This window comes from Ictalurus furcatus, chromosome 17, assembly GCF_023375685.1.
Source record: "Ictalurus furcatus strain D&B chromosome 17, Billie_1.0, whole genome shotgun sequence".
Lineage (NCBI taxonomy): Eukaryota > Metazoa > Chordata > Actinopteri > Siluriformes > Ictaluridae > Ictalurus > Ictalurus furcatus.
The window spans coordinates 22,709,909-22,821,646 of NC_071271.1; the positions used below are offsets into that span (position 1 = coordinate 22,709,909).

Here is a 111,738-nt window from a genome sequence, read left to right on the forward strand (position 1 = left end):
TGAAAAATCCATAAATAAGTGAAAATCAATCAACCCACCTGTTATAGCTGGATCCGGTGCAGCCTGTTTGCTTCAATAACTATTCGGACATGATGGACAGTTAAACCATGATCAGCAGAAGCATATTATCGTGGACACGTTTCTGATATTATCAGCAGATTTATACAGTGAGCAAAATGTCCAGCCATCAGGTCCTGATGAATGGCCACTCATTAGAATTGCAAAGGCAGAGCAGTGCGGCAGCACCGTATTCCAGACTGAGACCAACAGGGCCGCGAGACTCCATCTGCTAAATGAATTTGCCACATTGTAGAGGACATGAAGTGTACTTCACAAAATGAGGCTGGTAAAATGTGCCAAAGGGTCGTCATCAATGGTTTAACATGACAACTGACGTGTGAGATAAACTGTGGCTTTCTGCTTTTTCTTTTTTGTCATTGTAGAACAATTAGTGTCGAATGCTGGTCTTAGACCGGCATTTAAATTGAAAAGAAGCATTTGGCTCCATGTGCAGTGATTAATTATTCATCATCCGAACTCTTAAAAAGTCCTGTGGTCAATACCAGTAAACATTCACAAATACAAAACCCATCAGGGACAATCGAAGATAGTAACCTGAGGCAGGAATAGCAGGGTCAAAATACAGATGTGACAGAAACAGGACTCAGGACTTACTCACTGGATACATAAGCAAGACTTTGGACTATTGTGTGTGTAAAATGCTTATATAATCCACGAACAAGAAGTACAAACTAAACAGGAACAGGACGTGATTAAAAAGAAAACTCTGGCAAACCTTCTGTTGATGGGGAAGAGTACTGTCTTGGGTATTTTTAACAACCAGTGGCTTAATGCTTCCAGTAGGGCCACTTTTGTTGAACAGATTTGAGGGTAGAGTTCAGTTAAAGAGTCATCCCATAGATTTGTATTAAATGTACCCTAATTAAGGTTACCAGGACCTACCCTTGGGGTCATGTCTGCAGGCCACCTATAGGCCAGGCCTGGCAACGTGGAGCCATCTCCTGGGGATCACTACAAGTTAAAGGATGTATGTCAAGTCCAAACCTTGTCATAAGGCAGGTATTTGATGACTAGTCTTAGACAGACTAGACCTTTGCAGTAGAAACTGGCTTTGGGATCAGAGAATGTCACTTTGCTGGCAAAGCAACAGCCTGAGTTACTTTGATAAAAATGTATGAACTAGATATCATATACCTCCATTCACAGTATGGGCTCTGGTAGCAAACCTCTTGTTGAAGACTGTTTCCTCTCCTACCCTGGAGTTCCCAGAGGAGATATGCCTCAGGCGGGTTTGGGAATACTCACCAATACCAGCCTGAGTGTCTCACAGATGAAGTTTTTCAAAGTGGACAAGAAGGTTGCCTCTTTGACGTTTCAAATCTCAGGGAAGAAAACGTTTACGTGCATATGTACCAAATAGCAGTTCAGATTATTCAGTCTTCTTGGAGAAGACAGTGCAGGTTTTCAAGAGGATATCTCCTACTGATTCCACAGGGTTACTGTAGGACTTTAATGCTCATGTTGGGAATGACAGAGCTACTTAGAAGGGAGTGACTGGGAGGAGCAGCTTCCTGGATCTGAAGAACATGAGTGAAATGATATTACACTTCTGTGCAAGCCATAGATTGTCAGTCACAAACACTTTGCTTGAACACAAGGTTGCTCATGGTACCAAATGCTAGCTTCAGGTGAGGGGAGGGAAGGTGATGCTGGTCGAGGAAGTTAAATACCTTGGGATATTATTCTCCAGTAATGTTAAAAAGAGAGTGTGACATTGACAAATGGATCAGGGCAGCGGCATCACTGGACAAAGCGTTCTCTTTCCCATCAATCTACATTCCTGCCCTCACCTATGGTCATGAACTTTAAGTAGTGACCGAAATAATACGGTTGCAAATACAGGTGGTGGAATTGAGGTTCCTCCACAGGATTGCTTGGCAATCCAGGAGAGCCTTGGCATAGAGCAGCTGCTCTTCTAAATCAAGAAGAGCCAGCTGAGGTGGTTCAGGAACCTTACAAGGATGCCCCTGGATGGCTCCCACTAGAGCTGTCCTTCTAGGCAAGTCCCACTGCAGGGAGACCCCAGGGTAGACCCGGGACCGGCTGGAGAAATTAGATCTAATACAATTGGCATGGGAATGCCCATGGATCCCCAGGAAGAGCTGGAATCTGTGGTCAGGACTGGAGAAGTCTGGGCTGACCTTATTAGCCTGTTTCCACTGAGACCCCCACGAGGAGAACTGAAGCAACAGCCTGAATTAGTGAGTGAGTCAATGAATTAATAAGCGTTTTGGTTCTAAAATAATTGTGCAGAAATTTTGTGAGTGTCTACTGAAAGAAGTTTTTTAAGGATCTTATCTGTAGCACTGACTCTTTTTTTAACTATTGACCGGTGACTACATGGTTATTTGCTCATCTTGTTCATCAACAGATTAAACAATTTCCAGTGATGTAGAAAAAACACAGGAGCACAGTATCTGCTCTATGCCAGAACGATTCAACATTGCCAATACGCAAATAGCCTGACTGACAGTTGGCATCAGTGTTTAAGTGTTGTCTTTCACACTTTGAGCCTGCGATTCATCTCATCTGCTACCAAGTTTGTGTCCTTTATTTGGTGTGAAAATCTCTCAAGCTGAAGGGCCAGAAAGACAACATGGAGAATGCAGGCATCACTTCAAATCAAATCAAAGTAACTGTTGTCTTTATTATAGTATTTGCACTTTTATGTAACCGGATCTTGCTATAGCCTGCTCATTCACCTTTTCCGGAAGCAGGGGCATCATGGTACTCTGAGGACTAGATAGTGTTATACTCTGTATGTGTGTACGTGACCTGTCGCAAAATGCAGTGAAAACAATTAAAAATTGCTGTTTACATGCTAGTTTCTTAATCAGAGTATCGTCTTAATCAGGTTAATATCGGATTATTGCAGTCCATGTAAACGTACTGATTGAGTGCTTTCCTATAACAGCAAGTCTCAAAGTTATACCTGCATGGACACAACATGTTTGTTTGTTTGTTTTTAAATGGAATAACCTACTTTAAAGTGTTTCTTTGTTAAAATGTCTGGGGAAACCCAGTGGAGAAAAACCTACAGACACGATTTCACATAGCAATAGCTTAGCTGTGCCTCCCCTTGGCTAGCGACACCAAACTAGCCCAGTTAGAACAGTTTTATATTTTTTCCTTCTCATATCATACATTGACATGTGTTAAAATGACTGAAAGAACTACGAGTTTCACTTTGTAGTGTATTTTTTGTAGGTTTGGAAAGTTACGTGAAAGTAAAAGTAATTAGTAACCTGATTACTTTTTACATGCGGTAATCAGTAATGTAATCAGATAATCTGTTGTGGATGACGTTTTTGAGTAATTTACCCAACACTGCTGTCAAGTCATGTTACTATCATGTTATATTTATTTAAAAGACATCTCAAAACAGCTACAAATTTAAAAAAAAAAACAAAAAAAAAAGGCTCTTTTCTGTGCATTTTTTTTTTTCCAGTGTTATGAGACTTCATGCTTGAATGTCTTTCAGTCTGCTGTGCTTTCTGTGTTTACTCAATGCTAGAGATGCAGCTCGTTAATCCCACCAGCAGATCAGAAAGCACACACACTCCATAAACATTCAGGGCATGTGCAAATCTAAACCCTAATAACAAACATCACTGACACCCCCCCCCTCCCCCTCCCCCCAATCCACCTGTATGTTTACTGATGAGAAGATGTGTGCAAATGGGGGTTTATATTGTGCAGATTGTATTAATTAGGAAAAGTGCAGCTGTGTACATATATTTCTTAGCGAATCGCTATAATTAGCTCTTGGTCCTTGGTCATTAAAACACAGTTCTGTTCTCAGAGTCGCCTTACTTTTCTTTCTGTTTAAATGGTCAGAATTGGTTGGTGTTAAGTGTTTATAGCTGCTATAACGTAAGTGATAATAGGAACTTCTTTGTTTAATGGACTATATCTATGAATGCAACAATGAAAGGATATAAAAACATGATATGTCAATAAATTTAACAAATGTAATCGATTACTGTGGTATCAGAGGAACAAAACGTTTCAGGATGTTCAGTTATATGAAGATAATCAAATTCAGGAGGGTAACAATAACTCTTTTTCATCTTTGATGAATTCTTAAAATCAATCTCAGTGGTCAAAGCTCAGAAATGTAAAGACGTAATAGTGACAATTCAAAAACTCCTCAATGGCTCGTCTTTCAAACCATGATGAAATGAAATCCTCTTGGTCCGTGTTCGTTGGTCTGTTTCTCATGCGGTTTGACACTAGCGCTGTATGCCACTCAGTCCACCGGAGTCTCGTCCTGTTCTGGTGCGTCACTGCTCTCGGGTGATACTGACCTCTGACGAAGGATCACGGGGACGAGTTTGAAAAAGGTGAGAGTAGCGAAAGCAACCGCCACGGCGCTCAGGAGCTGTAACGATAAAGAGAAATGTAGAAACAGGCCTGTTTTTCAATCATCCAGATAAAAACACATTTTCTCATAGGAAGGTTTGTTTCTATTCACACTTTCATTTCCTTTTTTTTTTTTTTTTTTTTTTTTTTTTGGAATAATAGGATAATGCAAAGACCAAAGTTATACAAGGACCAAAAAGCGCTCCACTACTGTCAGGGCTGTTGTTATAGAAGATGAATCTGACCAATCAGAATTGAGAATTCAGCAGAGCTCTTGTATGAACATGATTCAAGGGCGTTAAGGGTTTCCTTTGTAATAAATAAATAAATAAATAAATAAATGTAAAAAAAAAATTAACTAGTAGAGTGGCATGGAGGGAAATCCATCTGGGAATGTACGGACCTTCACAGTAGGAGGTCCAAGTGTTTGTATGGAGTCTAAGTGTGCAGCAAGCAGAGCAAGAGTACAGGGGACGTATGCCTCATCACTGTTAGAGTCTCGGCATCTGTAAAAGAAAAATAAGGAATGATAAACCATATTAATCAACAGGAAGTTCTTACTGACATAACAAAAACAACAACAACAAAACATTCAACTCTCAAGACAAGTATGCATACAATTTGCACAACTAAAGAGAGCATCATTCAGAGTCTGTCCAAACGTTACATCAACGCTTACACGGGGAAAGTTATTTGTATTCAGACTCGGCTTACGAAGCCGCTGAAGTCCATTTTATGGGTAAACCATTCAAAATGTGCCAATCACCTGAATGTAGTTCAGATATTTTCCCCAAAAATAAATACAGTCTGTTGGCAAAATTATTGTTTACTCACCACTAACGTCTTCACGCAAACTCTTAACTTTTAAAGTTGGGATCTCATGAACCTTTTGAGTCTAGTGACTGTTTTGTTCTCTGAAAACCTCACTGTGTCACTGCTTTCAGAAAGCGCATGCACATGGAAATGCAGAGAGCCAATCAGATTCGAGATTCTGTAGGTTGTGACCAGAAAAGTGCACAAATGATATCAGATGCTCTGTACCCTATGGTCTGAGATAAGACTAGGTCATAAACATACCTGTGGTACAGGCTGGTAAGAAGGGTGTATTTATCCGAACAATATTGTTGCAGCAGCTTTAGTTCTGAGAGTACTGTGGCTGGTAATCTGTGACCTTCCTGAACAAGCAGCCCCAGACTATACCAGCCCTGCAGAGAATGTGAACAAGTAAACACACACAAATACAAACTGATCAGTCTGGCACGGACAAAAAACGCAAAAGACTTGAGAACATTTCTAGGATGTTTAGTGTTCCACTATGCGGTCTTACGTCAAATCTACAACGTACATAAGCTGTTAGTGTCGATAAATGGAATAATCTCATCAGGGCTAATACACATTGATAATTCGGGCCAAGTGTGTGATACCTGTGGGTTGTTTTTGAGTGCTGCTTTTTTGTACATCTCAACTACATCTGAAAGGTCTCTTTTGCCCAGTGTGTGCTCCACATAGAGCAGGTCTCCCATTTTAACCAAAGCTGAAAAGTTTGGAAAATAAGGATAACCAAAGTAGTCATGCTGTCATAGTAAAAGTCAAATATACCTTTGCAAAAGTTAAATAAAATGTCACGAATTACCTACCATAAGGTGAAGGATCTTGGCTCTGAATGGAGAGATTGTAGTATCGTAGCATACACTGTGTTATAAATGCTGGATTCAGGGATCCATGCTAATATGGAAAACAACACAAACACACAGGTAGCACTTTTAATGTATTCTCTGGCTCGAAAGACAATCTAAAATATGATGAAAAAATTGGAATTATTATTAACACATAATGCCTTTGACGATTATGTAAGTGACTCACGGGACTGTGCTCGCACAGGAACGCTACGTTAAACTGAGCTGCTTCAAATCCACACTCGGCACATATCAGGTAATGAACCAATGCCATAAACCTGTCAAAAGCAACAAGGCGCAAAATTAAGTAAGTGTTCCTTGCCACTAATCTGAACATTTCAAAATGTACTCATATGAAGTGCACCAGTCTATAAGTGTTTACCAGTTCCCCTTAAGATAGGCATTCAGGCCTTTCCTCAAGGCTGTACCTAGATATCCATTCTGCTCGGACGCCCACTTCACCCACCTACAGATCAAGCACAAAACAACTAGTTATAGGATCTCACCATTCATGAAAAAATGCACCAGACAATGTACTTATAAAACGGCATGACAGTGTACCAAAGGAAATTGTAAAAGTAAACACCGTTTACTCTTTCCTGCTCATTATAGACGTTTATATCTGTAGAAACATTTCATTGTATTATTTTGAAGGCATCTTGGCTTTCTGGGAATCAGAATGCTTTTGTACAAGTTGCCCTTCAACTTACAGAACAGCATTTGATGGATGTCGCGCCACGTAGCCAGGAATACCTCGACTCCAAATTTCGGCTAGCTCAATGCCTCCGTTGATGTGGCCTCTCTGGGCTGATTTCAGAAAGTACTTATACGCCTTAACCTGAAGACAGAGTAAAGCAATAAAATGCTTACCCACTGTTTTTTTTTTTTTTTGCTGTTTGTGTACTTGTGCGTAGCTTATTCCTCTCTGTTCTGTTCGTGTGTCCCCCAAGTCCAAGTCATTTGTTACAATATTTCTATGTGAAAGAGCTTACTCAAGCAGAGAATAATAAATGGATGGATTTTGGTTTAATCCATCAGCATTTAAATTGCTTGTGAGAAGTAGAATTTCAACGCGAGTTTTTTGCTGCTTGATAGTTTAATATAATTGATTTATATTTTAAATCAGAAGGTTTTTAGATGCGTTGCATTTTTATCGAACGATTACAGTAAAACAATTGGGTCCTTTATATTGTCTTAAAAAGAACATTTTATATGGATAGTCTTGTTTAGACACTCGATATATAGACCAGTGGTTCCCAAACTGGGGTACGCGTATGGTTGGCTCACTGTTTGTAGAGTTTCTAAAGTGGACTATCCAAATAAAGTGTTAACAAAACATCACATAGAAATCACACACTCATTTCTGCAAATTCAAAGCTTGTCTGAAAGCAGGACTGGCCAGGAGATGCTGGGGTTTGAACCACAATCACTTAATAACTCAACCAATTAACCAGCCATTCACTCAATCAATCAACCAAAAATAACCTACCAACCAACCAACAAACCATTTAACCAAACAACTAATTAACCCATCAATCACTCAACCAACCAACAAATTATTCAACCAATCACTCAACCAACCTACTAATTAACCAATCAGTTAATCCAGTAAATAAGTAAATGTTTGCACAAACAGACTTTGTCAGGTTGTTGTCCAGGATAAAGGCCTTGCGAGTGAAGGACTCCTAGATTCATAGCAGCATCTGGATTTTCCAGCTGATCGGCTTGTTCCCAGAGCTCAGCTGCTCGCTCATAGTTCTTCTCAAACTGCTCGTAGTACCAACCCAAAGCCGTGATGGCTGGAGCGAAGCCCTGCCGTGCACAGCAAAGCACATTTATCAAGCATTCAACACACACATTATGCACTTCATAACCAGATAAGAAGGGAACAGGGCTAATAACCCAGAATCAGGATTAGCTCTTTTTATACGGTAATATATGGAATGGAGACATATTGATTATGGCTTGTTTACAGCTTGTACCTGTTCCATTGCTTTTTTCAGGAAAGTGACAGCTTTTGGCACATCTTGTGGAACTCCTTGGCCCTGGAAAGTGTATGGAAATGGGTCGCATTTATATCTCAGCCTTCTTCCACACAATCCATTAATACCTTGTACTCATACTCTTAAGTGTGTCTGAAGGTTCATGGTCATGCAGCAGTGTCACAGATTGTAATTATTTATAACAGACTAATTAGGACTAGTTCTTCTGACCGTGAGCAGAACGATGGCGTAGTCGTACATAGACACAGGATCCCGCAGTCTGGTGGCTCCTCTCTCATAGTGCCTCACTGCCGTCTGGATATCTGGACTTACACCTTGCTGACCCCAGAACAGCATCCGAGCCACTGCTCGCTGAATGACCAAATGTTCACACGAACATGAACTTCAAGGAAAATGTACATTCTGATGGTAAATTTACTGTGTACAGTGTAGACGTCCATTACCTCCGCGTCTGCTACACCGTTGCGTGCCTGGAGTTTGAGCCACTGAAAGATGTCGTCATCCTCATTGGTTTGGGCTTTCAGGATTTCCTCGTCATACAGGTGTATTGACTCGACAAACGTCTACAACATGTGCAAAAAAAATGCTACTTGTGGTATATCTCTAGGCTCCACAAACAATTGTATTGTAAATCCCAGGCCATTATGAATTCGTTCATTTGTCAACTGTTAAAAAATTACTAATTCAACAAACATATGGTACGTTAATCATCCGGGCATATATCCTTTGGCCACAAATAGCATACGCATCTGAATGAATTCATTCTGATCACATAAACTGTTTACATATGAAGATAAGATGAAAATCCATAAAGCTGCTTTGTGTCCATTTTTAAAAGCCCTATATAAAGAACATTAAACTGGATTGAATTGTGCACCATCTCTAGGATCTACAGTGTTAACATTGCCCTTCCCAATGACATAATCTCTGAACCTATAGCAAACCTACAGGTGCATCTCAAAAAATGTGAATATCCAAAACTGGCCAGTCTGTGGGCAGTTTCCATTTATATGCACCTTACACATAATCCAATCTAAAGTTCTGCTTGTTGTAGGGGTTTAGTGTCCGATCTGAGCGTTCAGACTTTCACCCAGCTGCAACTTATTCTAGGACTTCTATGTTGATGGATGATCTACATAATCTAACATCAAGAGGGAACAGATTAAAAATGGTGATATGGGGAAGCTTTATATAAGGTGACACTTATTTAATATTTATTAATTCCTAAGTTTCCCGACATGTTGTGCTTTACTTATTTAAAAAAATTTAGCCAATGGCAAAATGCTGTGATGTAATAGTAATAAAATATTCGGCCACATCACACCACTTTATCATTGATTATTTTCCTTAAGTGTTATATTCCTTACATATTAAATGGACAGCATAAACAAAGAGGTTGCTTTTGATGTTTGCCCGACATTCAAAAGAAAAACAAAACAATAATGAGATCAACAATGCACATGCTATCCATTGGTAAAGCAGATATCTTGCCTTTCGTATTTTCCAGTGTTCCTAGTGAACATTAAAAGCCGGTATCTGGGAATAATAGAAGAAGAAATATCCCTGGCAGTCCTCACCTGACAATATCTTTTTATATGTACATGAGAGTTAAATATAATTTACCTCACGTCAGAAATGTTACAAAAAGCAGAAAGCTCAGTAATGTACATTTGGAGAAGGGGTTAAGGAGCAATAGCTCTAGTGTTAGATGCTAAATTAAATGCTGTACCTGTTGTGAGGAAGGCTTGAGGCGGTCAGCTGAGGTTTGCCTGGCGATGTTGGAATAGTACGCGTAGGAGAGGTCAGGGTCTGCTGCCACGCCCTGATCACCGACGCGGTGCAGGTGCCCCAGCCGGAGGAGAGCCAGCCTCCAGTCCTTCTGAGCTCCCAAAACTGATAGCAGCCAGGCCTGAGAACACCACACACAAACACACACACACACACACAAAATATCTCTCAGATACAAAAACATTTTTTTTTATTTTTTAATATTCTATATTTTCACCACAGATGAACACACCTTATAGGGCTGCTTCTTAACACCAAGCCCACTGCTGTAGAGCACCGTAGCGAGATGGAGAGCTCGGTTGTCTCCTAAACACCCTGCTTGTAATAGAGAAGGCATCAGCCTGCTTATTGACTTCACGCTCTCTTCTCTCTCCATCATACGCAGCACCACAGCATACAAAGCTCTGCCAACGGCTGCTGGACTCACAGAGCCTGAGGAACGTTTGAGACGTATTATTTATAACGTTATCGTTGTATACTGATAAGAAAACGTGAAATAAATCACTCTATATTGTGTGATGAAGCGAAGTTACTGTTACGACCCTGATGTTGATCATTTTCCTATAACAGCTGTGGTTTAATCCTCTTCCACCGCAGTTATTTGTCAAGTAGTACAGTACATTGTTTAATGTATTAAAGTAGGACGTAACGTTGTGGAACGTCCGCAAAACCAGCTCTCCCTTCCCGTTCTCACTTACGATACATCTATAAACAGTCATTCCATCACCAGCCTTCTTTTTCTCTCACCTGAAGTCAATAAGATGAATGACTAAATAAATAAATAAATAAATAAATAAAGCTTGTCATGTGACCAAGAAAAGAAAAATAATAAACTCCTCTGTCCTGAAGATGCCAAGAAACAAAGCTAGATCTTTACATCTGACTGATGTACAGTTCTAACACTGGAGACTCCTTCCACAGATGTTAAAGAAAACTTTGCTATATGTGTTTTTTTTTTTTATCTGCTTATTAATGAATAGATTTATTATTAGGTGAGCATCCACAATCCAAGTCCTTGTGCAAGCTGTTAGTACAGAAACAATCATGCATTACAAGGAGTGCATTAATATAGGGTAAGTCTGTGATTTGCAGCTTCACTACTGTTAGAGCTGCTGTTATAGAAAATGAATCAATAGCTAATAACCAATCAGCACTACGAATTCAACAGCAATGCTATTATGGATGAAAGTGCTCCCTTAAAATGATACTTCAGGTGGGTTACCTCAACAAGGATTAAAGAGCGAATCAAGGAATTGTTGATTTATTTTTATAAAGTTGTTTTGCATCACTTTATTTTAAACACAGATTAACAAATCAGTGATTAAACCCTTAACGTCTAAATAAAATCTTAGACCGGGATTCATTCTGATAGTCCACCATTATGAAACGAACTAAACAGCAACAATGTTGGCCTTGCAATCAATCCTTACACAACTTTTCTTTCTTCCATGAGCATAAAATCTGCCATTTTGGAAATTTAAACCACTCCAAATGCGAGATTAAATGAATCCCTGACTGAAATATAATTCAGGATTAAACCTGATTATAGTTCATCTCAATTTACTGTAAAATCAAAACCAGGAATAAATCATGAGTGAAAGTAAGTAAATAAGTTAATTTTAAATGTTGCAAATATTTTCAAAGGCCAAGAGCAATACTCTTATATATATTATATATATATATATACAAACACGCATATTGTAATAGTGAAATTCCGCAATAGTTTTATATGTCATTGACATATTCTCGTCGTCAATGTAGAATTGTGATATTCACAGATTTGGTTATTATACCATGAATGTTCCACTCCAAATTAATTATGTCCTGTTTTCTTTTAAAAGCGATGTTGTATTTGCCAATTTGTCACCCTCACCATATTTGTTGAATATTATCTCAACCAGCCGAGCCACCGGTCGTCTCTGAGGACTGTGCAGTGCTTCATCGGGGCTGCACTGTGTCCTCGAGGATGTTGGTTTGGTTTTCAGTGTCAGCTCTGTGTATACATCCACACATCTCTCTGGAAAAAAGATATGGCAATCACTCAGAATGAGGAAAGAGCATGCAGTTTTGTAGGAAAATATGCCACCTTGTGGACAGAGTGACACACCTCCCTGGGTCTTCGCAGCAATTTCACGTGAAAACTCGGATAGTTTGTGTTCAAGGTCAGTTTGAAATTGCTGACAGGATTGTAACCATCCAGATATATTCACCATCCGTACTGTCTGAGGAAGCCGGAGCTCAGACTGTGAAGAAAATCAGAAATCATTGTTTTTTATTTTTATTACATTAATACCACACAAAGTGCCTATTAGCAGTAAAGGTAAGTCTTACCATGTTAAAAGATGGAATTCTTGATCTGTAATACGTGACTGGACCATAAAACCCTTCAATGCCTCTTATAAATTTACCTCCACCAACCACAAAATATCCATCTGTATCATCCAACTTTACTGTCGTACGAAACCTGTTCAAAACAGCAGACACAATGGATTAACATGTTCAGTCACAAGGGTTAAATAATCAACAGAATATAAGTATATAAAGAGGTGGTGATAGGAAAGGAAATGTTTTTCATCATATGTCAATAATTTATGCTACACAGACCATTGGTTCTTAGCCATGGAGCCTTTTCAGTGTTAAATAATAAATAAACAAACAAATACTACTACAACTATTACTACTGCAACTACTACTACTACTACTACTACTACTATTACTACTACTACTACTATTACTACTACAACTATTACTACTACTACTACTACTACTACTATTACTACTGCTATTACTACTACTATTACTACTACAACTATTACCACTACTATTACTACTACTACTGCTATTACTACTACTATTACTACTACTATTACTACTACTACTGCTGCTACTACTGCTACTACTACTACTGATAATAATAATAATAATAATAATAATAATAATATGTGACAAATATGCACCATTATATGCCTTCAGTGGAGCTATTAGAGCTTTTCATTGCTTAACTATCCACACACAGATACACAAAGTAAACAAAGTTTTTCATTTCAAATTAAACAATTTCATGTACATTGAAGCTGACATTACTTCTCTTTACTTTAAACTGCTTAGCTTTAGATTAATCCCATACAGTTCAATTAACAGTTAATGGGGCTTCATACAACAGTAGCAACTATGACTATAAAAGTCATAGCGCACATAAAAGTACAGCTGACTATAAAAGTCATAGCGCACATAAAAGTACAGCTGTGAGCACCATTGATCCAGATAATAATAATTATACTATAACATGGAATTCTAAAAAAAATTCAAGAAAGCAAAAAAAAAGGCAATAATGCTAAAAAACGATGATGATGATGACAATGATGATGATTATTATTATTGTTCTTATCATTATTATTATTATTATTATTATAATTATAAAGTGGTTACTAAAGATGAATGCATTGTTGTTGTTGTTGTCTTGACTTGTAAATTCAGAGACACAGTGTTATACCAACTGTAGCAAGTTCTCCAAGCATTTGGGAATAACTTCCCAGCCAACCTACCAACATTCACTATGTTTTGCCCACTAGAGGGCAACAAAACAGTGAAATGGAGCCCATGAACTAGAAGAGAAGGCTTGCTGAAGAAAAACCTGCATTACACATAGTGCATTGCACCAATTGCAAGAACATCTTGGGCACGTCTTTAAAGTAAAAGATGTTTTGCTCTTGTTGTTGTTGTTGCTGCAAATAAAATCTCCTTGTGCTTTATTGGGTTGTCATTAAAATAAAAACTAATACTTAAAACTTACATGAAAACTCCACCCTGAACCACTTGCAAGTGGTACCCAAGACTTAATGAAATTAGTTTTTTGTCTACACTTCTTTCATTGAAAAGTTGGTCTCTTTTCATTAACCATTTCCTCTATTACCCACAATGCCATACAGTGACGCAGTGGGATTTAGCCCTCGCTTCATTATGGTTCAGCAGCGCTTTAGTCCTATGGCCTGTCAAGTTCTCTCACCTCCGTGTCTGTGCATTCTGTTCAAACAGATCAGCTTCCAAAGCTTCAACTTTCTTGCTAATACGACCAACAGCATCTTGCACATCATTTCATGGATCACTAACTAGCCGAGCCGAGTCTCAACTGCGTCGTGTATCTACATTGATTTCTAGCACTTGGAGTCCAGGGTTTGCACCAATCTCTGCTGCGCTGGATTTCTCATTAACATGACGTCGCTGGAAAATGGTGAGCGAGAAAAGTAACTCTTGCTCTTTTGGGGGGTTTTTAGGAGCCACCAGAGAAACCTGACCATTATCCCTTATGTTTACGTTTTTTCCTCTCCTATTAAATACCACTGTAAATGCACAAGCAATAACAATGTACCCCTGAGACATCACAGTTGACACAACCAACAAATATTGCCAGAATCACCAGTCACTTCACAAATATTTTAATATACAGTTGCAATGAAAATTATTCAAACCCCATTGCAAATCAGGTTTATTGTCAAATTTTATAGACTTGCAGCTGTTTGCAATGAACAAATCAAACAAAAGCAGTTGAAATAGTTCAACACAATGAATGCTTCAAGTAGTTTCCCCAAATTCAACCTAAAATGCAACTTATAATGATTTCTCCAGTTTCACAGTTATTCAACCCCTTCATGGCAAGCATCTTTAGTACTTAGTAGAGCACTCTTTTACTGTTATGACCTGCTGCAAACGAGATGCATAGCTTCTGGCAGTGTTCCTGAGGAATCTTCTCCCATTCCTCATGAGCAATGGCCTCCAGTTCACTAATATTCTTGGGTTTGCGTGCTGCAACCACCTTCTTCAAATCCCACCAGAGATTTTCAGTCAGGTGACTGTGATGGCCTTGTAGAATCTTCCAGGACTTCTTCTGCAACCAAGCCTTGGTGGAATTTGAGGTTTGCTTGGGATCATTGTCCTGTTGGAAGGTCCAATGGCGTCCAAGCTTCAGCTTCCTCACAGACAGCATGATGTTTTCTCCTAGGATTTCCTGATACTTCAATGAATCCATCTTGCCTTCCACACGCTGCAGGTTTCCAGTGCCAGAGGATGCAAAGCAGCCCCAGAGCATCACCGAGCCACCACCATGCTCGACTGTGGACAGAGTGCTCTTTCTTCATTCTTCTTCCTCCAGACATACCGCTGATCCATCGTGCCGTAAAGTTCCAGTTTTGTTTCATCGCTCCACAGAACAAAATGTCAGAACTTCTGTGGCTTATTTATATGATTTTGAAGCGAGTTTTCTTGTGCTTTTGGATCAGAAATTATGTATGTATGTCTTGGAGTTCTGGCATGGAAACCTTCTGTGTTTAGTACGCACCTTACCGTGCTCACTGAAACCTCAGTGCCGGTTGCCACCAAGTCTTGCTGTAGGTCTTTTGCAGTCACTCGAGGGTTTTTCACAACCTGCCTTCTCAGAAATCTGCTTGCAGCCGTTGATAGCTTCCTTTTTCTGCCCCGTCCAGGTATTTAATACATTTTCCACCCCTAGCCAGTTCAGGTATTTCATGTGTTCCAGCTCAAGCACACCTGCTGCAACTAGTGAAGCCCTTGATTAGTCGCATCAGGTGAGCTTGAGACAACACCTGTTTTACATATTTGTGCTGTTGTGAGGGATTCTATTCAGGGGGCTGAATAATTTTGAAACTGGAGAAGTCATTATAAGTTGCATTATCAGTTGAATTTAGGGAAGCCACATGAAGCATTCGTCGTGTCAAACTATTTAAATTGCTTTTGTTTGATTTGTTCGTTTCAAGCAGCTGAAAGTCTGTACATTTTGACAATAAACCTGATTTACAATGGGGGTTGAATAATTTTGATTGCAACTGTATACCTATTTAATGCGTTTGAGGGTGGAGGTTTACTTTAACTCTCACAGATCAGTATGCGTTGGTGTCTTGTTACTCATTGAGCAATCCAGCGTGAAGGCCAAACCCTCAATGACCAGGCAAACAAATTCTGCCACTCTTGAAATAAGCCACGTCACTCCAGTTGACACACCAGCTCTTACCTCTCTATGACTTCTATTACTGTTTTTCAATGCTTGCACTCATATCTAGCTCTTGTTGATGTCAACCACAGTAGTATTATACCTCTCACAACTACTTATGTGTATTCTGATGAGGTATTTATGACCAGATCCCTCCAGACGCTCAAGTCGATACCATAATGTTATTACATGGATCTGCATTTTGCACTAAATCAGATATTCTCCAAACGCAATGATGCTCCTAATGCATCATCACTTTATGACTTAAAACCTCTTAAACCAAGTCCATAAACCTTAACAAGAACGTCTTCGGGTTTAATTGAAAAGGAGGCTAGTAATCGTCGTAACAAATAAGTGATGGTCAATGTTGGGGTTAATGCAGTACAAGAACTAGCTCTTCCTTAGACAAAGGTGTGTTTTTTTTGTTCATTTAATTATATGCGATGTCAATCAACCCAAACTGAATAGGAACGTATACATTTCACTGTGATTTTGAGTCGGTAAATGGACTAATAGGCGTGAAAGCATGCTAAGCTTTAGTTCATGCACATAATACTACACAGCAACACTGGCATTGTGCCTCCAGCACTTTAGGCTCAAACCATTATACCCCTCACACCTACTTACATGTATTCTGATGAGTCTTCAACGGGTTGTTCATGTCCCTCAATACACACGATGGTGATTTTCCCCTACAGTCACAATCATTAATATCAGATGAGATATCACGTAACATACACGTCCTCTTTTCTACCAGCATGTGATAGCTAAAAATTCTGACCATTCTTCCAGTCAGCTCCAGACTCAGAAGGCACCACTGGTGCAAAGGAAGTGTGAAGGAAGACAGAAACGCTGAAGTCGACCCGTTCTCTAATTCCAGCTGCAAGTGGATGTGACCTAGAGGGAAAAAACGCAGTCGTATGTACAGTATATGTTGCACGTGACTGAAGAGTGATGAAACATTTACTCACCAGTACGTGTGAGAAACAAAGATGGACTGACGTAATTCTCCTTCGTGTCTATGTGGTGTAAAATCCCACACAGATGTTCTTTACATTGTCTGTCTAATAAAACCCAAAGAGAGAAGGCACACCTAAGGAGAAAGCCATTATGATTTCAATCCGTCCTGTCATTTGTTGCTGACCAGAATACATAGTTTTAAAAAAATAAAATAAATAAATTACCATGGATATGTAATGGCTTTGAGGCGCTGTCCTTCCAGTAATCTATTCGTGTACGGATGGAGCGTTCTAGTGATGCCAAAGTTCTCCCCAGTGGACCCATAGAGCGAGGACAGCAAACTGGCGACTTCTAGATATCAAAATCGACATCGTTGACGAATCGGCATACATTCAGATAAACATCTTAGCATGTTTTCACACCTATTAGTCAGAACTGACATCCTTGCAAAACTCTTTAATTCACTGGACAGAAATCCAGTCACAGAAATGATTAAAAAAAAAAATCACCACAGCATAGAGAACATACAGAGCAGGTGCTGAATAACTGATTCTATAATTATATCAGTAACTAGTTTTGTGTGTTGCATCCAGTGTTTATTGTTCTGAAATCTCTGGAACTCATAGCATTTATACAGCGCTACCTACTGCTCTGTCCTTTGGCTCAGGTCGCAACTTATGGATGAGTTTAGCAATCAGTTTTATGTATTATAATCTGTTATAATATTCAGTCCTTCCAGGATTTTGCGATCGCAGAAATGAAACGCAAAATCAAGCAAACTCTGCAATATACAGAGGAGCTTGCGATTTTTTTTAGATTACCGCAGGTTTGGTCGTCATGTGACGTCGTCACAACGCGCATTCGGACAAAGCTCTATTCGATTCACGTGCATCGAACATACATAGAGTACAGCTAAAAAGTCTCGTTTACCAGCAAAACATGACTGTGGAAGAGTGCGCAAAACTATTTCGTGCGATTGCAATTTCGCCAATTCAAGTAGTTTTCCATAAAAAAAAAAGCACAAAAAACGCAAGTCGCATCAGAAATTTTGAGAAAAAGACGCGATGTAATCAAGAATTTTTGGCTGTAAAAATCACAAGAAAACAAAAAAGACTGAATATCATGATAAATGATCTCTAAATGCAATTTTTTTTACTAACTTTTTAAATAACAATTATAAAAACTGGAGGTAGTTTTCTACTATTTTAAATCTTTCAAATTGTAAAATTTAAGGGTGGGGCACGATGGCTTAGTGGTTAGCACGGTTGCCTCACATCTCCAGGGTTGTGGGTTCAATTCCTGTCTCTGACCTGTGTGCTCAGAGTTTGCATGTTCTCCCCGTGCTTAGGGGGTTTCTCCAGGTACTCCGGTTTCCTCCCCCAGTCAAAAGACATGCATTGTAGGCTGATTGGCATTTCTAAATTGTCCATAATGTGTGATTGCACCCTGTCCAGGGTGTCCCCTGCCTCATGCCCTGAGTGCCCTGGGATAGGCTCCAGGCTCCCCACGACCATGTGCAGGATAAGCAGTAAAGAAAATGGATGGATGGAATTTCCATGTTAATATATTCGTGTATATATTAAATAACTGTATCCCCCAACTAATTTTATACTAAACATTAGTAATTTTCTGGAAGTTTGTTAGTATAGCTATATATCATGATACATAGTGTGTATCATATAAATGTCTTCAAATATGGTTCACGTTTTGCAGTCGAGTCGAATCCCTTTCTCAGTTCACTTGGAAGCAGACCGTGATGACAAGGCGACGCTTCGGTGCGGTTCTTTAGGTAGGCGAGAACACACCAAACACACTCGGGTCTGAAGCTAAACAACCTTGTCCGAGAGCGACTGAGCGAGGTGGTCTCAGTCTGCTTCCAACTGAACCCTAGCTTGGACTAATAATTGTGAAAGCACTCTTGAAGTGAAACCTGACAGCCACACCGTTTTCCACTGGACACTCAGATTTCCGAGCTTTCCAAAGCATCTCCGTCTCCCAGCTAGGACACAGCAGGTGCTCTTTAAACGTCCGACTCAGAGGATTGAGGACGGTGAAAGTTTCCACTGCGCTGGCCAGAGACTCCCGGCTCGGCTCAGACGATACACCGCTGCTCATCCAGACACGAACAAAACAGCTAAGCACCCAGTCAGACATCGGTATCATCCAGTCAGGCTGATAAACCAACCAGTCAGGGAGATGCATCTTCACAACACGGGTTCTGTGGGCACCAGGAGAACACTCCCACCGTCTCTGGACGATCACAGATGTGGTTCCGGTGTCAAAAGAGACCAACACCTGCAGATGGACCATCGATGAATCACTGCAGGAGTACTGGACCCACAGAGGGTGGACTGAGACTGGAGACTCATGAGGGTTTATGAGTGTGATAGCACCTGGGCTGCTTTGGATGAAACTTGAACAGGATATTACCTGAGAAAGATAGAGAGAGACGCCATGCCAGAATTATTGGCACCCTCATGAAAATGAGTTTCAGCTGAAACCATACACATAGAGTAAAATGATCAGCACCCCCACAACGAATCAATTTGGCAAATCATCCAATGGAGAAATTAACATCATGTCCTCCTGTAATGTCTAACAAATTTGGAGAAACCTGTAGAGGACCCTCCTCTATGCAAAACATTTTAATTTCCATTACATTTTTTTTTTATTTATACATGTGGATGCCAATATAGTCCTAACCCAGAGACTGAAATTCCCATTACAACTGAAAAAGTTGTGATATTATTTTTTAAAAAAAAACAACAAAAAAAACAAACACAAGCAAAACCAGTATGTCAGTCAGTAATGCAAGATGGCAAATCTCTACATTAAGATTGGGTTGAACACGTTCCTATCCACCTTATAATGCAGGCACAAGGCATTATACTCTACACATCATTGTAATGACTTATTTTAAAAAAAAAATGCATTACACTTTACAGCTATCTTTTGATGCATTATGAATTGGTAAGACAATACATCATAAGTATTGTTAATAACACACCAATAACAAAGAAAGCAAGCACCTTTCTCGAGAGCATCACAAGACCTGTCTGAACGTTTCGTTTTGTTTTGTTTTTTGATTAACACCAGAGAAATGATCAGAAAATGGTAGAACACTTCAGAAAGAACTGGTGTCTCCAACTCCACATAACCGAAGCCTAATGATGCATTATAAACCCTATGACTGGAATGCCTTTTCATAAATCACTTACATTGGCTTATGAATGCATTATAACAGGTTATAGGTCAAATAGACCTACACAGTAGTCAGTTTCACAGCTGAGGTTCATGTGGCCATAAACAGTTAGTTATCTATTAAACAAATAAATAAATACTTTAAAAAAGGAAAGTAAGATTTTATAAGGATTTTTTGTTTAAATAAGGCTTTAAATATATATATATATATATATATATATATATATATATATATATATATATATATATATATATATATATATAAGGTTTACTTCATTGTAATGTGTAATGTTTACTTTATTCCTCCATCTTTCCTTTTTAAAACGCTGCTCATGGTTTTAGACTTAGTAAAATAAATAAATAAATAAATAAATAAATAAATAAATAAAGAATGCTTAAAGCTGTAAAATTTCATTCATTAACTGGGAAGTTACTCACAAGAATACCGAGCTGAAGTGACAGCCTCCAGCAGATCCGGTGCAATTCTCCCATTTTCACAAGAGGGGTAAAACAAATCAACCCTGTCAGATTAATAAAGAGTTAGATTTAATCATGACTAATTAGATCAGTTCGCATCGCTCACACCAAATTAGCTTCTTAATCATGGCATGCCCTGTTCAAACCGCGGCACTTCCACGTGAACGGCGTGACAGCAGCGTCCATCCGAGTCACTTTACCGAATCGATTCTTGTAAGTGATTCGAACTACAGTTGGTTTGATTCTTTTCAATTCATACCGTTGTGAAGGCTAGAATGTCTTCTCCTTCTGTATTTCCACATGATCACACTGTATTCCACATCGAGTAGCCTCATTTTAATGTATAACAATCCAATTAATCAATCAATCTCACAGCAAGCAGGTAAGCCTACATTTTGAGTGAATAAAAGCTTCCTGAATGCTATACCACTATTTCTGTCTTTTTTCTTTCTCTTTTTTAAAAAGTGGTGTCCTACAAGATAAACATATTAGCAGTTTAACAAATAATAATAAAAAAAATTAAAAGCGTAGCTATAATAAAAGAATCAAAATCATCTACGTTGATTTCTGCTTCCGAATCAATTCGCCCAAATGATTCACTTCGAAGAGTCGTTTGAAAAGAACCGATTCATTTGTATATCGCTGATCAGTATTATTTATATGAGGTGTTTCTGAGGCGGAAGAACATCCTGTTAGGTTCAGATGTAGGCAAACACAAAGCTGCAGCTCCACCCGAACATCCAAAGGCAAAGGCAAAGGGAAACCTACCTTTTACAGCAGGTAGATGAAATGAAAATGACCTGGACCTGGCTGGAGTTTGGACTGATTTTCTAAAAGGAACCAGTGAAAAATGGCTTTAAATTCTTACTGTGCAACAATTCCAAGCTCATTTCAGCCTAAACACTCCACATAGCAATTTGATTAACTCTAGGATATCTGCTATTGAATTTTGATGAACAGAAATTCTAATAATATTCTAATAGATTTATTTTGGCTGTCATATGGCACCAGCGAATCATACAGAACATACAATTTCATATAATTTCATTAGTTAAAAATCCAGCAAAAAACAACAGTTAAATTTTTTACAAGCAGAAATTTTAATTCCAGATATCTACACTGTAATTTTGACCTGTAACGAACGAGCTCCATGTATCTGTCAATTACATTTTTGACTATTAGACTATTAATTACCTCAAGATAAAATTAAAATTCAAAACGGATCTACAATATCTGAAAGTCCTACTTTTTGAATTTAATTATGGGGGGAACAAACTTTTCCATGATATTCAATTTATTTATTTTTTTTTTAAGATGCGCCTGTATATTATAGCACAGCACTGTTGAGCTCTTGATTCTGATTGGTCAGAAGGTGTAGATTCATTTTCTATAGCAGGAGCTCTGACATTAATGCAAGTTTACATCAAAGCACTTGCTCCAAAACATTTCGGGTTCTACAGTATCATCTTATACTGAGGACATGTTACATAACCTAAGGCTAATAACAAAAGGATTAAAAGGGTGCTTTTATTTAAGTAAGGGAGAAAAAAAAAATAGAACCGTTGATATGGTGAAGTTTTCTGTAAGAAAACGTTTCTCCAGTGTCAGGGCTTTTTGGACATGGAAAGATCTTCCTAACAGGACCTCTGGTTTCTCACCAACATGACCAGCGACATTTTTGTTTTGTTTTAGAGAAAAGGAGTCCGATGAGGGAACGATTGTTTATAGCTGCTATAATATGAGTAAGAACAGGAACTAACTTGTCTTAATCTTGTCGGTTAAAAACATGGCGTGAAGTTCAGTAATACATTTAAGGAAAATTTCATAAAGATAGAACAGCGGTGACAGCAATCCAGTCATATCAGACCTCCTCTACTGCCTCAGAGTAAACTCTTACGTCACATCATCCTTACAATTCTTTGCACAGATGAAAAAAAAAACCAACCTTTTCTTTAAAACCGTTTATTGCTTTCATGCATGAGTGCCATAAAATTCCCAACACCTAGACTACAGTCCTCAACACTACAGATGATGCAAAATATTCCTTCTCCCTTTCTGTACAAATGTATATCATCATAAATAGAAGCTCAAAGGGAGACATTAAAGTAGGAAACTGCTGGGGTGGAACCAGGAGTCTGAAACACCCCTCGTGTCTGTGAACTGGTATTGCAGCAGGTACGTATCGTGTATCAATGCAGAAATGAAATGCTGTTTACTGAAATGAGACACACACACACACACACACACACACACACAAACCAACACCAAAAAGTCATTTTATAGCGTCTTCGTGCAAAGAGGAACAAATGATGCATGGTCACATTTGATCAAGAGTGCATTCCTGTTTTTGACCGGTATACATTTGTTATGTTAGACTTTTACATCTGTACCATCTTTCACCATTTATTTAAAAAAAAAAAAAAAACAAACAAACAAAAAAAAAACAAATCCATCAATAGGTCCATGTCTGATGAACTGGTGTCTCATGCAGCGCTCGCTTTGGTTAGTCCAAGACTCTGGGGAACCGAATACGTGAACGATACAGTGGTCTGTAAAACATGTCAGGGTTGTGCGGGGAAAACGCATAGCGCCGATGCTCTGTGTGTCAGAGCTGAGCACTGAATTTAGCATCAAAATAAGTTCTAGTCCTCCTTGAAGCAGCCTCATGAGCCCGGAGACATGTAGACATTAGAGACAGTAAAGGAGAACTAAACACACTGACAATATTGTTTAAAAAAAACAACAACAAAAAAAACCTGCCTCAGCTGGCAATTTTATTTTTAAAACACGCTTCCATGTAAACAAACCTTGGGAACACTTGACTTAAGGATGGTGTTCATAGAGATGCAAGAAAAAAACAACAAAAACAAAACAAAACGAAACCTACGCAAGATCTTCATAACAATTGATGAAAACCTAAATAACTATTTATAAAGGCTTCTTCCAACTGATATCAGCGGTCATAAAGCGTGCAATTCTGCTGTCAGTTTCACTGAACACCGCGCCAGTCATGTGAACTGTATAGTGTTATGACTGACATTCGACTGTTATAACTGACTGATGTCAAAGATCAAAACTCAAATTTTTTTTTAAAAAAAGAAAAAAGTACAACTGAGTGAAAATCAACTTAAGTGACGGAGAAAATATTCATAATCCCGTCATTAGTCCTTACGTCATTAGTCTTATGTCAACTAACCATAAACATCATCTAAGCAGAAATATGAGATTCACTTAACCTCACTTGATATAGCATCATGTACGTGTCATAACAGTACATACAAGTACACGGAGCTACAAAGTCGTAACAGGTTTATGACGACAAAAGCCGACGTAACTCGTTTTAGGGGTTACGTCGGCTCTATAACAGCCAACGTAGCGGAAGCACCTTATGTCAACTTCCCTACAACTCTACGCGTCAATTTTACGGACACCTCGTTATGCCAACGTTGTGAACAGACAGCCGACACCTCGTTAAGTCGACTTTATAGCAGAGGCACCTTGTTATGTCAACTTTTTAAAAAATCTTTATAAACAGCTAAGCCCCTCATTATGTCAACTTAGCAAATTGTATGACAGGTAACACTTCGTTATGTCAACTTGGGGCAGTGGTGGCTTGGCGGTTAAAGCTCTGGGTTACTGATCGCGCAGCACTGCCAGGCTGCCACTGTTGGGCCCTTAAGCAAGGCCCTTAACCCTCTCTGCTCCAGGGGGTGCTGCATCATGGCTGACCCTGTGCTCTGACCCCAACTTCCTAACATGCTGGGGTATGCGAAGAAAAGAATTTCACTGTGCTGTAATGTATACATGACCAATAAAGACTCGTTATCATTAACTTGATAACACCGGACACCTTGTTACGTCAACGCCTTGTTTGATGTCAACGTTACAACAGTCGACTTTATCGTCTTTAATTATGTCACCTTTATAACAGCCGATACCAAACCTTATAACAGTGGACACCTGTTGGAGTTAGCTTTTAGAAATGTTGTATAAATGTGTATTTCAGCTGTCACGGGGTTTACAGAAGGGCTGCACAGCCATATGAACACCATGTTCAAGCAAAGTGTTGCCAAAAAACCTCTGACTTCGAGCTATTAGAGACAGACTTACCGTATAACCACCACACCAGTTTTAATCAAAATGTTAACTTTATAATTTGGTGGAATCCGTCTTTGGTTTGGCACTTCGTCGTTTTTAAATACATGAGCTGGAACTTTAATACAGACGATTGTTGCTTTTTTTTTTTCTTTTTTTCTTTTTTAAACAATGTTAGTTTCTCTGCCATCAAAATACAGTACAAGACACTTTAGGGATACATTTCGGTCTAGTCTACAAGGCATGGATACAGCTTTAACACCCGTTTAGACAGTCAATTATAATAGACAATCCAAACCCTTCTTTCAATCCACGGTAGAGAAAATAAAAAAATGAAATAAAAAATAATCACAAATCAGTGCCAAGCAAGCAATCATGTGGTGCATTTAAGCACCACCCACAGCGCACGTGGTCCTTTAAGATGAGTTGGAATGATCAAGACCATTTTCACTTTTGTTATCCTCAGAAATGCTCGACATATTTATAGAAAAAAAAAAAAGAAAAGAAAAAAAAGGTACTCTTTAAATTACTGCAAAACCAATTCACTAACATTCATCAGTAGTGCAACGAGATTTAAGGAGGGTTTCACAAACATGATTCAGCCCTTTTCTTATTATTTTATTATTATTTTTTTTTTTTTGCTCCCCTGGCCTTTGACTAGCACTGATCACACACACTGCTTTAAAGTGTTCATTAATAAAAATTTCCCAGGACACACACACACACACACAAAAAAACAACAACAAAAAACAACAACAAGACGACAAAACATCAAAACACAAAGTGGGCTTTCAGAAAAGAGAACACCTGATAATGTGTGTTCGAGCTGAGGGACACGAGAACCAAGCAAGCATTTAAGAGCATTCGAAAAATTCAGCCAAGACATGCAAGCGGATCAGGAGTGTACGGGGAAAACAGCAAGAGTCCGAGGAGATACAGATGTGGCACTGCCCGCTGTAGAATAAATAACTTTACATTCCCACATCCCACTGACATCCCGGAGTTAAATGCTCTGAAGAAAAACAAAAACGACTGAGAACGAGAGAAATAAAAACAACAAGGACGCCTTCCTGAAGTCCCCTATGAGAAGTACCTACAAACTCCTCGCCAAGGCATTCGCGTGTGCCACTAGATAAATAATCGGGCCATCCATTATAATAACGGAGTACAGATGCATCTTTTTTCGAGCAGTCTGTAAACTAAACCCTCGTTACTTCTTCTGCTTCTTGAAGATCTTGAACGGGGTGTGTTTCTTGCGGCTCGTGGAGTCAGTGTCTTCTCCTGTGGAGGCGCTGTCTTCCTCCAGCGGGCTTTTCTTCGTCGAGATCTGAGGGATGCGGCCCACGCTCTTCAACACCGCGATCCCGGGAAGCGCCGTAGGAGACGGCGTGTCCGGCTCGGTCGAGTTCTGGCTTAAGGAGCGTGACGATTCCGACATGGAGCCGTGGATCTCGCTCATGCTGGCGGACTTCTCCATGCCGTAGATCTTTTTCATCAGGATGGGGCTGTCCGAGCCTCCGTCGGGAGACACGCCCGAGTCGGTGACTCGGTTTCCTCCGTTGGGGGTGTGGAAGGGAGCCGACTCCTCGGAGCGCGAGTAGGAACCGTGGATGAGAGACGTGGGCTTCATGGGAGGAGTCTTGGAGCTCAACGACAGGCGCAGCTGTTCGCTGGTCTGAGATACGGACAGGGAGGAGTCCGAATCGGAGCGGTTCAAATCCCTGAGGAGAGAGATTCGGCGGGAATCGATTAGTCCCGTCAGTTTTCATTTATTTACTTCCTGCAATTCTGTTTCAACGGGTGCAATAAGTTTGACCCAACTATTATTCAGTAATTTAGAGCAAAAATTAGGAAGTTAGTCAAGCTGAGGTACGTGATCAAAAACCGGTGCAGAGGTGCCAACATTGCTAAGAAAATCCTACAAAACAGAGAGAAAACTAATTCATGCCATACTAATATCATAAACCGTGAACGACACATCCTGCCGTGTGCTTTTAACCAAGCAGGGGCCGTAGCCCCGCCCTCTCAATTTCTATTGGTGCTGAAAAGCGAACGGTCATAGTTCACCTAGATAAAGTCGCAGTGGAGAGAAAGCGAGTCTTTTGTCTCCTGCGTGAGTGAATTAGCTTCTCCGCAAGGCAAATTTCCTTCAAGTTTTGGTGAAAATTTTACTTTTCCAGTGTCTCCTTTCTCACCATTGCAGCAAGAAAGATATTGTGAACGCCAACGCTAAACTGTAAATGTTGGCATCTCTGGCGGAGTCATAAAAGTTAAGAAAGCGGAGAGCAAGACACCGTGTGTGAGTGAGTGAATGAGTGAGAGAGAGAGACGTGCGAATAAAGAGCGAAAACGTTAAGAAAGATCAACACACATGCGTGATGCTCGCTGGAATGGCTGGAAAACAAGAAAATGAGTTTGGAAAAATTTGGTTAAGAGATACACACTACTTTCATGCCAGGCAAGGTGCACACAAACACAAACAAACACACGAGAGTACCCATAGCGTCTACTTTGACGAGGGGAAGAGTCTGGAATGGGGTCCAATGGCTGGAAAGACGAGTGATAGACGCAGGAATGAGGAGTAGAGGACGAGAAGGAGGAAGAGGAGGTGGAGGAATAGGGAGGAGAGGAAGCGCAGAAAATGGAAGGGTGCGAGACAGCGAGGCCCAGCGTATCAACCTGCCCGTGAGACTGGCGCAGGTTGGGCCTAGGCCAGGACGGCGGGTATGAACTGCCCTCCCCCTGATGCCCTCCGGCCGTGTGGCTGCTCTCTACCAACCTCTGAGAGCCCATGGCCAGCTGTGGGTCAATGTGCCTCTGGCGAAGAGACATCATACTGGGAGCTGTGGACACAGAACACCACATGTTACACAGGTATTTCAGTACAGCAGGGGCAAAACAAAAAAGCAAGATTAGTGTCAGGAGGCGTGGTTAAGCAGGAAGTTCAGGTGCAACTCAAGACTCAGGTGTTCGGAGGTAAAAGGTGCAGGTGGGAGGGTGAGATACAGCTGCTTTATCAAGAGAACAAACACTGACCACAGCGATATCCTCATTTTCTCTCTCCACAACGAACGAAGGGTATTAAAATACCCGTTCGTTAGCTCAAGGAATTCTGGCAAGAATTTCTAACTTTTCATTAGACACTCTGCATTAAAATCTGAGATTTATAATACAGACTGTATATTCTGTATTTATTAGGTGGTACCGATAGTGTCAGCAAATCCGAATCCTTAAGTAACGAGTACACAAGGGCTGTCAAAAGAAGAGCCATTTGAATATAAATTATTGATCATTCTTGCATTCTGTAAGACAGAGAAATCATGAGGAAGGAAAATCATAAACATTTTAATATCTATATCTACACTACTGGTCAAAAGTTTACACACTCAGTCTTTCTTTTTATTTTTCCACATTAAAGAATAATAAGAAAGTCATCAAAACTCTGGAGGAACACAGATGGAACTACGGGAATTGTGTCGTGATAGAAAAATAAATCGAAATTATTTAGCATTTTAACAAACAAACAAAACAAACAAACAAACCTCACCTATCTTGAAGACTTTCCTGTTAAGACGTACAATTACAGTCGGAGAATCGTTCCGTAATTGCTAAATAAACGTCTTCTTACAGAAAACTTCACCGTATTAATCCGTTTACGTGAAGCATCTGCCCTACAAATCCCTGTACAAGTTGTTATCATGGAACTTCAACACTGCTGTGGTGTGAAAACATTTCATTTTAAAGTGAAATTTCCTTCGACAGCCCTAAAGTTCACGTACATGACCTTCGTGGTGAATTCATAACAGGACAGTGGCAGAGGCGGAGATCAGCCATTTCACAGCAGCAACAACGCTAACGTGTTTCTGATCGCTGAGGTGTACGGGGTTTTCAGCGGGTGAAAGGAGGAGAAATGCTTAAGTGGGGCAGGTGGAAAGGTGATGACAGACAAAATTAAAATACAGGAGGTCACTCACTCATGGGTCCGTAAACCGGGTGGCATCTGGAAAGTTGGGCGAGTCGAGTACCGAAGGGGAACGGCGGTTAAAAACCGGTCCTACTACAGGCTGAGTTACAAAGTTTGACAGATAACATACAATAAACAGGAAGCAGAGTGCTCTTCGTAATGCTTCTGGTTTCAGCCAAGTGCGTGAACATGCATATAGGAGTTAATATCGCTGCAGTTATATTATATTACTACATATTTAAGATGTAAGGCGGTTAAATCACTGTGCTGTGGTCTGTAAAAGCAGTCTAGTACCCTAAAAAAAAACAAAGAAGAAAAAAAAAAAACAAGAAGACGTTAAGGGTGCGCTTTCACATATGCATCGTTCAGCCTGTACGAAAGGACGCGGTGCGTCTGAGAAAGTGATTAGACTCTGAATCGACTCGGTTACAGGAACCGAATCAAACACGCCGTGTGTTTTGGGTCGTAGAATGTTTTTTCCCCCTAGATGAGAGCTGCTAAACTGAGCCGAAAGGACAGAGCTTTCGAAAAACGAGAACGTAAATGCTGGACGCATAATAACTAATTATCCGTATAAATATCGAATCATTTATTCAGAATCGTCTCTGCGTTCTCTGTGCTCGGGTCATGTTTTTGATCTGTAGGTTTGGCTTTTTTTTTTTTTTTTTTTTTGCAAAAATGACTACCGATTGATCAGTATTCTTCTGATATAAATACAAGCTGCTGCAGCTCATCCATAAATCTATAGAGTAGGCCTACATACCTGCAATTACAACCACGCACACATTACCCGTCAAAAGTTTAGACGCACTCGCTCTTTTATTTTTATTTTTTCTACTTTTCAGAACAATAATAAAGTCATCAAAACTCTGGAGTAACACGAATGGAACTATGGGAATTATGTCGTGATAAAAAAATCCAAAATGAATCAAAATAATGTAGTATTTTAGCATCTTCAAAGTCGACGCCCTTTTCACCTAGAATGTCCAGAAATGTATTCTTGGCGTTTTCTCGACCGATTTCTGCTTTTTAAACTGTATTAAAGGAGTTCCCGTCTACGCCGGACGCTTATCGGCTGCTTTTCGGAATATTTCTCTCCGAGTGGTCCGTTTATATTTTCGTCTACGACACTGGTTTCTAACATTTAAATCATACACCTTCTGTTCAAAAGGTTTTTAAGATCACGAGAAACATTTCAGTCGGGTGTCCACAAACTTGTGACGGGTAGTGTATATACACGCAAACCAATACAAGTAGCTAACAAATAAAATAATTTTAAAATACCAGTTTCACGTCGATTCGGACTAACAGGTGTGAAAGCGTCCTTAGATTAAATGAAATGCCCGGAAAAATTTATAAAATGTATATAAATATAAAATAGATTTGTCTTTTTCAACGAAGGAGAGACTATCAAGCCTCAGATTAATAAAATACTATAGACTTACTGGGAACAAAAAATAAATAAATACAAAGATTCGGTGTCAACATTCATGTATTGAGTGCCATTTCCAAAAAAAAAGTGACAAAAGCATTGTGAAGATCTTGCACAGCACCGGACGTTTGAAACCCCATTCCACCAGACAGAAAGCAAACAGCTTTGTGTTTACACACAGTAAGAGTTATGTTTCCCATTACGAGCCCACATCCCTGCGTCTCTTCATGAACAGAAGTGATATTCTGACACGTGCACGGAACATCTCTCCCGGTCAGGAGGAAGGTTTTTTAGATTTAAGCAGCAGGCTTTTAGTTTGTCTCTGCGAGCCCTTAATGGACCGAGGCTTGGACCCATTCATGTCAGGCAAGTCCTTACATTGCAGAGGTCCGGGTGCCACGATGTCCTCGTCCATGTCGTCCATGTCTTCCGACATGATAAAGGGCTGCGGCGTGCCGCGGCCGCCCATGAAGCTGGGGTCGAGGTTGAGGGCGGAGGCCAGTGAGGGCAGACCCGGATTATTCACTACTGTGAAACCGGTCAGCATCTCGATATGCTGCCACCGATGAAGACGCTCTCGCAGGGCAGCTGTTACCTCAGCCAGAGACTGCCTGAGAGAGAGAGACACACACACACACACACAAAGAAAGAGAGAGAGCGAGAGACACAGAGAGAGGGGGGGCAGAGAGAAAGAGGGGGAAAAGAGAGAGAGAGAGAGAGAGAGAGAGAAGTGGGGGGCAGAGAGAGAGGCAGAGAGAGAGAGAGCATGAGAGAGGTAGAGAGGGAGAGGCAGAGAGAGAGGCAATGAAAGAGAGGGAGAGACAGAGAGATAGAGAGAGAAAGAGAGAGAGGCAGACAGACAGAGAGAGAGAGAAAGAGAGAGAGAGAGGGGCAGATAGAGAGAGAGAGACAGACAGAGAGAGAGAGAGGGGGGGGAGGCAGATAGACAGAGAGAGAGAGACAGAGAGAGAAAGAGGGAGAGAGGGAGAGAGGCAGAGAGAGAAAGAGAGACAGAGAGGGAGAGGCAGAGAGAGAGAGAGAGAAAGAGAGAGGGAGAGAGAGAGGCAGATAGACAGACAGACAGACAGAGAGAGAGGGAGGGAGGGAGAGAGGGAGAGGCAGAGAGAGAGACAGAGAGGGAGAGGCAGAGAGGGAGAGAGAGAAAGAGAGACGCAGAAAGAGAGGGAGAGACAAAGAGTGAGAGAGAGAAAGGCAGAAAGAGAGACAGAGAGATTATTTTACTGTGGTGCAAATAATTTGAAACCATTATAACCAGTTCAAAGATTTTCTCTTAACACGGTTGTTACTAAAATAAATTATAAAATGTTCTACTGAAAAAATCTCTTATAGTTTCATTATAAGCTTATAATCCTTCAAATACTGTATATACATCCACCAAGACCAGTCTCAAGTCATTTGAAGTAAATCTAATAAATAAATAAATAAATAAATAAATAAGCAGGAATGGGACTTTAGAGATGTCCTCGAGTCAGTATCAGTGCAGACGTGTTTCAGATCAAAATGGTCTACATGGTGTAAATATGAGCTCCGACTCACTTAGCCGACAGGATTTTATGATCCACATCATCTAGTGAGGAGCTGTGGGCCACGTGAAACGTCCCGAACAGCGTGTTCCTCTTCTTTTTTATTTTCTCTGCCTGGGAATGAGAGAGTTACATTTACACGGTTACATTTCACTCTGATTAAAAGCAGTCAGACTCGCACTTTGTGGTGGAAATCAGACGGTGTTTTCTTATTGAAAACTCATTAAAACCTACAGTATTAAAGGTAGCGTAGGCCAAGAGTCAACGGAAATCAGACAAACCGCTCTTACATGACCTAAAACAACTAATATAGCCTTAACAGAGCTGGAGACAACCTTAAAAAAACAAACAAATACTGGCAGTAAATCAGTATAATAATAATAATAATAATAATAATAATAATAATAATAATAATAATAATAATAATCCTAGCATTCCCAATAAAAAAGAAATAATGGTAATAATAATAACAAACCTAGCATTCGAAATAAAAATTAAATAATGGTAATAATAATAATAATAATAATTATAATAATAATAAACCTAGCATTCCCAATAAAAAAGAAATAATGGTAATAATAATAATAATAATAATAATAATAATAATAATAATAGATTGTCAATAATATTAAATGCATTTTAAATATTACATACATAAATATTAAAGAAATATTTTTTACACTTTCATAATAAAATAATTATAATTAAAATAATAAAATACTTGCAGAGAATATAAAAAATATTATTTTTCAATAAATATTAAACATTAAATACATGTTAAATAAATATTTGTACATTTTATAATGAATCCTAATTATAATTTTAAAAAAATATATGATTAAAAAATAAACAAACACAAAAAAATAAACAACAAAATATATATATATAAAAATTATAAATAAAAATTTTGAATTAAGAATATGTAAACATTTACACTCTTAGCATGGAAAAGGAAAGACAGTAATACTAACCCCCTCTTTGGCAATCAGCAGCTGTCTCTCAGCGTTCTGCTTCTTGATGTTGTAGTACTGCACCTCCACCTCATGTGTGAGCTGCAGCCATTTCTGCAGAGCTTCAGGAGGAGACCAGCTGCTGCGTGACTCCAGCTCTTTCTCAGCCTTCTTCAGGGCCATGCGTACCTACAGGAGGCGCCAGAGTCAGCTTAATACCGGCAGCATGCGGAGGATAGGTGCAACACTTCTCTGTTTAGTGGCACAGGCTCACAGAGAGAGTGAGTGAGAGTGAGAGAGAGAGAGAGAGAGAGAGAGAGCAAGCAAGAGAGAGCGAGGAGAACGCCTCGGCTGGTTAAGAATAAAGGCCTAAGAATTATAATGTGTTGTTTCCCGGCAACTAATGGAAATTTGGTTGGGCGTAGCAAAAGCGCGAGTGGTTCGGAGTGCATTATGTTTGAATGAAGAGATAAAGCGTACAAAGTGCAGGAACCGATAATGAATCAAAATTGTGCTTATTCGGTGTTGCGTGATAGAAAAATAAAAAAGCCAAAGATGTAAACTGTACAGAACAACAAATCCAAACACCTAAAATCACTAATTTACCCCCTTCGACTCATAAAAGCCATCACACATTGATTCACTTACATTCCATAACCTCTCTTAACTAAACACAGCATCTGTAAGTTTCACTGGATGTACTGAATAATCGATAAAATACTACACTGCTATTCAAGATTAAGAACTAAATAACAAGCCGAGACTTTCTGCCTGTTCCGGGGGCGCCCATGTTCAGCGTTTAATTTATTTAAGATGTCACACTCCACAGCAGTGGTTCATATGAAAGTAGTCACTAAGGGATTTAAATATATTTTATTATTTTCCTCCATTTCTTTCTTTTTTTTTTTTTAAACTAACTTAGGTCCTGTTTACACTAGTGTGTTTGCGTTTTAAAATGAAAACGATCCTCGTCCACGCTGGCGTTTCCGCTGTGTTTCAGAAACGATCTCCGTCCACGCGACACGACCGAAAACGCATGTCACATGACCATTCATGCACACTGGGCATGCGCATACAGGTCTAAACGGGAAGTTCCGGCAGGAAACCGGCGTTCCGGGTAGGTCTTACGCCGCTCGAAATGAGATTTGTTGCCGATCGCTCTAATCATAGCTCACCTCGGTATTCAGTATTATAAAATACAGAATTGAACTGCACAACGGCTGCTAAGAATGACAACAAAGCCAGCAAAGCTTGCTGTTCTGTCTCCGTGTTGTTGTGTATACGATTGAAGTAGTGTAATGGTCGTATCATAGGGGTTTAACGAATCAGGGAAGGATACGCAATGATCCAGAAGACCCAATCGGGGGCGAATGTGGGCGGAGCCAGGCCTCCATTTTCAAAAGTCTTCGTTTTGATCTGTTTACACTGAAACGCGAGCCCGGAGTCTTCAAACTAAAACGGGGTCTTCGGCGTTTCCAAAAGTCTGTTTCCGAGGGTGGAAAACGCCGGAGTAGTGTAGAGGACAGGCGTAACCATAGCAACAGTTTTGCATTTTTAAAACGAAAACGCACTAGGGTAAACAAGGCCTCAATAAGTCTAGATGCCATCATTCCATTGAGGCAGTTGTATACAGTGTTTTACTATCAATTTTTTTTTTAGTTGTGCTGTCCATTATATCTCTGTACCAGTGTTATTATGGAGAGGTGTGAATTGTTTGTCCAGCAGGGGGCTCACACCTCTCCCATTTCAAAATCAAGATACTCTACACACAGAAACCCAACAGTGTCCTGCTTTTGTGTGTAGAGTATCATGACACTGTTTAATTTTATAAACAGACTTAAAATAATTAGTTTAAACCGACTGAAAATAGCCGGTGGAATGGAATGCCAGTGTACTACTAGAAAGGGTTAACAGAGTTGTAATGAAAGTACAGTCCCTGTAACAATCTCTCTTTCTTTCGCACTGCCAGCATAAGAGTAAAAAAAAAAAAATCGGAGCTTTACAGACAGTCCTGATACACACCTCTAACTTCTCTACAATCTGCAACAAAATTATTACCAGACTCGTTGTCTTGCTTTACAAAAAAACCACACACACACACACACACACACACACACACACACACACACTTCCGTCACTGACTTCTAGACGCAGGACATAATGGATACCTGAGAAAGCCCAAACAAAATCAACTTATACATGAAAATAAACATCAGTACGCTGCTTGGAATTTAGCCTCTCTCTCTGCCACAAATGTTTATTTCAGCACATCGCTAGTCTCTATCCCGGCTCTGCGAGAGGCAGATGATTGGTAGACGGGAGGGAGGAATAGACGAGTCACGAAAGAGAGCTCGTTTGTGTCCAGTGTCGTTGCACAGCTCTAATGAGGCGCTGCAGTGCTTTAACACGGCAGAGCAGTAGAGCAGCTCCGCCACGGCACGTTGTATCCCCTTATACGTTTTCTAATCCTGCGCTCAGCACAGTCAGCTTCCCTCTTCACTTCAGGAAGTCAGGGAGGGGGCGTGTCAAAAAAAGTTTGACTCATTTCTACAGCAGACAGCTTCCTGGATAACCGCACGCCTCCTGTCGAGTCTAAATAAGAGGCCTTACGTTTAAAGAGAGGTAGTTTTCACCTCTATTGCGTAGAAATCCTCACTTTGTGACTCTGACCGTGTTCGTATCTTAAAGCACAGAATTCCAGCGGTCACGCTTCGGATTGTTAACAGGCCGGGAATTAGGGCTGAGTGATATGAGGATAGAAATTTCAGCACTGTGACAAACAATATAAACAATGAAATATCATGATTTCTTTTTGTAATTTTATTTTAATTGATGAATTTATTTATATTTTGACAGACTGGAAGCAGCTGATTCTATGCTAAAGATGTTGTACTTAATCTTTAGTAATCTGTAAGTAATTGATTCTATCCATCCATCCATCTATCTATCTATCTTTCTCTCTCTATCTATACAGGATTCTTAGTGTCTACAGCGCCAAGAGATCTAAGACGGCAGCTGTGATTTAATAGAGGCTCAAAGTTCGAGAGAAACTGGCCACTACGTGTTAACACTGAGAACGTCGTTTCTCATGTGGACGTGTTTGCAGGCGTCCGATTCTCTTTATGGTCTGTCTCAAGGGGACTTTTCAGGGCTGTTCACATCCAAGTCAAAGCTGTAACACTAACATTAACACAAACACAGTACTGTCTGTTTACTCTTCTGGAAAAGCCCAAACCACAGTGTTCCTAGAATAATAAGGAAGTAGGATGTGAACTGCAGGAGTCAAAAACATCGTGTGATCGTGTTACAAAATAAAAAGACGAGGGCCGATCTTAGAAACGTGGGTCTTCACTGGCATTTACAATCACAACCTTTTTGTTTTACTTTTTATTCCTTCCAAGGTGGTCACTAACCAAATCTCACCCCCACCTGAGGGTGTGTGTAGGTACTCTTTAGGTACAAATCTTTTGAGACTTTTATTTACACTTCAAAAGGTACAGTAAAGACAAAACCATCACTGATCACAACTAAATAGATGTTTGGATGTGCAGCAAGAAAGATCGATTTTCTTTAGGGGTGTCAGTAATTTGATCATGTATGTTTTACGTTATTTCTAAAATGTTTTATGACGGTGGCTTTGTTCAACTAAAGGTAAATACGTTCTGAAATCGGCCAAGTGAAAAATTCGAGCAAATGTGCGCAATGTCCGTTTTACACACGATTGCCCACCGTCATCAAGGGTGCCAATAATTGTGCAAAATGTATTGCAAGGACCAAGCCAGAGAATTAGGAATTCCCTATAAAGCCATTAAAGTTAGAATTTAAAACAAACTAACAGACCCTCTATAAAAACAAATATTAATAAAATGTTTATTAAAAAGGTAGAAGATTGTGACCCTGGTACCTGCTCCAGCTCTTCCTCAGCGTATTTCTGCCGGCTGAGCTCGTTCACCGTTCCCTCCCGCAGCTCCCGCAGCCGCTGAGCCTCCTGCTTGGCGGAGTTAATCTCGTCCCGGAGTTTCTGCTCCAGGTTTACCTTCTCCACCTCCACCGTGCGGTGCTCCTCCTGAGCGATTCGCAGCCTGTGCATCAAGACAGTTTATTCAGAGATTCACAGTGAACACAAACACCACGGGGAAAATCGCTACTAGAGTAAACACTCAGTCAGAGCAGGCCCTTGTGCTACATCTACATTAAATGGCAAATGGTAAATGACACACTTATATAGCGCTTTTATCCAAAGCGCTTTACACTGTGTCTCATTCACCCATTCACACACACACACACACTCACACACCAATGGTAGCAGAGCTGCCATGCAAGGCGCGAACTTGCCATCGGGAGCAACTTGGGGTTCAGTGTCTTGCCCAAGGACACTTCGGCACGTGGAGTCACGTGGGCCGGGAATCGAACCGCCAACCCTACGATTAGTGGACAACCCGCTCTACCACCTGAGCCAGAGCCACCCCATTAAGCCGGATAGACCTGAAACCTCCGTTTTCATTTTGAAACGATCTCCGTCTACACTGGCGTCGCAAACGCTCCGTTTGTGCTGAACGAACACACGGTCTCAGTGTGGAGGGAAGAACGACATGAAGAGGAAAAGATGCGTTTTAAAATGTATATTTATTAATGTGGATGTAGCCATAGTATGTAAGGAGTAAGTAACTGCCTTAATACCTTAACTTCAATAACAATTATTAAAAATAGCTTAATTATCTGAAGGTACCATAATAATACCTTAATTACCAACATAATAATAATAATAATAATAATTAAATAAATATTTTTTTAAAAAACTATACATATTTAATAAAGCAGTGTTAATTATAATTATTATTCATTAATAATCAATACTATAAAATAATTACTTACTATTTAGTTACTCACTGAGTTTACTCACTTTACCTACTTAGTTACCTGACTTACTTTTATAATTTGTTTACAGCTTTATTTACATATTTACTTTAATTACTTAACCTACTTACTTTGCTTAAACCGACCGATTTACTTATTTAACTTCGTTACCTACGTAGGTCACCCTTTCAATTATTTACCTTACTTACTTAACTTATTTTACCTACTTTACTTACCTACTTTCTTACTTATTTTAAATTACTTAACGTTCTTAATACATTACCAAAACCTGTGTTTCCTACCTACTTACTCTCCTACTTACCTACCCTATGTATTTAACCTACTTACATACTTAACCTCCTTCTTTACTTAATAATTTATTCACTCTGTATTCTGAAAATAAATAAATATATAAACGTACAGATGGATGAATGAAATAAAATAGAATTGGTGAACCTGTGTTACCTGTCATCATAGGTAAAGATTTACATACAGTAGACAAAAATGACGAGAATGACCAAAACACCCCAAAACTTGTCTGGAATGTCGGAAGGTCGCACTGAATTCACCGAAATGTAGACCACATCAAATTAAGTGGTGGCAAATTAGAGTGCTCAGTATATTTTATATGATTAGTATTGCTTCATTAAACATTTATTGTGACTATTTATTGTTGCATCTCTCACAGACGGCTATACAGTAACAGAAAGTCGTACTAAACGGAGTGCAAACGTCTAACTGATAAACTAAGCACTGAACCTGTTCAGGACTGTAACACAAGTCAAAGCTTTGTGTATACAGGTGTGAAAAACACTGCTGAAAAGAACCTGCATGCTCAAGGTCGAGGACTTCTTCCCTCCATATCTAAACGGCATGTTGTACGGTTGCTAGGCTCCCAGCTGTCCTTGTTATTCCAGCCTCCAGAGCAGGGGTGGGAGGTACCCGCAACTTTAACAACACAAGTGAGTGCTGATGGATGCTTCGAACAGAGGCCAACATGGGGTTTACACAGGACTGGGAATCTCAGGATCCAGTTACATTGTGCACACACACACACACACACACACACACACACTGACTGTAACCCTTAGCTGACAGTAGCAGAGTGTTCAGCACAGAGCAATAGCAAATGAATGTAGCTACAAAAGTGGGTTAAAAAAAAAAAAAAAAAAAATCACACTGGAAGGAGATTATAAAATATTATTATGGGACAAAATTTTGAGTCAGGCTACTTTTTGCTCGTGAAAAGACTTGCGAGCTGCAATATGCATCCATATGCTGAAGTATTTACTTTTGAAACAGGAAGTCAGAGTTCCAGAGGTCCGATAGCGTTCAAGATACGCCACAACTAAACAAACGCGAATCTCAACAAACTAAACAATAGTTTGCCGAAGAGGCTAAATATGGAGGACAGCGCAACGTTTAACAAGAACCCTTTTTTCTAGCTGTGGAGAATTTCTCACCCATGCCTGTCCTCTTTAAAAAATATGATGAGATTGCGTACGTTTGAACCAAGGTCGAGCGTCAGTATCGCCAATGGTGACGAAAAAGGTCGCCACTGAGAGTGAGACATCTAATGCCTCTGAGGGATAGATACAATTCTATCACTGTTATTGTTACAGTCTTACTGATGACGGAGTCCCGACAGTGTACTGTATAAAGACATTCACATTATCCATCAGTCCGGTGTAGCGACATCCCGGCACTGAACAGCCCCAGCTCGTAAAACGTTCCTCTGAAAAGTCACTGAACTTCCGACTTGTACAAACTCCACTCTCTTCCTAATTAAAAGACTCCGAACCATTTATTCTCAACCAAGTGATGTATTAAAAACTGTTTCGATACATCATCATATCGGTGTCCGTAACAGTAAGAGACAGGACAGAACACAAATTCTGATTTCAGGGGCTGGATTTGGAGGTATATCCAACTTGAGAAGCCGGCGAACTTAAAATAACATCACAGGAAGCGGAAGAAGCGATGCTTTACGACAGACGTGAGCTCTTGTAGCTATGACGGGATTAACACGTTTTCCCGTACTGCAGCGAGCACGCCCAGGCTGCCCCGAATACCTCTGCAATGCCTATAAAAAGTCAAGCGATAAAGCTGCCTCATGGGAATGACCTGTGTTTGTCTGACACTCTGAGCACGCCTGGAAGGCAGGTCTCATGACCAGGTTTGTGATAGAAAATACTTTACCTGCAAGCATGTGTGCAATAAAATGATGAAATAAAAGCACAACAAAGACTTGTTGAGATTACGTAAACACGTAAACGTTTGTTTGATATAGACCTTCACCTCTGACTTGTGATCTACATCCTAACTGCTCAACTCGGTTAATCATTAGCCAAAATCTTTACAAGGCCCGGCTCTCATAAGGTCCGCAATGATGCCTACATGCAGTTCCCTGGAAAAATGCAATTACTAAAGCCTCGTCGGTCAGATAAGATACTGCTCTATCCCCAAAAACAACACATTTATTGTTCCGTGTTCACCTCGTAGCACGTTCGGAGTCAGGAATGCAAGTTTGCTTTGATACTGTTGGTACTGATTCAAATCTATACTCAGAAGTGGACAAATCATTCATTTATTAGCTAACCCACCAGGTAGGTAAAAGCCCTAATGTGCTGTCCGGCACCATGTTTTAGTTGCATATAAACCTAGCTGATAAGGCTAAAATGTGCTAGCGACCATAAAAGTATGGCGAGCTAAACGCATGAATACAGATAAACGAGCATAAAGTCCCGGATATGTGATGACTCGAACATAATCATTATCCTTTCCTAATAAAATGCCTGATGGAGTACATTAAAAAAAAAAAAAAGTGTTACCATGCTTAACAGAATCTTTTAAAATACAAAAAAAAGGTCAACAGAACTAGTTAACAGGGGTGTAATGATACACTCCTGTCACAATTTGATTTGAGTCACGATTTTGATTAGAGTATTTATCAAAAAAATTATCACTGCAAAGTCCTTTTTTTTAATTTCTGAATCATAAACAATGTGAAACACTGTGCATTTTTGCCTGAACAAAACTAAATGCATCAAAAATGGCTAAAAGGTATGTACTACAGGGTCACTATCTTAAAAATACATAAATAAATGTATTAATTCCCCCCAAAATTGATAGAATAAACAAAAGTGTCTTTTACAACAGAACGAGCTCCACAGCAGGAATAGAGCTCCAAAGCTGGCTAAAATGCCCGGTTTCTGTGGCCTCTGGTTTTGTATAAAAGTTCTGAAGTGCTCATTTAACCGGTATAACGTGATCGTGTATAGTAAAAGTATGTTTCACTTTTTACGCATATACTAGGAACAGTGTACAGTACGCGTGACGCAAGTTTCGTCATCAGCAGAGTCCCGATTTTTCCGTACGGAATAAACGAGAGACGGAAATGAGTGCAGGTTAGAAAGTACCCGCGTTTGTATAATTCTAGCCTTGAAGAGTATTTTGTATACGGGTGCTAATCGTGGCGAGAGACATTGTTCTTCGTGTTGTTGCGAATCTTCTTTGTTGTCGACCTTCTCACCAGAAGACCTGCTTTACTGCTCTGTACTGACTCTTGTAGGCCAGGAGGGGTAGTGCAAGTTGTTGTAATGCACGTGTGTCGATCGCATGTGTACGCGCAACATGTCAAACGGAGTATACTTTGAAAGGCTATGCTTAAATACGACTGTACTTATCTGTACAACATATTAATGTGTGTCGGTTGTTGCAATCCAGAGCCATCAGACTCTCGCAGGCTCGCCATGAAAGAACATGGTCACGTGACCAGCGTGCTCTCTGTATATTTGAAGTCTATAGGTGGTGCGGTTTGTTGAACGATTTGAATCATTCGAACATTTCCTAAACGTACATCATCGCATTTTTGAATTGTGATGCAATGCGCATCAATGTGCCGTTACACCCCAACTACTTGGCTCCTATTGCTAAACATTCCACAGTTACTGCTCCATTCAGGTGCATGTTGTATTTCAGCCTGGATAGGCTTTTCATTCGTTCAAAAAAACCTCTCAGCAATTTTCTTGATGGAAATGAAATCAATGACTTCCTGCGTGTTTATCCGGCTTGATGTATTACCAGGTTTGCCAGTAACCAGTTTAAGACATTTTCAGATCACATTAAAATGAAAACAAGTTCGTACTGAGCCCTACATTTGACAATTTTATTCCCAGGAAACATCTTGCACACTTTACATATTTCTGACTGTAATAAATTCTTAGTTATGATGCAGGCTACATGTTGTCTGAAACACAGCCACCAAACTGGATGCAATCAGATTTGCACCCACATTTTGGTTTACTCAGTTCCCAGAATGTTAGTCCTGTCATTATTTCAGGAGGAGTACAGCCAGCGAGAGGCTTCTGAGGCACGAAAGACGATGTGGAGGTGACACACTGGTGTAAGACGATCCAAAAGGAGAACCCGACATGGAAAAATCAGAGCTGATCTTTCAAACACCTTCTAACGCACGAGGCTGTGAACTTTCACCCACCGAAGCAACGTGTATTTAAGAGGAAACATACTTAGTAGATTTTTCAAACAACTTCAAATATCTACTAACATTTTAAACGTACAGAATATGCTTAATGTTGCTTCAGACAAGCGTTGAGTTTGTTATATGACTGAAATATTATATTTAAAGGTACACTTTCCTGCAGCCTTTATATTCTCAAAAAAGCAGAGAAATTAATCAGTGTTTCTTTTATATAGAAGTTTCAAAGCAGCAGTTCTCAAACCTTCAGCAGCCAAGGACTTTTACCATGAACTTAATTATATAGGTTTATATTTTATTTTTTTATTATTTATGGGGAGCACGAGAGCGCTGATTTTTCCCCCTGAACTTTCCATATACAGAATACATTTTTGGTTAAAACTGTCCTTAGGTTTGAGTTGTTTTTAGTTCCTGAGGATTGGATCAAACCTATTCAACTCAACTGAGCTACCGTATAACTACTTTAACTATTGCCTTTATCATAAAAAAAGAAATATTTAATTTACTGATATAACTTATTGAAATTACAAAAGAGAAAAAACATACGAGTCTAATAAATCAATGGTGAAATAACGTGTTTGCAATCCAGAAATGCCTGACCCACTCCCCTAAAACCGCCCTTAATTAAATGCTTCTTTTTGTAGTTCATATATAGCACACCTTCCATCAATTCCAGAAGTATTGGTACTCGTTAATGTATTCTTTCATTACGCCATGCTTATATGACCTCTTTCAGGAAAACTGTTAAACCATAGGTCCTCTTAGAGCATGAAAGCTCTTTGATTTTTTTTACCACGCTGATGGATGAAAAGATTTTGTTTGTGTGGCAGTTCATATTTGGTGTATTTGAGGTAAAAATACAGTTTAAAAAAAAAAAGTCATTCAACTAACAATGATGTGTTTAAAGGAAAAGAAAGGAGAGAAGAAAATATATATATATTTTTTGCCTTCCTCCAAAGGGTGCCAATAAATCTGGAGCTGTTTATACACTTCAAAGCTTTAAACTAGAACTACTGTACACTTTCAGGGGGGAAAATGGGTCAATACTGCTTCAATATGTACTTGCTTGTTAATTTTTTAACACTGCGAACTTAAAAAAAAAAAAAAAAAAAAAAAAAAAAAAAAAAAAAAAAAAAAAAATTCACTTTGAGAATCAGGGGTTTTAAGCAGTATCCAGTGTTAATGCAAAAAAAAAAAAAAAAAAGCTTTAAAAAATGTATTTCTTTTTGAGAACGGCAAACAGTCTAGTATAGACTATAAATATATACAAATACTTAGTTGCAATTTTACACATCAATTAGCTACCTGCAATCTATTAATAATATGATGGGAAAAAAAAAATTAAAGCTTTTAGAGATGAAGAGTTCACTTGGGGATGGGGGTGGGGTACGGTGGCTCCAGGTCTAGGGGTTCAACTTTCGCCTACACAGGGTGTGTGCGTAGAGTTTGCCGTGCTTCGGGGTTTCCTCCCCCAGTCCAAAGACATGCGCTGTAGGCAGATTGTCCAAATTCTTGTAGTGTGCACGATGGTGTGTGATTGTGTCCAAGGTGTCCCCTACACCTTGTGCCCAAAGTTTCTCGGGATAGGCCACAGGCTCCCCGTGACCTTGGGTATGATAAGCGGTGCAGAAAATGCATGGATGGATGGATGGATGGAGTTCACAGAGCGATCAAGGAAATCCGGAACGCCTGCGTCATCACATCTGTGGAGTTATATAAGTGTGTATAAAAGCCACTCGCGGTCACTCACGGCTCAGTTTCCACAGGAAACATGGAATCGAGGGATTTCCTTTGCATGATGTTGACCGACACGTAACAGAGCCTGCTCAAACACACGAGTCAAAATGTCTTAAAGCAAGCAGCCATCAATGCTACGATGGTCCAAACATCACTATAATATTACTATCGTTGTAGGGCTGGGCAATATGGTGCTAAATTATTAATATCGTAATGAATTGTCCGGATATATTGCTGGCTTCGTCAGTAATTTTATACCAATTACAAACTCTGATTGCAAGAAGCTGACCAGATGTTGTGACCAAAAAAAAACCTGTTGTGTAAAAGTATGAAGTTTATATTTCTTGCACAGAATTTCCTCCGTTTCATTGCCAAATCATTCTGTTCATTATGGAACCCGGTTTTCTATCAAACACGCAAACCTTTATACGGTCATACGTATGACGAAAGGCAGAAATATCGTCAATTATCATGAGATATTTTGGCTCTGTTGGCTGATATATCGAAACAGAACTTCCCTTTACTCCCGCATCATTTCCTCAAAAAACAGCTTCAAGCACTTTACTAGCCGCTACATGACAAGAATAGACCTGTTTAAGAAGATACTCTGTTCCTCAAATCAACATTTATACGTCTCTGAAAACAGTGTCCTAACCGCTGTCCAGTTTGTAAAGTTTTTATGCAACCTCGCATAATGACCTACTTGTTCTTGTCTAACAATAAAGGGATTTATTTATATATTTTTAAATACACAGAGAGCATATAAAATAAAATGATGGATGAATTGCAAAAACTTAATTAAAATGGACTTTGTAGAGCTAGTACAGTGTCAAAAGTGTCAAAATAAGTTTGTCACACTTAAAATTCTAGTAGTTTCAAGTTAGGACCCACGTAAAGCCGTCTAGTTAGCCATCGTTTGCATAAAAATAAATAAATAAATAAATAAATAAATAAATAAAAACCTGTATATTTTACTAAAAGCTAATAACTGTACAGAAACTTTGGAGAGAAATTGAGAAAGAACATTTTATTTACCATTTTATATTTAAAAAAAAATTCGATTTTTATATTAAATATGTAAAACGCCATGTCATTCTGGCATACATGTAGCGTTAACATCTGAGACACTGCAGTTTCCATCACATTATACACATACTGGAACTGAGTGTCAGCTGATATCGATGCACAAACTGTTTTTAACTGAAACGCTTCACGGTTAATTGTTACACTGCAAATATAACAACGTATAAACTTCAATAAAATCAATCATAACAAAAGAAAAAAAAAAAGTCAAGTCTCTTTACTAAGTAAACATTTCCAGTTCCAAAAAAATTGAATTCCAATCAATACGCCATTTGTTACAGGATCCAATATCTTTGCCGATATGCTTCCTCTGATTTTTTTCCCCTCTGATACGCCTTCTGCGATATCCGATGCGCCTTCTGCGAGATCTGATGCGCTTTCTGCGAGATCCGATATGCTTTCTCAGATATCCGATGTTTTCCCCAATATGTTTTCTCTGATTCTTTTTCCTCCGATATCCGACGCGCTTTCTGCGAGATCCGATATGCTTTCTCAGATATCCGATGTTTTCCCCAATATGTTTTCTCTGATTCTTTTTCCTCCGATATCCGATGCGCTTTCTGCGAGATCCGATACGCTTTCTCAGATATCCGATGTTTTCCCGATATGTTTTCTCTGATTTTTTTTCCTCCGATATCCGATGCGCTTCCTCAGATATCCAACTATCTGATGCACCTCCTTTATTTATTAGCATTATCAATAATTAAGCATGCACCATAATCTTTAGTATTATGCAAACATTTAAAAGTTGAATTTATTTTTAAAATCTGCATCCTTTATTTATCCAAAAGAAGCACATCCTAACTTTCTTTAATATAAAACAAAGATGACCTCATTTTTTAAAATCAGATTTGTTTGACTGAAATTCACTTAACACTGAATTAATATTTTTCGAGGTCTTAAATTATTAAATTACTCAATTAATATTTAACACCCAACTCTTTCAATGTTCAGTCCATAGAAAAAGTACAACTATTATGTTACCATGGTTGGTACAAAATAAATAATTTACCATGTAGGCTCCACGCTCCTTCACAATCCTGTGTAGGATAAGAGGGATGGAAAATGGATGGATGGATGGATGACTTGCTATTTTTTAAGCAGCTGATAATAAACTTTCAGTGTTGCATGGGAATAGTAAGAGCAGGACACAGTGCTTAACACGAGAGAGAGAGAGAGAGAGAGAGAGAGAGAGAGAGATCATTTATCTAAAAACTGGTTTAAACAGTATAATGATCTTTTCCTGTCTCAGATCATGGGAACAGTCTTTGGTTTATAAGTAAAAGGTCTACTCTCATCACGTGGCCACTTCCTGACTCATCAAAGCAGCTTCATGACCTTGCAAAGAGGATCAAGCACAAACTGTGGTATTCATTATACTCTGTTTAGTATTTACAGTTTTTTCACAGCTCTAACAGTCATACTGTGTGTTAGAGGAGAAAAAAAAATATTCAGTGATCTCAAACATTAGAGATAACAATCAGGTTACCCCCCCCCCAAAAAAAAGTAAGAGTTTCTTTTCTCACTCACCATTTACCAGCACCGTTCAACATCATGTTAATGACATGTTAATGATGAATGTTTTGAGAAGAGCTGTACGGATGAAGAGGTGAGAGAGCTGGACAAATTTAAGGACTAACGCGCCTCCGCATCGCTCTCTTTAGGTAGAGATGAATCGAGGGCTGAATCCCAGTGCACCGCTATCAGTAAGGTACTCGAACGGCATTGTGGGTAACGTAGGAAATATTTAAGCAAAGTGGTTTATGTCGATGAGAGACGTTTAAACCAAAAAAAAAAAGAAGTCAAGTCACAATTTCATTACAAAGATCACATACAGATCATTCCTTTAACATTAGTTATTTCCAGGTGACTAAAGTCACAAGATGGGTGTAGTGTTTGAATTTAACCTGTTAATCGTTAGATTTTGTACAAATATAGGCGACACTATTCACTTACACAGTGTCCCGAGACCAGATTCATGAAAATCTTCTTAAGAAAGTTAAAGGTAAATTCTAAGAAGTTCATAAGGCTGTTCCACGTAAAACCGCATGGAAAAAAAAACAAAACACCACATTCTTAAAGGCCACAACTGCAAGTGCAATTAGAAGTTCTCAAATAGTTTCTTAAGACTAAAATGACAGCAGTGTAATAGCTACAGCAAATTCAATACTGCCAAACTTTAAACATATCAAGTAAAAAAAAAAAAGTAGCAATCACCTCCCGATCATTTCTTATCGAATATAACGGGGCGCGAGACGTGTTCATTTAACGACGTTAACTGACACTAACCATCATAGGAGAATTTACTTGCTGGAAAGTGGAAACAAGTCGGCTAATCAGCCATGGAAGAGAAAAAAAGAAAGAAAAACTTCAGTAGGCGTGAGCTGAAGAAGAAGAAGAAGACCCCTGGTATAACAGAAAATAAAATATACTCTTACTTTTGCTGGAGGTCATGGAGGCTCTGCTCAGCCCTCTGTAAGCCTTCCAGGTCTTTCATCATCTTCTTCATGTGATCTTTGGAGTAGCGGTTCTGGATGTAAGCAAACCAGCAGCCACCCATACCGATAACAATCGACACCACCAGCATGAAGTCCTTTAAGTGGTTGTGGCTGTTCACTGAACAGAAGAGAAGAAAAAACAGACGGAGAAAATGAAGTATGGAATAAAACATGACCGGGCATGCTGCTGTAGGTTACGTCCATCACACTGAAGCGGATTATTCTCATTTATCAGCACGTTTTATTCCTCTTTTACCACAGCAATCTGCCAATTTTATTTACTTCTATTTATTAAGACACAAATTTTTCCAGTTATAGTTACCTTTAGTGTTGTGGAACTTCCACAAAACATTAGTTCCTGTCCTTACTTACGTTACAGCACCTATAAACAGTCATTCTCTCACCAGAACCTCTTTTTTCTCTCTTGAAGTTAACAGAACAAAAAAAAAAAAGCCTATCATCTTACAGAGAAGCCACAAAGAGTAAACCCCTCGGTCCTGAAGAGATCCCACACTGAAATACTTCAAATGTACAACCTGACTATTAAATGCTGATTTATACTTCCTCAGAAATGAACGCAGAAGGTCTATTTGGTGAAATGCCAACATAAATAGTGGAGGCAGTATAGCACAACGTGACACGGTGTCCCCGACCTGACTAAACAAATGAACATCGTGTCTCAATATACTGCGTAACTGTGTACTAGTCGAGATCATTATTAAGTACTAGCACTAATGGTTTTCCTATTACAGTTAGTTAGTGTTTGAACTTTAAAAAACTTCTTAAACCTACTGAAAGGTCCGTTATGAGTACCAGTTTTCAGGATTTTCTAGATTAGTAAATATTTTTGAATTTACAGTGAGAGGTTTTTGATACGAGAGACGGATCATGACGACAATCATGACAACGGCAGAAACGGAGGTCATCGGTGTATTTAACAATGGCTGGGCTTGAAAGCGCTAAACACTACAGTTAGAAAACTCGGAAAACAGACAGACCGAGACGTTTCGGCTCCGACGTGCCGTCTAGTGGATGCTGATTTTAATCTGCCGGATTTACATAAGATATGCAAGCGAGTACGCGAACAACGGCGCTCGCGTAGCAGCTGTAGGCACGCATGTTCGCGTGGGGGAAATGAAGTGTATTTGCATATCTTCTTATAGAAAACTTCACCACATCCATTAGTTTGTTGGTGCGCTGCATCCGGCATACAAGTCCATCAGAATTAGCTGTTACTATAGAAACTATAACATACAACCCGAACAAGCGCATTAATATGAAATTTGCATTGTTTACTGCAAATTGGTGTCACAAAAGTGCATCACTTGTGGTGTAAACAAAAGACGAGTAGGCATTTCTATAACTGCGTTGTACAGATTTCTACAGTGGTAACAAAAGGCATAGACTCTGCAGGTGTTCCTCAGGTGTACATGCTGCCAAACAGCACAATCTATCTGTGCAGAGAAGGAAGAAAGACAAAGAAACACGCCCACGTGTCAAATTCCTACCATTCATTTGCGTGCGCTAACTATGCTCAAGGCGGAAAAAAAACAAACACATTTTTCCTTGACAGATTTTCCCCAGAAAGAAAACCCTTCACGATCTGATCCGATTTACATACAGTATATATTTATATTGAATGATATAACGATTCTTCGTGCATTACAGTGTTTATTTTTATTTAAGAAACGTGAAATGACTGTAGATTAGTTCGTTTAAAAAAAAAATAAATAATGATCATAATAAAAGTATGCTATGCTATACACACACACACACACACACACACACAATATGTGATGTATAACACTGTAGTACAACATTACTGGCCAATTAATATTCAAATACATTGAAGGGCTAAATCTTACATAATTAAAATTCAAATGCAATTTAAAAAAAACAAAAAAAAACAACAAAAAAAAAACAACCAATTGTTTATATAAGGGAACAAGACACAGCTGATTATGTTCCTATAACGGTACATCCAGAAGTATTTTTTTATTCCTCTTATACTACAGTAATCTTAATGTTTACATTACAAATCCAGCACATATGCTTATTTTATCCATTTATAGTTACGTGTTATTTTATTTTAAGAAGCGATGCTTTTTTTCCCCCCCCGTCACGTCGCATTCAGTGGCGTGGTGGTTTTGACTTTCCTGTCACTACCAGCTGGAATTCCCGCTTTCAACTGCACCCTGCCAAAGGGCCGAGCAAGTGAAATGTGTCACATATTCAGTCTAGTGGCTGCGTGGACGATATCCGCTGACGTGCACAAATAAAATGCAGAGCACAGAGCGAGCGAGCCTGGCTGGCTGTTAATGGTGAATTTAATCATGCAGTGATCAGCAGGGTGCAGGTATGACTGAGAAACGCTGCTGTCACACACAGACTGCACCAGGAAGCTCACCAGGTTCACCACAGCTGGGCCTATTCACCCAACACACGCACACACACACACATACAATAGGACACGCCACATGCACATGCCTGTTGCTTTTTATGTCGCCACTCTCCTTTTTTTTTTTTTTTTTTTTTTACTTCTATTCTCTTTTTTAAACACCAAAGTCTCAGACCTGCTGTGATTCATTCATGCAAAAGCAGGAAACTAATCATTTTCACAAGCATGGAGTACTGGGGTGCGGCTACAGGTTTACTCCAAAGGTTCCATCCAAGTACAAGCCTGATGGTCCAACAATAGCAAAATAAAAAAATCCCAAGATGGACTGATTACACGGTTGAAAAACTGTATTAAAAAAAAACAAAAAAAATAAACAAAAACACGACACATTTGGTTAAATATATACTTGTCCAATTTTAGCTAAAGTCCTATTCAGATTGGATTAGATTATCAGGAGGAAATCTGTAATAATATTTTTTTGTTTACACATATGTAACACTGCATCTGGACAACAATAAAATGACCACAGGAACACTGAGTCTCTAGCAGGTTGTTGCAGATTTTCTACTAACCTGGATGTTTGCATCACATGGTCATATGATCTCACGCCATTCACAACATAACATCCGGGTGTTTGGAGAGTTGATGATATTGAACATACGTGAATATAAAGTAACGCTTTACCCATGTAGCTGCTGTTATAACAGCTCCTTTAATCAGCCGTCAGTTCAGTCGTATCTGTACAGCACTTTTAACACTTGACATTGTCCCAAATCAGCTTTACAGAAATGTATAAATTCAGGATATATATTTTTAAATGTGTGAATTTATCCCTAACGAGCGAGCCAGAGGCGACTGTGGCAAGGAAAAAACTCCTCATCTGGGTGAGGCCGGATATTAAGCGAGTGCGATTATAAACAAGTAAATCCCTTCTAGAACCGTGTAGTACATGGTCAATTATATAATAATCATAGTGTAATTGTGTAAGCAGGAAATTCATTCCAGTTTTCACATGAAATCTGTTCTGTTGAAAGCCCTAAGAGACAATGCATTGTTATTTTGTTCTCGTGACCTCCACTTAACAAAAAGCTGTTTCCTCATGACGTAATTTTATCACGAGAAACTCTCGCGCCTTATAAATGGGACTGGGGCTGCGTGCACGTTGGGATCTTCGCCATGACAAATGGAATAACCGGTCGCTGTGGAGACGGACTTTATTTCCCTCTGCGTTAAGAGAGAGCGATGTCCCTTTCTCAAGTATAGGACAAACTTATATAATGTGGAAGTCGTCGATCGCTGACAGACAGAGCAACAATGTATTCCGTTAATACTGGCACCCTCGGTAAATATGAATAAAGAAGGCTGTGAACAATTGACTTCTTTGTTGAACTTTTTGATATTTTGTTCCAAAAAGACTCACAAAAATACTCATGGATATCAAACAAGTGCAGACACAACACAGGTTTATCAAAAACAATATACATCTTTGTTAAATATAGGTGTGCAACAATTACTGGCAATATGTTAGAGCTACCGCCCTTTGCCAAGACGACAGCTCTTCTCCAGAGTCTTCTCCTTTAAGCCCTGATGAGGTTGGAGAATACATGGAGAGGGATCCGAGACCGTTCCTCCATACAGAATCTCTCCAGATCCTTCAAATCTTGAGGTTCACGCTGGGGGACTCTCCTCTTCAGTTCACCCCACAGGTTCTCTATGGGTTTTAATTCAGGGCGCTGGTATAACCATGGCAACCATGTGTTGAACTGATGCTTGTGTTGGATCATTGTTCTGCTGGAGTTAAATTGTGGAGATCCTTTGCAAAAATGCATAAAATTGAGCAGGTCTGGTAATATAATGTAATCGGAATGAGCATCACTGGATATCGTAGGAGTATAATATCGTGTAAAGATGATAATATCCTTATATCGCACAAGCCTCAGCACTCAGACCTGGTGCTATATTCTGTAGACAGTACAGGACACATGAATTGAGATCATATATCATATCAGGCTTAACAAAGCTATCATGGCCTCTGGTAAAAGAAATGCAAATAAAACTACCACGCAAATAATAACTTGCAGGAGAGAGCAGCACAGAAACGTACTGATCCCGCATCGTAGCACGGCATTCTCAAACCCGAGGCGTGACTGCAGAACAGAAAGCGAGAGTGAATCGCTTATCTGTTTCAGAGCGCCAGAGAGCTGTGCTTAGCATACAGAACAATTCTCTCTACAGCGCAGCGTCGCACACACGGGCAAGCTGGAACAGGAAGCTGGAGAGATACTCCAAGGCGAGACTCTTCGAGGCGAGGTTATATATCGTTTTAGACAAACAGAAAGCGGGAGTGGCTTTCAGACAGAAATCAGACAGACAATCCATTACAGTTCAGCGCCGCAAAATAGTGGCTCGACGTCCAAAATTGAGCAAACAGTGAGCTTTGTTTCCTTAAGATGTAAATGAAAGCGATCCCTGATGAGATGTATGCAAATATGGTAGAAAGATGTGTTCACAGTTAGGCTGTTTTGCATGGCCAGTACGTCAGTGAATTCATGCAAACCTTAACACAGAAGGGAAAACTAACCCTAGTCTAATCTCATTTATGCAGAATGTGCAGCCCCCCCAGCCCAAAATTCCTGTTCTTCTCTGTTTCCACCAGCACGGACAAAGGAAACCAGAACCGCCAAGTGTCAAAACCACGGTAGGCATTTTCAAAGGCGGAAGTTAATTTTTAGCTTCCTGCATGACTCATCATAGCCGCTCTGTGTCAGCATGGAGATATTTAGTATTGGGTTTAAAACGAAAAGAAAAATGAAGTGATGAGTCTTACTCATTGGTGCTCCAAACAGAACAGTGTCCAAGGCCTTCAGCTGAAGTTTCTGAGTGTGACTGCGGTCCAGGATCTTCAGCACGGTCACCATGAGAGTCGAGTTCTTCACAGCCAGACTGAGGAAAACAATCAAACAAATAAATAAATAAATAAAACACATGAGTGCAACAATATATTAAAAAGATGGAGTTACGACCCTATTGAAAATAACGTATAAGGAAAAGACTGCGGGAACGTTTAGCAAAACAAAAACGAGAGACGTTTACAAGCTTTAAAGTTGCCATGAAATCAAAATTGAAGTTTTGTGGCTTTTAGTATGAACGTGTCAGCCACAAGGGTCTCTATAAGCCAGTGCGCTCCAAAACAATAGCAACATTCGCTTTTAGAAGATGCATATGCATTCAAAATGTACAGTTGCTCTCTACAGATCAACAATTTTGATGACATCATTCTGCACTACAGCCTCTCATCTGTCCAATCAAATGCTCTCTAGAATCTGAAGTGTCCCGCCCCCCAACGTTATAAAAATCCATGGTACTGACAGTCAAGTACGGCTGTGAGGTAACCGAAATGCATTTGGCTATTTAAAAAAGGGGGAGGAGCTACTCGATATGTCCCGTCCTGACCTCCAGCTTCAGTGGAAATGACATCAACACGTCGAATAACGCTGCGTGTGTCAAGGCACTTCACGGGGACTTTAACAAAACACGAACACCGCGAACACTCGTTATTTAGAATAAACCAAATGAGCCAATTAACCAACACCTCTTCAACGTTCACACTATGATGAGTAAATGTACACCACCCTTACTGTCATTTATTTCTGGATAATTTATTTGGATTTGTTTAAAGTTGTAGACTGAATAAAGAGTTAATGCAGGTGAATAAAATTAGTTAAATTCATCAACATCAATTAATCCACGTGTTAACATATAGTGCTGTGTGTGTGTGTATCTCTCATATTAAATTGTTTCAGAAATTAAAATCTAAGATAAAACAAAGGCAACCTGAGTAAACACAACGTACAGTTTTTTTTAAAAGATAATGTTATTTATTGAAGCAAAAAAAAAAAAAAGTCATCCAATACCAACTGGGCTTGTGTGAAAATGTATTTGCCCCCCGTAGTTACTAATTCCCCAAATCTATGAAAGTGCATCCATAATGGGGTTCAGCTGGACTAGACACAACCAGGCCTGATTACTGCAAACCCTGTTCAATCACATCAACACTTCAATAGAACTTTTTCAACAGCATGAAGTCGGTTAAAAGGTCTTACCCAGTAACACACTATGCCAAAGTTGAAAGAAATTCCAGAAATGATGAGGAAGAAGGTGAGTGAAATACATCAGTCTGGGAAGGGTTACAAAGCTATTTCAAAGGCTCTGGGACTCCAACGGACCACAGTGAGAGCCGTCATCTATAAAAGGAAAAACTCAGCACAGAAGTGAACCTTCCCGGAAGTGGCCGACCTTCTAAAATTCCTCCAAGAGCACAGCAACGACTAATCCAGGAAGTCACAAAAGAGCCAAGGACAACATCAAAGGACCTATAGGCCTCTCTTGCATCAATAAAGGTCACTGTTCATGACTCCACTATCAGAAAGACACTGGGCAAAAATGGCATCCATGGAAGAGCGGTGAGGTGAAAACCACTGCTAACCCAGAAGAACATTAAGGCTCATCTGAATTTTGCCAAAACACACCTTGATGATCCTCAAAACCTTTTGGGAGAATGTTCTGTGGATTGAGGAGTCGAAAGTGAAACTGTTTGGAAGACAGGGCTCCTGTTACTTCTGGCGTAAACCAAACACCAAATTCCACAAAAAAGAACATCATACCTACAGTCAAGCATGGTGGAGGTAGTGTGATGACGTGGGGATGCTTTGCCTAGGAGTAATCCTAGTCCTAGAAGTAAGTGAAAGACTGATCTCCAGTTATCAGAAGCGTTTGGTTGCAGTTATTGCTGCTAAAGGTGGCACAACCAGATTTTAAGTTTAAGGGGGCAATTAGTATTTCACATTGCTGATAGGTGCTTGATAACTTTTTGCGCTTCAGTAAAAATAAATAAATAAAAAACTGTAGCGTGTGTTTACTCAGGTCGCCTTTGTTTTATGTTGTATTTCGTTTGAAGATCTAATACTCTATATAGCATGATGCACAAAAAAAACAGAAGAAATTAGGACGGGGCAAATACTTTTTCAAAGCATTGTACTTTATTAACATTACGCATAGTTTATCAGTCCCTCTAGAATTTAACGTTTTTGCGATCGCAGAAATGAACGCAAAAGCAAGCAAACTCCGCAATATTCGGGGGAGCTTGCAATTTTTTCAAAATGAACGCAGATTTCCCGCAGATTTGGGCGGCGCCGTGTCACGTGATGTCATCACAACGCGCATTCAGCCAAAGCCCTCTTCGTTTCACGTGTGTCAAACATGAATACAGCTGAAAGGTCTCATTTGCCAACAAACATCATTGCGAAAGAGCGGGCAAAACTATCTCGTGTGATTGCAGTTTCGCCAATTCCAGTAGTTTTCCGCAAAATAATTTAATTAAAAAGAGCACAAAAAAACCCTGCAAATTTTGAAAAAAGCTACAGCAAAATCAAACATTTTTGGCTGCAACAATCCCCAATAAAAATACTCTGCGAAATCCCGTACGGACTGATTTATTAATGCAGAAGTTCATGGGTTGTTAATTGTAACTAGCTTCAGTTCAAGTTAAGTGTTTCCTCATCAATTTTATGCAAATGAGCCATGATGCTCTCCTCCCCCACACCTGCATTTCGGTGACGTTGTAGTTCGGCGTTACGGCTCACGAGTGTTTGAGAGCTTGAGGGTGTAGAAGCAAGAATTTGAGACTTCGTGGCATTTCTGGATGTTGACGGTTGTGTTCAGGGAGGTGCTTTTCAAAAACGTCTCGCCATTCAGCGTTATTAACAATCGTTAGAAATAACTAGTGCTGATGAGCAACGAAAACATTCGATGGCGATTCCGTCATTTCGTGATGCAACCGCTGTTTGGAAATCTGTAGCGTAAAACCTGACGACACTGGGTGTTATTTTTGTTAATCATGCGCTACGTGAACAACTTCACCAGCCTCGTGAACACGTCCGTGTCTTGTAGGTAGATTTGCGACGTTTAATTGTGTTTGATGAACAGTAGCGTGCCGCTACCGTACGTTAGCAACGAGACGCGTGGGTTAAACGTGGGATGTCCTACCGAGGCATGGATGTGCCGTTGAAGTTCATTTTGCGGAAAGCCTCCACGTACTGCTGCAGCTCCACGTAGGTGTCCAGCCATTTCACCACCTCGTCCACTGTCCAGTTATAGACTGGGGAGTAAACAAAAACAAGGTTACTATAGCAACAATAGCAACACAGCGTCACATCAACAGGAGTGCGGTGCAAGGAAATTGCTGTTTGAGTCACTGATGGAGTCGGTTCACCCGAACAAAAACAAAAAAAGAAAGAAAAATAATTAACATTTTAACATTCTAATGGATATAATATGAAGTGTAGTGATCATCGTGACAACTGAAATAATTAATGCAAGAATAAAACCATCAAAAGTCTACTGGGAATGCTTCAGTGCATCAGTGCTTCAAGGGGTGATGTGACATCAGTGGGTCAAAAAACAAAAAAAGTCGTGTGTGTTGGTGAGCTCATTCTGATCCGTTTTGCGCCTTCTAGGCGCTTCTGTTCAGAGGAGCTGCATTGCGGGGTAAATGAGACGAGAGAGGAGGAGAAACAAAGCCTTGGAGCTTCAGCACCAGGATGAAAAGTACCACTGCAGTAGAACTTATCAGTCCTTCAATGAGCTGTTGAAGGCTGGATCGTGTCACCGCTTCCCTCGGAGTACTTCGCTTTGCTCTCTTTATCTCCCAAATAAACACCTGATAAACACATGCTGGGAGCTACTGCGACTCTCCTACGCGGTCAGACGGAGAATTATTAACAACCCTACGGGGACGTGAGCAAAAATAAACAACGTGCAACCAACTATCAATCTCAAGATTAAAACTATACAGCATGTTTCAAATATTTTTGTAAAAAAAAAACAAAAAAACAAAACAAAACAAAACAAAACAATAAATATTAATAAGCAGCCTGGGATACTGTATATCTTTACTGTTTTTATCAAATAAAAATATTTCAGATAGGTAATGCAGGTTTTTAGAGGTAGAGTGCTTATGTAATAGGCTTACGTTTATTCTGATTACGCTTTACGTGTAGGAGTATGCTAGTACGAGTTAGCTCGCAAAAATACATAAAAAGAGAATGAAAACTGAAGATGAATCAATCGATATGTGAATACTGGAGGATTTGTGCAGGTGTTATGAACACTCCGATATTAACGGACACTGTCTGGAAGCCCCGCCCCCTTCCCCGGGTTTTCTCATGCTCTCGACTTGCGACTTCTTTTTCACTTTCGTTCAAGTAAACAGAAAATGTTTTGATATTTGTAAACGTGAAATAAAATCTCAGACTACGTTCGACTTATATACACTTGTCTGACGTTTGCTTTCACGTCGGTAAACTACATTTGTTAGGGATGCTACAGAAAACTATGATCATTCTTTTTGTTTTTTTAAATAGTTAATAAATAAATTAAATAGATTTACGACGACATGCCGAATTTAACACTTAAACAATGTTGATAATGATATTAATTACAAAGTATATAAATACACTGTTCTAAATACGCTGTTCTGTGTCTGAGAACATGTTGGCCATGTGAACATTAAACAACCAAACTGTCTAATTTATATATAAACATTAAAGAATTATATTAAAAATGTATTGTTATGGGGTTTTTTTTCCCCCCAGAAAAGTTCCCACTAAGTTTGGAAAGCAATTCCTGATGCACAGCTGGTAATATTACACATCCTCGACACCCCTAAAAAACTTACCTTGGTGGAAATGCTCACTTTCTGGTCTTTTTTGGATGATTAAATCGTTTATTGATTTTTTTTTAAAAAAAAAAAAAAAAAAAAGTAAATCATGAGCAGGGGGGAAAAAAAGAAGAAGAAGAAAAAAATCAATATCGCACAAGCCTAAGATGCATTGCAGTAGAGACAGCTTAAGTAGGATAGTATAGTTTTTTATAGATAGTGTAGCTGTAGAAAAGCTTTAAAGATGTATTAAAGCTGAGCAACACGACCAATAAAAAAATAATAATAAATAAAATCATATCACGATACTCCAACACATCTGGACTGTAGCATTTGTATAAAAATACAAATATTTGAAAAGATGATGTTTTCACAGAAAAGATGATGTTTAATGATCGTTATTTACTGTCTAGAAAATTAATTAGCACTGAAAAGGAGGGAATTTTCTCTTTTATTCAAAAATCTTTTACATTTCACAATTTTAAAAATTCAGTAGAAAATTTTAACATCAAATCGGCTGCTTCCTAGCCGTTTGTAATTATTACAAAAATAAATCGAACAAAAAATATATATTTTTCACGATACATATTGTGCCGTCGTGTTGCCCAGCCCTAGGCAGTACAGTGTTTATTGGTAGTGTAGCTACTAGAGGTAGTGTAGTGTACGTTTTCTAGAAAGTACAGGCAGTATAGCTCAGGTAGTATAGCACAGCTTTTATGGGGTAGTATAAGAGAGGTAGTAGGGATTCATCGATACCAATACTAGTACCGATTACAAAATACTACACCGATTACTAGCGACAAAAACAAAAACATACTTACAGCTGTATAAATCCCCCTCTTCTCCCCTGCAACCATAGTCCATCCAGGATACCCAGTGTAGCTAGCTAATGCGCTTGATTTAAAATCAACTTAACGTTATAATGAACGAGTCTAGTAGCCTAATTGTATGAACACACACGTGTGCGCTTTTCATGGCCGCCATTTAAAACGGAAACAAACACAGCTAAATAAATTGTTCTGTGAATCTCAGGTTGATGAAAACAAAGAATTTGTTTCTTGCTTCAGGAAAGTTAAGTTACTTCAATAGTTCCAAGTTTTAAATATTTTTTTCCCCCCCACAAAACAGTTATCCAAATTAAACAAAAGATTCACTCTTATTATTAAAAGTACGGAAGCAAACGCCTACATCACCAGGTGAATAATTAGCACTGTGTATATACACACACACTGCAGCTTTTGGCCAACACAAATAGTACAACGTATGAGTTCATGGTGAAATACGCAAAATTATGCAATTACATGGTAACCATATATAGTGAAAGTAAAACAGGACAATGGATACCAAAATAAAAAGGCGAGCACTCGTGACTCAGCAGATCAGCAGTAAAAATTCTCCCAGTAAAATTATGAACATTTCGGCTACGAGGATCTTTACTGTAAACTTTGGACCATGAACAATCACAGAAGAACTGGAATTAGCCTGTAATTACTGTAATATCGTCGTTCAAAGGATCCAGCTACTTTCTTCATTCAGGCTACTGCCGACATATTTCTGACCCTGAACTTAACTCCGCCTCCAGCCAGAAGAGAACTGCTCAGTTACAAACCGCTGCTTTAAATTCTGATTCAAAGAAACAACTGTTCTTATTCGAGACATCACATTCAGCTCCATTCGATCGTCTTGCTAACAAATTTATATCTTGGGTCTTAATTTTAGATTTTACAACCCACTTTACTTCTCTAGATATCTTCTACCCATATTTGTGTAACCTTTTACTCTTGCTAATCGTGCATTTGGGCTGGGAACGCAACACAACTATATAAAAACGTCACAATCACAAGCCATTAAATTGCAACAAAACTGATTAAATGTCGAGGAAAGTAGTAAACTCATTTTGTAAAAATTCAACAGACTTAGACTAGGGAAGGGAGAAAGAAAAAGAGCGAGAGAGAGCGAGAAAGAAAAAGCACGAGAGAGAGAGAGAGAAAGAAAGAAGGGAAGGGAGAGAGAAAGAAAGAAAGAAAGAAAGAAGGAAAGTGAGAAAGAAAGAAGAGAGAAAAAGAGAAAGAAAAAGAAAGGAAGAGATAAAGAAAGAAAGAGAGAAAGGAGAGAAGGGAGGGAGAGAGAAAAAGAAAGAAAGAAGGAAAGGAAAGAAAAAAGAAAGAAATGTTAATAAAATAGAAAATATAAAAAAGAACTTGGATAAATCAATTATTTATTATTATTATTATTATTGTTATTATTAAAATCAAATAAAAACATAACTGATGTGAAAAATGGAAGTTAAATAAAAAATTAATTAAAAGAAAAAAGTATCTGAAAATGAAGTAAATAATGAAATGAAGTAAATACTGAAGTGATGTAAGGAAAATGAATAATAAAACAAAAAATAAAAGAAAAAAATTAAATAAAAGGAAGTCAATAAAGACATGAACTGAAATTTTAAAAATTAAATGAAAGATATTACAGGAAATTAAAAAATAAATGTCAAAAAAAGACAAAAAAAGAAATATTAAAATGAACAGAAAATGAACTAGAATGAAATGAAGAAGTGAAAAGACATGTATACCTCTTGAGCTCTTCCATGCGTTCCACAGGTCCTCCACACTGATGAACTGGTCGTCACCATGAAAACTGTTGTGCTTGGCTTTGGGATCATGGTAGTTCAGGTCCTCTCTCAAGAACTGTGGGATGAGAACCGAAATCTTAGAAGATCCAAACGGACAACTTTCTGAAAATCATCTACAGTTCATAATGAACGTATGCAAGCTAAACCACGGTAGAGATGATTCATGCCATGTGCAAAAAGGTCTCCCAAAGTCATGGACCGTCCTGGTGCTATCATATACACCGAAACCCAAAACTTCAGGGTAAAAAGTGTGTAAAAAACCAAAACATAAGAAGCCCTTCCGCCATTTTGAACACTTGTTTTTCATCTTTTCATGTTGATGATGTGACACGAGGAGACAGATAACCGGTTAGACAAAGACAAAAATGTTAGCAAAGGTAAAATTCTACAAAGGCAAAATGTCATGATGGGTCATGACATAACACAAATGAAAAATTTACTATGACAAATATTTAACATATGAAACCATGTAGCCAGGCGCTTTAAAGGTCTTTTATTAAGCACTAACAGACTGTTTCTTCAGAAATAAACAAACACTCTTATAACACTATTGTACACGTTTTGCTGTACATGAAAGCCATTTTTTAAAATTCTCCAATGCATTCAGCATTCTGTTACTCCGGTAGTGTAAACTGTATTTTCCATGACTGCCACAGTCTTTTTTGTGTCTTTGTTTTGGGATTTTTACCCTCATTTTCTTCCCAATTTGGTCTTTGCCAGCTCCCACTCACTAGCTAACATTAGGGTGAACGCCTATCGAGTCCCACGATGGTTGCATCATCAGCACATTTGAAGATGATGCTGGACCTGTGCTTAGCCGAGCAGTCAAAGGTGGACAGGGAGTACAAGAGGGGGCTGAGCACACATCCCTGTGGGGCACCAGTGTTGAGTGCGAGTGTGGAGGATGTGTGGAGGATGTTTGGCTGCCAACCCTGACCACCTGGGCTCTGCCCGTCAGGAAGACCACATGTGCGAGCTGATCCGTGTTAGTGCCCATTAATCATGATGAATGAGTGTCCAAAAGCCCAGACTCTAATTGGCTGCTCAGCTGAGTGATTTGGTGCGGGAGAAGAAAAGCAAGCCAACATCACACTTACAAGAAGATCCACATCTCAGTTTCTGGTTGTCAACTTGTGCTTTGCTCATTAGTTCTAACCTTCTGCTCTTCCGCCGAAGCTAGCAGTATTTCTGCAACGACACTGCCAAGCACACTATTGAAATTCTGAGACGATGTTTTAAACAGGTTCACGTGTCACATGTTGGCCATCGCACTGTTGTCTTTGTGGTGTGTGAGGCAACAGGAGTAGATCCTCAGTCAGCCTTTGACAAACATTTGTTTTAGACTAAGTAGAGATATGCTGCTAAGTAAGGGTGGGCGAGACGACAGAGATATCCACACGATACATCACATGCCTCAAGATATATAATTTATCTCACAAACTGTCAGCAAAAACAGAACTGTTGCATGAAAACTGCAAAAATGAAGAACTATTAAACAGAGTTTGACCATACTTTTATTTAATGCCAATAAAAACTACACTGTAATGCTGAAAAAGAGAAAAATATACAACACTGGTTTAAAAAAAAAAAAAAAAAAAAAAAAAAAAAGAGCAATATTTTTAATTCAGGCACAAATCAGATCCCCATGGATCAGGATTGGGCCAATATCAGCAAAAAACAAACAAATATTTTTTATATATATAACTTTTTAATTGTATATCAGAAGAAGAAAAAAAAAAAGAGAAAATCTCGATCCAATCCTATAACAAGTATAAAATATTTTTGTTGGAACTGTAAATGTTTAGATAGAAAGAGACAAAGTGTTTGTTAGGAGTCATTTTTATTATATTTATACTTTAGTATATTTATTATATTTGCAATGCAAGAGCTTTACATTAAATATTTCAAATCTTTCAAGTTTTCAAAGAAAAATTATTGCACGGTTATTGACCAAAACACAGATCGACAGATTAAAATGGTAAAAGTTAGGATCTGTGACACAAAGTTTGATGATATGAAAGCATCGTGCCTACAAAAACTCAATTCTATCTCGGAAAAGGAGGCACAACGTAAATATTCTGTTAAAAAACATTACAATTTCAAAGATTATATTGAGAAAAAAAAAAAACCCATAAAATCAGCTCCCTGCGTTCAGTTCTGTTTAGTTTGTAATTATTTAAAGAACATTAAAGTCATAAAACAGTATCATGATACTGACAATATCTCTGAAGTGTATCATCGTGATATAATTTATTACAATATTGATACATAATCATAGCCCTACTCTTGAGCGTAAAGAAAAGAAGAATTGAAAAATATTGCCCCGACACTCCTTTAAGACCTAGTGTTAAAAACACCTTAACAGTAACGCTTCGGAGGACAGAAAATGACGAGTGTGCATTAGTGTGTGAAGAAAATCAGCTGTTTTTACAACAACAAACTGCTAAAAAAGCAAAAAATACAGTTCTTGGTGAGGATTTACGCAGCTTTAGAGCTCAACATCCACACTGAAACTCAGTAAGAACAGTTTACTGTAAAAAGTGCAACAACTTTCAAATATTTATATGTAAAATAAGTCTTAGCGAGCAGGGGGATATAGAAGATCCTTCAAATCCTGCAGATTTAACTGGATAATAAACTAAAAGATCACAGATTTTGACTTCAATTTATTCAGTTAATCTTACCAATACTGCCGGCAGACATAATTCACATATTTTTAAAAGTTATTTTTAATGGAGCATTAAAAAACACAAGCTAGTGTAATAAATAACAAGCCTTTGCCTAGATCTGATTACATCCTTCTATCACCTTTCCAAAAACTCAAAACTCTTTCCAAATTAGCCCAGGTCTACTTATATTATTTAAAACAGCATTATAAATCCAAATTTTTAGTGGAATAGTGCTAAAATGATCGGTCCGAGGAATCGTTCGAGTGGTTCAACGCGCGTAAAGTTGAGAAAATCTCAACGCTTGCTGCTGGCGAACTGAAAACGCGGCTTTGTGTTGCACGCGTAGAAAATTTAGCGCGTCGGAGCTACGTGGCCATCCATATTAAATCTATATCCGTATAAAAACTGTCATGTGTAGCGTCTCATAAATAAACAATGCAAAGCAAAAGCATATCTCAGAACAGTCCTGTGCACAGATGGGAAAAAGTTGGCTGAAGTAAGACGACACTCCCCCACAACATATTGCTCGTATGATAAGAAGCCAGGAGAGGCACTGGTCTTTCACTACCGTTCAGATCAGGTGGATCAACACAGCCAAAGTAAACCTGCTGGGGGATTCTGAGGGCGTTTTGGATTTCCCAAAACAGCACAGGTATTGGGGGGGGTGTTTTCGACTACAAGGTTTCCAGCAGCTATTTTTAGACCAGCCGGTGTCCTTGAGGTACTAATCTAAACTGACCTCAACTGCAATTAATCTAAATTAAAACATACACTTCATAGTAATGTCTTGATACTGAACCTAATTTATCGAGCTGGAAAAGAACGGATTTGTTCATAAAAGCATTTACTGAAGGAATTTGGTATTCATGAAAACCCATGGGAAAGAGGGGAAAAAAATAAACATAAAAAAAACCCATTCGTAACCTACTCGTGCTCCTGAGTGTGTAAATTTACACGCAAGAAGACTAAATAATGTAAACTAATGCTTGATCGACTTTTAAGTATACACTGTACTGTTAAGTATACGTTGCTTATTTTTATTGCATTTACAGCATTTAGCAGAAGTCCAGAGAAGTACTTTAGAGTCTCGATCAAAACCACATCATGCTAGTTCACTAGGTCAGGGACTAAGAGTAATCTTGAGAACGTTTTGTAAAAACCGTTAGCATTAATTAAAGAAAATGCTAGATAAAGAAAGAGAGCCAACGCAAACTCATAAATTAAGACAAAATCAAACTAATCATTCAATTATGACAAAAGAAATGATCTCCAGGTTCCCCGTGACCCTGAAAAGGTGTAAGCGATAGAAGATGGATGGATGAAATGGTGTCATGTAAACGGAGAGCCATAAACAGATTTAGTGTTCGTGTATTATTAGATATTATATTAGTACATTTTTTATTGGTCAAGAAGTGAGTCAAAATAACCTCCACTTCAGCCTTTACCCTGATCGTTCATTTGCTGCTCCCAGCTGTCTGTGCACTTGACCTTTTATGGAGTTTTGTGAGCGTCACTGAATGTAAATGAACTGTATCAGGAAAGCACTTAGCGCTTTACGGGTGATCGACGTATTTACGTGAATACGAAGAAAACCGGCTTCCCGAAACTTTCGTAAATTTGGCAGAAATGTTAAGACAATTATTTCTCGTCAGATCTTTTTAAGACGGGGGGTGGGGGCTGGGAGAAATTTCGTCGTTTACAAAAACACAAGCAGGTAGAAAAATTGGATTGTGAAATATAAACATTAGCGCACGCGCACACACATCCTTAATTTAACGTGTTACCCTGGAATAACAGCTTAAAACAATTTTCATCCTTTGAGATCTTTTTGTGGTTCGTACATCCTTGTATGAAGACTCAGAAGCGATACAAGTTCCCGACATGTCCGTTATGTAAGATCGCCTGCGAGCTTATCGTGTAATTACATTTGATTCACGAGGCAGAAGCGATCTCTGTATACATCTCAGAGATGAGACTGTCTTCATGATGTAAGCCAAAAAATTCCAGGCATACTACATACACCCAATAGTAATGCTAGCTGACTGCTCTGTTCTTATTATAAACTAGTATGGTAGTGGTTGTGGCCACACACAGTTTATTTGTAGGTCACACGACCATAACGTGTATGTAGACGGTATCCATTCTAGGAACTCAGTAACTTTCCAGACATGACGCAGATCAGTAGTTCATCATGTGGTTATTTAACCTATCAATGTTGATGAATAGATCACTTCAGAATGAGCAAATTATGCTACGTTAATGAGAATGTTGTAAATGTGCATGATGATATAAGCATAAAGGTTGATTAAAAAAAAATTATTATCATTTTTTTTTTTTTAAAGTGTCACATTTTGAATATTTATAGAAAAAGTGTCACTGACCTACTGTCATTATTTATTATTATATTGCACTGGAGTTGAAACTCAATCTTGTCCTCGGCAGGAGATGATTGAAAAGAGTGAACGCTTCCTGGAATGTCCTTATACTTATGTAAACGCACAAAAAAAAAAAATAAAATCTTTTCCAACAGGATATAACTGGATCTTTACCAACACCTAGCAACCTGACTTGGTTACAATCGGACCGTCAAAAATTTTTATTTAGTCGTTGGATTGATGTTAGCTAAAACATTATCCACTTATAATTATGGATTAGCGCTCAAAGATGAAGTGCTGTTCGCCTAAACGAACACTTTCCAATCGTGTAACTCTAGAACTTTAGGACTTAGTGTCCTGTCAGTGGCTAAATGATGCTAAAAGCGGTGACCTAACATACGCCGCTCATGTCGCTTACGATTTTGTGCCTTGTGGGTACGTTCAAGACGTAAAGTTTTAAGATGACGTCATCGAGGACATCGTGATGGTACTGAAAGACAGCTAGCTAGCTAAAGGTGTCCATTATAGGCAACACGTCAATAAGAACGTGACCTAGAAATCCAGCAATAGCTAGCTAGTTTCCTGATGTAAATATTAGGCGAGCTAGGTAGATCTGTTAATGCAATATACGTTAGGAATATTAGCTAACTAGCAAGCTAAGCCTGTTAAATAGTTAGTTCACGGATATGACGGTTAGCTATTTAGCTGAGTGCTGCCAAGATCGAGCTCCTCAGAAGAGTTATCCGTCCTGACTCACGGACTAGAAAAGGTGTCCGATTCAACAGTATGCTGTAAAAACGAACATGTTTATGAACACTTATCCGATTCTGACACACAACAGCACAGCGCGACATTTTAGAAAACAAACTCTGGCCTGCGTTACCTCGAGTTATTTCGACAGCTGTTTTTATACTAGGTTAAAGAAGCCAAATTGAAACTGAAATTGAAAACGTTGTGGTTTGGGGTTGCTTCACTGCCTCAAGGACTGGACAGCTTGCATTCATTGATTCAACTATGAATTCTGCATCATATCAAAAGAGTGCGTGAAGATAATGTGAGGCCATGTGTCCAAAAGTTAAAGCTGAATCGGAAGTGGACCTTTCAACAGGATAATGATCCTAAGCATACTAGCAAATCCACCAAGGAATGGCTCAAAAAGAAGGAATGGAGGGTTATGGAATGGCCTAGTCAAAGCCCAGATTTGAATCCCATTGAAATGTAGTGGGGGGATTTAAAACAGGCAGGACATGCAAGAAAACCCTCAAACATCTTACAACTGATAGAAAACTGCATGGAGGAGTGGTCAAAAATTCCAGCAAGCCTGGTGGACAATTATGCAAAACGCCTACAAGAAGTTATTTCTGCTAAAGGGGGAAATACTAGCTTCTGAGGCCAAGGGTATACTTCCATTTTCCACAGAAAAATACTACTTGTGGTTTTGTTCAAGGATAATCACTTTTATTTATAGGCACTGTTTCAAAGGTGATCAAATGTTTGCTTGTCCAAATATGTCAAAAATGCCAACAATTTCCATGGGGTGAACTTATTTTTTCACATGACTGTATACAGAATCCCTCTCATAATGTGAATTATCATGGGGTCAGAATAATCACTGTACTATTTTGAGGTTTATTATAACCACTTTCTACAGAAATGTCATCTTCTGACCCAAACAGGAAGGAAGGAAGGAAGGAAGAAAGGCAGCGCAAAGCTATAAAACAGAAGAGCACCAAGAAAAACAGATCCTCCCTCGTATAAACACTGAACACGGACCAAGAGTCATGAATAATTTAGTAAACACCTCTGCTTTACTTTGCAGCAACTGTGTTAGAATTTCAGCAGAGCAGACATCTCGTAAGCAAAAGCACTGACCCCATCAGTCTCCGCGACGTCCACGTTTCCGTTGGCGTCGTCGTCCATCTGCTTGTGAATGCTCCGGATGGCCTCGAAACTGAGGATGGCATTTTCGTCTTGGCAGAGCGGCTCGTCGATGCGGCACAGCTCTGGAAGGAAGACAGATGCTGGGGGTGAAGACATAAAACAAAAGCAGGCTGTACAATTTTTCTAACCAGCGTTTAATTACGCCGAGCATCACTCATGTGTTTAATCGATGGAGGGATGTAATAAATCCAACACCTTCTACCTAATGCAAAAAGATAAGTCTGGGCAAGCGGGGAACGAAACACTGCCGCTTGATTAGGCGTTATAGCAGAGTGACCCTGGACGCCCTGTTGCTTTATTCGTTCACAACGTAAAAGAGATCGCTGTGGGCTATTGACCGATGACCATGTGAAGAAGAACGGGCGCTAATCATGTCTCAAAATTCAGCAAGCCTTTGAAAATTCAATTCAATTCAATTTCTTCCATGGGGAAGAAACCATGAGAGGAACCAGACACAAAAATAGTGGTTTAAGGAAACCCTCTGGTTACGATTCGATTCATTACACTGGCTTTTTGTTTTTAAAAATCTACTACAGTTTCACCATATGTTAAAAATAAATAAATACATTTATAAATTCTCCCAAAAATCTGACTGAATAAACAACGTCTCTCATTTTAACCAGAAATAGAGCTCCAAAGTGTGCTAAAATGCCCGTCTTCCGCAACCTACATTATGATTAGAACCTAGATTCCTGACCAAGTACGTGTTTGACGATACACTCCGGTCACAATGCGATTCGATTCATGATAGGGGCTTCATGATCGGATTTTGAGAATATTTTGAACAATATTTGAATGAAGTCAAATTCTGCATTGAAAAGACTTGTTTATTTACCCTGAATTAAAAATAATGCAAAACAATTAGCATTTTTAACCGGCATAAAACTAACTAAATAAAACAAATTATACTAACAGACGTTTAATAGTGTAAACAAAAACATACTACAGTTTCGCCACATCTTAAACATAAATAAATAAATGTATAAAATCTCCCCAAAAAATATGATTGGAAGTCTCTGACTCTGGGAAAATGATCGACTGAGACATAATGCAGCCTGCTCTGTAGCCTACCTGAGGCTTCATTTCAACCAGCCATAGAGCTCCAAAGTCGGCTAAAAAGCCCGACATCCGCAACCTGTTTCATGGACACTGGTGTCGTTTAAAAAGCTACTGAAGAGCTCTTTTTGACCGTCATAACATGGTCCTGTAACCGTAAATGGTATTAATGTGTGTCAGCCATTGTGATCCAGAGCTATCAGTCAGAGTGCGCTCAATATATTTTAACTCCATGGGATACGCAAATTGTGTAAAAAAAAAAAAAAAACCTCCATGGGATACACCAAGTGTGTTGGAAAGATCCTCAGTGTAAGCATTAGGGTTATTGTTTATCACTGTTGTACATTTTTTACTTTCAAGTTTATAAAGTCCAGGAGAAGTTATCTACTCATTGAGCGTAGTTCTTAGCAAGTGGAATCATTAGGCTGTCCAAGCGAAAACATTCACGATCATCTTTAAAGTATCCTGAAGAGCCTCGGAGAAATACAGATCTGGTAGTCGAGCTCTGGAGCTCACACAACAAAACAGCAAAAGGCAGCTAAATATAGGACTTAACCGTGGTATTAACTTAAACTCGGCATCTCTTATTTTTAGACGGCAAATCTCTACAGCTGTTTTGTAACCACGAGCGGTTATGCGGACCATCATAAGCGGAGTGTCACTCTGAAGTCACGCTCAGAAAAGAAAAAAAAAGGTTGTTCGCTTGTCTACTCGAAGGTTCGCTTTAAAATCTTGAAGTTTTGCCTAATCAGACAGTAGAACCATTACTGGAAGCTAAAAACTATTAACTATATAAATAACGCGCTGATGAACCATTCTTCAAACAGAAGAGGGAATTAAGGGAATTTTTTCAAACTCTCTCGTAAATGTAAAAATCAGTATTGAATAAACAGTACAGCGGAGTGTTTTTAAATGTACCAACCAACATGATAACTGAACACCTCAAACCCCAGGATTTTTCTTCTTTAATAAACCACCATTAAATCATGAGCTTAAACTAGTCTTGGGTGACATATAAAGAAAAAGAAAAGAAAAAAAAAAAGAAAAACACCCCAAGGGCGTCTTATAACAGAGCATCTCTTTTACGCACAGCAACTGGCAAAAGATTTCATTTTAATTCATTAGAACAACATTTCTCCCTTTCTTGAAGTTAATAAGACAAAGAAACGCAGCTTGTCATGGGAATGAAAAGCCATAAAGAGTAAACTCCTTTGTTCTGAAGACTTTCCTGTAAATGCTTACACTGCTACCATAAATGTTAAACTTACACCTTAATCTCCTTACAGAAAACTTCAACAACTATCTATTTTTCCTTTGGTTAGTAACATTATTAATCTGTTTATTATTATTATTATTATTATTATTATTATTATTATTATTATTATGTACCTGTGTATGGGCGATTACTTTAGAAGCACTACTGTCAGACCTATCAGAATCACAAACTCCACAGCGCTGAGATATAAAGTTTAGCTAATTCTAGATTAAAGGGCAACTCCGGTTACAGGTGGCTCCTTATAAAACAAGCAGCAGTTGGAGGATCAGAAGTCTTTCCCCTGTGTTTCCTGGGGCATGAAGGCCAGAGGACAGGGCAGGAAATAGACTGAGATCTCTGCTGGGGGTGTACAGTAAAGCCCAGCTGACATTACGCTGCTCACAGAAACGTGACACCGAGGGATCGGAACATACTCGGACGTCTTGCCGGACTAAGCAGCTGCACTCAGGAAGATCAGACTCGAGGGGTCACCTAGTAGCAATTAACCAACACATCAGCTTGAAGTCAGGACCTTCAAGGTGCCTCAAGTCAGCAAAAAAGGTGCAGTCGATATTTTTAGAAGCTTCTACACAGAGAGCAAATTGAAAAGATCTTTCTTGCCTTACATGGGCATGTAAAAGACTATGGGTCCAGCGTAGACACCACATTACCCCTAATGAGCAAGCCAGAGGCAATGGTAACGAGGAAAAGCTCCCTGAGATGAAACGAGGAAGAAACCTTGAGAGGAACCTGACTCAAATGAGAACCTCAGAGTCATTTCTGATTTTAACACAGTTTTAAATTTAAGTCGATAACACCAAAGTAACATCACCAAATGTTCAATGATTGAGACTTGAGTGTAAACTGTTTACAGTGAGTACGTCCATCTTTATTCCACATGAAAGATTAAAGAGATGAACTCTCTTCAGGAGTTGTAGGGGTGGCAGCTACGACTAAAATAACAAATCAAAAGACGTGGCGACATTTCTATGGAAGAAGATATGCATCACCATATACGCAGAAATAAATTACAAAAATTTTTATTTCAACACTTTAAATGTCTACAAAAACCAACGTAAAACGTGTAAACATTTTACATCTCGATCCAAAACATGATCAAAATCAGGTGTTTCAAATCAGTTTGCGATCATCCTTAAAATACAAAACGTAAAATAAAAGCAAAAATAAAACCCCAAGACTTTAAAAGGTGCATCAGTTTAAATTAGGTCTAACAGTTAAGTAGATGCCTTTATAATTTTAATGATTTTAAAATGATTTTAATTTTACTCCTTGAGCCCACCTCCCATTCCCACCCATGTTCACAAAGCTCCGCCCCCTTGATCTACACTGGCCTGTAGAGTCGAGTGTCTATAAAATGAATGACAGGAAGTGTACCCAAACACAAACAAGGATTCCAGACTGTTTTCCAAACAGATTTTATCAGCCACTGAATACATTTATATTAAGGCCACGATTTCAACCTTAATATTTTATCATCTTTTATATCGAGGTCCTCCTTATAAGTAAGACACTTTAAAAATACGACTATTGCACCTTTAAGTGCTTTATAGAGCTGATATTGCAGAGCGATATTTCACAAATTATGCCACGATGCATTTCAAAGCAATAATTCCACATATATATGTCTACAAAAAATCATTATCAAGGCTGCAAACGTTAACATTTTTATTTATTTTTTTTTAAATCTGCCCTCAGCTCTGAGACCAAGTTACTGCATCACCGTGAACATTTAGTCCAGGGAATAAACTCAGGCCAGTAATGTTTTTTCATATACTATTCTTCACACAAAGCTACAAACCTATCTGTAATCTTCTCTTACGACAACAAAACAATTGATATTTTAAGTTTACGACTGAATAAAATTCCTACAGAATGTAAATTCAGCACATATTAACCGACTCTCTGCTTCATCGTCATAATTAAACTCCTGTGCTGTGTTCGTTATCTATATTAAACTGTAAACATACACCAGTACACAGTTCTAGCCATAAATCATTTGATACACAAAGGAAAACTTTCACTCGCTGGCACGTGGTGAACGATCAGCTCCAGAATTATTGGCACCTTTTAAGAAAATAAACGGAACACAAATCATTTCACACACAACCCAAAAAAACGACAAGTTCTCATGTAAGGCATTTTTCTTAAATGTTGAACACTGGTTTCAAATGTATTTGTATATTATTAATTAATAGAGGTGTAAGAGACTATTTGGAATGATGCATCGATTTAAAAGGCATCCAGCAAAACGATTCGAGGCAACAATCAAATTATAATTGATCATAAGTACATTATTATTGAAAAGCACATTCAGGAGTGTAAAAAATTATTCAACCCCCATTGCAAATCAGGTTTACTGTCAAAATTTACAGACTTTCAGCTTCATCCTTATGATGTTATGATCTGCTGCAAATGAGATGCATAGCTTCTGGCAGCGTTCCTGAGGAATCTTAGCCCATTAGTCATGAGCAATGGCCTCCAGTTCAGTAATATTCTTGGGTTTGCATGCTGCAACCGCCTTCTTCAAATCCCAGCAGAGATTTTCTATGGGGTTCAAGTCAGGTGACTGTGATGGCCCTGTAGAGCCTTGGTGGAATTTGAGGTATGCTTGGGATCATTGTCCTGTTGGAAGGTCCGATGACGCCCAAGCTTCAGCTTCCTCACAGACGGCATGAGGTTTTCAGTGTTCAGTGGGGTTGAGGTCAGGGCTCTGTGCAGGACACTGGAGTTCTTCTACTCCAACATTAACACACCATGTCTTCATGGAGCTCGTTTTGTACACAGGGGCACCGTCACGCTGGAACAGGTTTGGGCGTCGTAGTTCCAGTGAAGAGAAACTGTGAAGTTACAGAATACAAGGACGTTCTATACAATTGTGAGATTTCAACAGTTTGAGTGAGAACCGCATATGGGTGTGACAGACAGGTTTCAACACACTTGGACATCATCTTCGATTCAGAGAACAGTTTTTTAAACAAAGGTTTAAATCCAAAGATGGCTGTTGCAAAATACTGATCCTGCAGCCATTTGTGTGTTGATTAGGTTCGTTATCATGTTGAAAGATCCATCTATGGCCAAGTCTTAACCTCCTGGCAGAGGCAACCACGCTTCGATATTTATGTTAAAATATCCTGATACTTAACAGAATTCTTGAGGACATCAATCTTGAAGCCCTGAACCACCAATCACAAAACAGACCCCCTGGATCCACCGCCATATTTTACACTGGGTTTGGCTGATTTTCCTTTTTTTTATTTTTTTGGTGAACATCCAACATTCCAATTTGCTTCCTTAATGGAAGCAATCTCCCATATCCGAGTATGATATCCGGACAGGAACTGTGGCCAGGTACAAAGCTAAATCAGTGTACATCTAGCCGTATGAAAATGCCGTGCTGATCGTTTCCGCTACGCATCAAATTTTATCTAGTGAAAAGAGATATATCCAGGAGCCAATTCTTGCTCACACTGAAGCCATTACCTTCCCTAAGTACAGTATATTATAAAAAGCTGTACGTTATATTATCTCAGTAACAAGCAGTCTAAATTAATCTTGCCTTTGTGTTTTAGTCAGTATCAGATGCAAGTTTAATCCACAACACTGACGAAAATGCAATGTTAAGCGAGACGGCAAAATCAAGTCCAAAAATTATAACATTATAAAAAAATAAATAAATAAATAAATAAAAATTATGCATAAAAATCTGCTTCAAAAGGCAAACGAGGACAAGAGGACGAGGCTCTCGGGGAAACTTCAGAGATCTTGGATGCGATCAAACACGCTTTGAGCCAAGTTTCTCTAAAATACAGCAGGACAGCCTCCACTACACAGCCGACAAGTCGAGATGGATTGCAGAGGAAGCGTACGAGTACAAACAGTGCTTTTATAATCATTATGCAGACTACAGCTGGACAGGTGATCAAATGATATGCTGATTATCACAGCAGCTTAGCTCAATCCATGAGTTGGGGAAAAGTGAGTATCTTGGTCACGATATACGTGATATAAAATTTTCATACCGTTACATCTCCAATCGGAAAGAAAAAAAGCTGTGATCTCTGTGACTTTAATCATGGCATGTTTGACGGTGCCAGATTAGCTGGTTTGAGTATTTCAGAAACTGCTGATCTACTGGGATTTTCACACACAACAGTCTCTAGAGTTTACACAGAATGGCGTGAAAAAAACAAAAAAACATGGATCAACAAGGCGTTTCCACCCACGGAACTGTCGCTCACTCAGACAGGTCAGAGGAAAATGGCCAGATTAGTTTCGAGCTCCCAGGAAGGACAGATACAGTAAAGCAACTCATTCACGCTTTACAACCGTGGTGAGCAGAAAAGCATCTCAGCATGCACAAAACATCGAACCTCGAGGTGGATGACCTACAACAGCAGAAGACCACATCGCGATTGTTCCACTCCTGTCAGCCATCCTGGGCGCAGACGTCACTCACCCAAACTGGAAAGCTGAAGAATGGAAAAAGACCGGGGGATTTTCTTTCTAATCTTCCAACTGTCCACCATGGGTGAGCCTGTGCCTATGGTAATGAATATTAGTGAACATCAGAGGCCTACTTATGAATATTAATGAGTACGCCTAATTTTCAGAGTACGAATCACACGTTTTTAATATATGCTTAAATATAATATACTGTAGTATTATAGTAAATATATATATAAAATATGTAAGAATAACACAAGACAGACTGAGTACTTATATGAAAATAATGCACACCAGGGTGGTGTGACGCGGCATGATCTAGAGTGTGTTATTCCGCTTATACCATAGCAACCTGCCAACCATTACAACGATTAGTTTATTAACGAACAGCAGGTTGTGCATTTTAACAGCTTAATGTTCTGGACCATCCAAGAGACTTCAGTTCCTGTTCTCGCTTAAGTTACAGCTGTGATAAACACTTGTTCCCTCACCAGCCTCTCGCTCTCTTTTCTCTCTCTCAAAAAACACAGCCCGTCATTTGACAGAGAAACCAGAAAGTGTAAACTCGTCTGTCCTGAAGACTTCCCCATGCTAGTAAACTTTCCAAAGCACGGTTACAGTTACATCCATCCATCCATCCATCTTCTACCGCTTACTCCTTTTCAGGGTCACGGGGAACCTGGAGCCTATCCCAGGGAGCATCGGGCACAAGGCGGGGTACACCCTGGACAGGATGCCAATCCATCGCGGGGCACAATCACATACACACTCACACACCCATTCATACACTGCGGACACTTTAGACATGCCAATCAGCCTACCATGCATGTCTTTGGACTGGGGGAGGAAACCGGAGTACCCGGAGGAAACCCCCGCAGCACGGGGAGAACATGCAAACTCCGCACACATAGGGCCACGGTGGGACTGGTTACAGTTACAACGTTAAATGTCCCCAAACATAAAACATCACCACGTCAATGATTACACGTTTTACTTCGTTAAACATGGTTTTACAAATGCGTTTATTAGTACTATTGGATTGCATGGAGTGTCTTGCTGCACAAGTCCCTGAGTACTATACAAAAAATAATGTTAAATAGAATTAAGCGCATTGATATTAACTTATCGTTCATGTTACAGCTGGAACTACTGTCCAGCTGAGTCTTCTCCTATAATGCCTGATGAGGATGGAGAATACATGGCAAGGGATCCGAGACCATTCCTCCATACGCTGGTGGACTCTCCTCTTCAGTTCACCTCACAGGTTTTCTACGGGTTTCAAGTCAGGTGACTGGGATGGCCATGGCAGGACCGTGATTTTGTGCTCAGTAAACCATTAGTGTGTTGATTTATATATGTAGGTTTGGGATCTCATATAGACATGTACACACCTTGTTTTCCCACTCAGCATGAGAGGATGTCAGTGTTTCAGTTTCAACCCCTTTAATGATTAATTACGGTTCCATGAACCGTATTCATCCGCACAGACACGCAGAGCCGAAGCACAACCTAACACACTGTTCTTCCGTAAAATGCACACAGTTTTATTTTTTTATCTGCTAGAGGGCCAAAAGTTACACAGTGGACCTTTAATACCAGAGGATGACTTTTTTTTGTCCTCATTTCCATTTTAAATTGGATTTTTTGGACCAATTCAGTTCAAATCAATATAAATAACTATCCTTGGCAATAACGTTAATCATTCAAATTCAGATCTCTTGTATTACCCTAGTCCTACTCTTGTACCCGACCGTAAACTGTACTGAACCATGTCAGAGTTAAAAATTTCAACTTTAACACGCTTAAGCACTTGCTTTACAAGGCTGATAAATCACGAACTCGGCCTATAGAGCCAATGATGTGGTTTTAATGAGTGAGCAAGCGAACAGGGACCCGGTGACGGACACCTCGACCGTGTCCGATGTGGTAATATCACTCAGCTCTGTCTGGGCTCTGTTCCAGCTGCTTCCGATAAAAAAAAATAATAAAAAACCCTACAGCACTCTGGACTTCAGCCATGAAACTTCAGTCACTGACACTTCTCAGATGAATTCTACTCTTACAGGGCTACAGGGAGGAGACGTCGGCGAGGCCGTGAGTCAGTTCTCGAGGGGTTTTGATAGCTTGCGTGTTTAATATTGTCGGGAAATGAAAGCAGGAAACTCTGAGTAATGATAAATGGTGGGTGTCATTGCTTTTGAAGTAGAATTTAGGTTGTGTGTAAGCAGCAATCGTTTAAAAAGAATTATGCAGTGGTTAGGTTAAATTTAGGTTGAATAGTTGACGGTACCAGATTTTCATAAGTATTGGTACTGACACGCTTCCTGACAGAAGGTCAGTTGGGAACTTCTCATGGATGCACCTTGCAACAAGAAGACACTGCAGCTAAAGCAGCTCCCCCGGTCACCATGGCTGCGTCTGAAAACGCATACTTACCTACTATATAGTAGGCGAAATACACTGACTTCTCTCGGACAATCGTTTTTCGCTTTCGGAAAATCCACAAAACAAGCCCCGGTTCTCACGTACGTCATAGTAGCTATAAACAGTCGTTTCCTCACACCAGCCTCTCTTTTTTTACTCTCATGAAGCGAATTTAAATAGATACATACATAAATACACACAAACACACAAATAACAGCAGCTTGACATGTAAGCAAGAAAGAAACCACTAAGCATAAAAACCCCTCTGTCTTGAAGACGTTCCTGCGATGGAAAACCTAATGATTGTTACAAAAAAGGTAACGATTCGGCTCAAACGATCCGAGACCACTGACGTCCAATTTTACATCACAAACAAAGAAGATTAGTCTGTAACAGCATTAGAATTAAATGACATTGAAACAAACAGATGGTTGACCTGAACGAGCAATTCAGCACACTACAAAGACAAAACGTCTAGCTTTCAGGATAAACTTAGCATGGAGTAAGTAAGTGTAACCCAACCACAATGCCTTGCACTCGCTGTATTTGACAAACTGCCACGATGTCAGTGAAGGCAGTGTGCTTAATGGAGAATGTGCATCCCTTCTATTCTCAGCGTGGCTACATTTAGAGCCTGAACAATTTCTAAATCAGACTACAGCTCCACTCACTCCGACGTACAGTCTTTTGTATCGTTTAGTCATTTTATAAATTAAATATTAGAAACATCGGCTTCTGTGTGCTAATATTTTGAAATGTTACTCAAAGTCATCCGTGACGTTTGGGTTGCATAACAGCCTTCTTGGATTTTCGAGATATCTAGTAAATACCTTTGAACGTAAGGTCAGAGTTTTCGATTTGAGACACAGTTCATGACAACAATCACGATGACGGCGGAGCGTTTCAAAGATTTTTAAGTTTTAAAATCGTTAAACGGTTTACACGGTTCTACTTTTGGATGGAAACCTGACAGACAGAGACTTTTGGGCTCTGACGTGCCATCTAGATCGTTTCGTTTTTAAATCTTCTGGTTGTACCCAAGGTATGCCGCGAGTGGATGAACAGTGGCACTCGCAGGGCCGTGTATAAACACTACACAGCAGTCGTACATTACAGATCTGGAATTTGAAAAGAAAATGTAGAAGAAAAAAGAAGGCTTGGTGGGGTCACCTTTCGAAACCCCTGGTGCAGACAATATTCGCATTTCTACCCGACGTTAAAAAGTGCACGGATGACATACCGTTGTCGAGTTGCTGGGACTCTTGTCCGAGCTTGTCGGCTCGACAGTCCCCGAGCAAGCACAAGCAGACGATCCACAAAGCTGCCAGTTTGTTGAAATCCATAATGAGACTTCTGGCTCAATCTGCGGAGGAGAAAAACGGTTAGACTGGATTACGATTAAACGCCCTTTCAGCCAAGCCGCCTTGTCCGACAGCTGTTCTGGCATAAAACTGACCGACACTGCAGTTCAAAAGTTCACTTCACCTCCAGACCAATTCAAGCTGGTTTCCACTGAGCTAACCTAAAACATCGTATCATTACTAAATGAGACAAGCAAAGGAATACAACACTTGGTGTCGTGCTATTATAGAAAAATAATCAATGATGGGATGGCGTCAAGAGGCGGAGTTAATTATTTTCCTTAAAACAGCATGTTTCCTCTTATACCGTGGCATTCAATTCTTCATCAAGTATTTTTTATCCATTTATAGTTACATTTAAATGTTAAAAGTCAGAGCTGCTGTCATGGAAAAGTGATTAGTACTAATGAATTGTGTAGAATCTGAATAAAGACTAGGCTTATGAGAGTGTGTTATCGAATTCTTGTAGAGTGACGTCACCCTGATAAACACCACGCTGTTTCGTTTCCTTAATTTAAACCTTTAGAAGATGTTTAGCTGCTCTGCTCTGAAGACAGACAGACAGAGGGTTATTAGGATTCGTGTAGGATACAAACTAGGTGAAAAGGAAATATGTTTGCATGATACAACATGATATCATTAGTCATCCCAAGCCTACTAGACATGAGCCAACAAGAAGAAAAATAAATAAATAAACGTGTGAGAGAGAAATTATACGGCAGTATCTGTAAATATATATTAAATCAGACTAGTCTGTATTTCCCAGACTAGTAACTCCAATACAGAATTTTATTTAAACACTAAGCAGTATATCTAAGGTGTGGTTTCCTTGGTAATGTAGGCTTGACAGGAAACATCGACATAACGAGTTTCCTTAGAAAATAAGCCAATTATTACACCGAGGTCATGTATTATATCATTGCTTATTGCGTCGATGATACGAACAGTGTGTAATCGCTAAATAAATAGCATTTTAAAATATTTAACATGCTGAGTGTGTCATTCCGTAATAGTGGTATCAATAAAATACTTGGTAAAAGTGTGTCCCGAAGTATTTATTTTTTCTTTATCCATTTATAGTTACAGTTAATGTTGTGGAAGATCTGAAACGACTGCCAGGATGGCTGCTGCAGAAAATTTAATTACTCAGTATCATACAACGGTGTTTAAGGGCCTCTGTGTAAAAAAATAAAATAATAATAATTAATTAAATGGAAGATTATTTGAGAAAAAAAAAAAGACATAATTCGAGAATTTTTTCTTCATTTTCGAAGAAAAAGTCACAATATTTCAAGAATAAAGTTGCAATATTTATTATTTATATGAAGTAATTCAGAAATACATCTGCAACACATTAAGAGTAAAGACGTAACATTTCGAGATCATATCGTGATAATGTCATACCGTGATATGATTTTTTTTGTCAAATCGCCTACCTCTTAGCAAAACTTAATTATCAGTCATTATAAAGCCCCCGCCCCCACCACCCCGAAACAACATGAGCGCAAAATTCTGCATTCAACTTTATATTTAACGAAAATATATTCTTTCCTCAAACAAATCTTCCTTATTATTATTTTAAAAATGCTTATGTAACACTAAACCGCACCTCCACCTGCGAGGTGATTAGTTGGCATACTAGCAAGGTTAGCTTAGCCTTCTGTGCTGCTTATTCATTCAGCTCAAAGCTATTAATTCCTTCATTAGATAAACTTTGCTTCTTTTTTCAAATCTTCTTCTTAATACACTGCAAGACTTTCAGTTTGTTGGGGTTCAATATTAAACGTTGAAAACGTTGAGAAACTGAAGCAAGGTATCAGTCACAGTGACACATCACGACCATTTCACGTTAAGCTAGCCTGCCATGCTAATAGAAAAAAAAAACGCCATGACACAACACTGTGTTGCCAGATCATGCGGGTTTTACTTTCGGCATTCACAATGTAAATTCACGTTGGGTTTATTAGAAATTTTGTAAAAAGGTTGTAATGTAAGATTTGAGTTTTAACAACAATTTATTGTGATATATATATATATATATATATATATATATATATATATATGCGTGTGTGTGTTCAAGTGTACTATGATTCTTTTTGTAAAATCGTTTTAAACCGTGACAAGAAGGAATTCACTGAATTACATCTGGCAACCCTGACCTTCACAAAGCTAGCTCGCGATTTTAGCACACCGTCATTTTTAAAAAAAAAATAAATAAATAACTGACAGTAAGTATATCGTAATAAAGTCGTAGCAAAACGAGCTAATTTTTTTTTTAAAAGGATCAAAATACATAGTTAGGCAGGGACTTCAGATTAAAAACCCCGTCGTTTACGTTAATAATCGGAAAAGAGTGACACTTGAGACCAAATTGATAGTATTTGTGGGTTGTTTTTTTTTTAAATGTATAATAATATTAAGTGTGATACCTCAGATTTGCGTCGACTTTCTGGAGATGAAAAAAAAACCAACCCAAGATCCTTTATATCCTATTCCAGCTCCCGGGAGAGTCCCGACCGCAGCTCTCCATTGAGACACCCTGCAAAAAACAGCCTGGACGCTTGCTCCACTAAATAAAAAACCAGTCCTTGTGTTTGTTTAATTCAGAAATAAGAGATAAGATCAGCTCGTCGCTTGTTACAGCTCAGTGTAATGCGTTCAGCTCAGCTCGACCTGCATTGCAATGGATCAGAATGGAGTGCCTGTACACCAGCGAACAGAAGGCTGGGAGGAGGGGAGAAAAAGATTTTAACCAGCTAAACTCAGGAAATTACAGGACAAACGTATGCTGGTCCTTTCAATAAATCCCTCAGACTTAAGCACAGGCTTCAGCTGGCTGGCTCTCTATCTACCCTCTTTTTCCCCCTTCACACTCGCCCCCGCTTCCTCAGTCCTCACTAGCACGCGTTTCTGAAAGACTGCAGACAGGGTTGCCAGATCTTTCAATACATAAAATCCCTCAAAATAAACCATAAACACTATATCCTTACACCCTAAAAATTAAAAAAATTCGCAGAACATATTTATTTATATATATACATATAAATATAATAATTTAAGTAGTTTGCTTTAAATGCTCAAAAAAGCCTTGTAACAAAGGCAAGAAACCTTTACTCATTAATAGTGGTGTGTGGTTCGTGAATGAGTCGATTCCTTCAGTCGGCTCTGGTTCACCTATGAGCCGACTCGTTAATGAGTAAAGGTTTCTTGCCTTTGTTACTAGTTTCTTACACAGATTGTAAAAAAAAAAAAAAGATGGACGACGCACCTTCACTCTCTTCCATTGTAGAAAAGTGAAGCCACCAATGTCCCAATATGGCGCTGACATCGCGTAACCCGAGTCTGTTCAGTAGTGAACCAGGAGCCCGAGTCTGCGCAGTAGTGAACCAGGAGCCCAAGTCTACACGGTAGTGAACCCGGAGTCTGAGTCCGCGCAGTAGTGAACCCGGAGTCTGAGTCCGCGCGGTAGTGAACCTGGAGCCCGAGCACGCGCGGTAGTGAATTCGGAGCCCGAGTCCGTGCAGTAGTGAACTCGGAGCCTGAGTCTGCGCGGTAGTGAATTCGGAGCCCGAGTCTGCGCGCTAGTGAACCAGGAGTCTGAGTCTGCGCAGTAGTGAACCCGAAGCCTGAGTCTATGCGGTAGTGAATTCGGAGCCCAAGTCTGCACGGTAGTGAACCTGGAGCCTGAGTCTGCGCGATAGTGAATTCGGAGCCTGAGTCCGTGCAGTAGTGAACTTGGTGCCTGAGTAGTATGCGCAATAGTGAACCCGGAGCCTGAGTCTGCGCAGTAGTGAATTCGGAGCCCGAGTCTATGTGGTAGTGAATTTGGAGCTTGAGTCTGTGCGGTAGTGAATTTGGAGCCCGAGTCCGTGCGGTTGTGAACCTGGAGCCAGAGTCTGCGCGGTAGTGAATTCGGAGCCCGAGTCCGTGCGGTCGTGAACCCGGAGCCTGAGTCTGCGCGGTAGTGAATTCGGAGCCCGAGTCTGCGCAGTAGTGAATTTGGAGCCCCGAGTCCGTGTGGTGGTGAATTTGGAGCTTGAGTCTGCGCGGTAGTGAATTTAGAGTCCGAGTCCATGCGGTCGTGAACCTGGAGCCAGAGTCTGTGCGGTAGTGAATTCGGAGCCTGAGTCCATGCGGTCGTGAACCTGGAGCCTGAGTCTGCGCGGTAGTGAATTCGGAGCCCGAGTCTGCGCAGTAGTGAATTCGGAGCCCTGAGTCCGTGTGGTGGTGAACCCAGACCCTGGGTAGTATGCGCAGTAGTGAGCATAAAGTGGTAATTTGATTGTTTAATTTGTCTCACGTCCCATTAGATTACATGGAGAGGGCAGGGTTTATGGGTTATAGGGTTTATGACCCATACTGCATCCAGCCACCTGGGGGTGATCAAAACATTTTGGCTTCACTTTTCAGGACTTGTGTGGCACACTTGGTTTCTTCTATGAACAACCCTACATCCAAAGTAGCAAGCGACAAGCAACTCTTCATTTTCTATGTACATTAAAGAAACTGTCTAAGAATGACAGCCCAACAAGTGATGTTTTCTCAATTTTATGCAATTTAGTCTCAAATGATTTGTTGGACCAAACCTATGGCATGCATGGCCTGCCCTTTCTCCAGTTTTCCATTCGCGACTTTAGTTACTGCCTGCTATTAGTTCTCATTTACGGTTTGACTGTTGCAAAAAAAAAAAAAAGGGAATAAAAACTTCTAACCATGGTTTCATCATATCCTGTCATATACACCCTCTCATTAAACGTGTCTAGAAAAATTATGTAGGAAAATACCACTTCCTTAGATGGAAGTAGCAGAAATAGTTTTGCCGCTAGTGAGTACACATCTATTGTTAATATAGTTGGCTTGCTTTGCTAATCTGCCAAAGTAGCTCGTACAAACAACCAATATTCACATTGATTAGTGTTATTTAATTTGTGTTAGCTTTAGAAGTTATACTAGTGGTGGTTGATGAGATTCCCTCCCCCATACTGTGTAAAGCGCTTTGAGTTTCTAGAAAAAAAGGGCTATATAAATGTAAGGAATTAAAGGTTTGGGGCAAGAGACAAACCACAAACAACACATGCAATTTGTCTCTTGCTAGTATGAATACAGGGTAATAGTGATATGTTGTTCATAAATGAGTTGGCTCTTTGAATCAGCTCTTTGAATCTGTACACATATAAGCCATTTTCTTTCGTCTTCTAGTGTAATTTACTCAAAATGCTTCTCTGTTGGAATCTGTGTGCGTGAGAGAGCAATAGTGTGTGTGTGTGTGTGTGTGTGTGTGTTAAGGGTCTGCTCAATTGCTGCGTGCTAAAGACTATACTAGATGTAGTCGAGTATATTAGGGAATGGAAATTAATTTATTCATCTTCAGTAAGCGCTTTATCCTGGTCAGAATCCTGGATTCTGGATCTTATTACAGTGAATACAATAAATTACATATATTTTTTTTATAAAATGCAATGCAAAGTAGCGTTATTTTGTTGGTTAGAAGGTTGTAATTACAAGTTAATAAAACCATTTCAGCCTCTGTTATGCAAAGAAGAGCAATCATTCAAGGAAAAACATATTGCAAACTTTTAATGCATTGATCTGTTTGGGAGCTGAAAGAGTCGACTCTGTTGGTGAGCTGAGTCAAATGAACTGACTCATTCAAAATATTCACAGTTCCAATCACTACTCATTAAACTTGATGAATATGAAAACTGCAAACACTCATGTGTCCTCATGCGTCCTCCTGACATCATAAATAACACAATATCACCGCCAGTGCCTGCTGTTTCTTCAAGCGTGTTCATTATTTATGTGAAAAACCTTTAGTGGAGGGAATTTTCGTTTATTTTAATCATAACCAGAGCGAACGTGATTAATGTTTACATTAAGAAAAATGCTCACTTATTTGATTTAAAGAAGAAATAACTGGTGTAATTAATGCGCATAAAAATCCTACATCAAACCTGCTGAAAAATAGGAGAAAAACAGTTTAAAAAAAAAAAGTGATCTGGAGTGGACCTGGCAACACTGACTGCAGTGAACGCTCGTATGCTACTCCTTTAGACAAATCCCGCCTCCTGCGTGTGATTGGACAGTAGTACTCCGCTTACTACATCACAATTGGCTAGTCTTTCATATTAACGCTGTCTAATTGGCAGTTACTGATAAGTATGAAGGTGGCAAAAGAAAACTCCTGCACATCGTGTGTTGGACTGCAGGGGGAGTTTCAGTGTAAATGCTGCCTCACTGCCACCTACTGTACAGGTGCTAACATTACAACAGCTTTTAATTAAAATTCCTGCATAAACAATAATAAAGAAACACATTTTACTCAGTAACAGCTCTACTCAGTATGTGCTTGGATAACATGGATCAGTCATGTACCTTTGGTAAATTAAAGTTCAATTTAAGTCAAATTAAAATGAAATGTATTAGTTTATTTTTTTTTATTATTATTTTTTGGACAGATTTAGCCAGTGGTGAAAAAAAAAAAGTACTGATAATTTATACTTAATGGAAAGTATAGAAAATGTGTGGAAAAAATACCCAAGTAAAACTCAAAAAGTTGTCACTTTTAAATTTACTCAGGTATTAAAACATAAAAAGTAACTGTTTTTAACTCACAAAATGAAGTTAAAATCATGTTTGCATTTGAAAAGTAACTTTTATGACTAATTTTAAAGCAGCTACTTCATTTTGCCTAAAAACATAATTTAGTTTTTATAAGTTTGCTGCGTGACTAATGCTACATAGTTTTGCTAATGAATTAACAGAAGTACAATGAATTGTACAGTAAAAAAAAACCCCCAAATTTACCATTAGCTAGAATTTGACTTGCTTGCTAGCCATTTTAGGTTACCTACAGCTACTCTAACCGGCCATTACCAAAGAAAACAGACTTCAGTAGTTAAATTCAATCCAGATAACGTTAACAAATTAGTAAACCTTCCTTCAATATGCTTTTGTCAATTTAAATGGTGTTCATGCCTTCTAAAGGAGACGCCTCATTTTATATTTACATTTTATTGAGGTAGGGCCACGGCACTTATCCTCAAGTTCAACAGTGCAGTCATATGGATTATCCATTTTCAGAGACACTGATAGCTACAGCTCTAACTACATTGTGTAGCATGAGAAGGTTACTACAGATGATTCAGTGATTCAGTTGGATGCTTTATCCTGAAATGTTAATAAAATGTACAGGATCTCACTGATATGGCCCCGAATTATTGGCTGGATGAGAGCAGAAGAGACCTTCAAGATTTGTACTCAGTGTGTGTGTGTGTGTGTGTGTGTGTGTGTGTGTGTATATATATATATATATATATATATATATATATATATATATATATATATATATATATATATATATATATTTTAGATGTAGATGTAATAAACAAATGTAAATAATACTTACGTAATGTATAAATACCACCAAAATAATAATATAGTATACGAACCAAGTATTTTCCTCTCCTGCATTTAGCATGTCATCCATTTAACTCTTCAGTAAACAATAACGTATATATTATTCTTAAAGATATGACCTTATGCTTCCTGGGATAGGCTCCAGGTTTCCTCGCGACCCTGAAAAGGAGTAAGCAGTTGAAGATGGATGGATGGATGGATATGACCTTATGTTATGAAAACATGAAAAAATTTGCTTGTCTCGAATATGTGAACATTTTATGCCGAAATATTTATTCATAAATGATGTTTTTCAGAAACAGATCACAAAATTAATTCATATAAATAAATAAATAAATAAATAAATAAATAAATAGCAAAAAAAGAAAGAAATAGAAATAGATAGAAATAAAAAACATTGAAATAGATATCAAAATGTGTTTACTGTTTTTTCCCCCATGATTTCCATTTTGTAAGCAAGTGATCACTGTATGTTATACTATATGATCATTATGTTCAGTTTCTGACCGAATATATGTAATATGTGTGAAATTCTCTATTATATATTTCTTATTATTGGCTTTACTATTATTAACATCTGGTTCATGTTGCAGACTGTCATGGGCGCGTCTTCTTCTTCTTCTTCTTCTTCTTCTTATTCCCTCACTCACTTTTAATCACTCACCGGACACAGTTCTATATCACAGGGCACCACACACACATACAGTCCCACAGACATTCACACTCAGTGGTAGTTTGTCATAGCCAATCCACCTAGTGGCCTGTTTTGGAAGTGGAAGGAAACCTGGAGAACAGGGAGAATACATGAAACACCATGCAGACAGTAACCTGAGCTCCTGAGCCCAGGTTCCGCAGGACCTATTATTATTATTATTATTATTATTATTATTATAGTAAAATTAGCCTAAAACGCCTATCCAAGGCATACCCAAAGTAAAATTAAAGCTGTTCTTGAACCATTTGGAGTACATTCATGATTTTGCTCTCTTTTGAAAGGGGACACTCTGACATATTTTCCCCAGAAGTCAGAATCACTGTAATTCCTACTGGTATTGAGTAATAGAAGTTTAAACACACTGAAACAGAAGGGGTTGTTTTTTTTTTTTTCGCCTGATTTTTTATTTATTTATTTTTTTGCATGTAGATCCTGCCTTCAAATTTGATAACAATACCAAATAAAATTAATATCTTAATTAATATTCATTAATAATATGTACAAACGCACATACAGTCCCAGACACATTTACACTCAGGGGCAATTTGTCATAGCCAATCCACCTAGTGGCCTGTTTGGGGAAGTGGAAGGAAGCCAGAGAATCAAGAGGAAACCCACACAAACAACAAGGGGAAGACATGAAACAAACACCATGCAGACAATAACCTGAGCTCAGGTTAATATAATAATAATATAAGAATAATAATAATAATTATTATTAGAGCATTGCCACCATGCATCCTGAGCTTGGTTATTTTCTGTGTGGAGTTTCTGTATGTTCTCACCATTCTCATGGCTTTCCTATGGATTCACTGGTTTCCATCCAAGATGAATTATCCTGCCTTGTGCCCAGACCAACCCTGACCAGGGTAAAAGGATTACTGAAAAGGAATGAATTTGACGATGATGATGATGATGATGATGATGATTAAAAAAACAAAACAACTAAGCCTAATAATAAATGGATTTTTTTTTTAAAGTGCTGTCATTTAACAACGAACACAATTATTGGTCTGTAATGTTGAATGTAATTGTTGATACAGTGAAGTTTTCTGTAGGGAGATGTTTATTTAACATTTATGGAAGGAGTCTCCAGTGTCTTTGTAACAGTCAGAGGTCAATCTGAGCCAACGTCTGTTTATAGCTGCTGTAATGTAAGTAATGCAACATAACAGGGACTAACTTTAATACATTATATGTAACTATAAAAGTATAAAAATAGTGTTCTTCTTCTTCTTTTTTTTAAATGGCATAATTGGAATAACATCACTCCTCACATTCAGTATTACTCACTCTCATTAACACACACCTTTCCTATTAGATTCACTATAATTATTCAGTGATGTACTTTATGTAAGGAATTTATCATTCTATGTCATGCTCTTATAGGAAACTAATCAAAATGGGGGTGGTGTGATGACGCGCAGTTACCGTTAGCACTCCAAAGTTGATGAGTTTTCTATAACAGCATGACTCAGAGTGATTTAGTCTTTACTTAAAGAACATTATTCAGTATCTACAGTGAATGTAATAGGAAAGGTGTGTGTTAATGAGAGCGAGGAATGCTGATGTGGACTCATTACAGGGTTAAAAGGAATGTGTATGACATTTTTAAGCACAACCATTTTGGTTTTCTCCCACACAGCTTATCAGTATTTTGCTGAGACAGGTACAGGATGTGTGCTAATATCCGGAATATAACACAACAAATCAACTGATACAGTACCCATCATACATGAACGGGCTTTCCCCCAGTATAGCTGAGGTCTTGCGTCGGTTCTCTGGCATCTCTTTTAAACAGCACTAACACACACAAAGTCTTTGTGTCTTTTACAAAGAACATGCACGTTCTTCTTCCTCACGCTATAGACATGTAGAGTAGCATGGTCTTCATAAATCTCACAGGGCCTACAGTGTTTTACTGGCTAATAATTTTTGCTCTAGTTATCTTTACACTAGTTATTTCGCAATCCTGTTACACACAGCAGGAGACTTAAAAAAAAAAAAACTCCTTCTGAGACAGACTGCTTCCTGAAAATGACTGCGTTACTCAGTCACCACAATGTTTCTGTTTAGAAGACACAAGTGAATGTAGCTGACATGGCGGTATAGTGGTGTGGGTGTGAAGGACAAATTTGTTGTCGGAGGATTAAATAATTCTGTACAGATAAAGCGCAGCACGCTACAGACACAGGATCACATTGCTCTGGGTATGTTAAAGTTCTCAACTATTAAATATAAATATGTATTTTTACATTGTACTTGTACATAGAGCTGAAATAAGACAAATCAGAACCAGATTGTGTGTGTTATACTTTCAAATTACAATTTATTACCAAAACATTCTTATTGATTTTTTTCCACCAACATCTAACATGACAAAAGCCTCGCAAGCAGAAGTCACGTATAAAATGTATGTGTAAGCTTTTGTGTCTAGTAATCGTTTTTCCTGCATTTAATGCTATACTACACGAGTAAACAAAAATTATGTTTCGAATGTGTCAATCTGCTAGAACCTGTCACGTGTCAATGTGTCTGAATTCTATAAAGCAGCCAGAAATGATGACGAAAAATCAGGTTTTCAGCCAAAAATACACCCTGGCATCTTTAAGAAACTATTTCCACCAAAACGATGTGGTAATGATTCATTTACTTTTAATCATACTTTTTACATTTTGCCGAGGCTATCTTCCTCGTGTTTCTACATTTACCTTTCTTGAAGAGTTGTGTAAGAAGCCAGTTTAAAAAACAGTGCTAAAAACAATCAGTCTGCCGAAAGATGATAAAAACCTCACACGTTACCTTTCACGATGAACATCACACTTTCAAGTTGTTCGATAGTTATGTGCTGCAGTGAAACATATACAAGTCTAATCAATTCAGTTTGTAGTCAGATTCCGGCTGTTGAAGCATCCGCAATGCTCTTGCGCCATCAAAACAGAGAAGAAGAGCTTACACATTCTATATAAATGACAGCAGGCAAAGTGTTAAAACGTCAAAATGATCGAATTTAAATACATTATTATTTTTTTCAGTATATATAATGAGGCAGTGGAGGCTCAGTGGTAAAAGGCTCTGGTTTACTGATCAGAAGGTCAGAAGTTCAAGCCCCAGCACTGCCAAGCTACCACTGTTGGACCCTTAGGCCCTTAACCCTCAATTGCTCAGTTGTATAAATGTAAGTCACTCTGGATAAGGGCGTCTGCCAAATGTTTTTATTGTATCTCAGCACAACGTTGTCATTCTTTAATTAAATTTAATTTAATTGCTGGCAAGTTGCTGTCGTGTATGAAGAATAAAACACTCCAGGCCGTTCTGTTATGGGAAAATATTCCGCTTCAAGGTGGTAGCTCATCACTCCACATTGTCATTGGTTTTATTCCGTACTTCGTATTATATTTTAAGTCCCATTTTTAAATAAATGGGCAGTGGTAGCTCAGTGGTTAAGATGTTGGACTACTGCTTGGATGGTTGTGAATTCAAATCCCAGCATTGCCAGGCTGCCACTGCAGGGCCTTTGAGCAAAGCCCTTAAGCCTCAATTGTTCGGTTGTATAAATGAGGTACACGTAAGGAACTGTGGATCAGGGTGCCTTCATATTTTGAATTGAATGCCAAAAAACTGGAGATCAACTCATGCTAGCCTTCTCCATACTCCGTGTATGAAACTTAAAAAGAGTAATGCAACAGTGTTGTGTTTTTATACACCAAAGATCTGGAACATATTAAACATTCATTAGTCTCCATCTATCGTTGATGTAAAAACAAAACAAAAAACAACAACATTTTTCACTTTAGTGTTTAACTAGCATTTATTATTTACTTTTAATTCATTTAATTATCACCTTTAACTCTTTTTTTATACTTAGGTATATTTTTATTGCTATGATTTTGTCTCACTTTTCTCCTTTCTTTCTGTCAGTGCTATTATTTACTGCATTATTATTATTTGCCTATTTTTTTTTTATGATCTTATGTTTCTTTATTTTTCTGATTTTTGCTTCACCCTGTAAAGCACTTTGAGCTGCATTTTAAATGCATGAAGCATGCTATATAAATACGATGTATTCGTTTATATAGATTAATTAACTGCTATGAGTATTCAATTCCCTGCAACTCATGAAGCCTGAACATTAAACTATGAACTATGAAATCCGGTTTTAATAGTTGGCATACTATCAATAAATGTATGCCTTTTTCAGGTGTCTGAAGAAGCTGGACCAAAATGCAAAGTATCAAGTGTGTGGTGGTTGGTGATGGAGCTGTGGGGAAGACCTGCCTTCTAATCTCCTACACCACCAACGCCTTTCCTAAAGAGTACATCCCTACTGTGTTTGACAATTACAGCTCAGAGATCACAGTGCAGTCCAAACCCATCTGTCTTAATCTATGGGACACAGCCGGTCAGGAAGCATATGACCGTCTCCGAACCATTTCTTATCCCCAGACCAACGTCTTCATAATCTGCTTCTCCATCTCCAACATGACCTCTTTTGAGAATATCAAGCTGAAGTGGTATCCAGAGGTATCGAAACATTGTCCCAATGTACCCATCCTTTTAGTAGGAACCAAAAAAGACCACAGGCAGGATCCAGAACTTTTGCAGAAATTAAAGGAACAGAAAATGACTCCTGTCACTGAGCAACAGGGAAGAGCTCTAGCTCGAGAAATCAGGGCTGTCAAGTACATCGAGTGCTCAGCTCTCAACCAAGATGGAGTGAAGGAAGTATTCGAAGAGGCTGTCAATGCCCATCTGAACCCAAAGCCTAAGCGTGAAAAATTCTGTGTATTGTTATAAATACGCTGTACAGAAGATCATTGTATAAAAAAGAAACCCTAAGGACTCAGTTATTATACTCTCTGAAACATGGACTCCAAGATAACCTTTGAAGTATTTCCCATTTATTAAACTAACATGAATAATTGTATAAGGAATTGATGAGAACAATTTAGTCAAAGATTTCTCATGTTTACATTTGAAGGTTAAATGGTTTTAACCTTCTAATGTAGCTACTCTTGTATGTCTCTTATATAAAAGTTTAAAATATATATTTAAAAATTTCATTTAATTTCCTAACAAATTTTGTTGGTTCTATTCCCCAAAACTAGTAGCCTAATTTAAACCACCACAAGTTACTAAGGATGCTGCAAATGCTAACATATTTGTCCCACAAACTTTCATATCTGCCCATTTACTGATATCTCCTGCAACACTTTTTGTTGAGTACCGTAGGATCCTAGTCTTGATTCACTCCTCTATTCCCAGATACCCTGTGTACGACTGGCCTATGACCACATCTCGTGATTTGTAATGAAACACACATGAAATTAGTCACTGCTGATTTTTATATATTGGTGCTGAATCACTGGCGTAATGGATGTGAATAGTCTGTTAGTCATTGAATGTGGTGGTTTGGATAGTCCAGGATCCAGTATTTTGTTAGTGAGACTTACATCAGCAATTACAAAAAACAACAACACCCTGGCCTTTAATTTCAGGCAGCAATACTGCACAGTGTAAACAAAATCATGTGAAAATTAAAAATAAATGCACTACATGTGAAAAATGTGTAAAACATAACATGTAAGGTTATATGAACATTTTTTAAGATGACCGAAATCTTGTTAATACCACAGTCTGCACATGTGAATAGTCACATGATCCATAATCACACAAATAACAAGATTTAACTGATTTCATTAAACCTTCAACAAATTAAACAAAAAGACATTAAACAGGCCTTAAGTTCATCTAATGTCATCTCAGTTGACATAATTATAATTAAATGATTTGATTTCCATCCATCCATCTTCTACCGGTTACTCCTTTTCAGGGTCACGGGGAACCTGGAGCCTATCCCAGGGAGCATCGGGCACAAGGCGGGGTACACCCTGGACAGGGTGCCAATTCATCACAGGGCACAATCACATACACACTCACACACCCATTCATACACTACGGACACTTTAGACACGCCAATCAGCCTACCATGCATGTCTTTGGACTGGGGAAGGAAACCGGAGTACCTGGAGGAAACCCCCGCAGCACGGGGACAACGTGCAAACTCCGCACACACATGGCCCCAGCAGGACTTGAACCCTGGACCCTGGAGGCGTGAGGCAAACATGCTAACCACTAAGCCAGATGTATTTGAATTCAGATGTTTGTGAAAGATTGTTTGAGAAATCTTGGTTCTTGCTCTTTGAATGCTGACTTGGTTGCTTTCAAGACACAATACTAAAATGGAGAACTGGTCATGCCATCTCTCATAGCCAAAGCATAGCTGTGAGATTTAGGCTGAATGTGAAAGAGGAACCCAGCTGAGTCCTCTGATCACTGGAAATGAATAAGCTGGTTTCTTTTACCACAGTCGGATTGCATGAGGAGAGAACAACAAAAAAAAAACATTTAGCCTCTAAGAAGAATCACAGGGAGACTCCCTAACTTATCTTTGGAGTTAAAATGTGAACAATACTAGTTATAGGACACGTTCCATCCATTTTCTGTACTACTTATCTTACACAGGGTCGCAGGAAGCCTGGAGCCTATCCCAGGAAACTTGGGCCACAAGGTGGGGACACCATGGACAGAGTGCCAACCCATTGCAGGGCACAATCTCTCACACATCCATTCACACACCCATTCACACACTGCGGCCATTCAGCCTACAACGCATGTCTTTGGACTGCAGGAGGATATCTGGAGATACATAAAACCCCCAAAGCATGGGGAGAACATGCACACTCTGTGCACACAGGGCAGATGTGGGATTCAAACCTCCCAGCCTTAGTGGTGTGAGGAAAACGTGCTAAGACACTATATTACCAATAATTAAATGTTGCTGGTTTTGATAAAAAGTGATTTATTTTGAATCTAAATTCGCAGCTTATTAGACTCAAAAGAGAAAGCTCCTGTAAAAAGATGAACTTCTACAAAAGTTATAACTTGTTTCAAAGATTGGAAGTGCAGTGTAGCAATGCAGGGATTTGTGGATCTATATATTTTATAATTTATATTCTAATTTATATTCAGGATGTTTGGGGGCACAGTGGCTTAGTGGTTAGTACATTTGCCTCACACTTCCAGGGTTGGGGGCGCGAATCCTGCCTCCGCCCTGCGTGCACAGAGTTTGCATGTTCTACCCATGCTTTGGGGGTTTCCTCCCCTAGTCCAAAACCATGTGTTGCAGGCTGATTGACATTTCTAAATTGTCCATAGTGTATGAATGTGTGTGCGATTGTGCCCTCAGATGGGTAGGCACCCCGTCCAGGGTATCCCCGCCTTGTGCCCTGAGTTCCCAGGGATTGGCTCCAGGCTGCCCCGCAACACTGTGTAGAATAAGAGGTATGGAAAATAGATGGATGGATGGATTCTAGAAGTTTATAAAAAGTAAAGGTAAGTACAAAAGTGAAACAGACCAAAAAAGTACAAACCTCATGCAACAGATGCTCATGCAGCTTTTTGTTGAGTCCTATGAGATCCCAGTCCAGAGATGCTGTGAACAATACTAGCAAGCTTTCTAAAAAACAAACAAACAAGCCAAAAAAAAAAACCTCTTATGACTGTACATGAGAAACATATGAATTTAGTCATCATTGATTTTTGTATTTTGATGCTGAATCATTGGCATAATGGACGTGAATATTTTGTTAGTCATTAGTTGTTGTGTTATTGGAGTCAATAATATCAGCAATTAAAAAAACAAAACAAAACAAAACAACAAAACAATCTGGTGGCAATACTGCCCAGACAGATAAAGTGAGATTTCATGATAACAGGGATGTCAATATTTTCCTTTAAGGGCTAAATCATTCCTAAATAAATTAAATAAATGAAAAATTGTTATAATTAACAAATAAATACATTAATTGTCCACAACGAACTGTTTTAACAAGTATCAATTGTAAAGAAAATGCGCAAACTGTACACAAATGGAAACATTTATGCAAAACAAGCCTCTCATTTCTCTCAGATAAGAAATAAAAGCTGCGATAATTAATAAAGTTTTAGCTATCAGTTGTTGGATGAAGACTCATCTGTCAGAGGGTGATAATTGTATTCCCACACAGTCTCCAGCATATTTATAGCTACAAAGACATTACAAACAAGTTCTAAAAAAAAAACAAAACAAACAAACAACAAAAAAACAACAACCAATGGAAATAAGTGATAGCTAGGGTTCTATGGAAATCAAAGCTATATAATTTGTATCATGGACCATAAAATGAGATTCTTCCTGTGTAACCCACGGCTTTCCATGAAATGCAGTAAAATTCAGATATTAGGTGAACTGTGCCTTAACTGGAGCTTCAGAAAACATAGCACTAATATAATTTGTCATTTTGGATGAAGCAAGGCATTCAAGCGGCATTACTTAGTATACAAGTTAGCAAGTTTATAAGAAAGCTTTCATTAACCACAGATCCTAAAAACTGCACAGATCCTAAAAGCTGCACAGATCCTAAAAGCTGTATGCAGTTTTGACCTTTCAAATTTTTTCATGTAGACTTGAATTTAACCACCATTCAGAAACACCATTCTTGGATTTGACCACTGCCAGATTCTCTATTAGTATATTTAACTATTAGGATACTACTACAATCATGTGTGATTAAAAAGTGCCATTTAATAATTGTTGTGAATTGATCTAGCTTTTCTCTTTGAGAAATCCACAAAATCTGTGATTTTTAAAAATTTTATTTTAGAAAATATGTAGGCCCACAGCAGTGTGTGCTCCTGTGAACCCAGAATCATTTTCTTGTTCACAATCAAGTTCTTTACCAAGTCTAAATCTAAATAAAGTGACTAGTCTAGTCTGTTTGTTGATCAGCTGACTCTATTACATCTTTGAGTATTGGTTTACCCATTTGTCTTGAGTTATTTTAATGAAATAGAACAAATTGTATTGTGAAATTTGTGGATCCTTGCTGAAAAATAATAACTGGATGTCTGGACATTTTCCACTGACCTTTACTTGGTCTTTTATTTGGTACTTTCACATTTGAAATCCATAACTTCAAGTAAAAAGGGCAGTGTTGCAATGACTTGTCTCAAGGCCAGTTTCTCTTCCTTTTTACTCTGACAATACTGAGACGGAGGTGATCTGTAAGTCATACTACGGGCAGCAAACCAACAAACAATTTAATCATAAAGAAACATTGACATTGTTAGTACTAAATAAGAGTCATTGATTATCTTATACTGAAACACTATCACAAGTGTGCAAAGGGCAAATGAACTCTCATAAAAATAAATGTGTGTGTACTTCCACCCAGTGGTCACAGCCTAACATTACGTCTAAAGGGCTGTGACATAAATCCATGATAAGAAACCCATTCAGCATTACTATACATTCATTTTACACACCGACACGTTCAATTTCACATGCAGAAAGTTATTATTTCTAAATACAGCAAAAAGTATACGTATATTTGTATGAATATTTTACCATAAGCAATAATAAAGGTCCAGGTCCTTTTCACAGAGAGGCTACAACTTCAAGTCAAGTCAATCTTTACTGTAATAACAACCATATGCAATGTCTAGTAGACAGTGTGATGAACTAACATTTCTCCTAGACCAAAGGTGCAACATATATGCATGATATACACAGTGCTGATAGGACATAAATAAATACAATACCAGGGCTCTATGGTAACAATTTCTTTTAGGAGCACTTGTGCTCCTAATTACAAAAATTTAGGAGCACAGTAAAAAAATTTAGGAGCACGGTTGAAGTTTAGGTTTTTTGTTTGTTTGTTTTTTTGTTATAGATTGTAACATTAATGTGCGACAATATAACACAAGTAGGCATGAGAAAACTTGAGCTTGTCAATTATGACAGAATTTAGGAACATAGTGTGAGCCATGACACATTCATTTACCTTCTGATAAACTAAATGTAAAATTTTCAGTTAATTTTACAGGCTGTATGCAAAAAAAAAACCAACAACCATTAACCTGTTCCACCTTGTAAACAAATACAATAAACATCAATGTTCAATCTTTGAAGTCTGCTCCTCTTAAATATATATTTAAAGCTATGCTATTAGACATTTTCCACTGTCGTGGTTCTGGGCTGGAGCCAGTTCTCGAACCGCTCTGTGTATATTGTGTATATATCTGAATAATCTCATATAGGATGTGATTGGGTGAGTTCATTTACCTGTCAGATGCAAAGCGCTTTAGTTTAATGGTGTTCATTAGTGATGCACCGATCAGGATTTTTACGACCCGTACCGATCTAGATACCAATCTTTTTTTGTTGTTTACTGTTGGTTAATTGATAAATAAACAAGCATAAAATATTTATTTTTAAATATCTTAAACAATAAAGAGTCCTAATTAAAAGTAGACTAACACGAAAATGATCCATATTAGGAAAAAGGCTAATAGCCTTCTACGGAAATAGCTTACTAAGCTTAATGTCAAATTGATATTAAATGCAACCCATAGTAATTAAACATTATTTCATTTCTCATTTTATTTATATTTTATGAATTTATTATAATATCTATTTTTTATATGAAATGATTTATTTATAACTAAGCACATTTTATAACTAAGTCTTTACATTTTAGTAGTTTTATTTTTGTTAGTTTATCAGTTTTAGATTGGTTCCCCCAGTACAGTGTTGCCATGTCTGCTGATAATATTGTGTTTTTGGGGGTTTAAATCAAAATATGGAAACTGGAGTTGACTTTTCTAGTGATATCTGGCAACCGTGAGCTTAAATGAAGTGAACGTGGTATTAGAGTTAGTGAAGGAGAGCGACAGTGTACTGTATGTTTACAGACTGAACAGTTACTACTCTTATTATTATGATTGGTGAGGAATTATTTAATCAAGAAGGTTGAATTAAAACCCACCTTGTAGCATTAGCGTTATTATTAATTTACTCTGCCCGACGCCGCTGTGTCTACACGAGCAGGTCACAGTCGCAGGTTCAGGTCATTTTGCGGGATCAATAAAAGATGGCGGTATGTGAGATTGGGAAGTTGAGAGAAGCAGATGATATACTGTATTATTCTTGTCATAATAATGGCTTCCCTGCAGTATTTACACACTTGTTCGGTTGACTGAGCAGATGAAAAGCAGTGTGAAAGTAACTGTTGCATGGTGTAGATGCATTTTGGACTTCCTGTAGTTTTTATTCTGATTGTATTATACAACTCCGAACAGGTCACTCGCACCGGTGCGAATAAATATTTATTCACAGTCGCACAAAGTACTTTTCAGTCTCAAATGCGAGTGAAATGGTCACACTGTAGAGCCCTGAATACTATATAATATGTATTATGAGAAACTGTGGGGTGATTACACATAGGGAGAGTAGAGTATAAAATTGATGCCATAAATACTCCAATCACAAAACATTTAACATTACAGCAAGACACTCACATTACATTAAACACAACAACGTCTGTATCTGTGAACGGAATGAAATGCAGTAATGAACTTGTGATTAAATGGAATTTGAAAGTGCCAGAGCAGTACTCTGATTGTCAAAGTGTCATTGTGTTATAAACAGTAAGTTAGCAATCAGTAAAGCAAATACTATACAAGTAAAGAAACTCGAACCTAACCCAACACAAACACATAATCTGCATATAGTAGAATATAGACTGGCTATTAATGGAACCATGATTTAGGGCCCACAAGCTCCATTCAGGTATAAGATAACAATCTGTTCTTTCTGAAGGCCAGGAGCAAGTAACAAACACATAAGTATCAGACAAGTCTGATACTGGGAGTCTCATCCATCCCAATTCCCTCCATCTGCTCTTATCTGATGCTGATATACACACACCACTTAGTGCTTGGGATCTTAGTCATTAATAAAGAAAAAAAAAGTGTGTGAAACTGACAAAAGGATCTGGTCAGCGGCAGCAGTGTTACAGTTGCTGTATTTGTCGCCTGAAAAGAGCTCCATTTTATGGAAAAAGATCTCTGTTTACTGGTCAGTCGGTTCCCGGTACAGCACTATCAGGCACATCTCACTGAACAGAGACCCTGTGGCAGACCCAGAACCTGCCAGAGAGATTATATCTCTCAGCTGTTATGCACTAATTGCAATATTAAAACTGTAGCCTATTGTGTAAATTACTGACCACATTTATCCATCCATTTTTCATACAGGGTCATGGGGGAGCCTGGAGCCCATCCCAGGGAACTTGGGGCAGATGGCGGAAGACACCCTGTCAACCCATCACAGGGCACAGTTCACACAATATGAACAATTCCAATCAACCTACAACACGTCTTTGGACAGGGGGAGGAAACCAGAAAACCTGAAGGAAACCCCCACTGTATTAGAGAGCCCCTGGTGAGTGAGAGTGTATACTTACTAAGTAATCTTTACCCATTCATTTATGCTGAGTAGACTAATAATTTTAGATGGAATAACTTCCTCAAATCTGTATGAAACTTTGTATTAAACTTGCCCAATACACACAAAGCATCTCCTGTTCTTCAGTAAAAACCCAAGACTATGCAAATCAGGGCTATATTCCGGTGTTTATGCACTGAATGTGGTACTAATTTTATTGTCAGAATTACCATGACATTGCTGTGTTTTAAGGACAATGTTGATCACAAACTTGAAATTCTTTTGACACTGTCACTGTGGTATACTGAAAAAAAGTGATGTGTATAGAGGGATTCAAAGTGGTGAGATAATTATATTTCAACAAATTGAATTTTGAGAATGTGCAAGTGAATAATTTAAAGGTTCATATGGTTTTCTTTAAAAATCTGATGTCAATTTCTAACAGTTCATCTGTGCTTTGTGTTTTCAAAAGTGATCTGTTATGATGTGCATTTATTGAATTATTTAGTTGTCTTTACATACCTGCACGCTGATGTCATCACAAGCTTCAGTAAGAAGTATGCCCATGATGCACTTCATTCGAGATAAAGACACCGCTGAGAAAGCCATTCAGGAATACTACATAAGAAGCTGTGAAACTAAAAACTGTTGGCAACCTATGGATACATCTGTGCCTCAGATATGGGGATGTGAAGGGCAGCAGTTGGCATACTCATTCTGCCACTAACAGTCTCCTTTTGTGCTTTGTAATGCCTCTGAAACATTCTGGTTGCTAATGCAGTGCTTGAATGGGAAAACAACACATTATTCACTATGTAGATGACTTAATCTTGAACACTTTATACATTTTCTTTGCTGTAAACAACATTTATTTGTTTGTTTTGGGAATTTTTTAAAGCGTATACTTTATTGATTCCCAAGGGGAAATTTGATGTCACAACAGCCACAAGACATGAGCAACAGAGAGGACTAAGACTTAACAGTGCACAATTATACAACTGTATGAAATAGATTACAGGTTGGCAGACTTGAAACTGTACATTAGACATGTTTTATGAGTAGTTGTTACAGTGTGTGTATAAGAATGTGCAGTGACCCTATGTAAAAATTGTTGTGCAATATGCAGTGTAATAGTTGGGTATGCAAAATCAGTGGACATGTCCATTATATCCAATGTCCACATAGCTCCCTAACCTCATTGTTGAGTCATTGTAGAGTCAGATAGTAGTGGGAAAGAATGACTTCTTGTACCTTCTTTATTACAGCAAAGCTGCCATAATCTACTGGAGAAGAAGCCCCACTGGTTGGCCAGTGTGGCATGGTTTGCTATTGTCCATGATCCTCTCAATTTTGTCCTCCATCCGCCTTTCCACTACCACCTCCAGGATGCCCAATTTGCAGCCAAGGATGGAGCCAGCTTTCATGATTAGCTTATGTAGCAAGTGGCTCGTTCGTAAGGACTACGTCACCCCAAGGAAATGGGGAAAACAACCCAAACGAAGGCATACAACTACGATCCACTTAGGAAATGCAAGAGGCATGGGTTTCCATACAAAATAAATTTTATTTGAAGCTAAAAAGACTGGCCCAGAATTATTTAAAAACAACAACCAATGTGTAATTCAACAAGAAAAAGAAAAAGGAAGGGACCTCCCCGCCCACTTGAATATTAGACGAAGACCTGACTGGACACCAAAAAAGGAAAGCAAAGCAGAGCAAAGCAAAGCAAAACAGAGCAAAGCAAAGAAAAACAAACATCCGCTCCGGGAGTGAGGGGGAGGAGCTATACTGAAACGACCGCACTCACTCAGCCTGCCTTAACGCATGCAAAATCAAGGACCCTAAGAACAACAAACAGATGTTACGACCTCAATTTAGAAAGCATATGAGATCATTTAGCTCTAATAATAGAACTGAACAATTTACCTACCGTGATCCGATGACATAATACTCATGATGCAACATACAAAAATCATATGATAGCTTCTTTAATAGTTGGGACAGCAACACCTGGTGCTCCGACCGGGACTACATTAAACTGCCATGCTACACAGATGGGAGTCCTGACGGCACACCGGAATGCGTGTGAGCAGCACACCACACATGCACACAGTCTTGGTAGCCCAACGCCACACTAAACAAGTAAATCGCATGATATGAGTGGGCTACACTAGCATCAAACAGCTAAGCAACAAAGCTAAAAACACATACCTCCGTAGTCCGTAGCAACGAAAGGAAGGGGTGGGTTTTCGGCCATGATGCATACCATGAGGCATAAACAACAGCTTATATACTGTGGTAGAGAGATAGGTCATTGGCCACGTAGTTAACAATGGTGACGTTTTAACCATGGCGCATGCCTCACTACACTTATTCAGCTTCTTTGCATCGCCAGCTCTGATGCTGCTCCCCCAAGTGATTGCAGCAAAGAATATTGTACTTGCAACCACAGACTGGTAGAAGGTCTCCAGCAATTTGATACATACATTGAAGGATCTGAGTTTCCTCAGGAAGTAGAGCCTGCTTATACCCTTCTTGTAGACCATCTCATTGTTGGTCCTCCAGTCCAGTCTGTTGTTGAGGAGGACACCAAGGTATTTACAATCACTGACTACCATGACTTCTTCTCATTTGATGAAGTTGGCTGGGTTACCATCTTCTTCCTCTTATGGTCCACCACCAACTCCTTGGTCTCCCTGCCCATCCTTAATAGACCGTACCACTGCAGCGTGATCAAAGAACTTCTGCAAGTGGCATGACTCAGTATTGTATTGGAAGTCCAAGGTGTAGATCAGAATTGTGAACAGAAAGTGCTCCTGTGTTACTCACCACCTGTTCAGACATGCCACTACTGTACCCATTCTAACAAACTGGGGCCTGTCAAATGTGGATAAACCCCTTTTTTGCATTACAGTGTGAACAATGGAAAAAATGTCTTTCAAAATTCTGGCATATAATTGTCACAATATTGCCACAATTACATTATGACTTTAGTGTGCTTGTATTCATTTGTTAAAGTTGAGCTACCTTTAAACCTTTAAGTAACTCAAATTATCTGTCAAGACAAAGAAGCTGTCTGGATTATTTTGTGCCACTAACCTCTTCCTATTCACACTCCACACAACTGCAACATCAAAACAAATTAAATCTGTGGAAATGATTAAAGGTCATATGACAGAACCCCAGTGTGCATACCCAGCATGCCGTTTTCAAGTTTCATTGTAGATGGTGAAATGTTTTTGAAATGCACTGAGAAGCTAAGTGGCCAAAATATAAAAATAGCACTTTCAAACTTATCCGTGTGTAAGTGTGGACTAGGCTGGGGGAATTGGGTGGCCATTTTAGTGACAAGGGTGAATAAGCAAAATATTGTTTACGCAAAATACATGACAAGTTCTTATGCCCATGCTTCCAAATCCACAACAAAATACAGTCTTATAGGTATCACACATACCCTCATCATGTTAGTTGTTGTTGTAATTTTTCCATTTACTTTTAGCTGCAAAGCTCAGAAGATTCCTCACAAACCCACAGTCCTACATACCCTAAAGTCAACAACTGGGATGTGAAAAACATTTGACCTGTGGGATAAAGTCAACGTATAGGGATCCAAATATTTTATGTCTCTGGTGGATGCCCAAGTGTTTATAATAAACACCATCACCTCAGATGTTTTCACTCTATGGGTTTTTTGATGCTGTAGCACTTTCACTGACTTAGTCATCAACATACTAAGTCTAATCAGCTTGTTCTAGGTAAGAAAACATAGTCATAGTAATTTCATTATTTCATTTCATGTTTATATTTCACCTAAAAATACTTTTTTATTAATATTTTCCAGGCCTTGTAGGTACAATGGAGGGAAAGACATCTCTATATAATTTAAATGTATCACGTTTCATGACAATTCTGACCATGGAATCGTTGGGCATTCCACCATCCAGTGTTGTTTCTGCATTTATCTTTTGCATTCTCACATATTGTTTAATTTTACTCTTCAACTCCATGTTGCTTGCAACTATTGTTGCACAAAGGAATCTGCATAAACCAATGTACATACTGCTGTTTAATTTGTCCATATGTGACCTTATGGGAGCTACAGCTTTTTACCCACAGCTGGTTTGTAGTATACTGTCTCAGAGTAGAGAAATATCCTACCCTGCCTGTGCCTTGCAAGGCATCCTTCTTCATGTCTATGGGGGAGGATCTCTTTCATTTCTTAGTGTTATGGCTTATGACAGATACATTGCCATTTGCAAACCTTTGAGATACAATAATCTGATGACCCAAAGTACATTGGTGAAACTTATTTTTATGGTCTGGTCTGTAAATATTACTTTGATCGGGACTTCATTTATACTCACAATAAGCGCAGAAATCTGCAGGACAAATATAGTGGACATGCACTGCAATAATCCTTCTTTAATGAAGTTAATCTGTGAGGATACAAGAGTGATGAACTACTTTGGCTACGTTACTGTAATTCTTCTACAAAGTTTTTCCCTACTAACAGTATCGTTAACATATATCAAAATCCTAATTACATGTCTTTCTACAAAACAGGCAAAATCTATAAGTAAGGCAATGCAAACCTGTGGGACACATTTAGTTGTTTTTCTGAGTTTTGAGATTAACACACTGTTTCTATTGACATCTCACAGGTTAGAATCAGCATCTCCACACTTAAGAAGGGCCTTTGGTATTTCAATTATTATCTTTCCTCCAATTCTTAACCCTCTAATTTATGGTTTGAAAACAAGGGAAATTCGACAAACAATTTTTAAGTTCATACAAAGAAAGGTTTCTTCTGTCTAACAAGAAAATAACTAAAAGCACATACATATGCTTGTGCATTTTACTACATAAACTATGTTAAAAAAAATTATTAGGCTTTTCTACCACACTGAAGTAAAATAAGCATTGGAAATTGTGTATTGACATACCAGTGATATTTATGCATATTGATTTTTAATTTCAATTTACTCCTGTTATTAAAAAATAATTATTAAATAATGACTAACAGAAATTTCTGTTAGATAAATGAAAAACACAACAGGATAAACATGCAGAGGAGTGTTTAGAAGAGCTTGTGTTTATTTTGCTGTCATAAAAACTAAACTAAGTACTGAGTAGAAGACTTTAATTTAAACCATAAAGTTCAATCACCTAAATAATGCTCTGTTATGTGCTGTTATGAATATCAGTATTAACACACAGTATATCTATGGGAACATTATATTTACAGAACCTCAAATTAAAGTATAATTAATGCTGATTACACAAAAAGGAATTAATCAATTTTAAAGTACAAATTTCCATTGTTTGATGTTGAGTATAATCACTGGCTTACACTAGGCTTTTTCATATTTCTTTTCTATTTTTCCCATCATTTGCATGTAACATTAACACATGATTCATGAGATTTTACAGGCAATACTAAACATGCATTTTGTGACAAAGTGCACATGATACATGTGCCAAGTAAATAATACACCTATTAAGTTGTTATTGTCATTGGAAAGATTAAGACAGTTAACTATTTACAGCATTAAAGGATGAGACACTTACCATTAATTTAACATGATGCACACTGGCAATATTTAATAGTACTTTAATAACAGATATAGTACAGTAATAATACAAATACTTTTTATTGTTATTTATTGACTGTACACAGAAACTGACATATACATTTAATTTACTCATTTGTAATATACTTCTACCCAGAGTGACAAAACATGAAAACAGCTGAGGGTGTAACAATACAAAGTACTTGGAGAATTTGTAAGAACTGAAAGAGTAATGAGAAATGCTGGTTTGTATAAGTGCTGAAGCGATCTGGTCAGTAACTGAAAAAGTAGTTTAAAGCGAGTAAGGAATAAATGCCAGTGCAAAAGAAGTACAAAGAAATGTTATCTGTTTTGAGAGTGTGGAATATTTTAATAAGCGGGGAGATTTGTTAATCCAAGTATGTGATGAAAAGGTAGAGAGTGATTTCTAACAGCAGTGGCAGGTGTGTGTGCGTGTGTGTGTGTATGTATGTATGTATGTATGTATATATATATATATATATATATATATATATATATATATATATATATATATATATATATATATAAAATATGTTGTATACTGTACATACAGTACATAGATAATTATCATACAGCTGAAATTATTCTGATTAACCTGAAATAAAGACCAGTTGTTTCTGTAAAATTTTCTTGACCTCTTCTTTGTTTCATCTCACTGCTGAAGGCATGGTCCACGGTGATCTCACATGTTGAAAGATACCAATCAGTATAGGGTTATAAAAGAATTTCCAAAACATTATATGTACCATGGAACACCTGAAGGTAATCATCAACAAGTGAAGAAAATGGAGCACCACAGTGACGATACCAAGAACAGAACATCCCTCCAAAATTTACAAATAGACAAGACAAAAATGTACTAGGGTGGCTGCCAAGAGACATACAGCAAAATTAAAGGAACTGCAAATATTTGACAAGTACTGATTACTTTCTGCATTTGACAACAATCTCTCGTATTCCTCACATAACTGGGCTACATTGTAGAGTTGCTAGACGGAAAGCATTTTCTCACAAAAATCATCCAAACATCCAAAACCGCCAAACCATGTGGCAAAATGTGCTATGGTCTGATGAGACCAATTTCAAAAAGGTATAATAATTCCATAATTCCAAGTGGCATTTATGGTGCAAAAAAACAACAACAAAAAAATCACGATCACCAAAAGAACACCATGCCCACAATGCAGGATGGTGGTGACAGCATCATGGTATAGGGCTTCTTTTCTTCAGGCAGGCCTTGGGATTTAGGGTGGAGGGAATCATGAATAGCTACAAATACCAGTCGATTTTAGGGCAAAACCATCAGGTGTCTGTTATGAGGGACACAGACAAGGGGACCCAAATGCAGAACACAGACACAAGAACTGACAGTTAAACAGAATTATATTGAAGGAGTAGCAGAAGCTGGGGTGTGTGGGAAAGGAGAGCGATAACATGCAGTCGGGGTCAGGATTCGAACTCAGGTCAGCCGCATGGGAGTCGAGTACACAGCTGATGCATATTTGTGTTAAGGCTTGAGCCTTTGAGGGTGGAAAATGTTCTGACATGATACATCACAAAAACCTGCCATTTTAACAGGGGTGTGTAGACCATTATATAGTATATATTCAGCAACACAAAGAAACGTCTGGGTTACGCATGTAACCCTGTTCCCTGAGAAGGGAACAAGATGTTGCGTTTAGCATAGCACTATGGGAGCGCCCTTGCACTACCGGCATCTTAAGCTAGTGTAAAATAATACCTATTTATAGGCCTGCTGTGATCAGATGACGTGGCAATTAAGCAAGTCGTGTGATATAAATATGGCACCTGTGAACCGCGCCGTCAGCCTCTATTATCTGAAGCGAAGACACAATTCACAGGCCTACCCTGGTATGACAAAGCTACGCAATGTCTCGTTCCCTTCTCAGGGAACAGGGTTACATGCATAACCTAGACGTTCCCTTTCAAAGGGAACTCCACGTTGCGTTTAGCATAACACTATGGGAACGAGAATACCCACACCGTCATACCAAGGGTACGGCCTGTTCGAAAAGACCCAAACCCGAGGGTCACTGCAAGACACTCAAGCCCGGGGTGGAATGAATATACAGGCTGTAATATCGAATGAAGGTGTGTGGCGTAGACCACCCTGCAGCAGCACACACATCCTGTAAGGATACCCCATTGGACAAAGCCTTCGAGGAGGCCACCCCCCTAGGAATGAGCCCTTATGCCCAGAGACCGCGCGCCTCATAAGCGATAGAGATTGCTTCCACTGTCCAATTAGAGATGCGCTGCTTTGACACAGCATCACCTCTACGCCAAGCAGACCAGCAGCTGCTCTGACTTACGCCACTGGCCAGAGCGGTGGACATAAGTACAGAGAGTCCTTACTGGACACAGCATGTGCATTCTCTCTTGTTCCGGTATGAGGAACAGAGGAGGGCAGAAAGCCTGCAACACCACAGGCTGGGCAGCAGATGTAGGCACCTTAGGAATATAATCCGGCCTAGGATACAGGAAGGCCTTGGCTAATCCAGGGGTAAAGTTAAGGTAGGAAGGGGCAACAGAGAGAACTTGTAGATCTCCTACTCGCTTGAGAGATGTCAGGGCCAACAGAAGAGCTACCTTTAGTGTCAGAAGCTTCTCAGAGCCTGACTCTAAGGGCTCAAATTGGGCACCTGACAGACCTTTCAGGACCACAGAAAGGTCCCAGGAAGGTAGGTGAGGCCTGCAGATGGGCCTCAGCTGCCTGACACCACACATAAACCTCGAAGTTAGAGGATGTTGACCCAAAGAGGCTCCATCAACAGGGGCGTGGCTGGCCGAAATGGTGGCCACGTAAACCCCGATTGTAGAAGGAGCCCCCACTGAGAAACGTTCTTGTTAGAACTCCAGGACTGTAGCTGTTGCGCAGTTCACTGGGTCTAGCTGGCATTCCTCACACCACAAGAAAAAAAGTCACCACTTGATGGTGCTCTAGGGTTCAACATGGTCTCTACTATTATTTATTTATTTTATTTATTTTATTTGTATAGCGCTTTTTACAATAGACATTGTCTCAAAGCAGCTTTACAGAAATATCAACATGGTATACAGATATTAAAGGTGCAAATTTATCCCAACTGAGCAAGCCACTGAGTGGCGACGGTGGCAAGGAAAAACTCCCTAAGATGTTTTAAGAGGAAGAAACCTTGAGAGGAACCCGACTCAGAAGGGAACCCATCCTCATCTGGGTAACAACAGATAGTGTGAAAAAGTTCATTATGGATTTATATGAAGTCTGTATGGCCTTAGGAGCAGCCGTAGTCCCAGCAGTCTGGAATTAGAGAAGATTTGAGCTCCATCCAGAGGCAGAAAGGATCTGGATCTCTAGTATCTCCATAAATTCATGTGGGGCTCGGCGAAAGGAGAGAGGGAGAAAAAAGATTATTATGACTGCGAAGTAGTAGAACAGAATCTAGTCAGGGTAGGCTTGAGTAAACAAATACGTTTTAAGCCTAGACTTAAACACTGAGACTGTGTCTGAGTCCCGAACACTAATAGGAAGACTGTTCCATAACTGTGGGGCTCTATAAGAGAAAGCTCTTCCCCCTGCTGTAGCCTTCACTATTCGAGGTACCGTCAAATAGCCTGCATCTTTTGATCTAAGTAGGCGTGGCGGATTATATAAAACCAAAAGGTCGCTTAGATATTGTGGCGCGAGACCATTTAGTGCTTTATAGGTTAATAAAAGTATTTTATAGTTAATGCGAGATTTTACTGGGAGCCAATGCAGTATTGATAATATCGGTGTGATATGGTCGTACCTTCTAGTTCTAGTTAGGACTCTAGCAGCTGCATTCTGGACTAACTGGAGCTTATTTATATTCCTACTGGAACATCCAGACAGTAAGGCATTACAGTAATCTAATCTAGAGGTGACGAATGTATGAACTAGTATTTCCGCATCATGTAGTGACAATATGTTTCTTATTTTAGAAATATTTCTGAGATGAAAGAAGGCTATCCTAGTAATATTATCTACATGAGCATCAAATGATAGGCTGGAGTCAATAATCACTCCAAGGTCTTTAACTGCTGCACATGATGAAACAGAAAGACCATCCAGAGTAACCATGTGATCAGAAAGATTACTTCTAGCTACACGTGGGCCTAATAAAAGTATTTCTGTTTTATCAGAATTAAGTAGAAGGAAGTTAGTTAACATCCAATGTCTAATGTCCTTTACACAATCCTCAGCTTTACTAAGCTTCTGTCTGTCCTCTGGCTTCGCTGAAACATACAACTGTGTATCATCAGCATAACAGTGGAAGCTAATTCCATGTTTACGAATAATTTGACCTAGGGGTAGCATATATAAAGTAAAGAGCAGTGGGCCTAAAACAGAACCCTGTGGAACTCCAAAAGTAACCTCAGTACGCATGGAGAATTCACCATTTACATCTACGAACTGATAACGATCGGTCAGATAAGACCTGAGCCAGGAGAGGACTGTTCCCTTAATACCAACAACATTTTCTAATCTATCAAGGAGAATAGTGTGATCTATAGTATCAAAAGCTGCACTAAGGTCGAGTAACACAAGCAGAGAGACACAACCCTGATCGTAGGTCAGTAGAAGGTCATTTACTACTTTAACTAATGCTGTCTCTGTGCTATGATGAGGTCTAAACCCTGACTGATACATTTCATGAATGTTATTCCTATCTAAGTACGAGCATAACTGCTTTGCTACAACCTTTTCTAAAATCTTAGAGATGAAGGGGAGATTTGATATTGGTCTATAGCTGGACAATTGAGACGGGTCAAGATCAGGTTTTTTAATCAAGGGTTTAATAACTGCTAATTTAAGTGATTTAGGTACATAGCCAGTGCTTAGGGAAGAATTGATTATATTTAGAAGTGGTTCAATTACTCCTGGACAAATCTGTTTAAACAAACATGTAGGTACGGGATCTAGTATGCAAGTTGATGAATTGGCTGAAGAGATTAATGTAGCTAGTTCGGTCTCTCTAAGTGAAGCAAAATACTCTAAACATTGATCTGATATTGCTACATTGTCATGTAATGGGTTTGTTACAGTACTGTCCGGTTTTAATTTAATGGCCTGTATTTCACGTCTAATATTTTCAACCTTATCGATGAAAAATTTCATGAAATCTTCACTGCTATGTAATGATTGAGTGTTTCTCTCTCTAGTGGTTTTATTCCTAGTTAATTTTGCTACTGTGTTGAAAAGGAATCTAGAATTGTTTTTGTTGTCTCCTATTAAGGCGGAGAAATAGATTTTTCTAGCATCGCCAAGAGATTTCCTATATTTCAGTAGGCTCTCCTTCCATGCTGTTTGAAATACCACCAGTTTGGTTTGATGCCATTTACGTTCTAATTGTCGAGTTGTCTGTTTTAAGGTTCGCGTTTGATCGTTATACCAGGGTGCTAATTTTTTTTCTCTAATTATTTTCCTTTTGAGTGGAGCCACTCTATCTAGCGTGTAGCGGAGTGTTGACTCCAAACTTTCAGTCGCCTGATCGAGTTCTATGTGATCTGACGGTGATCCAAATCTAATTGATGTTTCTGCGAGGTTATTTATGAAGCTCGGTGCAGTAGCTGATGTGTAGGTACGTTTTACGCGGTAGCGAGGCGAGGTGGAAATATTATGATCAATTCGTATTATGAACGAGATAAGATAATGGTCTGAGACAACTTCAGACTGCGGAAGAATGATAATATTTTCTATACTTAGTCCGTATGTTAGTATGAGGTCAAGAGTGTGACCACCATTATGAGTAGGCCCGATTACGTTCTGATTAATCCCTACTGAATCTAAGATGGACACAACCGCTAATCTTAGAGGGTCTTCCAGGTTATCAAAATGAATATTAAAGTCTCCGACGATTAATGCTTTATCTACAGACACAACCAGGTTTGAGACAAAGTCTGCAAATTCACTAAGAAATTCAGTATATGGCCCTGGGGGTCTGTAAATAATAATTAGAGGAATTGACTTATTTTTTGTGGCTACATAACTTATACTGGTATAAAGAATTTCAAAAGAATTAAATTTATGCTTAGGTTTTTGTGTGACGACTAGATTTTTACTATGGATGAGACCAACACCTCCTCCCCTACCAGTTGAACGAGGCTGATGTACATAACTGTATCCAGGAGGTCTGGCTTCATTTAATGCTATGTACTCGTTTGGTTTAATCCAAGTTTCTGTTAAACACATTAAATTACATTCCTGATCAGTAATGATGTCGTTAACAATAAGAGCCTTAGACGCAAGAGATCTAATGTTTAATAGTCCTAGCTTCAGATCAAAAGTGCTGGCTGTGCATTCAATATGATTTAATTTTATGTTAATTAGGTTACGAAGATAGACTTTCCGAGATTTTCTATATATTTGTATAGCTCGGGGAACAGACACAGTCTCTATAGTATGTACTACCGGTGCCGGATTTTTAATTGAACATTGATTATACTGAATGTTGTTATTATTGGAAGATGTACTTACGGTAGGCAGTCACTTGGAGTGTAGCGCCTTGGAAATGTTGTCTGATAGCAGTTCCGCTCCAAGGCTGCTGGGGTGCAGGCCATCAGGATGAAACAACCTAGGACGCTCCCAGAACAGATTCCAGTTATTGACAAACACCAGATTCTGCTCATTACACCAAGAGACTAACCAATCATTTAATGCTAGAAGTCTACTGAACTTTTCTGCTCCACGTCTGTATGTGGGAAGAGGTCCAGAGACGATGATCTTCGCGGTGGGTGATCTGCCTCGTACCGTCTCGATCAGGCTGGAGAAGTCCCTCTTCAGAACCTCCGTCTGCCGCAGCCTGGTGTCGTTCGTCCCCGCGTGCAGCACAACCGCTCCAATGCGCTCGTCCTTCTTCAGGATCCCGGATACCTGCGCAGCGACATCAAGGACACAAGCACCAGAAAAACTACAACTTCAGTTGTGAGACCAGAAACTATGAGCTGGTGCCACTCAGGGGCCAGACCCACAGTTTCAATAGTTCCGGCCGAGGGTGTTAAATCAGCCCTCCGGCTTGAGACAGTAGATCCCTCCATTATTATTATCTATTATCTCTGAGAACCATATTCGAGCTGGCCAATAAGGTGCTACTAGCAGCAGACGTAGACTGTCTTGGCAAACTCTTGCTAGAACATTTATGGGAGCAGAGCGATCAGGGGAAAAGTATACAGTTAAGACCTCGGTCACATGTGCATCATGGCGTCCAGCCCTAATTGTGCAGGAGGAGTGAGGGCGAACCACAGTGGGCAGCATGTTGTCTCCTCGGAGGTGTACACATGCAGTCCTGCTTGGCCCAACCTCTGCCATATGGACTCCAATACTTGTAAATGGAGCCACCAATCCCTGGGCCTCAGCCCCTGTCTCAACAGGATGTCTGCCTCAACAGGATGTCTGCCCCCACATTCCAGTTGCCCTAAATGTATGTTGCACTCACTGCCAACACTTTCCCTCTGCCCAGAGAAGAATTAGTTGTGCCTTCCTGACCAGCGGTTGCAGACATAATCCTACCTGGTGGTCAATATGTGAGACCACTGCTGTGTTGTCTGTAAACACATGGTGACCTCTCAATTGAGGTTGGCTGCTGCTGCCATAAGCTCCAATTGTCTCCCATAGAGACTGGAGGGGACGCCAAGATCCAGCTTTATCTTGCTCAATGTTGATAGGATTGACCTACGCATCTTGGGGATGGAAACGCCCTCATCATAGTAGAATCCTTATATCCCCTAGAAAAGCACTGGATAAAGTATACTTTTCTGAGGTTCAACCTGAGCCCCAAGCTCTTCATGTGGGCAAGAACAACATCTCGATGTCGAACTGCCAGTTCCCTGGATTTTCCTGTGCTAGAATTAACCAGTCATCCAGTTAGTTTAGTACACGGATGGCATCAGCATCTTGAACCTGTATGTCAGTGACAGTTCAGATGACGCAGATCTAAAATTGGTCGCATTCTCCTCTATTTTTTGCAGACCAGGAAATAATGGCTGTAAAAACTTCCATCTCTCAGGGAACAGGGTACATGTTCTATGGCCCCTTTGTCCAAGAGGGATCTTACTTCTTGCGCTAATGTCGGGCTCTGGTTTGTGCTGACTACTGTGATGAGCACACCTCTGAACCGGGGGGTCGAGCTCTAAACTGGACCCGGTAACCCTTTTCTATGGTA

General features: G+C 39.0%; 4 protein-coding genes across 5 annotated transcripts; 2 read left to right on the forward strand and 2 right to left on the reverse strand.

The window, feature by feature from the left end:
• Nucleotides 1–4,330: 4,330 nt before the first annotated feature.
• Nucleotides 4,331–21,069, reverse strand: LOC128621050 (protein sel-1 homolog 3). Its single transcript, XM_053646528.1, has 23 exons — nucleotides 20,514–21,069; nucleotides 18,818–19,304; nucleotides 17,099–17,225; nucleotides 16,886–17,007; nucleotides 16,696–16,811; nucleotides 16,542–16,606; nucleotides 12,242–12,374; nucleotides 12,018–12,153; nucleotides 11,784–11,927; nucleotides 10,143–10,342; nucleotides 9,852–10,031; nucleotides 8,566–8,685; nucleotides 8,333–8,473; nucleotides 8,102–8,164; nucleotides 7,758–7,931; nucleotides 6,830–6,957; nucleotides 6,502–6,585; nucleotides 6,307–6,397; nucleotides 6,081–6,168; nucleotides 5,868–5,977; nucleotides 5,521–5,648; nucleotides 4,847–4,949; nucleotides 4,331–4,462 (listed from the first exon to the last, which is right to left on the reverse strand). Exons 1-23 carry the CDS (start codon nucleotides 20,565–20,567, stop codon nucleotides 4,331–4,333), a joined length of 3,126 nt encoding a protein of 1,041 aa, XP_053502503.1. The 5' UTR covers nucleotides 20,568–21,069.
• A 1,745-nt stretch (nucleotides 21,070–22,814) lies between these two features.
• stim1a (stromal interaction molecule 1a) lies at nucleotides 22,815–80,627 on the reverse strand. Of its 2 annotated transcripts, none has more exons than XM_053646460.1 (13): nucleotides 79,932–80,627; nucleotides 77,382–77,504; nucleotides 66,874–67,004; nucleotides 59,898–60,012; nucleotides 55,654–55,765; nucleotides 52,436–52,551; nucleotides 47,151–47,328; nucleotides 36,442–36,619; nucleotides 32,559–32,726; nucleotides 31,601–31,701; nucleotides 30,422–30,654; nucleotides 27,145–27,490; nucleotides 22,815–26,368 (listed from the first exon to the last, which is right to left on the reverse strand). In XM_053646460.1, the coding sequence occupies exons 2-13, from the start codon at nucleotides 77,482–77,484 to the stop codon at nucleotides 25,858–25,860; spliced, it is 2,292 nt and encodes a 763-aa protein (XP_053502435.1). In that variant the 5' UTR covers nucleotides 77,485–77,504; nucleotides 79,932–80,627; the 3' UTR covers nucleotides 22,815–25,857. The 2 variants fall into 2 exon arrangements, with proteins under 2 accessions (XP_053502435.1, XP_053502436.1); XM_053646461.1 differs by having other exon boundaries at nucleotides 27,427–27,490; nucleotides 79,932–80,610.
• Nucleotides 80,628–87,701: 7,074 nt separating this feature from the next.
• rhoga (ras homolog family member Ga) lies at nucleotides 87,702–91,434 on the forward strand. Its single transcript, XM_053647478.1, has 2 exons — nucleotides 87,702–87,846; nucleotides 89,838–91,434. Exon 2 carries the CDS (start codon nucleotides 89,861–89,863, stop codon nucleotides 90,431–90,433), a length of 573 nt encoding a protein of 190 aa, XP_053503453.1. The 5' UTR covers nucleotides 87,702–87,846; nucleotides 89,838–89,860; the 3' UTR covers nucleotides 90,434–91,434.
• A 10,430-nt stretch (nucleotides 91,435–101,864) lies between these two features.
• Nucleotides 101,865–102,834, forward strand: LOC128621051 (olfactory receptor 4K5-like). The gene has a single exon (XM_053646529.1). The coding sequence runs from the start codon at nucleotides 101,865–101,867 to the stop codon at nucleotides 102,777–102,779; it is 915 nt and encodes a 304-aa protein (XP_053502504.1). The 3' UTR covers nucleotides 102,780–102,834.
• Nucleotides 102,835–111,738: the final 8,904 nt, after the last annotated feature.

Excerpts from the sequence above, each read along its gene's own strand:
- LOC128621050 (XM_053646528.1), bottom strand. The coding sequence starts at position 20,567 with ATGGGAGAATTGCACCGGATCTGCTGGAGGCTGTCACTTCAGCTCGGT. Across the intron at positions 8,474-8,565 it reads ACGGTGTAGCAGACGCGGAG|CGAGCAGTGGCTCGGATGCT; the intron begins GTAATGGACGTC and ends TTGGTCATTCAG. Across the intron at positions 8,165-8,332 it reads ACGCCATCGTTCTGCTCACG|GGCCAAGGAGTTCCACAAGA; the intron begins GTCAGAAGAACT and ends TACACTTTCCAG.
- stim1a (XM_053646460.1), bottom strand. The coding sequence starts at position 77,484 with ATGGATTTCAACAAACTGGCAGCTTTGTGGATCGTCTGCTTGTGCTTG. Across the intron at positions 36,620-47,150 it reads CTCCATGACCTCCAGCAAAA|GCTGCGAATCGCTCAGGAGG; the intron begins GTAAGAGTATAT and ends CTTGATGCACAG. Across the intron at positions 26,369-27,144 it reads CGTCAAAGTAGACGCTATGG|GGATTTGAACCGCTCCGATT; the intron begins GTACTCTCGTGT and ends CTCTCTCCTCAG.
- rhoga (XM_053647478.1), top strand. The coding sequence starts at position 89,861 with ATGCAAAGTATCAAGTGTGTGGTGGTTGGTGATGGAGCTGTGGGGAAG.
- LOC128621051 (XM_053646529.1), top strand. The coding sequence starts at position 101,865 with ATGACAATTCTGACCATGGAATCGTTGGGCATTCCACCATCCAGTGTT.